The sequence below is a fragment of the Pogona vitticeps genome, chromosome 6 (genome assembly GCF_051106095.1).
Source record: "Pogona vitticeps strain Pit_001003342236 chromosome 6, PviZW2.1, whole genome shotgun sequence".
NCBI classification, from domain to species: Eukaryota; Metazoa; Chordata; class Lepidosauria; order Squamata; family Agamidae; genus Pogona; species Pogona vitticeps.
This window is the reverse complement of record NC_135788.1, coordinates 107946900-108067761: the sequence shown is the minus strand read 5'-3', so window position 1 is coordinate 108067761 and position 120862 is coordinate 107946900. Positions and strand designations below refer to the sequence as shown.

Here is a 120862-nt window from a genome sequence, read left to right as displayed (position 1 = left end):
CAATATAATTAATATCCATGTTAATCTACCATTGTTATTCCATGTCAGAGGTTCTCACATCCATAAGTTTCAATAAAATACTTGCATATCTGAGATGCAGTTACCCAAATATTAAACACCCACTGACTTTCTTACTAACCAAGCACAATCTCTGTATTTTGGTGCCATATATAAATATTTGTCACGTTATATCTCTTTCAAATCTGCGGAAAGTGGACTTGTCCAGGCTTTAAGGTACCACCATGTTCTTGTCCTTTTCTATTATTATTATTATTATTATTATTATTATTATTATTATTATTATTATTATTATTATTATTATTATTATTATTATTATTATTATTATTATTATTATTATTATTATTATTATATTTTATTTTATTTTATTTTATTTTATTTTATTATTATCATCATCATCAGAAGGGCATACCCTTGCATCACATTCCAGTGAGAGTCTAGTCTTGATGGTTCATGTTAATGAACTGTCTGCAAGCAGATAAACTGCTGGATAGCTCAGTGGAGCCAGAGGTTGGGAGTTCAATTCCCCACTGTGCCTCCTTGAGAGGGGCTGGACTCGATGATCCGTCGGGTCCCCTTTCAGCTCTGCAGTTCAGAGGATATTATTATTAATAAACAGCAAGGTTTTTATCTGAGGAGTCTTGGAAGTCAAACAGAATGGGTACATGTGCCCCCCCTCACATGTTGCTGGACTGCAATTCCCATGGTGTTTCAACATTGGCTAGGGTGTCTAGGACTGGTAGGAGTTGCATCACAACAATAATTTTAGCATGCATTGCTCACCACTGCTTTAAGCAAAGAAACCTCTTTTTAACAATAGATTCGCTCTTTTTCTCTGAAATAATACAGTCCACTAGATGGCCTCATTTTGTGTCATCATTATTGAACACTTACAAAGTGTAACATTTCTAACTACAGTTCTTGAAATGTAAGGCTATCCCAGCCTACAGGCTTACAATTGAATCAATGCAGTACAAAAGCAGGAAGCAATTGTACCATTATGATACAGTGGTACCTCGCAAGATGATTACCCCTCTAAACAAATCCGCATGATGACGATGTTTTGCGACCACCATTTTGCTTTGCGAAACAGTGATTCCTATGGGGGAATTTCCCTGGATGACAATTTGGTCCATGCTTCGCAGACCATTTTTTCGCAATATGACGATTTACAACAGCTGATCGGTGGTTCACAAAATGGCTTCCCTCGGGGCGATCGTCGCAAAACGGGTGTTTTCGGGCTCGTTTTTCGTAAGACAGCAATTTAGAACAGCTGATTGGCAGTTCGCAAAGTGGCTTCCCTATGGGTGATCTTTGCAGGACGACGCGGTATTTTCCCCATTGGAACGCATTAAATGGGTTTCAATGCATTCCAATGGGGGAAGGCTTTTCGCTAGACGATGTTTTCACTAAACGGAGATTTCAGTGGAACGAATTAACATCGTCTAGCGAGGCACCACTGTACATTAGTTTCTGGAGTTACGATCTCACGAGAATGGGTGCTCCTGAGATGATCCTGTGTACTATCCTGCCATATTTGCATTTGGGGGCCCTCCTGTTCTCTGAAGTTAAGCTTGGTGTTTGTCCGTCTGGAAAGAAACTGAAAGCAAGGTATTGGAGGAGCAGCCCTTTCTCTGACTTGAGGGATGTTCAGGATAGGCCTTCCTTTTAGCTCAGTGCTTTTTTTGGGAGGTAGGGGATGCAGCTCCCCTGGGGCCCTGGCCAGTAGACTATATATACGTACAGGGACTTAATCTACATATTGATTTATCTTTATTCTAAAAGCTTTTATAAAGCGTGTAGCACTGCCAGAAAAGGGGTGTGAGGAGTATAGTATTCAGGAAAAGTGTGCTACATCTCTAAATCTGTTGTGCTGAAATGTGGAGCCCTCTGACTTTTGAGTCAGAACAGAAGACCCTGGTGATGTTTGAAGAGGAGAATTTCTTCTGTCAGAAGTTAATGCCTTACTTTGGATCCTGGAGGCAGAACCTAAAGAAGGAGCATAAATGGGGGTTGTAGTTGTTCAGGCTGTTTCAAGTGGCCTGAAAAACCTGCAACAATTGGATCCCACTCGTGAAAGCCTTCGAGAATACAACGAGCATATATGTTTGTTCTTTTGGATCTTTCCACTTGGAATGGGCTACAGCAGCGTTCTCCACTTCAAGGCCTGCCAAAGAGACTGAATCATTTCAAGTGTGGTTGCTCAGCTTATCCTCTGCTTTTGCAGTAGCTGCTCTCATTCTCTAGCCTTACCTGGTTCTAAAGCTAAGAAGTAAGGAGACAGATGTCTTGAGGGATGCAGGAGCAATTGGCCAGTCAGCTGCGGTGGGGGAGAAGCAAAGAGCAATGTTGAGTAGCTGCAGTGACACCACTCAGGCACCCAGCTGTAGGGGAAATGGAACCAAAGAGGTCAGGCGGTATTGGACTCCTTTCCCAGGAGATGTCACAGCATTGGCCAAAGCAGATCACTCAGAGGTGAGAAGTTCAATTTCAACTCAAGGTTGTCAGAATTTGCCTGCTTGATTGTGGGTTAGTAGGGCCTTCTTTGGTTGATACCCAAGGTGAGGAGGACCTGAAAGGACTTTCAGCTAAATCCAACACCCAGGAGGACCAGAGAATGCACAGCAACAGGGCTGGGGAGGAGAGCAGAGCCTGTTATGCAGCCATGCAGTGGCTTTGGTGAGCATACCTGCAGTCAAAATGACTCCCCTCTTTTTAAATAGTGGAGGCCGCTGGCCTATACAGAAGCAGCATATCCATTTTTTTCTGGCTCAGGTCTTGCCTACCTCCAGGGATTATATCTATACCTTTTGCAAGCCTGAGAGAATCTGTCCCAGAGCACCCCTTAAGTGAACTGGTCTCAATCAAAGGTGGGTGGGAGGGGGGTCCTCTCCATTTGACCTGCCTTTGGAAGACAACAACAAACTTTTCTGTTCATACTTGCTTTTTGGTGGGCTGCTAAGAGCCCTGTAATGGATGACACATGCGTGTCCGTTGCTGCATAGAGCACACAATTCAATTAAGAGCTGCTATTTCTGAAGAATTGTTGCTCAGATAACTCTAGAGAGAACCAAACATGTGACCCTATTTTGGGGTCTACAGCTGTAACAATACACAAACTACAACAGTAATTTGTAGTGGGCTGTTCTTTTTCTGCTTCTCTCCTGCTCCAAAGAATTGGCAAAAGCTCTTAGTTTTCCTTTGGATATTTACATATACACAGACACAAAAGTTGTTAGACAAAGTAAAAGGCCATAGATAGGACTGTACTCGGCTGTGTTTAGAGGGGGTTCACAAAAATCACTGGAATTTCTGAATCCTGACTGAAGGATTGGTTTCAGTTGAGCTGTCCTAATTATGACAACGTATGGATCTCACCCATAAGTTATACACAAAGTAGAATGTGTGTGCATACAATTTTTGAAAGCGGTTTCTGCAACGTTTGAGGTGGAAGAGAGAAGCATGACAATATATGTGCAGAGCAAAGAGCATATGCTTTTCCTTATGCTGGAAAGAAAGACAGGAGGAGGGGAATCCATATTCTAGTAAAAAGAAAAATACTAGTGTAGTGAATGTATTTTGCATAATCATAGCCCTCTTGAACACATTGACAGACAGAGAATATGAAATAAGACAGAATTACCCTGGATTCCCGGTGTGGTGTAGTGGATCAAGTGATGGACCAAGATTCTGGAGAACAGAGTTCAAATCCCCACTTAGCCATGGAAACTGACTGGGGGAGTGGAACTGGTAAAAGCACTCAGGGTTGCTGGAAGTCGGTTCTGATTTGGCATAGAACAGGCACTTTTTATTAAGAACACATAAAAATGGATGGGCAAGGCGTAGCCCTTCAAACATTGTACTGTCCCAGCAGCCTTGAGCATTGACTGTGCCAGCTATGACTGAAATGACCTGCAGTCTAATAAGGTCTGGATCTATGCATTGCCTACACAGATACTAAATAAAAACACGGGATAAAATTTGTCAGAGTGAAAGGGTTATATGTAGTAAGAACCAGAGAGGCTTTTAAAATGTAAAGATTTTGAAAACAACAAAATTTACAAATGACTGTGAAACTATTTAAGCTTGACCAATCCACACCACAAATATTCAGTTGCTGTTGGACTACAGTCCCTGTCATTCCCCTTGGCACATATGATGGCCATTGTAGTCCAATCTGTCTTGAGGGAACCAGCTTGTGGTAGGCTTTTCTGAACAGCATGGCATCTGGGATATTCTGTGACTACATAATAGCAGATATCCTAAATTAGCTCCACTATTATGACCAGCCCTGTGCTACAGTGGTTCAACTGCAGTACTGCTGTCGCCTGTGCTCATGAGATGGATCCCAACAGGCTCAGGTAGTTGGCTCAAGGTTGACTGAGCCCTCCATCATTCTGAGGTCAGTAAAATGAATACCCACTCACTGGGGAGCAAAGTGTTCCTTGCATAATAATTACGTTGTAAACCGAGTACTTTAGCACTATGGGTCAGTATATGTAAGTCGAAATAACAACAACAATAATAATAATGAAAGGAGAAAATCTAATAAGCAACATTCCTTTACTCTTTTTTGTCTGATCCCTGTGTACTAAATTTAATAAGATGGTGTTTGTTATTCCATAGCATGCATTTCATAATGTAGGAAGTTTGATGTAATGGGCATGGCCTAGTTTGGTCCAGTTTTTCATTCATCATCAAACAGTCACTCATCCATTTTAATATTTAGGCACATAACCTTATAATTGCCTCGTCCTGTTCTTAAGTGATCAATCTGATTTTCTTAGGCAACTTCACTCTAGTTTACTCTGTTTATAGTCTACCTGCAGTTTCAGAGGAATTATGCCTTTAGCATATAGAAAAGCTTTGATTTTAATTGATAGAGATTTGGTTGGCTAGATTTAATTACATGTACTTAGCCAAAGGAAGGAGACAGTTCAATCTCAGTTTTTTAAGTGCAAAGTTGGGTGTGGGTTGATTTCAACCATTATTTGTTTGTTTATTCATTACCTTTGTCCTCAATGCAACCTAAAAGGCATCACAAGATCTCATAGACTCAGGCTCTAATTCGAGTGTGCAATCTCTTCTCTTAGCTGAACATGTAAAACTGCATGACTTCAGTATGGTCAAGATCAAAAACAATCAGCCATGTTAGTCTGTCTCAGCATGTCGGCAAAAGTGAAAGGGAGAGAGGCGAAATATTGCAGCATTTAAAAAACTAATAAATTTATTTCAAAAAATCAAAGCTGTGTGGTCCTTACACAACACAATGCAGGAGTAGGAGATACCTTTATTAGATCATTAAAAATCATACAATCAGCTAGGTTTTGTGGATCAAAGCCCACTTCAGGCATGTACTGGTGGCTTCTAAGTGCAGAAAATTTAGAATCCCAAAAGTTCAGCATAAACTTTCATGGATAAAAAATCCATTACTTCAAGTACAGGAGTGCAGATACATCTCCCTTATATTTATTTTGTAGTGAGATTCACTGAGGATATAGGTAACAGGCCAACTGAAAATGGCTCGTTAACATAGGAATGGGACTACCAATCTGTTAACTATTAGATTCTATCCAGGGCGATAGACTAGGTAGATATCACTGTCACAAGAATGTTGCTCCTGTCCCCAAAGACTTGTTTAACATCTACAGTAACATGATGAAGAAAAGATCTGGAGAACTCAAAAGCCTGCACAGTATCATTTGATCTTTTGTGTTAGCCTAATAAAGATGCTGTCCTAAAAAGGATCTTTGGTACCTTTCTTCTTTCATTGTATGTTATTTTATTTTACAATCTGTATCAAAATCTAATTGTTTCTTGCAACCAGCCCAGAGAACTTTGGCTTACAAGGCAGCATACAAGCATCATCAGAAGAGCGAATCACTTAGCAAAGAGATGAATGTTTTCCAATTAGTGCAAATTGTTACTGTATCATAGTACTTCCTGTATCCACTGCAAGACCTCTTTCCCTGGAGACGTCCTCATCTTTTACCCAGTGAGATTTTAATTCTGAGCTGTGTTTCAGTGAAAATCAGATAATTTAACCTGTCTTCAATGTGCCAAGACAACAGCCCACCTTCATTTAATGATGAAAAAATACAATGTCACTTTTCATGCCATCTTAAAAAGCAGCCTTCTACATATTGGTGCCTTCCAGATGTGTCTGACTACAAGCCTGATCATCCCCAGCCAGTATCGCCAATGATGGATGGACATAATGGGAAGTTATCATTTAACCCAGTAGCCTGAATCCAATTGTTTACTTTCAACTACAGTACTCCAAAGAATCAGTGGAGCTAATGTAAATGTTGACGTGCCACATTCTCTTGGATTTTGTGGGTCTTTTCCACGTGGAGCTCGCAACCCAATATAGGTCATGGATGTAGGTGGAAGTGGGTAGGCAACAACATCTGGAGGCACACAGATTTGGTTTCCCACCCCAATATGTCCAGTTTCTTGTAGAAGACCTGAGCCAGAAGGACAGAATGGATGTATTCCTGTCAATTCTACCAGATTTTGTAGAAGCTTTTGAAGATGGTTCTTTTCGAGACCTCCTATCTGAAGTAAGTAGGATCAGGGGCACAATGCTTGTAATTGATTTTTGCCTAGACTGTGGTTCTGTCTATGTTATATGTGATAGCACAAAAGTGCAGGCAGGGCAGGGCCTCATGACCTGACTGCCACAGAACTGACTCTGTTCTGAAATCAATGATGATCTCAGGAACAGAAGCCTCTTATCTCCTATATCTATTCCAGCAAACTACCATGGTAAGTGGGACTAAAAGATGTCTGAAAGAACAAGAATCAGCATGATGCCCTCCTCTGTAGCTCCCCCCTAACAGAAATAAACCATAAGGGCAAGCAAACTAGTTTCCGTATTGTTATGTTCAACCAAAGTAACACTATTGAGTGAGATCATAAAGGGAACTGGGATGTGGTGTCATAAAACAAATGTTTTACTCAGCTCTGTCTCTTTCCCCCACACCGCACTGAGATGAGTAATGAGGGCAAAACAACAACAACAACAACAAGCCCAGCAGCTTAAGCTAGGCAAGATGGAAGCACTGCCAAGTGACGAGAGCACCTAACTAAGAGATTAGGAATCAACGTACTCTGACTAGTTCTGAACTCTTTCTTAAGAGACAGGGTGTGCAGGAGTGCTTTTGAAAATTCCTAAAGACTTTTGCTGGTATTGCTGTGGCTTAACTTTGTGGCACACCGAGCATTCAGATAGGTCCACCCTATGTACTATTATCCCTTGTAGGCAGCATTTATATAGTGACAGAAAAGGGCAAAATTATTAGTTATTCCATCTGTCATATTACTGCTAGGGATTGGGGGGCAGAGGGGTGTTACCACGTATTTCTACTTCCTGGAGCAAAACAATGAATATGGTGCACTTGACTGAGGTGAGCATGGACCTAAGGCATCAGAATGATTTGGGACAGCCATGATGAAGTTGAGACCTGAATCACAAGCTCACAAGACCTTGCCCACTTCAGCGTTTAATGTAGCTCCTAATGTTGGACTAAGACCTGAAAATCTGGGTTCGGATCCATGCTTGACCATGAGACTCACTGGTGACCTTGCTCCAGTCACTTTCTCTCAGCATGACCTACCTCAAGAAATTGCTGTGAGGGCAAAGTGGGGAAGACAAGAGACAGGTTTGCTACCCTGTGCTCACTGGTGAAATGGTGGGATATAATCCACCCTGAGCTCTCGCTGGAAGGACAGATCCTGAAGCTGAGGCTCCAATACTTCGGCCATCTCATAAGAAGAGAAGACTCCTTGGAAAAGACCCTGATGTTGGGAAAGTGTGAAGGCAAGAAGAGAAGGGGATGGCAGAAGACGAGATGGTTACACAGTGTCATTGAAGCCACAAACATGAATTTGACCAAACTTTGGGAGGCAGTGGAAGACAGGAGGGCCTGGCGTGCTCTGGTCCATGGGGTCATGAAGAGTCGGACATGACGTAATGACTAAACAACAACAAAAACATAACATCCATCCAACCATTCTAAGGAGACTGATTGGAACAGATGTATGAGATGGCTTGATTTCAGAAAGGAGGATAAATGGCTTACTCAGCTCTGTGACATCCCAGTCATGAGGCCCTGCAAGATTCCAGCATGTTCTCCATGCTATGAAACCACTACTGTTTGTTTGTTCAATTCCCTCCAACCAGCATGTTGTTTCAGTTATTATCTCTATTCAGGGAACATTCTCTCTGTGGCAGCTTGTTTCAAGATGAATGTAGAAACTTTTCACAGAGTTTCATCCTGTTTGATTCCTGTGAGAGGAGCTGGGCTCTTCACGAGACCCCGAAGTGCAGGACAATGCTCCTAATAAGTCACCTTTTCCTTGAAACGTGGCTCTCTTTGATCATAAAGCCCTCCTTTGATGTTTCACTGAAAGAAGGGGGCATGGAGTTTTGGGTTCCTGGGCTGGATAGAATCATCTTCCCATACAAGAACAGGGAATTGTAAAATAAATTTCTCGATTTGTACTGCTCCATGCCGCATACATATGAGTCATGGCATTAGGAACATCACTTCCTCCTTGGCCCTCCTTCCACAGCAAAGAGCACTGTCCACATCAACATTGGTCTTTGCTTGAAGCATCTGGAGAGCGCATTAAAAATCCAGTTCAGTACTGTGTACTCTCACCAGTAGCTGCTCTTCAGGGTTTGAGACACAGGTTTTTCCCCAGATGTACTGGGTAAAGCCAGAACCTGAATCCATGGCTTTATGAATGCAAAAGATGCTGGGAAATTCTTTGAATTTTAATTCAAGAGACCTTGAAGTCACCAGGTTAAGGAAGAGATACTATGCCACATTCTCTCTCTCTCTCTCTCTCTCTCTCTCTCTCTCTCTCTCTCTCTCTCTCTCACACACACACACACACACACACACACACACACACACACACACACACACACACACACACACACACACACACACACGTTTGTGTAACATACCTGGAAACCCTTTTAGCCAACTCTTCCCTCCCCACTACAGGCCAGTTGGTCTTGCTTTGTCTCTCCTCCAGTGACACAAGGTAGTGCTACTATTGGCTGGCCAACTGACTGTCTCTTCACTTCACTGGAAACAGGTGCATATTGACAATCTGGTACCAAGCAGAGACAGGGTGACATGTATCATAAAATCATAGAATAATGGGATTGGAAGGGACCTACAGGGCCATTAAATCCAACCCCCTGCTCAATGAGGGAATCCAGATCAAAGTAGATCTGACAGATTATTGTTTTTCTAGTATTGGAGCACTCACCTCCTCCCAAGATAATTGGTTCCATTGTCATACTGCTCTAACAGGAAACTTTCCTGAATATTCAGCTGAAACCTGGCTCCCTGTAACTTGAGCCCATTATTATGTGTCCTGTACTCTGGGATGACTGAGAACAGATCCTGCCCCTCCTCTGTATGCTACCATTCAAGCATTTGAAGAGTGCTATCATATCCCCTCAATCTTCTTTTCTGAAGGCTAAACATGCCCAATTCTTTCAGTTTTTCCTCATGGGTCTTGGTTTCCAACTCCATGATCATCCTTGTTGCCCTCTTCTGAACTTGTTTCAGTTTGTTGGCATCGCTCTTAAAGTGCAGTGACCAGAACTGGACACAGTACTCAAGGTGAGACCCAAGTAGTGCCAAATAAAGAGGAACTAGTACATCATGGGATTTGGAGACTGTAGGCGGGGCATAAATAAATAAATAAATAAATAAATAAATAAATAAATAAATAAATAAATAAATAAATAAATAAATAAATAAATAAATAAATAAATAAATAAATAAATAATGCAGCCTAAAATAGCATTTGCCTTTTTTTGCAGCCACATCACACTTTTGGCTTATATTCAGCTTATGATCTACAATTCCAATATCCTTCTCACTCTCAATATTGCAGAGACAAGGATCTCCCGTCTTGTAACTATGCATTCCCCCCAACCCCCAGTATACAACTTTGCACTTATAGCTCTTAAATTTCATTCTGCTGTTTCCAGCCCAGTGTTGAATTGATTGTCCTGTTATCAAAGGGCTGGTTGTAACGTGGAAAAGATGAAAGTCCATCTTCGTGCCAGGTGCGACTGTGATCGGCCTCTACTGCCTTATGATCAGCAGCACATCTAACACCAGGAATAAAAAAAACATGGATATCCTGGAGGTAGATGCCCAGTACAGGAGAAAGGTTGCAGCTAATGTAAGTGCTTGATAGTGCCTGTGTCACAGTGGAGAGAGGGGGCAACTGAAATATTGGAAACAGGACTCCCTGATAGTTATGTCAGCCTGCTAGTAATCGGTGGCCAGGACTGGCCAGGATCCTACCACTGAACTATGGAGACTATTTCTTCCTCTGATAAAATGCCTGAAAACTTCCCTTTTTATGCTCTTTGTCTTTGTTTTTCTTATCTTTTCTTTCTTATTTTTCTTTTCATAATTTTCATTCAGAAAAAAGTCAAGAATTCCCCCCCCCCAAGATTTTTCAGTTGTAATAAGAACATTGTTTACAAAGCTCCTAGTTCACCAGCCTCCTCTGGGTCTTTCTTTCTTTCTTTCTTTCTTTCTTTCTTTCTTTCTTTCTTTCTTTCTTTCTTTCTTTCTTTCTTTCTTTCTTTCTTTCTTTCTTTCTTTCTTTCTTTCTTTTCTTCCTTCCTTCCTTCCTTCCTTCCTTCCTTCCTTCCTTCCTTCCAGACCGTTGCACACTTGCACATTTTAAAATTATGGACATGTATGAAATTTATGCAAAATTAAATACAAATTAAAATGTTAAGATAATTAGACTGCTTTTGACCAGAAATGGGCTACTTCAATACTGTTATCTTCTTTTGTGCATGTGGTGGAGCATGTTGCAGGATCCATTTTGATTTACAAGTTAATAGTTTTCTGAGGATTCTTACATTAAATAGCTCCGTGCATTATTATTTTACCTCTAAATGGGATAATCCAGCCCTTCTCCCTTAAAGATCAGGCAAGCTTTCCCCGAGTGGCTGGCTGCCTAAGTGTTTTGGTTTTTTTAAAGTGGATTGTTATACCTTACTGCTTTTAATGTGTTTTGATGTTGCTTATGTTTCTTGTATGGTATTTGTTTAACTCTGTTTACTATTTGTATGCTCACTGTTGTTAGCTTTTAATGATGTAAGCAGCCTTGGGTCCTTTTAAGGAGAAAGGTGAGGTAAAAATGTTTTGAAAGAAAGAAAGAAAGAAAGAAAGAAAGAAAGAAAGAAAGAAAGAAAGAAAGAAAGAAAGAAAGTATTATGCCCATTTTGTTGAGCTTGACCCAAACATCTGCCCCAAAGTCCTGCATTCACAATATCACTGTGACGAAAGCAATAGGTACCACCACATTGAATGCCCATTCAGATTTTGTGTCTCTGAAAGACCCTGATCACCTCTATAAGTCCTGTACAGATGTTGAGATCTGCCTTTGTCTCAGTTCCAGCACCTTCAGAGGTGTGCTTGATGAGGATTGTAATTTTAAAGGAGAGATTTTTTTAACGGCTCTCTTAACTCCATTCTGTTTTAATATGATGGTCGATTTCATTACATTTCAGTATTTACACCAGGAAGAAAAGTGGTACCTTCCCTCTTGAGGGAATTTGCACTCAGGAGAGAATTTGGAGCTTTAGAATTTATACCTGGCGAATATCTGTGTTCATCCTGGGTGTGCAGGTGAAGTCTATCTGAGGTTTCTTCTCTTGGACTTTTCGGCTCAGCTGGAAGATTTGTTCTTGCACAGTGGTAAATCCAGTATGGAATTGCTGGAGAGTGGACAGAACTCAGAAAAGTTACTTTTTTTTCTACCTGAAGACACATAGCAATTCCTTGAAATTCCAGGCAGCACTCTAAGATCTGACAAACCTATTCATAATTCTGATACTGATGTAAATGGACTGGCTGACTGTGGGCTTTGCTCAGGGCTGGCCTTGCTATTAGGCAGAGTGATCCATTCACCTCAGATGGCTGATACAAGAAGGTGTAGAAAATGAGAGCTGTCACGGATTCGGCCATGTGCTCCCTAAGCTAAATTGCTGTCTTCAAGTATGGAGAAAAATGCAATCCTATTGTCAGGAATACACACTTGCAAAAAGATTCAACTGAAAATCCAGACAGCTTTTTCACATTTTATATTTATTTCATTTATTTAAAATATTTTTACCTCACCTTTCTCCTTAAGACAGACCCAAGGCAATTCACACCATTAAGAGACAATATTAGAAGCTAAAAAAACCCCAGGAAGTATATAATATTAAAAAGGATCAAACAAATGCTACACTTAAAAAAGGGCAAACAAAAGCAACATTTTGCATTGAAGGAATGCCATCTTGCTTCTTCTGCTTCAGGCAGCAAATGTCTTTAGCTGGTCCTCTCTCTGCTGTTGATTGGTACAGTATTCATTTCTTTGTGTTGGAGTGGCACAATGTAATGAGAAGATCAACAGTGCCAGGTGATTATGATAATGATGATGATGATGATGATGATGATGATGATGATGATGATGGAGGCCCAGGTGGGGAATCAAACTCTCAATCTCTGGTTCCACAGCCAGATACCTAAACCACAGAGTTATCCAGCCAGCTGCCAAAAGCTATCCTGATAAGCTGTCTTAATCTTCCCCGTCTCTCATCTTCCTAAACAAGAAACAGAAACACACACACGCACATACACACGTGTCCTGGCCTAGGGCACCCACACCCTCCTCATTTGCCGTGAACTGAGTCAGCATCCCACACATATGACCCAAGATGATTTGTAGACGGTGTTGATTCGGAAATGATTCCTTGAGCTGGTTTTCCTGGACAAAAGAGCAGTGGAGTTTGGCCCATCCTCAGAAATGTTGTGCCGTGGATTGCGTCAAGGGTGACAGGGGATTGTTGGAAGTACAGTATAACCCGAAAGCAAATTGCTTAAACCTATTTGAATTCATGGAACTGTACTGGATTTTCATGCATCCAACATGGTAAGTTTTTTAAAAAAGAAATAAATTAAAAATAAATGCCATAGTCAGTGATTTTCTATAATTGATTTGTCAGTGATTTTCTATAATTGATTTGTCAGTGATTTTCTATAATTGATTTGTCAGTGATTTTCTATAATTGACTAGAAAACATTGGTAGCGGCGGTGGGAGAAATTATTTATGAAGAAGCAACTGGAGTGATTTGGGGATTTAGGGTTCATAGCCAACTGTGAGCTTATGGCACATTTTTGTCTCTTTTTCATCCTGGACAGCTCAGTGGTTTCGGTCTCTGGCTGTGGAGCCAAAGGTTGGGAGTTCAATTCCCCACTGTGCCTCCTTGACAAGGGCTAGACTTTGTGGGCTTCTTCCAGCTTTGCAATTCTAAATCTAAGAAAATTGTTTCCATTCTAAGCTATTTCTGATGTCACTAATTGACTGGATGAGGCTGAACTAACTGAAACTTACTCTAGTAAAAAAGAGGTGTTCCCAATTAGTTAAATAGTGGGTCAGGAAAAAGGGATCCAACCTATGCTGGATATTAACCTCCTCTTCAAACTCAGGACCATAGCTTAGATGTATTTCTGGACTGAGCCCTGAACCTCGATGCTCAGATTCTGGTGGTACCCAAGAGTAGTTAAAAGGGACATGGTGGCACTGCAGGTTAAACCACAGAAGCCTCTGTGCTGCAAGGTCGGAAGACAAGCCATCGTAAGATCGAATCCACGTGATGGAGTCAGCTCCCGTCGCTTGTCCCAGCTCCTGCCAACCTAGCAGTTCTAAAGCATGCAAATGCGAGTAGATAAATAGGCACTACCTTGGTGGGAAGGTAACAGCGTTCCATGTCTAGTCGTGCTAGCCACATGACCAAGGAAACTGTTATCGCACAAACGCTGGCTCTATGGCTTGGAAACGGGGATGAGCACTGCACCCTAGAGTCAGACATGACTGGACTAAATGTCAAGGGGAACCTTCACCTTTTGTACAGTTATCGCTAGTCTGCTAACTGTGCCCATTCCTGAAGAAGTCTAACCTGGCCAGACTGACACATATGTCAGTTACAGCATGTTTGGATTAATGTAACACTCTCAGTGTGGAGCTGCCTTTGGAAGGTGTTATTCAGAATCTCAAGCAGGTCCAAAATGTCACAGCCATGTGCAGATCATGACCAATAAAAGCCCTGTATGGCTTAGGGCCAGGCTATCCGAAGGACCTGTCTTTTCATATAAGCCTGCCCAGGTCACCAGAGGCCTTCCTGTCTCACCATCCTTGGTAGCTGCTCCCAGGATACAAAACTCCCTTGCTAGGCTTAGCCCTTTCCCTAGCATTTCTTCTGTCACCAGCAAAGACATTGGTATTTAAATAGCTCTCTGGTGGATGGTGAAGGCAGGTGTTGAACTTTTTTTGTCTTGTTTTAAAATGGCAAAATTATTGTTAATTTTATAATTTATTTGGCAGCACTGAAATTCTGTATTAGTAATATTAATACATGCCCTAAGTTGCCTTGGATCCTACAAGGGAGAAAGATGGAATGAATGAATGAATGAATGAATGAATGAATGAATGAATGAATGAATGAATGAATGAATAACAAACTAAATATTCTTTTTCATATCACTTACATAGATAAGGAATCAGCTGTATCACCTGCTACCTTTCTTGGCCTCCTGCGTCCTCTATTTTGCCCTCAGTCTCCTCGAACCCAGTGTGCTGAGCACTGTTGTCAAATGCCTCCCAACACTCTCTTTGGCGTTCTTTGTGGCTGTCCAGTCCCACAGTACCGGAGCCTGGACTCCATATAGCCGGCGGTTATTTCAAGGCCTGCTGTTCTCAGTGGTGGGAGATGCCTGTTTGGTGTGGCCACAGCTTTTTCTTCCAGGTATGAGGTTTGAAGGGGCCTGACAGAGCTGAGGTCCAGAGGCGTCAGTGTTGATCATTTAAATGCAGTTGATTATTTAAATGTTGATCATTTAAATGCAGACCTGTGTCTCCCAAGCTCTGAATAGGAGAAAGGCAGAAGGACGCAAGATCTTGTTTATTTTGCATAAATCTTGACTTTAGCTGATCTTATCTGATGTTAATTAAATGTTAATTAAAGCAACTATCCAATAAGACGCTTACCTATAACAGCTGTTAAACTGCAACCTGCTTATAAGAGCAGTCTATGGTAACTTCTAAGATTAATAACCATTAATGAAGTTTGAATCAAAAGTGCAGTGCCTTGGCTTATTATTTCTTAGGAAGATCAAGGAAGCGCATTTCTTTCGGAATTTGGAAGGGGTATTAAATTTTCAGTACCAAGGAATGGGAGGCTGAGACCCTGAAAGACACCCTCTTAATTTATTAAGTAACATATTTCCGCTGATGCGGAAACTTCAAGTGGTGCAGAATGCGGCGGCCAGACTCCTTACTGGAGTGAGAAAATACCAACATATCTCTCCTACTCCGGCCATGCTGCACTGGCTGCCCATCCATTTCCGCATTGACTTCAAAGTGTTAATGCTTACATATAAAGCCCTAAACGGTTTAGGACCTCGATACTTGGCGGAACGCTTACTCCCAATTAGTTCTACCCGTGTCACCCACGTGAGCCAGGAGGTGAGGCTGAGGAGCCTGATGCCGAGGGAGGCCCGGAAGGAAAGAACTAGAAACCGGGCCTTCTCGGCGGTGGCTCCTCGCCTCTGGAATAACCTACCTCCGGAGATTCGCGCTGCACCCTCGCTGGGTACTTTTAAGAACCAACTAAAAACGTGGATGTATAGGCAGGCCTTCCCTTCCAGTTAATTCCTGTCCTCTTTCCTTTTTTTCCTCTTTATTTGATTTATTTTGTATTTTTCCTATCTTGCAGATTCATTTAATTAATTAATTTGTTATAAATTTTTCTTGAACTTGTTATGCTTTATGTTGTAAGCCGCCTAGAGTGGTTGAAATGACTAGATAGGCAGGGTATAAATACAATAAATAAAATAAAATAAAATAAAATAAATATTTAAGATATGGTGGTTTGGGGGTCATATTAAATCAATTGGATTTCAAATGAAAACCCAGTGAATGTTCTCCCATGGCAGGGCATATAAAATGCATCTACTCATCGAGAAGCAACAGAAAAGTAAACCTTGCATAGATTTCTGACAGATCATGTCTCCTTATCCTAGTAGATCTGCCACCCGCCCTACCTGATCAACCAGAAATGGTAGAGCTATTCCCAGAAACTGCTGGACTTGGTTTTTTTTTTCCATACACAAAATGTGCTGTTCCAAATTTAAGCGGTGTGAAAGTTATTTAAAGAAAGCTAAAGTAAAAAAGTGGTTGATGACGTGAAAGAGAAAAAAAAAACACCAACCCACAGTTCTAGAACCCTCCAACCCTGAGGTAACGGAGTCATTTTCTTACCCTTACAATTCCTGCAGCTCATATTGCTGCTCCCTCTAGAATAGAGGTGGGCAATCTCCAGAGATCTGGGAATTATGTATATCTATCCTTGTACCTTGAATGATTGTACTCAGTCTTGCCACCCATCCCACCCCAAACCCTTTATTAAAAAATGAGGATAGTTTACTGGGGAAAAAACCCCTCTTCTTGGGGGTCAATTGGAAAAGAACATAGCGATGGGAAGAAAAGGGGCTGGGGGCCAATCAAAATTGTTTGCACACCCCCAAAGGATAAAATGTTTGGTTTTGTTTAAAGGTTTAATCTTTAATAGGGTGTTGGGCTGCTGGTGGGGAGTGGATGTGGAGGGGCTGCATTTATTAATTTATTTTTTACAGTTTTATACTGTGCCATTTGATCTGGGGCCACACTGGGTGGTGTACAACAGAGAACTCTAACCAATGTATTGTATTGGCTTTTAGAGTAAACCTGGACTAAAGATGACTCTGAAATGTGAGGCACTCATGGGTGTGCATCAGATAACAATACAAAAAAAATTTAAATACAATGGGTACTTGGTCTAAGTGTTATTTCTTCTGTCCTAATGGGTCTAACACAAAAATTAACACATTACAAGGTGAAATAGAACAGCTCTTAGCAGCCATTACCATTCAGGAAGCTATATCTTGTCAGTCAGCCATTAATAATCTTATTTATTGGGTCTTAGAATGGAAGGCCTCTTAATAATGTTATTTATTTTATTTCTCTATTGTGTTCTTTCTTCTGTTTGCAGGACTGGCTGCCTTTGCTTTGTGTCATGTCTCCTACATCGCTGCATTTGGCTGGTCTCCCTTTCGGCCCTTCACCTTCATCCTTATGGCAATTTTTGTGACCACGTCTTACATTATCTTCTTGCTACCCTGTCTTGAAGGCATCTATATTTGGGCCACTGCGGCCTACACAGGCTTAATTGGCATCATGGTCTGGCGTGCTTTGTCCAGGCCAGAACATCACCTCAGCACTTCTGTTGGCAGCCTCTTCTTCCTTGTGTCTGATCTCCTTGTGGGAATCAGTAAGTTCTGCTCCTCCCTGCCTCACGCTCGCCTCTTGATCATGACCACCTATTATACAGCCCAGGGTTTGATTTCACTTTCTGTGGCCTGCCAGAAGGTCCACTGGAAGTCTAACTGAACCTTTGGATTGAGCAGTTGAATAAACGTTTTGTTTAGCATGAAAAGGACTTAAGAATTCTGCCTTTCAGCAATTCCCCTCTCAAATACACTTTCTCCATCAGCTTTCTCCAAATATATCACATGCTCTGGTCCACTGCTGGATTCCTTTCAGAAATCTGTGTTGTTCCAGAAAATTCCAAGGATGACTTCCACATGTTGTATCTTCTGTGACAAGCTCTTTTGCACAGTCACTTCTCTCTTCCCATAATGAAGATGCTAAAAGTGGGAACATCTCAAGATTAAGGAGCACTATATCTCCGAGAAAACATTCCCCCCCAAGACCAATGCCATTATCCAGTAACCACTCACCTTGTCTCCTGTGTTTTACTCAGCCAGAACAATTAAATCTGCACATTGTCTCCAGCAAGAATTGATTTCCATTTTTCTTTCAGATTTTAACCATTTCTCTTGTTTTTCCCCCAATAAAGTATCTTGTGAGCCCTTTTCTCTTTCACAAAAAGAAACACTAATCTAGCTGATCATTCAAGGTAAAATAAATGAGAAAAGAAGGGCCGGAAGGATATCATTGTTTATTTTTAAAATATTGTCGGCTGCCTTGAATCCTTTTTTAGGAGAAAGGTGCAGTGTAAATATTTGAAATAAAACGTATAAATAAAATAAAGCTGGGAGTTGTAGTTTAAAAAAGCAACTTATTCATGATCTGGATTCCAAGTGGTTTAGTTAGGTATTTGGTTATGTGGTGTCAAGTCAGAAGAACCAACTTCAACCAGCCCCAATAAGGCTTTCAAGGTAAGTGAGATATTTAAGGAGTGGTTTTACCAGTCCCACTTCTCCCAATAAATTTCAATGGCCAATTGGGGATTTGAACCCCATGCTCCAGAGTTCTAGTCTTCCACTTTATCCACTGCACACCGTACTGGGCACCCATTCAAAGTGATAATATTATTAAATAATGGTGGTAGTGCCTCACCCACCATTTTTCATGAATGGGATAAAGAAAAATGGATGTGTTTGTTACCCCAAGCATCTGACTCATAACCAAAGAATGTTGATCTGCTTGAGCATGGGCCCCTTGGACTCCACTTTTCTTTCCTTATGAAACGAATGCACATTCCTTTTAAATATTTGGGAACAGAACCTTAAGGCAATGTTCTTAAGTGATCTGTTTGGTTTCATATAGCTGGCATCCTTGCTCTAATTTCTTTTGTTTACATTCTATCTACCGGCCAAAAGGACTCTGCTGGCTTTTACATTTCTTTCTCCTAGGCAGAGGCAGGAACAACAGAGAACATCACAGTATCTGATAGAACCTAATGTCAAATGTATGAAATGCACTTCCGATATTTCAGCTTAAGGCTCTGAACATGTAAGACTTCATAACTTCACCACCTCCAGCTTTTTCTCATCCTCTCATTTCTTTACAATCTAGCTCAGGGACTAAGCAATGTGTGGCCCTTCCGATACTTTGGAGCTGCAGCTGGCTTCAGCCCTCACCATCATAGTCACAGCAAGATATGGAGTAGAGATGAGCAGAAATTAGAAAATGAATAACCAAATTTACTTGAAAATTGCTAATTCAGCTAATCACTTTCATACAAATCAATGCCCCCCTGCAGGTGCGTGCGTGCTCTCGGGCACATGCACAAAGTGGTGGGGGAGCACCCACTGGCTTGCCAGTGCTGGCATGAGCACTCCCCCACCCCTTCGCGCATGTGCAGGGTGTCTGCATGCCCAAGCATGTGCTCACCCCTTCACTTGGGCACTTGGGCACTCAGGCGTATGCATGAGAGGGTGGGGGGGCGCTCACGCCAGTGCTGGCATGTGCACACGTACGCAAAGCAGCTGTGGGGAGGAGAGTGCATGCAGAGGGGGCCGGGCGTTCTGTCTTCACGGCCCGGTCTGGCTCAGACCACAGACCGGCACCAGGCCGCAGACCAGGGGTTGACTGCCTCTGCCTACCTCTGCCCTACAAATCAATGAATTTTTAGCAGTTTTTTATCCATGCCACCCAAGGCACCTGGAGACATAAAAATTGCTGGTAAACTTCCTCAGACTCTCCTCTACAAACTTTCCAAGTTTGGTGAAGATTGGGTTTCCTCAAGCCAGCTGTTAAAGGGCACTTTCCTGGGAGGGGGACCCATTTTGTGGGTGTATCACTTGGATGTCTGACACCCAACCTTCACCAAATTTGGAGGGATTGGAGAGGAGCACCAGTAGAAGCCTCTCTGTGATTTTGGTGTCTCTGGGTGCCTACATTTCAGTTGATGTAATCTTGCACTGGCAGATGATCTGTGGGGAGGAGGAGGACAATGTGGCCTGGAATGTCCTTCATGTGCACTTACCTGACTTAAGTCTCAACTCAGACAAGAGAGAGATGCCACCCAGTGGCTGGTGTGTTTGACTACACAGCTGGGATTTCATCTGCTCTGGCTGGGGTTACACTTCTCCTCCAAAGTCAGTTCAAAGATGCTGTTACAACCTGCAGCTTTCATAGGCATAAGCTGATGGACTAGTTGCAGACTCCCCTGAACAGAGTCTAGCCATAAGTATTTCTCCTTGCATTATTCAACCAGTCTCTGAGCATGGCGATTTTTATCAGTGTCACTATTGTGGTTAAGCTGTCTGAGTCAAGGCAGAGAATGCACAGTGCAGCAGGCTAGCTTAGGATGCTGTGGAAGAGTGAAACGTGGCTGGTGGTTGTGGTGGCTGTGGCAGCAGCTTCTTCATAAGCTCAGCTGCACCCTCATTCTGGCAGGCATACACTCTTTACCAGTGCTATGTGGCTGGGAAGAACTGCAGGGAGACAGGGTGAGGTGCCTGTTTCTCTCTAGTGTCACTCGGGAGGGAAGGAAGGACAGAAAGAATGGATTTGAAATCAGCCTTAAACAGCAGTTTAAAAAAATCAGTTCCCTGTCATCCAAAAAAAACCCCAAAGTAAAATAAGCCAAGTCTTCAGGAGGAGATAAACTAGTTTACAAAGTCTCAGATTTTTATCACTAAAAATACTGAGTTAAGCCTAACATCGTTTGGAGGGTAGGAAAAAAATCTACTGTAATCAGTGATGAATTGGGTGCCTTTTGGAGAACATTTGTTCTGTCTGGGAAAGCCCTTAGATTTGCAGGTTTTTAGACAGCCACTTAGAAGTACCTTTTGTCTATTTCATTCTGTCGTGTGCTACAGATCTGCTGTTGCTGCTAGAAGTCACATATTAATAACTGTGCTATTCCTTGCCGTTCGGTTCTTTGACATTCCACTCTGTGTCTTCTGTCTTGGAAAGAGCAGAAGGTATGTCTTACTTTCTCTATTGCAGACTAGCATAATCGGAGGCAAGGGGTCACACCCCCTTTTCACTAAACCAGAGTGTACATTTCTAACAGTGCAGGACAATTATGCTTTTCCCAATTGTTGAACATATATTACGGGAAACATAACTGTCCTATGGCATTAGTTATGGAAAGCTTTGCTTATTTATTTATTTTTGATCATTTATATTCTCAGTTGTCTTAGAAGGCAATGCACAGCAGCTAGCTGTAGCTACATTAACACAGTATTATGATAACAAACTGGGGGGGGGGGGGGAGGAGACCGGCTAAATGCAGCAAAATACTGCCAAACACAATAGGGGCAAAGAAACACCGCTGAGAAGTCTGAAACAATAACAAGAATCTGGGCTGCCTGTTATAAACAGGGAGTGTACTAAAAATAGTTCAAAATAATTGAAGCAAGTATATCTCTAAAAGGCCATTCTGCACCTCTGTCTTCCTGTATAGCAGTGGTCCCCAACCTTGGGCCTCCAGATGTTCTTGAACTACAACTCCCAGAAGCCTTTGCCACCACCTCTGCTGGCCAGGATTTCTGGGAGTTGAAGTCCAAGAACATCTGGAGGCCCAAGGTCGGGGACCACTGCTGTATAGTATTTGCTATCTCACATGTCAAAATCAAGTCCTACCACAAGAGGGAGCCAACATCACATCTATAACTAACATGTGAGGGAGATTCCCAGAAATATCAAAAATTGAATGGAATGATAAAGAATTGAATAATGGGAAGAATGCTGTGTACGCCCCCACACGTCCCCAAGGCTCAAATAAATTGCTAGGGTGGCAATATCCTACCCATAGGCAGTCAGCAGGCCAGGCTCAATCTTGAATATGCAGTCTGAGAATTGTAGGCCTCTTAGCCTATCATCTGCTTTGTTTCTTGTCCTCAGCTTGCAGTGCTGGCTCTCTTTGCTCCATGTCATGTCCCCAACACCTCATCTTTCAGCACATACCCCATTGGTACCTTGGCTTCATCATCATCACCATCATTGTAGGGGCCATGTTCATTTCTACCAGTCCCTGTGACCATGAACGTATGGTGAGATTTGTTTTACCTCAAATGTCACCTGAGTGCTTTACTTGGGTAGCTTGTTCCTCTTTGCAAGCCATGCCGTTTTCCAAGAAAGTCTGCTCTTTCTGGACTCGTATGCGTCTGCTGAGCGCCATACGGCCACTTTCAACCAGAACTTGGAAAAAGTTACTTTTTGCATTTTTTAAGTCCCAACATTTCCCTTACTGGTTGGGAGGGGCAGTCCAAATAGGTAACTTTTTAATTTCCCAAAAAAGAGAATGTACAGTCTTTTTATTTCTCACAAGCAAATTGATCGAGGCAGAGTGAGGTGGAAACAGGGAGTTTCCATTAATCTTGCCCTCGTGTATTCCTGTTATGAACCAGAGCCCACTTGCACCTGAAATTTAAAGGGAGGCGGACACATTTATGTGCCATTAAATCAATTCTGACTTATACTGACCCTTTTCAGGGCTTTCCAGGTAGAGAGTACGCATATGTGGTTCACTCTTCCCTTCTTCGTTGGGCCTCCGAAGACTGGGTAGCTTGCCCGAGGTCACACAAGCTGGCTCTTCTCTCTGGAGTCCCAGTGGGGACTTGAACCCCCAGCCTCTGGCTCCATAACCAGATGCCCATCCCACTGAGCTTTACAGACTTTTTTCTTTTTCTAGTTTTGTAAAGGCCCAATCTTACAGCTCACTCAGCATCTCCCCCGATAAGAATGAGCAGGTGACACATGCCCAGCAGAGCAATCTACTTCCTCTTAGGTTTTGGTAGGTGTGGCGGAGGGAGTTAACAAAGCAGCCACCCAGCCTCAAGGCAGCAGGTGGCACAGCCGGCCAAGGAGGTCAGCCGCTGAGAGGAAAAGTCTGCCTTCTCAGAATGTAACTCCTTTCTCAGGAGCCCGGGAGCTTTTCATCCTGGGGTCTGCTGGCTGATGGCATCTTGTACTCCACATCCAGGAAGAGCATGGGTACCACTGCTGGTGGTAAGGAGATGGTTTCTTTCATGTGTCTTTTCCTTCTTTGTGTATTTCATTTAAAGGTTGCCCCCGGTCTAAAAATGTCAGAAATGAATAGGTAAAGGTAAAGGTTCTCCTTGACATTTTTTTTTGTCCAGTCGTGTTTGACTCTAGGGGGCGGTGCTCATCCCCGTTTCCAAGCCATAGAGCCAGCGTTTTGTCCGAAAACAATCTTCCGTGGTCACAAGGCCAGTGCGACTTAGACACAGAACGCTGTTACCTTCCCACTGAGGTGGTCCCTATTTATCTACTTGCATTTGCATGCTTTCGAACCGCTAGGTTGGCGCGAGCTGGGACAAGCGACGGGCGCTCACTCCGTCACGTGGATTCGATCTTATGACTGCTTGGTCTTCTGACCCTGCAAGCACAGGCTTTTGCGGTTTAGCCCGCAGCGCCACCACGTCCCTCAAGAAATGAATGCTGGGCCTCAAATGCAGCTGCACTTGCCTGCAAGACCTGAACATACAGTCTATGCCCAGTCCTAGGAATCAGTGTTGTCGGGCAAATGTCAAGGCCCACATTGCTGTAGAAGGTGCTTAGGTGGCCCTAAGAGCTCCCAGTCCAGGTTGCTAATCTTCTTGTGGTGCCATTAGGTCTTTTCTCGTCTTCTCTCAGCAAGGAAGCAGCTCCAGGACCAAGAGAAATGTGTTGAACCCTGGTCTCATTTGGCTGCTGCCTTTTGCTGGCCAAGTTGTCCTGCGCCATCAAGTCCCTGCATCTCAGGATGGTCAAGGAGTAGTTTGCTGCTCTTGTGACTCTCCGTGAACAAGTGGGAATTGGAACTCAAGTCTTCTAAGTCCTAAGCCAACACTCTGTCTAATATCACACTGGCTTTTGTTTGGTCATCATAGAAAGGCAGAAACAATAGTGAAGAGGAGGGGAAAGACTCATGAGCATTTGCTTGCTTGCTTGCATTGTTGCTGCCCAAATAGCTGTGCTGCCTGGGAAAAACTAAGAATGGTGTTCCCAAAAAAGTAACTTTCCCCACCTCTGCACAAACTCACATTGACTCATGCCGTGTGTCCAAAACAATCTTCATGAGAAGTCCACCTTGCAATTCTTGTCTCTGCACACTAACTTTGTTCCATAGCTAACAAACAAGGTTCTGAAGGTGAGCTATTTTCAATTAATTTGTAGAGGGTAAATGGAAGACAACATCGAGAGATGGGTTAAAGAAAAGTGGAAGAGGCAACACTGTTTTTATGCATTGCAACTAGTAGGAAAGCCAGGCTATCCTAGTGACAGAAAGACAAAGCCGACCGGGATCTGAAAGCAACGGATATTTCTGCCACAATGATATCCAAGGATTTCCAACATGTTTCCGAGGCAGACATACAGCAGAAGGAAGGGAAAATAATAGAATTAGACTTGATCCATTTAGGGAAAGACAGAACGAAAGAGACTCTGCAGCATGCTGCAATTTGTGTCAAAACAAGGACAAGTTGTATTTATCTGTTTCATATGAACAACAAACACCTCCTTAGGATGACTGACACCTTCAAACTTGATAGCTCATTCTACGTTGAAATAGGTACTATATCGTTATTGTTAAGTTTTTATGTTTAAATGTAACACATATGTAGAACATAATTTAACTTCTTATTGTAATGTTACTGTAATTTTATTAGTTTCCTATTCTGTATTATCATGTATTATTGTGTTGTTTGCTCTGGTTTGTGTGCTAAAGCCATAAGATGGATGATGATGACCCTAGTAGCATTGCAGATCTGTTTTCGGGCTGTAAACGAAATAAGCCCTTCTGAATTCTGATAAATTGCCACTCTCACCCCCGAAATGAGACTTCTCTTTGTCTTTCCATGCTTCCTTCTACAAGATAATACCAAGTGTATGCTGGAGCAGACTGCGATTTGGAGCAAAAAAGAATTCTGAATGTCTTGCACATACATGTTTGTACTACAAACCTTCATTCTGGTGCTTTGGGATGTAATTGTATTTATCGCAAACAGCATCTATTCATCAAAATACCAGATGCCCAAATACACCTGGACAGCAGGTTACAGCTGTGTGTATGTGTTTCTGAGATGTGAGGGGTATGCTAAATGATGGCAACTGAGGAAGGATGTGCAATAGGAGTTGATTATTTTTCTTCAGCTTCAAATAAGTACCATTGGGGGGGGGGGAAATAGTGAGACTTGTCACTGAGGGCTAGAAACATGTGCTTTATTTTTAATAGGTAACTTGTACTTGTCTGTTTAACCACCCTTAGTTAATAAGCAGGATTGTCTGTCTTCACTGCTTTGCTGCAGATAACAGAAATTAGAAATTTAATGAAAATATGGGAATGCAGATAATATAGGCCCTATATTATCTAGGGTAATATTCTGCAAGCTGTATTATCCCCCATGGCCAAAATCCATCTACAGTCAGTGGGATAAAGGACCAAAGGGTCGCAGGTTTTGAGTGCTAGCACTGTTTTTATTAGCAGGAATTTTACATAATCTGCAACACCCTTCTAAGTTTCTCAAAGGAACTGAAAGGAAGAGAAACAGATTTTCACAGCAACTCCTATATTGTTACGGGCCACTTCTGTCGTCAGGCAAAGTATTTGGTATTGCTGAATGGGCAATTAAGATCCATTATCTTTACTGAAGACCTGCTCTAGGTTGAGTTCACAACTGCTAGAACTGGCTTGCCCACAGCCTCCATTTTGGGACCCTCCTGGGGAGAAAGGCTCAAGCGATGATTGAAATGAACCTCAGCACTTCATGAATACAGTCCATGATCTTTACTCACAATGTAAGCCTCATTTAACAGATGTCCCCAGAATCTAATTATAGGTTTGTCACAGGCCCTGCTTACAACCACATTTTGTGCTTTTGTGGTTCCCACATGTGTTTATTCACAGAGTAGCCCTCTTAAATTTGGAAATATCTAGGGGATTTTTTTGAAGGTAGGCGTTCACTATTTATTTAAAATATTTTACCCCACCTTTCTCTTTGAAAGAACTTTCCACCTGATTTGCTTTTAAATCGCTCTTACAATTTTAAATGTTGGTAATTGTTTTAATAGGGTTTGTTTAATATTTTATGTTATAATTTACAGTGTTTTAGTTGTATTCATTTTAAATTTGTTTTTATTTCATGGCATTAGGATAGATAACCAGTATTCTGTTGTGTATCTCTGTTTGCATTATGGGAGTGATATCACCAGCCATGACAGATTGCTACTAATTTCCCTTTTCAGCTTCAGGGTGCATGAAGTCACAAGCATGCTGAAATTAAAAAATTAATCTGCCACGGCTGGTGAGATCACCCCCATTGTGCAGACAGAGCTATGCAACAGGATACTGACAACAGATAGATAGGGCAAAGTGGGGAAAATGTTTATTTTAAACAATAATGCCACATTTTAAGATTTGAGTTTTTACTGCTCTTTTTGTTGTTATTATGGGTTTATTGTATTTGAAATGGTCTGAAGACTTATTCAATGAAGTGAACAGCCCAGCCATTGTTTGACTGCAGCTCCCATCAGTCCTAGCCAATGTAGTCATGAGTGAGGAATTCTGGGAGTTGCAGTCCAGCACTATCTAGATGGCACAGTTACATTTCATACACATTTCCTGAAATATATGCACAGCAATGTCTACGTTGGCTTGTGCATATTGTGAGAATGGCTGATGGTTGGATTTCAAAAGATCTCCTGTATGGAGAATTAGTTCAGGGAAAGCGCCCCAGAGGGAGACCACAGCTCCGATACGAGGATACAGTATCTGCAAGCGGGATCTGAAGGCCTTAGGAATGGATCTCAACAGATGGGAAACCCTGACATCTGAGCATTCAGCCTGGAGTCAGGCGTTGCATCACGGCCTCTCCCAATTTGAAGAGACCCTTGTCGAGCAGGCCGAGGCAAAGAGGCAGTCCTGAAAGCAGCAAAATCAGGGAGCTGGACAGAGGACAAATTGTATTTGTCTTCAGTGTGGAAGGGATGGTCACTCTCGAATTGGCCTTCTCAGCCACACTAGATACTGTTCCAAGTCCTGCATACAGAGCATGTTACCATAGTCTCTTGAGACTGAAGGATGCCTGATCTAAATACACATTTGACTAAAATGCACATTTTGGAAGGCATTTCTGGAATATAGTGCGCCAGTTTTTAAACTGTTTACTAATATATGCATTTTGGTGGCAGAAAAAAATGACAGAAACGAAGATAAGAATGGGGAGAAAAAATAAAACTGTAAATGGAAATCAATATATTTGGCTATCTCTTAATTAAGAGCACTTGGGCTGGTTTTAAACTTTCTCCTTTAAACAGAGTTTTACTCCTAAAAATCATTACAAAGAAGTAAAATCCATGGAAGTAAAGGGAACTGCCTCTAAGCAATCATGTTTAGTATCATGTTTAATCGTCAGACTTATTGGTTTGTGTGCCCCTTTTTGAAAATCCTGGGTCTCATTTAAAGCTTAGAGCAGGTTACTGTTCAGCTTTTATGTCACACAGGACTTTTCCTCAGGATTTCTATTTGACAGTGGGGAGTAAAAAGCTTCAGATGCTGAGAACAAATCTACATCAGAATAGTTTATACTCAGTTGTGCCTGCAAAACTTCTCTATTCCATGGTAATCAACTCCCAACTTCTACAATGATAAGGCCTACTGGCAAAACAGTAAATGCAAAGTACTGTACCTGTTTACTCTGAAGTCCTTTTGTTAAAACATATACACACCCCTTCGCCTACAACTTTTTATTGTCAGCCTGACTTGCATCTCACAGATCTCTCTCAGTAAGCTAAAAACAGGAAGGGGTCAAAACACTCTATTGTTTAGCAAAGCTGGATATAAACGCAAAAGAACACATTGACTAAAAACCTACTGTTCAGCATAGTAAACCACAACTACAGTAGTTGTGTTCCCTTATTATGATTTACTACGCTAAGCAACATGATGTCAGCCATTGTGTCGGTTTTCTGCTGTCCAATTACTTCTGATGTATGGCAACCCCAGCAAGGTTTTGAAAGGGTGTGAAGTGTACAAGGAATGGCTCTACTATTACTCTCCGGAGAATGTTTTTGTAACTAGGCATGTATTTGAAACCCAGGTCTCTTGAATCCTAACTGGATGCTGCATCCCCTACACCACCCTGGCTGTTGGGTGGAGAAGACCAGATTAAGTCTAGGAGACCGGCATTAAAGAAAGCTCATTTTTCATTTGCATGAAAAAATAGCTTGTTCACACCTGGCAAAAGAACCCCAGCTATACAGATATGGCTGTTTTTTATATCGTTTCATAAATCTCCAAGCACACGATGCATGGCCAAGATTGACTCCTTTTCCCAGCCAGCATCTTATTTCTGGTTGATTTCCCCCTTGCCTAGATGGTGATTATAAATTGTACTGATGATATATCGATTCATCCCTATAGCATGTGTGCATGTTCCTATCTTTCCTCAGAGAAGGCAGCTGCCATAATTGTTGTGCAGCTGCCCTGTGATTTTTTATTTTATTTCAATGTGGCTGATATATTGATAAACAGAGATCTACAGCTTTACAATCTTGGCGAGGTTTGACTTCATGGGCCATTTGTCTCGTTTACTCCATCTACTGTCTGCCAAGCAGCACAGCCGTACAGGCTGGGGCTGGCACCGTGGTGGGCTATGTATTATTTCCCAAGACGCAGGCACCACAGATCAAATGTCCCCAAACATAAATCCTTTCCCACTATATTGATGTATCAATTATGTTTTTTTAAAAAAAACGAAAAGGAGGGGCAGCACTGCCCCAGGAAACATCAGAAAAAATAAATCAGCTCCATGGTGTAGCCAGCAATTATGTTTCAAATAGGAAGAAACGCATCAGTTTTGTTAAATCCAGTTGGGATATTGCTGCCGGTATATATACCATAAAGGGACGTCGTGGCACTGTGGGCTAAACTGCGGAAGCCTGTGCTGCCGGATCAGAAGACCAAGCAGTTGTAAGATCGAATCCACGCGACAGAGTGAGCGCCCGTTGCTTGTCCCAGCTCCCGCCAACCTAGCGGTTCGAAAGCATGCAAATGCGAGTAGATTAATAGGGACCACCTCGGTGGGAAGGTAACAGCGTTCCATGTCTAAGTCGCACTGGCCATGTGACCACGGAAGATTGTCTTCGGACAAAACGCTGGCTCTATGGCTTGGAAACGGGGATGAGCACCGCCCCCTAGAGTCGAACACGACTGGACAAAAATTGTCAAGGGAAACCTTTACCTTTTATATATAACATATGACTGCAAAAATAAATGTACTGGTACAAAAGCGATATGGAAAGAATCGGTGTAACTGGGGTTCTTTTAGCAGGTATGATTAGGCCATTACACAACTTCAGAAAGTCCACCTGCAGGAGGAGGAAAGAAGACACCACTGTGCTTTATCCAAGTGTTCCTCCCAGAATATCTTAAAACCGGCCCTCTTTCACATTTTCCCTTTTCCTTGCCAGGTACTCCTGCTGTTCATTTTGCCCGGACAACATGGTGAGTTTTTGCAAGTTAATAGGCTGGACCCGAGTTTACGCACTCCCTGATTTTGAGGATTTTCACTGTTGTTTTTTTTCACTCCAGTGCTTGGAAAAATTACTTTTTGAACTTCTTTTGTGGGTCTGAAGAAGTGGATTTGGATTCCGGGAAATTCTTACTGAAACAAATCTTTATTTTTTGCCAACATGCTGAGACCGACTAAAAGGGCTATTAATTCAGAAACGTTTCGAACTACTACCGCTTCTAATACCCAGTCACCAACTCCCATCACTATGGATAGGCTGGTGATGGGCCTGAGACTTCTTACCTCCAAAAAGTAACTTTTCCAACTTCTGGTTTGCTTAAAAATTTGTAAAATATTTTTAGCTCAACTCCCTACAGAACTGTGCCCAGAAAGCAAATTCAACAGGGGCAGCTTTCTGAAGCATGGAGATACAGTAATGGGGGAAGGGTACACCTGTTGAGCGTCTGCCAGTCGACAAAGCTCTTTAAAAGAAGTGGAACCTTGGGCAGCCGTTTTACCAAAAACTGATACCTGAGGAGTGAAAAAAATCCTCCTCAGAGAACCTACGTATGTGCCCCATGATGGAAAAAGCATAAACAACGATTTGGCTATTTATGTGGACTCTAAGGGGCAAGTAACATATCAGTCATTTCTGTCAGTTTTGGGAGTCATGCTTTGGAGATCTGAAGTTGACAGATGCAGTGTGGGTGTGTAGTGTCTTAACCCTTTCACCCCCCAATTCTTTCCATATTCCAAATAGCATCTGTCCATCTCAGTTTAGACTCGAGGTGGCCCTCAAAAGCTCATGGGGGCAGGGCTGTGGCCAGGATCTGCTGTGGCAAACAGTGTGTGTGTGTGTGTACGTGCGTCTGCGTGTGTGGTTTTGTGTGGGGAAAAGGCTTCAGTACACAGAACGTAGCCTCTTCTGCACTTCTGCTTGCCCCCATGCAAAACAGTTCATCCAGTTTAACAGCTCAGTTGTTCCACACATCTGCCTGTGTCTGTGTATGTACTTCAGCCGGGGGCAAGGAAGTGGAGAGTGGAGACTCTTATTTGGCTGCAAACCTCTTCCTGTTTCACCTCAAACAGTGAATACCACATTGTAACTGGGGGCTCAGAAGCGATAGGGCAAGGGGTGTACGTGTGGATGGAATGAGCTTGTTTCCGGTGGGGAGGAAAGCCTTCTCCAAGTCCTGTTTGAAGACACCATCACAGGTCCTTTGGTCTGATCTTGCAGGGCTGTTCTTGTTTATTTAAAAAGGCTTAACATTTGAAAAAATGCGAAGAATTGTCAGTTTAAAACACAGGTGTCATCTGTTTGCTACAATGTGCTTCCCTGATGTCATTCTGGACAGGGGTGTTTGTGTGCATGGGCATAAAAACAGATTTTTTCTAGGTTTTGGATAGGATGGTGAGTTTGCATATCTTATATGGATCATCCTCAATGCATATTTTGACAATTTTTTGTTTTCCTATCACCCTTATTTCACAACAGATGAATTTAATCAAACCACAGTGACTATGATGACTCCTATGACTACTCTAAGTAAGTGAACAGATGCCTTGCTGATGTTTCCAATACTACTTCATCTTCCATTCCAAACTCAGTGAACATTTGCAATACAGTTACGTATGACAACCAAATGAGAAAAAACATAGGAAGATGGATGGACATATTTCCAGAGCTTTCCGAATTCATTAGAAGAAGGGGGAAGTTTTAAATTGGAGTCACCCAGAAGGATAATTTGTGTGACAGTTTGTGACACTTTGAGCTCAATGAACACCAATCTTACTGGGCTTTCTGCCCATGCTTGTTCCTAAAACTCTACTTCACATTAAAAAAATCAGCCTCATTTAAAGACACGGCTCAGAAATATTTTAAACGACATGAAAAATAATTTTTAAATGATCTCCTGTGCTGGATTTTTTTTTATTTAAAGTAGATCAGCCCTAATGTTGAAAGCTTCCAAACTGAACCCTTTGCAGTGGAGTTCCGTTAGTAATCCACATCAGAAATCATCTGTCTTACAAAAGTGCACTTTCAAAAATGTTCAGGAAATTATTTCTTTTAGAAGTACTTTTTGTCTGCCTTTTCCATTGGATTTTGTTGGCTGTTTTCAGCTTTCTTTCCTTTTGCTTTAGAGCACCAGGTCTCAAACTTGGGCCCTCTAAATGTTTTGGACTTCAGTTCCCAGAATCCCTTGCTATTAATCTTGCTGGCTGGCACTTCTGGGAGTTAAAAGGTGGGGAACCACAATTTTAGACTAAAAATACAGACTTTTTTGAATGCAACTCTTCAAGCAAATTTTGATTACATTTCTACCTCTGACCCTTTGTTTTTTCCATACATAGCATCATTCTGTCATTGGACTGTGTCTTTGCCTTTGACCCTTGATGCTTGATTTTTTTTTATTGGGTGGTTTGACCTCTAAGCATGTCTGACCATATTTCCAGAGCTTAGGAAAGCTAGATATTTGGACTAGAACTCTTAGAATCCCACAACTAAGGATTCTCAAGTTATTGTTCCAAAAGGTAACTTTTTCAAACTGTGCTTCTGGCTCATCGCACCTGCAACTGGAGCTTGTCCTGTATTGGAGCCCTAGGCCTGACCATTTCCAATGGGCTTTCAAGATGAGTTGGGTGGAGAGGGTCACCTCTTGCTAAGACTTTAATCCAACCAGGTGTCCAACAAATAACTTGGAATACAACATCTGTCATCCATAACCAGAAGAATTGTGGTGAATAGGATGATAGGCATTATAGTACAAAACATCTGAAGGACATCAATATGCTCTAAAATCTGTCTTTGTTTAATTATCTGCACTGCACAGATTGCTGCCATATTCCTGGGACAGTTGACGAAAACTTTGTTGTAGTGGCTTCTTCTTCAGATGGTAATCAAGTCATTACAGAGAAAAGACAGGATATAATGCCCCATTTTCAAAGCTGCATCAACATTACAGACTATCCTGAGAACCAAACCATGGTGGTTGTGGAAGCAAACTCCACTTTACTTCCTAACTGCAATATCTCCATCTGCAGTGGTAAGTGAAAATGAAGGCTATGATCCACGTTGTGGGCTATAGGAACAGCAAGTTCTGGAAGTACAATACACCTTGCAAAAAAAAGTTATAAATAAATTTCTTGACACACTTTTGCAAGATTTATTCTGGTTCCGGGCTACAGGCATTTGATGTTTCCTAGCAATGAAGGAGAGGCAGGGCAAATTCCACATATGTGGGAAGACTTTGGGAAATTCAATGAGAGGGTCTCTTAAACTTAGGGATGGAGTTAACCTAAAGAAGAGAAGCCCCTGCACTATCATATGTGTGAGTAGCTGGGATTGGCCACCTGCCAAGACCCAAGCTTCAGTGGGGTGCCTGTCCCCCTGCCCCAATCCTGGGCTCTGCTGGTTAACCTTACTTTGGTTGCTGGTTCACCTGCTTCTTCTGAGTGAGCAAATGATGGTGTGAACAGACAGCAGTGTCTATTTTAACCTAGACCTCACTTCTGGCCTACATCATTGGTGGGACTATTTCTTATTATCCAGAACAATGGCAATCTCATCTTATTTGGGAAGCTAAGCAAGGTTGGACCCGGCTAATCCTTGGATGGGAGACTACCAGAGAATAGCAGAGGCCTTCAGGCAAAGCTAGGAAAGAGTCAATACTTATATCCCAGACAGCTGTTCCTAATCAGAAATGGAAATGCTGGGCTAGATATATTGAAGGTCTGACTCAGTATAAGGCAGCTGCTTGTGTTTCTAGCAAAGAGATGGTTCTTGCATTGGATAAGTGTGGAGTCAATACCCTCTTGTGTCCAGCTGTCATTCTCTTCCTACACAGAACCAAGCCCCGTGAATGACGTTCGTGTAGGGAACCAGACCAACAGTTCCGTAATTCTTCTCTGGCAAACTCCAGCCGACTGCTGCCTCATGGCCTCTGCAATGTACCCAAGTGTTGGCTATAGGAATTTTACAGCCGACATCTCAGACCTATTACCCGGCCAAGCTTACACTATGACCGTGTACAGAACACTGGAAGGATGTTATAGCAATGGGACAACCATCAACGTGACCACCCGTGAGTCTCATGAATCGCCATCTGCTGATGAAAGCAAAGAAAGCAAGACCTAGAAATACAGTAGTTATTAAGAGGATCATATGGGGGTGGGTGGGGGTTGGAGGGCAGTTTATGGACCAAGCATTGGATGAGTAGGTGTGATCCATAACTAGCAGTGGTGTGGTCACAAGCTACCTCTGAAAGAAGAGCAGCCTTTCCAATAAGAAGAAGCTAGTGTCCTTAAATGTTTGCCTTCATTGGCCCGGTAGGTTGTATGCTGGTAGTAATCATAAATAACATGTCTGTACTTCCAAATTCAGTCAGTGCCCAAGCTTTCCTGCTGCTCATATGCATTTATAAACATACATATTGACTTAATGTACTCAGTTCCCCCATTCAGAGGCATGTCTGTATATTTCCCCCTCAGTTTTGAACATTTTAATTATTAACATTTTAAAACATATGCAGCGTTTTGGATCTACTTAATTTCTCTGAAATGCGATGCAGACTTCACAGTTGCAGGAATTGTCTCGGCAAGGTATACGTTTTCCTCAAAGTTCTTCAGAAGTGTGAAAAACATGACTTTTACGAAGACTGTTAAGCCCAACAAAAATGTTTGCCATCTTTACACAGCCCAGCCAGGGAAATGGCTCTGCTCAATTCGGTTTGTTTTCCTACCAGGTGACAACATGGCCCTCTCCCTTCTGCTTCTCTGGGGCCAATGGGGCCCTTCAGCTCAACCCCATTCCTCACTCCCCACCTCTTTAGACTAACTCCAGATCTTATAGTAGGTGTGCAACTAGACAACCTTGGTAGGGCCAAGAAGCATCTTTCAAATTACCCAGCTGCTCAGTGACCACAACACCAGGGGACCTGACCAAAGTGGAATGGGGTGGAGCCAAAATGGCTGGTTAGCTCATTTCCTTTGTTTGTTTGCTTGTTTGTTTATAGTTTGTGAGTTTTTTAAAAAAAATTAATCACAGCATTTCAGCACTTTATAAGTCAAAGATTTTTCAAATGTTAAATTCCCTCCACCACACATGATTACTTCATTCCATGAAAATCAGATTTATTGCTTCAAGTCATTAAATGATTGATAAAAAAAACCTAATTCATAATTTTTTGACTTTTAAAAAGGTCACTATTACAGTATTACTTTTACTAAGGCAGCAGCAGCAGCACAGAGGGCACAAGTCAGTGATTCTCTGATGGTTAGCAGTTCCCAAAGGTTAAGCTCATATTTAACAATCGACACACACTTTTAAATAACTAAAGGCTTAATCCTTTATAATAAATAGTTAAGGGTTAAGGAAGGGAAATGCTGGAGAAACACCTAGGGAAAGAATTCTAATTGAAGGTGTTCAACTTAGATTTGATTAATGCCTTATTGAAGTTCCTCTACAGAATTAGTGTTTATCAGCAAAATTTCAGGAGCAAAGCACACCTTTTAAAAGCCTGTTCTTTGGGGAGCACTGGAGATTACTGGGAAGCTCTGGGGGGGGGGCTTCGAGGCGTTGGTCTCCATGTGAACCGTTTTGCCCACCTCTGCTCTAGGTTGGCTCCTTATTGTGCAATCTTGTGCACAGTCTCAAGATCAATCAAGGGCCACGTGGAGCTGTCCATGGTTCTGCATCCCTGAGTGCTGCCTTGTCCTGTTTTCATCCTGATTCTTGATGTGTGGAGTCTGCCTAGAACTAGACAACTACTCAGACATTGCATGCTATAGATGAGGGGCATGTGGAGTGTTTCCTTGGGGGGGGGGTTTGTGGCCCTCCAAGGCTTTTTGACACATGTTAGATATGACTTGCTGTTCTCATTATTTAGTGGTAGTGAATGTTTGAATATTCACTGAGATCCATGGCTTGCTAGATTATGTGCTTTTGTGTCTAATTAATATGTCATAACAAATCTTGAACCAGCCTGATTCTGTGCTGAATGACACCTTTGTACCTTGGTCCAGTATATTATCAGGACTCTCTCTATGTTTGAGGAGGACCTTGACTGCATGTCCTCTAGAGGTCCCTTGCTAAGACATTTGCACTTTTTAAAAAAAGGAAATGTACACACTTCCTAATTTTTCCAGTGCCCACAGGTGTCTCTGTGTATTTAACAAACCTGCTTTTTCTTCAGTTCCAAACAGCCCCAGGAATATCTGTATAACAAAAACCAGCACCAACAGTGTCTCCATTTCCTGGGATCCTCCTGATGACCAAAATGCACCCAGATATTTGTACAGAGTGAGCTGGTTTCTTGGAAAAGAAGGGCCATTGGAGAACAGAACTATTAATGGCACGAACTGCACCATTGATGGACTCCAACCAGGTTGCTTATATTTAGTGACGGTGGCCTCAGATATCAGCGGGGTTAATAGTGCAGAAGAGACAAAGTGGATTCTGACAGGTGAGTACAACTGGTGTGAGAGGTGGCATATGGCTTGGACTATGGGTTCAGATCTCCACTGAGCCCTAAAACTCACTGAAGGATTTTCAGCCAGTTACGTTGTGTCTATCTAGATCACCTCTGAGGGTTGTTATGAGGGCTGAATGGGAGCAAAGAGAGTCCAGAGCATGCTACTCTAAGCATGCTGCAGGCAGAGCCAATGTAGTGTAATGGTTAGAAGGATTTTCTCAGATCTAGGAATCCACATGCTGGCCCTCAATGAGCTATGAAACTTTCCGAGTGACTTTGGACTGGTCTCTTTCAATCAGCTAGACTATAAATATAACTTTTTAAAAATATACAAGGAAATACAGGAAATAAGTGCAACTACTGCTAATATTACTAAAACAACTAATAATTATTTTATTTATTTGTTTGTTTATTCATTCATTCATTCACTCACTCACTCATTCATTCATTGTACATATGTTGCACCTTTCCTCCAGAATGACTGTACTTAACAATCACAGAGCATCAGATATTTCACAGAAGCAAATGCCATCAAACATGTTCAATTAAAAAACAAAGTGAACAAATATATTTTCAGAGCTCTAGTAATAGCAAGCTTGGAGGGAGGCATCTGTCTGTACCTTGGGAGGCAATTCTATAGAGTAGGAGGGCCAACACAGAAAAGGCCCTACATGCAGTGCCTTCCAAATGTTCTGAACTTTAAAAGCACCAATGAGTAGAGCCTCTGAAAATCATTTTAAAGCAGGGTTGAACCCCACGTGATCTTCTGGATGTTCTTAGGCCACAATTCCCAGCATTCTCCACCACTGCCTATGGTAGCTAGGCTTGTTGGGTGTTGCTCATCCCTGCCTTAAATCATTGTCAGATTTGACAAATGTGGTTGGTCCATTGAGTAACTTGTGTGCAGAGACTGGGAAAATTACTTTGAGGGATTAAAAATTCAATGTTACAGGGAATTCTGGTCTAGGTAAAAACAACTTTTCCAGGTTGTGCCCAGACTATATAAGGCAGCGGTGGCCAGAGTATGGCCTTCTAAAACTGTTGAATGGTCACTCTCACCAATCCTAGCCAACCTAGCCAGTAGCAAGGGATTATGGGAGCTCTAATGCAACAGCATCTGGAGGGCTGCCATTTTCTTCACAGTATAAAGCCTTCAGATCAACCTTCAGAGCAGTTGGGTTCACACTATAAATATGAGATAAGGATTTTAAAATGTGCTGGTGATTCAGTTCCCTAAGATGTGACCTCTCTCTTTCAGCCCCATTGACCCCAGTGAATTTCAGGCTCCAAAACATCAACCAGACAGTGGCCGAGTTCACTTGGAAGCCCCCAAACTCTACTATCAGTGGCTATAAGCTCCAGTGGAAGAATTCAACAGAATCCACAGAAAATGAAATGTGTCTCAAAAATAATTCAACTGAAGCTGTTCTGACCTGGCTTACTCCAAGCACCAACTACACCTTTACACTGCTCAGCCTGGTGAAACGGAAGGATTTGGTGACCCACAGCAGCAGCATTCAACTCATGGGGGCCACAAGTACTTATCCTCAGGTCACAGAAGGGAACACCAAGCAGAGGAGGGAGTGGGGTCTAGCCTTGATTAAAGAGGATAGGGACTTCATGAGGGCTAGTGTTTTGGCATGCAAGGAAACACTGCTTTTTATGGTGGGGGGCTGGCCAAGGGCAAAAGTTGACTCTACACCACAGCCTGGAAAAGTTACTTTTTTAGAGTACACTGTCCAGCATCCCCCTGCAGCGAGGTCAAACAAGAAGCCTTCCCAAACTCAGATTTGTTTTAAATGCATATGCTTGTCATGCCATTCCCACCCAGCACAAAGGCCAGCAAACTCAACAGGTACAGCTTTCTCCAGCAAAGAGATAATAGCACTGGAAGAGAAGGTGCACTGGCTCTCAAATTTGGAACCGGATGCAAAGCTTCCCCCTCATCCTAGCTGCTTTTTGCTGGATGAGATCACTGACCCATCTTTTCCCAATAGTGGAAAGTGGCATGACTGCCATTAGGGCTTCGAGGTTCTTGGGTTTTTTATCCTGCTCTTTGGTGATCTTTCAATCAGAAATGTCATGAATCAAACCCAGGACCTCTGGCAAGACGAGCATGAGTTAAGCCTTCCTTGAGTGAGTTAAACTCATAGTCAGGGTGTAAAGCATCCCAGAATTTTACACAAGTAGAGTCTAAACTGTCAGCAAGTAATACTCAGTCAAGAGTTAGTAATACTAGTAATTACTAGTCAGCTAGCAATACTCAGTCAAGCAAAATAGTTTTACGGAGGTGGACACTGCTGGTTTATTATGTACAAGAATAACAGGGTTCAGTGCATAGTACATTCTTATGTTCTTCCACTGGGTACATTAGGATGAGAGACTGTGTAGAAGGCTATTATTATGAGTGTGTAGGCAATTTTTGTTGTTCTTATAGGGAACATGCATTTGTACTTTTTAGTTACTTCTGAAAACTAAAGGTTAGGTTCTGTTTTGTTTATTTTATTTTCAAAGGGTACAATTCTGGCTCGCTTCTGTTTTTGCAAAATTAGGGATTTAATTAATAAAGCGATTTTACCAAGAGAGGGAAGGAAATACAGCACAACCAGTAGCCATGCTGGTTGTAGGGCTCTGGATGTTACAAATACCGGAGAGACACTGGGAATTGTGGTTGGACTATAAATCCCAGAATTCCCCATCTATCATGGCTGATGGCATGCTGGCTATGGAGACGATCTGGGTTTTCCCCCCCAAGGTCTGGAGAAAATTCCTACATTTTTCTTTGCCTTCCCTCTGTGCAGAACCAGAACGAATAAACGATGTGCGGTGCCGGGCTTTGCCTGGGGGCTCTGAGCTGAAGCTGTCCTGGACATGCCCCTCTCGTGAGGTCAGTAAATTCCAGGTCCTTGTCTCAGGCCAAATTTGGGAAACGTGGCTGACGCAGTGCAAAGACTCAATAGTGATTCACCACCTGCAACCCGCCAGGAGTTATGGGATTCAAGTGGAAACTTTCTGGTACAGCCAAAGCGCTATATCTGAGTCTGTGAAGTGTTTCACCGACAATACAGGTGAGATGTCTTCTAATGGGCACCTGGGGCCAAATGACACATTAAACACTTCCTTGAGAAACAACATAAAGCATTGATTGTGATGGCCCCATATTTCCTCCTGCTATCAGTGGTAGTATTCTGGGGAATAGGTGATCTGCATGTGGCTTTCCCGCCAGAATCGGGTTGGCCGCCGGAGAACAGAGAATGCTGGACTTGAGAGGCCTTTTGCGACTTCTGGTTGACTCTTCCATATAATTCTGATCAGCCACTTCTCAGGCCAGTGCAGGAACCTCATTCGGGATCTTCATGTGTAGACAGCACGTGGGTAGTTTAATCCTTTCTCTTGTCACCCTCAAATGCCCTCTTTGGATCTGCTTTTTGCAGCTAAAACTAGCTTGGGGAGTGACGTTGTGTTGTTGTTTTGGGCAAAAGAGCACAAGGGGAACGCCACACCATGGTTGCAATCTGGATCTCTTGTCCCACCCAAGAGCACTTTCTTGTTAAGAATGAAAAAGAGAGAGAGAGAGAGAAATGTTTGGTTTGAATTACTTGTGGTTTTGTTTATCTGTTTATTTAATGTGCCCAGTATAACATGTAGTTTGGTCCTTAGGTTGCAGCCTAGCTGGTGGTGTTATTTAAGGTAAAGAGGACACTTGGAGGAGTTGGGAGAATATAGGTAAAAAGGTAAATATTGGGGCAAACTAGTATTGAAGTTATGCAGACTGGATAATTCTAGAAGTGTAGTTCTGAAAAGAAACACTTGGGAAAACTGATGTGACCTTTTCCCTTTGCATAATGTTTTCCCTTACTGCACTTTCGCCCCAAAAGTATTTTACGCATTTATAGACATCAATGAAAGGAAAGCAGTTGACACACAACACACACATCATTCACATAGAAAGACATGCATCCACGGTTCCAAGGTTTTGGCCAAACTTCTCACATTCTCTTTTCGGTGTCCTTAGGGGTCATCGTGGGGCCCTTGGTGGCCATGCTGCTCTTCTTGATAATCCTGGGCTTGCTGGTATTCTATTTCAAGAGATGGAGGTAAGGAAGCTTGCCTTGTATGAGCTTCATTGTGTCCTGGATTGTAATCTGAATCTTGAGCCATTGAGCTGGCTCTGCCATTGGGGAGAGTGAGGCTGTTGTTTCAGGTGGCAGATGCTGGGTGGTATGAAGACGTTAGCAGCTGCCTAGCACACCTTCTCTTGCAGAGCAGAGTTAGGCCTTCCAAGCTACCTGCCCCATGTGCTCAAGACAGATTCTATCTGCAGGTGCAATGGCCATCCCATCACCAGTTTTGATGGAAAGAAATTTTGACCCCCAATAAAATATGTACCCCCAAATAAAATAAGATAAAATAAAATAAAATGAATAGCTGCTTCCCCATCCAGAACAAACACTTTAACCAATTTTGTAACAAGTGCCTGTTTTTAGTCTTTTCCTTCTCCACCCCAATCCTTTTTTCCTTTTATGATGTATCTTTTTGATCATGAGCATGAGGGCAGGAACTGTAGTGTTTTTTCTTTTCTTTTCACTTTTGCCTGCCTCTTTCAGAACGAGGGGTTGGAAATGCTTTTAACGGTGGTGCTAGGTGGTATGAAGGAGCTAGAAGCTGCAAGTCATGTGAATAATGGTAAAAACAACAACAATTTTTTAATATTATGTGCCAGCATACATAAATGAGATCTACTTCTCCAACTCTTTTATTTGTAGAAAAAATATGGGAAAATATGGAGGCAGGCAATGTCTTTCTTCTTTCCATAATTATACCCACTGGCCAACATCCTCCTGCTTAGCACAGTAAATCACTCTAGATTAGGACCTTTGGAGTACTGAGGTTTCGAGAAATCTACTCCTCCACAATTTCCATTGATTCAAATGGGTCTGCCCTATAATACTGACACAGAGTAGACCCATTTGAAACAGTGGAACCAATGGAAAAGTTGAATCACCAAATTCCATGTGATTCAGCTGGCATGCCCTGGTGGAGCTGACTACACGAAATAACAGGACTTTGGACATGGAGTAAAAACGCCCTTAGATAACTAACTTTGCAATTAAGGAAAATTTAAATATATTTGTTTATGTCCTAGCTGCTCTGAAATGATCCCCTTAGGCTGTCCCTTCCCTTTCCCCAAATTTGGCTGTGGATCCAGCTGTCACTTGTGTGAGCTAATAATGTCCCATTCACATTGATCTATTTATGGGCAGATGAGTTTTGTGGCTCCAGGATATGAATCATCCTATCAACCAGAATTTGAGAGCATTAAAAAATAGCTTCTCCAAGCTCTTAGAAGAAGTTCTAGTGTTTACAGGAAGCCTAGCTTTTAGTCTGGTCTTACAGACGTCACTTCCAGGCTGTCCTGTTTCTCATTTGCATTGAGGATTCCAGGCAGGGGACACTAACAATCAAGCTTCAGAGCGAATTTTCGTGTTGTCTTTGCAGAAGGAAGCCAAATAGCACCTCTGAGAAGCAGAAGTCAGACGTGGATGCACCAGGGTGAGAAAGATTTGGTGGCAGGGGGTCCTCCTTTATGCTTGCAGAAGAGAAATACATTTTAAATTGTGGAAAGCAATAGAGGAGCAAAATATGTATTCGTGAAGGCTTTCACGGTCAGGATCTAATGGTTGTTGTGGGTTTTTCAGTCCCTTTGGCCGTGTTCTGAAGGTTGTTCTTCCTGATGGTTCGCTAGTCTCTGTGGTTGGCGTCTTCAGAGGACAGGAGTAGCACCAGAGCACAGAGTGCTACTCCTGTGCTCTGAAGATGTCGGCCACAGAGACTGGCAAAACGTTAGGAAGAACAACCTTCAGAACACAGCCGAAGAGCCCGAAAAACCCACAACAACCAATTGGGCAAAATACTCCACCATCCACCCATTGACCCTAGATAAATAAAGGACTGCAACTTGAGATGGACTGTGTGCCCTATAGTAGGCTCCTAACCCTATTATTCCACCTCTTGGTATCTAAAGTGACAACGTTCTGCCTTTCCCTCCCCCTCTATAGGGTCCTTACCTCTGTGTCTGTGTCAGCATTTCCCTGCTACTGCAGCGAGCGTTTTTCCAGCAGCGCCTTGGGTTTTGCCAAAGAATACCAGGTATGGGGTCTGGATGTGTCTGCCGTGAGTGCAGAAGGTCATGGATTCAATCCCAAGCATCTCCAGGTAGGGCTAGGAGAAGCTCCTATCTTATACCCTGGCCATGTGTGGCCAATCAGGCCTCACCCATACTGAGTTTTGCTCTTGATATATGCCATTAAGTCACCACTGACTCATAGCAATGCTATGAATAAGTGACCTCCGAAATGTCTTATCATTAAGAGCTCTGTTCAGTTCTTGCAAGCTCAAGGCTGTGGTTTCTTTTATTACTTCCACCCATCGCATATTGGGTCTTCTTTTCCTGCTGCCCAACTTTTCCAAGCATTGTAGTCTTTTTCAGCAAGTCTCCTCTTGTCTTGATATGCCCATAGCATGGTAGCCTCAGCTTCATCTTTTTCACTTCCAGAGAGAGTTTTAACTTGATTCGATCTATGATCCACTTGTCAGGACCCACAAAGTTATCTGGACAATTGCCTGTCCTATGCCCATACATTCTGGAAAACAGAGATTCTGGGGTCACCAAGCCTTTTCACTGCCAAATGGGTGGTGTTTCTGAGTGTTCAGGTAGTGCTCAACCTAATGGAGATAATTCCAGCTTCAAATACAGTTTCCCACAGATCAACATTTTGTCTCAACAGCTTGTTTTCATGCCTTGCTGGCAGAAGTACCCCTGTTCTATAACTCTCTGCCCCCTGCTGTCCTGATTCAATATTTCCTCTTTTCCTGTCTAAACAAAAGCAGCTGCAGGATGTGGGAATAGGGCAGACCCAAGCTGTGGCGGAGCAGCCAGAAAATCAAGCAAAGAATCGCTACAGCAATGTCCTGCCTTGTGAGTTCCATTCATTTCCTTGTTTATCCACACTTATTGTACTTATCCCCTTCATGGATTGCTGCCTTGGCCAAACTCTGGGAATCTGTGGAAGACAGGAGGGCCTGGCGTGCTCTGGTCCCTGGGGTCACGGAGAGTCTGACACGACTTAATGACTAAACAACAACAACAATTGTACTTATGCAAAAATAGACTGTTTTAATTTTGAGCATTTAACTCTGGGCTAGCAGGAGAACATGGGAGTAGCCTCCTCAGGGTCTCACTGAATACGACACTAATTCTGTATTTTCTGCTTTTATGTTTTCTTCCCAGTAAAATAATCTCCTTTGTTAGGTGAGTTTCCACAATTAGAAGGAAAGCCAATATTTACATTCTAATTTTGATTAGTGATGCTCCTACTTTTAATGTGTTTCCCCATTTGAACCTTTTTTTACCACTTGAGGGAGCACTACTTCCAGATACAGGATCAGCATCTCATCTTGTGAGGCCTTGAGAATTACATGATCCTTGAACCTAGAAATCCTCGTTCAATGACTAGGCAATGTGGGTGTTGACTGGGATAGATGAGCCGACAGAGTCGAGATGAGACCTCTGTTGCCAGTATGAGTTTGCCCATATGCTCTCAAACAACAGTACTTTCTTGACAACTCATGTGCCATGAATAATCAGTTTTAAATCTACCTTCAGTCATGAATCTCCCAGGATGAGCTTCAACCAGTCAGTTATTCCCTCTGACCATACATTCAGATATCTATTAACTTTAAGATCCAAGAGGAGTAGAACTTAGGCAGTTTTACAAGTCCTATCCTCCTCCTCTCACGTAAAGTCCCTCTTGTTCTAGTTTGGATTTGGAAAGACTGTGTATACATTCTTCACATGACATTGTCAAGGAATATGAGCCAATAAAATTATTTCCAACTGTGTGGTAGGAGGGAAACAAAGTTCACTGTAGCTTGGCTGGCTACTAGATTTGCTAGGTCTTTGTTAACTCTGAGGAGACCACTGAGAACTGGTGGCCAGTTCTTTTTAAATTGATTATCAGTCATTAGAATAACCCTTTTTATTAGGCAGTGTTTATGTACAGTGACCTTGCTCTGCTGGAGAACTGGCTAATTATTTTGCAATGACTTTAGTAAACTGTTGTTCAAGCTTCATTTCTAAAATACAATGTACAATTCTAGGATTGCATTTTCTACATTCCCTGTAATTATTGTAAGCCTGTATACACACAACATTTCACAGTTTGACATGACCACACATATCCAGAACCTGGTAAATTTCCTTTTTTGAAGTACACTACTCAGAATACTTCAGAGTTGCAAACCAAAAAAGATGCTTATCCAAACTTCAATATTGGATATGCTTTTACCTTCAGTTTTATCCCTCCATCCCAAGTGCCATTTTAATCCGTCCCTTTTTTTTCTCTGCAGATGACCATTCACGGGTCCAGCTCACACTCAAACCTGGGGACCCGAATTCAGATTACATCAATGCGAGCTATATGCCTGTGAGTCTACAAGATACTGGAGCACATTGAGATGAAGCTTTGGACCTTCTGGGTCCAGCCTAGATACAGTCCCACCACTTCCCTTGGCACAGATTTGGATTTGATTGTAGTGCAGTATATACTAAGCGCTGGCTGAATCGTGCAGCCAGTCTCCCTTAATGCTTCCGATTCCCATAATAATCAGAGAGAACATATTTTTATGTTTGTATGAAGGTGATCCAGCCCATTGAGCTATCCAGCCATCAGAATCCCATGCCTCTGATTAATAAGGAACAAGGTTAAGCTTGGAGGGAGTTTGCTTTGATTTTGCACATCTCACTGAAGTGAGACAGTAGCAAACTCCTTTCTTCTCACTCTGAGCTACTGCTTGCAGATAGACATTGAAGGTTATGCTTTTGTTCATATACGTAGCCCTCTATATGTTGTACTGTACCTTCTAGCATTCCCCATCATCAGTGTTGGTGGGTAGAGGTAACAGGAGTTGCTCTGGCAGTGAGTCCTATTGAACTTAATGGGACTTCTGAGTAAATGTCCAACTCTGGAGGGTTCAGCAGCGAATTGCCCATCCTCGGGAATCATCATTTGTCTATACCATCCCTTCCAAAATGAGCAAAACCCATGGAAAATCAAAATATTCCTGCAAATCCATTTCCAGTTTCATATTTGTGCCCTGTTTTATTGTTAAACTATAACAATAAAACAGGGTGGTGGAGCAAACATCTGGAAGGCACAAGAATGTCCAGTTGTGCTTTAAAATAAGGGTGAGCAAGCTTAGGACCTGGGGCCAATTCCAGTCAAACCCTCTTCCCCAGGATGGATAAATCGTGTGACCTGGCATTTTCCTACCTGGTGTCCTGCAACTATTTTGGGCTGAAGTTCCCAGACCAGGATGAATCTGTAGGCCTGTTCAGCATGGTTCTGTTTAAGGCTAAATTCTCTCTTCCCTGCCTACTCATTGCAGGGCTTCCAAGGGGAAAAAGAATTCATCGCAGCCCAGGGTCCATTGCGTGGGACACTCCATGACTTCTGGCGCATGATATGGGAGCAACGGATCACCACCTTGGTTATGCTGACCAAATGTGTAGAGAATGGACGGGTGAGAACTGTCCCATTCTATCTGGGGATCAAGGAATGTATTGTTGGATAGTGAGGAATTTCTGTTAAAATTCTTTTTGTTACACAGTAGAAGTACAGTGGTTCGCAGAAGAGAATAGCCACAAGTTCCCTGGATAAATCGTGCCTTTCTCATTAGCTGGCACTTAAGGTCTCAATTACTCACTCTGAGACACTTGTATGAAAAAGACTAAAAACATTTCATTACTTACAGTTGTGAATAAATCAACAGCAAACAAAACAACGTTGCTCCCGAGAGACTAAACACAGGGAACACACAGTAAAGAGGCGGGATCCTCTTTAGATTCAGAGACAGGAGAGAATGATTAGTTATTGCTTCATTCATTGACAGACACCCCAGCCCAGGTTCCCTCTTGAAGGGAATCCCAGCCCAGAATCTATCTTGAATATGGCTAGCCCTGAGCCAGATATCCTTTACGTTGGATTTTATTTTATTTTTTATGTTTTTAAGAGGAAACTTTTTTTTTCAGAGTTCACTTCAAAAGATCTTCACCATCTTTAGTCTTTCAAAGCAATGTTGTTTTGTTTGCTGTTGATCTGTTCCCAACCGTAAGTAATGAAATGTTTTGGGTGCTGCAAGACAAAAAGTGATCCTGAATTACTTTCTTCCAAGCTACTTTTTAGAATGCACCTCTATTGGTCTCTGTTAGCTGAGGATTTGTGGTCTACAAAAATGCTTTTTTCAAGCAATGCCATGACCCGGGTCCTCAAAGACCACTGAGTCCTCATTGCTAGACCCAGCTGAGTCAGGTGTTTCACAGCCACTTTACTCCTTCCCCATCCTGTTGAAGACCTTGCATCTCTTTCTCTTCTGATCAGGTGAAGTGCGAACGCTATTGGCCCCTGGACTACACTCCCTGTACCTATGATGACATCACTGTCTCCGTTGTCAGAGAAACCATTCTTCCCAACTGGACCATCCGGGATTTCAATATCAAGCGGGTGAGCAAACAGGCCACTTTTCCTTCTGCTCCACACAACTAGTAATTGCATGCTGTCAAGTGACTTCTGACTAACAGTGACCCTTTTCAGGGTTTTTTTTTCCAGTATGGAGTATTCAGATACGGTTTACCATACCTTTTGGGGGAATGCTCTGGGTGTATAAATGTGCAACTTGCCCAAGGCTATATAAGCTAGCTTTTTTCACAAGAGGCATAGTGGGAAATGCAGCTTTCAGCTTCAGCACCTCCATATTGATGCCTTGTTTTTAATTTGTCTTGTGGTTTAATTAATCTGCCTTATGCCTCAATTAGGGTTTATTTTCTTGTTAGCAATGTTGGCCAGAATCCTGTTGGAACTGCATAGCAAAATCTGGCAAGCGTGTAACTACAGTGTTGATAACTCATAATAAAAAATAATAGATTGCCATTAAATCAATTCAGAATTATAGCCACTTTTTTTCAGGGTTTTCCAGAGAGACAGTACTCAGAAGTCATTTACCATTCCTTTTTTTTCTGGGGACATCCTGGAACTGTGCAACTTGCCAAAGGCCACACAGGCTAGTTTTCCTGGGATGCACAGTGGGCAACTGAGCTCCCAACCTCTGATTGTGTAGCTAGATGTTTAACTCACTGAGCTATCCAGCCAGCTTTGATAACTCATAGATAACAGATAGTTTATTGAGCTATCCAGCCAGCTAGCCTATTACTGCTCCACCATCATTACTGTGGCAGGGAGAAATATTTTAAGCAACCTCATTGAGTCATCCCATTTGTATGCCCCCTTTCTCTCCTCCACCCTCTCAAATCAAACTTAAGGGCCAGAATCTGACTGTGAAATACCACACACAATCATACAAGTGTTCTTTTTTTGCTGTTTGCCATCTGTTGCACACCCTAAATGTTAGACCAAGTGTGGGGCCAAGCACGTCTGTGACCACAAAATGGACAGCTGGCAAGATTGCATGACACTCCAGTTATTCCCTTGCCAGATTAAACTAGACGATTCCAACAGGATTCTGGCCAACGTTGCTGAGAAAGAAAATAAACTCTTCCGGGTACAACTGAAGCATATTAAATAGAACCAAAGGCAAACTAAAACACATTGAGTGAAGCCGTTCACAGTATCTCAACTGCTGAAGGACTGCCTGAATAAAAGGATGACAAACTAGCCTCTTTCTGTTAGGACAGAACCTTGAGTAACCCAGATGTTCTTGGACTGCAACTCCCAGAAGCCTTCACCACAAGCTGTGCTAGCCAGGATTTCTGGGAGTTTCAGTCCAAGAACCCTTGGGGTACCCAAGGTTCAGAGCCACTGTGGTAGGGAGGTCCACGGCCTGCTGTGAGCCATGACTAAGAAGGTCTTTAGTCATGAGGATGGAGGTCGTTGCTGATGAAACATAGCTCTTTTAAAAACTGACCAATCCTCATTTCCTCTAAAAGAGAACTCAGTTGATTATGGATTGAGAGAACTCAACACCAAAGAGGACCCGCTGAGAAACAAGAATAGGGTAGTAAAGTCTGAGTAAACTTCCAGACATAAAGAGGAAAAATGATTTGAGGGATAAAACAGCTACAAAATAAAAAGTGACAGACTTGGGGATGGGAATTTCCTAGGCAGCATAATCACTGGCCCTGGTGGATGGGGGATTCTGGATATTGTTGTCCAAAAAGATAACGTGCCCCATCGCTTAACCACCTAAAAGTTGAAACTGTAAAGAAGACTAAGTGTGCTCATTAAACACAGCAGGCTGACTATCATTTGAAAAAGGCCCCATCCAGGTTCCCGCAGGCATAGGTGATGCATAGCTTTTGAGATCTTGTTGGCCTTCAAGTCCTGTCATCCCCCATGTTTAGCTATGCTGCCTAGGTCTGATGGGAGTTGCAGTCCAACCACGTTGGGGGAACCAGATGTTCTCCACTGCTGGCTTTTAATATGTTAGAAAGAGACATGATGGGCTGAATAGTTAGCTGCAAAATGGAAGAGGGGCCCTCCTGTTAGAGGGCATCAGGATGTAAAAGGTTCCGTGAACAGCTGCTCCGCCTGGTGAGCAGCCAAACCGCAAGTTCCAGTGGGGCCTGGAAATTCCTGTTAGAGGAGCTGTTCACAGAACCCTTTAGATTATGATACCCTCTTGTTGGAGAAACAAAACTCATCTGGATATCTGGCATATTCCTGTAGCTGTGGTTGCCCTTTAAACTTTAGACTTCAGACTTGTTTCTCGATATCCCTCCTACCTCCATGTATTGGCCTCGCCTCAGTCTCCCTCCTAGTCATCATCATCATCAAAGGCATCCTTCAGTCTCGAGAGACTATGGTAACATGCTCTGAATCGAGGCATGTCCCTCTCCAGAGCATGAAGCCTGGGTAAAGTAATATGGAGGATAGGCTGTTACCCAAGCAGCAGATCCCCCCTCTCCATGTTGCTGAAATGGTCCAATGGAAAGGCAAGAGCCAATACAACTGGTTCCAGCAATGTCGCAGGAGTTGGCAGCTGCTCTGAGTAGACATGGTCTAGAGGGGCGGGGTATAAATAAAATGAATGAATGAATGAATGAATGAATGAATGAATGAATGAATGAATGAATGAATGAATGAATGAATGAATGAATGAATGACACGAACTGCCTTCGGGACTCCAGTTCCTAGTAGATTCTTTGGCTTCATCTCTCTGCTTCCAAATGCCTGGCTCACCTGAACTGCTATCCATGGCCCTGACAGTGGGTAGAGAAAGATACACTCCACCATTCATCCCTACAAGGGATGTGAACATTTATCTGTTTAGACTACAATTCCCAGAATTCCCCAGGGAGCAATGGGTCCCAACTGAAAGCTGTTGTTTTCTGCAAACTCCAAAGGCTTCCTTGATGCATCCAAATATAGTTGCTAAATAAACATTTGGAATGTTCCCCCTGCCTGAGTACATGGGAGCTTCAAGGGCTTATAGAATATTGAGATCATCCCAGAGTGCAGGACGGGCAACTATGGGCTCAAGTTAAAGGAAGCCAGATTTCGGTTGAATATCAGGAAAAACTTCCTAACTGTTCGAGCAGTACGACAGTGGGATCTGTGATCTCGGGAGTTGGTGGGTGCTCCAGCACTGGAGGCATTCAAGAAAAACTTGGTGGAGCTGGGAGAAAATGAGACACATGATACTCTTCTTCGTCCCACTTTCTACTGGAAGTGAATGTCTAAATTCTTAAATTCACACCTTACCATCTTGGATTTATAGTACATGTTTATTGGTTTAACTGTTTTTAAATTTGTAATGCCGCCCAGAGTAGACCTTTGGTCTAGATGGGTGGGGTAGAAATCCAATCAATCAATCAATCAATCAACACCAATCAATCAATCAATCAATCAATCAATCAATCAATCAATCAATCAGTCAGTCAATCAATCAATCAATCAGTCAATCAATCAATCAATCAATCAATCAAATCTTATGTGTCGCAACAGCTGAACGAATCTGAGGTCCGCCTCGCCAGGCATCACCACTACACATCATGGCCAGATCATGGGGTACCTCCTGTCACAAACACAGTCCTTCACTTCCGAGACCTCGTGAGGGAGCACATAGAGCAACACGAGGAGAGTGGGCCTGCTCTGATTCATTGCAGGTAAACCAAATGGGGATGGAGCGGACCAGCATGGGACTGTGGAGAATCAATGGGAGGCAGGACCCAGGGCTTTTCTGTACCACTCCTAATAATATAATTATCATGTGCCATTAAGTCATTTCAGAGTTTGGGTGAGGATACTCAGAAGCAGTTTACCCTTCCCTTCTTCTGGGGGAATCCTGGGATTGTGCAGTTTGCCCAAAGCCTCACAGGCTGGCTGTACTCACAGGAGGCACCGTGGGGAAATCAGACTCCCAACTTCTAGCTCTGCAGCCAGATATTCCCGATGAGCTATCTAGCCAGAGATGTAACACAGTTTTTGTTATTATGTGCTGTCAAGTTGCCACTGATTTATGGTAACCCTATATCTGAGCGTTCAGCCAATTCTGCTAATATACTGTAGTTATCACAAATTCCTAGATGCTGGCCACAGGTCCATGCTAAAAAGGCACAGAAGGCCGCAGGTTCAGTTCCCTGCATCTCTAATTTGAAAAGGGTGAGACAGAAGGAGATTACAAAAAATACTGGCTGTGCTGGCCAAAGAATTAGAGGAGCCCTAGTCCCAAAAATGTTGGCAGGGGGGAAGGGGGGAGGAGACAAAATATTGATGCATTTTAAAGGCTAATACATTTGCATTCTTTGTTATTGAAAAGGTGAGTTTTGATCTATGAAAACTCACATTGTAGTAAGTTTGTCTTTATTTTGCCTTTTCCTTCCTTCCTTCCTTCCTTCCTTCCTTCCTTCCTTCCTTCCTTCCTTCCTTTTCTTGAGAACATGCTGAAATGAGCTAATATAATTAATTCTTTTGAATTAGTCCAAAGGGGGTGAGAAATCACCTTACATGGCTGCTAGATAGCTCGGTGGTTTAGGCATCTGGCTACAGAGTCAGAGGTGGGGAGATCAGTTCCCCACTGTGCCTCCTTGACAGGAGCTACACTCAATAATCCATGGAGTCCCTTTCAGTTCTGCAGTTCTAAGATTGTTCTTATTGTGTCAAAATTCTGAGAGCCAGCACAAGAGACTTTGGGAGCAACTATACAGTTTTTGACCCAACTTCGGGAGTCAGTGGAAGACAGGAGGGGTGCTCTGGTCCATGGGGTCACAAAGAGTTGGACACGACTTAATGAATAAGCAACAACAACATACAGACACATTTTTTTCTAGATCAGACCAGATTGTGCTAAACAGGCTTGCTTTAAAGTGGGGTCTGTCCTTTGGGGACAATCCTTGCATCCACAAGCATGGATTGGGAGTTTTGGGGCCAGAAATCACACTGCACTTCAGCCACACTGATCCTATTTAGCCCTTCCTCCCTTTAAAGAGACAAGAGAGAAAAAGTGGCAAAAAGATTCCCCCCTCCTTGTTTCTTCCTCTATGAGGAAGCAGGAGGAAACTTTCAAATTAAAAAACAATAATTTCTAGGTGGCATAGTACTGAATTGGTTGCTTGGAGTCATAGGACAAATCCCGATCTGATCACACCTTTGGCTTGCTAAGTAACTAATTCAGTATTGCCTTATAAGGGTTTAAAAAAACTTTGCTTCCTCTGTTTTTCCTTCTGCAAGGGAGTGGGAGGAAGTTTTCAATTTCCCAATATCATGAATTATCTTAAGCAAAGGGATAGATTAAGCAATCCACTTTGGTTCGATGCCAGCAATCACCCACGCTGGAACTGAACCAAAATAGAATAATCCTACTTGCACCGAAAAAAACCAGCAACCGCTGACAGGGACCCTAAAAGGTGTGGGTAGGCACAGATGAGGGACAGTCTAGTTCACGATTGCCCATACATATGATCATTGGGAAAAGGAGCAAAGCAACACATCCCCAAATGGGAACAAACCACAGGACAAATTGTACAACTCAGAGTCAAGGTAGAAATATCTGAATTGATCTGACTCTCTGAATGGGTAAATAAGTGTCTCTGTGCATGTTTTCGTACCAAATATTTATCACCTACTTTAAAAAAAAGATACTTGAGATGAAATTCCAGCCACTGCCTGGAGACAGGATGGTGTTTCCTGGTTCCTTGATGTTGTCCTTTGGTCATCTCTGTGCTCTCGGCGCATGGCTCCCTCCACCTTTTACTCTCCCGCATTTTCAGTGCTGGTGTGGGTCGGACTGGAACCTTCATTGCCCTGGATTCCCTGTTGCGCCAAGCCCAGGACAATGGAGAGATTGGGGTCTTCTCATTTGTCCAAAGGCTGAGGATGAACCGTCCACTCATGATTCAGACTGAGGTGAGAGACCCAAGTATGGCTATGTGCAGACAGGGCTTTAAAAAGGTATTGGGGGCGGGGGGACAGCAGCTACAAGACACACAAAGCCAGCAGGTGCTATAATCCCCAAATAAGTCCTTTTTCCATGTAAGGAACACCTATATCCCAGAGACATGCATCTCTGCTGTAAATTTTGCAATATCAATTAATTTATAATCAATTACATTATTTAAAAATATTTTAATTGAATAGCTTCATAAAGTTAACTTGTGAATGTTATGGAAATGGGGGAAGGGATCTCCTAAGACATCCTAAAAGAAATAAAATAATAAAATATAGCCCTCATAATTAGTAACCACCAATTGACTTAACTCATGATAGATAATAGGGATGGGATTTTTTTTAAAAAAAATTAGACCACAAACTCCATCATTCTGCATTCTGGACCACACAACCCCATCGTTCTGCCTGACTATGGCTATCTTGGGAGAAAGGTCTAGTTCCACCTGCCTTCCTCTTCAGAAAGAAAGCTCCCAGCTAGCACTGGGGCAGGAAAAGGAAGCTCGCTGGAGCTAGGCCTAGCTCAGCCTGAAAGCCTTCTGATGGAGGCCTTTGTCCCAGGTGAGCCACATTTAGGTGCCTTTCTGTCAGGTAGAACTTCAAGAATAAGGAATTATGGGGTTTGTAGTCCCCCCCCCAAAAAATCCCATCCTTAGCAGATCTCTGGTGAATTTAGATAGAAATGGAACTAATATAAATAAATTCCCAGTTTGTAGACCAAACCTCTGAACCATGTGAATAGAAGCTGTGTTGTACTGTATGTTTGTAGCAGTGCTTAGACAGGTTACATTTTTTTGATCTATAGCTCCCAAACTTCCACACCAAGCCATTTTCTGATATTCTGGGATTCATGGTCCCCAAAATGTATTTTTTTTTCAAACTGCAAATTTCCAGCCCCCTTTTTAGGCCAGACATTTGCCCATTTGCCTGGTGCAGAATTCTGATGATTAATGGCTGCTGTGCCATATGGGAGCCATCAGCTCCCCTGGAGGCAAAGAGATACCTCAAGCTGAGTTGGTAGACTTGTTAGGCTCCAACTCCCATGAGGCTGAACCCTTAATGGCCAGGAGTCAAACATGATGGGAAATGTAGTCCAACAGCATGGCTGGAGGTTTGGCTTTCCCCCCCGTCTTGCTTTGACACCGTGATTCTCCATCTTTTCTTTCCTACATCCCACCAACTAATCTGTGTGTTCCTATCATGATGGAACTGGGTTCCATCATGATAGGAACACACAACAAAACCCTTTCATTCTGAGAAGGCCTAGATTAATATGTCCAGGGACATTCTCCTATGATATTAATAATGTATGCAAATTGTTAATGATGCAATAAATTGCATTAGTATTGCTGGGATGTAGATACTAACAAGTAAACAAAAATATTAAATCTGGCCATGGAATTACTGTAAAATTGAAATCGACAGACTATGAATTCAAATGTGGGAGAAAATGAAATTGACAGATTTCAAATTCAAAGTTGGGCAAAGTAAAATTGATATACATCCATTCTAATGTAGGAGAAAGTAAAACTGACAGATGGTGTATTTAAATGCAGGAGAAAGTGAAACTGACAGGTTTTTCCCCCCATCTCTTCTCTATAGTCCCAGTACATCTTTTTGCATCAATGCCTCCTTGATGGAATGGAAGCCACCAGGCAGCATGACAGTGAGAAGGTGGAATGCAGTGCTGTGTATGAAAACACATTGGCCCTTCAAGAGTATGAAGTGTCCCGTGTGTGAGGGTTGCAGTCCTCACCCTGGCAAGATCTGAGGAAGTCCACCATCCAAGTGCTGAAAAACTATAACTCTCTGACTTTGAGGTGCCCGTATCAGCGGGAGTGGCGAATTTTAAGAGAACATCCAAGCATTCCCACGATTCTTTCCCCTGATCTTGTATTGCTGCATATGTTAATGATTGCATCAGCTGATCGGGCCGGCAGCGAAATGCTTTGCCTTCCTCATCACTTGCTATATAATTTGTTTTGATAAGAGATAATTAAAAGCTCCATATAGTGTAGTGGCTACAGGTGTTGGATCAGAATGTGGGAGGTCAAGGTTGGGGTCCCCACTGAAGCCTGAAACTGAGCTATGACCAATCACCTTCTATCATTCTGATCTTTCTTGCAGGGTTGTTTTGACAAGGAAGAAAGGGAGGGTAGCCCTCTGTGCCCCCTTGAGTCACTGGAAAGGAGGTGATAGATATATGAATAATAGTAACTAAGAGGGCAGTTATTCCAAAAAGGGTGTGTTAAAGTGCTCAACACGGCAGGGCTGTTGTGTGGATAAAAGTAGGGAGAAGGAGAATTATTCATACGTATACTGCCTTGAACTCATTAGAGCAAAGGTGAGATATAAATATGACAAAACAGGCAGAACGTGGGTCCTTCAGCAGGCAGTGCTGTGATATTCAATGGATCTATAGCCTCTTCCTCTCATTCATAAGCACATGGGGGAGCTTTACAACAGAGGAGAAACAAAATATGACAAAGAATGGGATTTCTCCCAGAGGTCCAGAGCATCTGTCTCCGCCTCTCTCCTGCACACTCTTGTTGAGCATGAAACTCTTGTTGATTTACATGAGAGAGGCCTGTTCTTTGACCACAGCTGTCATTGCCATCAATTCTCCAGAGCTCTACCTGTGGCCACATCTAAACACCAGTCTGAGGAGCAAGACCCGTAGCCCTGCAGATGATGGACAAAGATCCCAAGTGACTGGGCGACTGCCCGTTCTGTGTGCCAGAGCAGAACTTTGGAGAAAGGTTCATCAAAGGTGGTTCCCAAGCTCCATCTACAAAACGGACCAGAATTTCAGAAGTAACTTCCCACATGATTTGTGATTTAGTAGCCTCCCCTTCCCATCAGCTGACATCCCTTCAGCCCACGTGGTCATGACTACATGTAAAGAACCTGTGATTCCAAGAGAAGGCAAGGAGCAGCGTCAAATAGGGGTGGAAGGTGTTTTGGTCAGTTGCAAAGCATTGGCGGTGGCGTGAGTGTGCATGGATTTTTAACCAACTCTTATTTGAATGCCTGTTCCGAATTCATACCAACTGGGTCTCTGTGCAGCTGCTAATCCATTCCAAAAAACAGGAGTCCAGAGGCGGGATTCACAGTGAGGCTGGATTCTGTGAAGTCTTGCCAGGGCAGATGTTAGGCAGGCAGGCGGTCATGTAGGCAGGCAGGAGATTCCCTCCCCCCCAAAAAAGGCAACATCCATAGAAGGGGTGAAAAACAGTGTTAATCTAATCTATGAGTGGAATTTATTGGCCATAGCTAATGTACATTCCATTGGTTTTAATACGTCTGATCTAGGTAGGACTCAAATTATCTAACCAAATGAAGAAACAAGATGCAAAACACTAACCCAACCAATAGGAAGGAAGACTGTACAGATGTGATGCAGGCCAATGAATGCCACATGCAGCCACCTTAATTGCAAGAAAACTGCACCCACTTCAGTCAGGAGTGTATTCAGCTTCGCATATGAACTTTGCAACATTGACTAGACCACAGATAAATTCACTGGCCTATGCAGATTGCATTCATGGTGTGTTGAGTGAGAGCCAGTGTGGTAGATTCATTGGAAGACTGGTTTACAGAGACATGCTTTCAGTTGTTCACAGAGCCGTAAAGCTCACTGGGTCACCTCAGTTGAGTCATTTCAGGCTAGCCCAACCTCACAGGGTTATTAGGGGAAAAGGTTTCTAAGTTCTCTGCAGGGAAGGGTGAGGCTTAAATGTAATGAAAAAATAAAATGCAGAAGGATGAGGAAGACAAACGTGACCCATTGTCAAAAGATTTCCTGCATCATCATGGGGAGGAAAAGCTGACTTTCTTTGGGCAAATAACAACTGAGAAGCCTAGACGCACTCTTGCACAAAATCAGCTGCACCCAGAGTGCTCACTGGAGACCCCTGTTTCTCTTTTCCATGACAGATCCCTTAGAACTGTGGTCCCCAACCTTGGGCCTCCAGATGTTTTGGACTACAACTCCCAGAAGCCTTCGCCACCATGTCTTCTGGCCAGGATTTCTGGGAGATGAAGTCCAAGAACATCTGGAGGCCCAAGGCTGGGGACCACTGCCTTAGAACAGTGGTTCTCAACCTTGGGTCCCCAGGTGTTCTTGGACTACAACTCCCAGAAATCCTGGCCAACACAGCTAGCAGTGAAGGCTTCTGGGAATTTTAGTCCAAGAACATCTGGGGACCCAAGGACAGGAATGACTGCCTTTGAAGGTATTGGTGCAAATGGAGTATAAATTGAAAATAAAATATGTACCTTGAAACACACCTCTTGGTGTAGAGTTCTTATTCTAATCCTCACTTCCCATAGGTGTGTGTATACACATACACTTAGAATACATTTCCCTACCCACGTAATCAGAAGCTGCTCAGTGGGCATGACTCCCAGGTAAGAGGGACAAAATAACATCCTTCATTAATAAGTCATATGTACATCAGTGAATGAGTTGTTGGAATCAATGTTGATTTGTGTATGAATAAAACAAGAGTACTAGAAAACAGTCTGCTTCTTGTGTTTTTAGATGATATATGTCCCTATTTAGAAGGACTTTTTCTTTCCACTTCTAGATATGAAGAGGTAGTACTTATGCTAAATGGGGGCCTGCCAGCTGATACTGTAGTTTGCATCTCTAAAAGCTATTCAATTAATCTGTAAAACTTTAGTAAAATAATTTAGAGAGAAATTACTTTAACCTATCTTTTGCCAAGCCAGTACCACCTGATTGTGTTTGACTACAGCTCCCATAATTCCAAACTAGAATATCCTCATTTAGAATCTGCCAAGCTTGGGAAAGGAGATCTATCCAAGTGAACATTTCAGACCCTTTTAACAAGGACAAGAGAAAGTTGGTCCTCTGAAAATTAAGAGACACCTCCCTAAACATAGTGTTGTCAAACACATTGAGATCTGAATCACCTATAGATGGGCCATGAACTACTTACTTTATAATGTTGCATGAGGAACTGCAAGGAGAAAACAGCCCCCCCTTGTCAACAAACCCAGGTTCTTCTATATAAATAGTTACAGTGGTGTCTCGCTAGACAGTTACCCCGCATGACAGTTTTTTCGCTAGACATTGACTTTTTGCGATCATTATAGCGATTCGCAAAACAGTGATTCCTATGGGGGAATTTCGCTGGACAATGTTTGGTCCTTGCTTTGCAAACAAATTTTTGCTAGATGACAATTTTGACAGCTCCCTCCGTGCTCGCAAAATGGGTGTTTTCGGGACCTAAGCTTCACAAGACAGCTATTTAAACAGCTGATCAGCGGTTCGCAAAGCGGCTTTCCTATGGCCGATCTTTGCTAGACAACGACAATTCTTCCCCATTGGAACGCATTAAACAGGTTTCAATGCATTCCAATAGGGAAATGCTTTTCACTAGACAATGATTTCGCTAAACAGCGATTTCAGTGGAACAGATTATCATCGTCTAGCAAGGCACCACTGTATTTGTTTAGGATCCTTCTGGCACGGTGGTTAAACAGCAGTACTATAGTCAAGACTCTGCTCATGATCCGAGTTTGATCCCAATGGACCCAGGTAACCAGCTCAAGGTTGACTCAGTATATAATCAGCACATTTTAAAAAATCTTGAATGTCTTCCTACACTTCTGTTGCTTTTCCCAACCATGGTGGGCCCGGGGGTAGATAGGAGGGGGCATAGTAATCAAGCCCCCCTGCCAGCTGTGCTTCTTGCAGTATGGGCATTAAAAAGCCCATTCAGACAAAAGGTAAGTCAGTGGCATGGTGTGTGTCTCCCCTCCCTCTTCTCAGTGTGGAAAGGACAGAGGAATTACTTGGTTGCTCAGGCAACCTGAGTGCCAGATCCCAAATGTTGCCATGGCGCTGTTGTCAGATCTTTCCTTGTTTCCTCTACTAGGTCAGGACTCTTTGCAAATGAGATGGAAATGTGACTCTCAGTTCTGAAGGAGGAAGAAGGATGTAACGGGCCACCAGGCTTTCAAGGGCACGGAGGGCAGGTGTTGTACTGTATGTCAAGATGATTTGGAGAAAGGCCAGTGAGGTCTAGCAACTTGGGGGAGATGAAAGAGATGTGACTGGATCTTGGAGACAAGAGAGAGAAAGTTGGCCCTTGTAGCAGATGGTGCTGGTAGGAGCCAAAATTTTTGAGTTTGCATGATGCTGGAAATCAAGACTCACAGATTCAGTGGAAGATAATTCAGACTCGATAAAAAACCTGCTGAATTCTCCTGAATAAAAGTTTGGGACTTTTGGAAGGTTTGGACTTCAAATCCCAGAAGCCCCAGCCACCAGGACCAAGGGTAAGAGATTATGGGAATTGCGATCCAAAACATCTGAGACAGCCAACCATCGAGAATCCTTACTATCTAGCTCAGAGGTGGGACAGCACATGAAAGGAAAAGGAGATGGTGAGGGAAAAGGAAAACCCAAGCGAACTCAGCTATGAAGTTCTTGAACGTTGTGAAGTTCCTTAGCTTGTCCCTTGCGTGTTTCCACTTCCTGCCATGGGTGTTTCCCCCCTTCCTCACTCAACAATTTCTCCTTTTCTAGTAAAAAGTATGGGGATTTACCCTCTCATTCTTCCTGGGGGGCAGGCGAGGCAAGGGGAGGGGCCCATGGTAGTTCAAGCACAATTGATCAAATATTGCTTGCATTTCCCATTGCCTGCCACAGAAGGCATTTCCGGGACTACACTTTGGGGCCTGCTGGAATTGGTGACTTTGGAAAATTTCTTTCTTAGTGGTGGCAGAAGTCTTGGATTTTTGCACCGGGCGAAGGCTGGCTGGGTTTACAGTGCAGGGAGTCACATTCAACAGGGTAGAATAGTGGTTTCCAACCTTGGGTAACCCAGATGTTCTTGGACTGCAACTCCCAGAAATCTTCACCACCAGCTGATGCTGGCCAGGATTTCTAAGAACTGCACTCCATGAACGCCTGGGTTACCCAAGGTTGGGAACCGCTGGCTTCGATGAAGAGTCAAGTTATGTGCGTTGTGTTGCGAACCACCCTATCCTTTTATTTGCTGGCAATGAGGAAAGGGATGGCGGCGGTGGAGCTGGTGGTGATTTTACCCTGCAATTATTTGTTGCAGGGCTGGCTTCTTCCACACGAGGGCAGTTCTCTCGCTCGCTGGCTCTCGCTCTCTGATTCGCGTCTCTCTCACGTGCACACGCAGACAACCTCCCTCACACTCCCACGCTCTGTCCATTGCTTACACGCCCCTTCTCTCCCCCCACCCGCATCTTCCACAACACAACCAGTGCGTCCTTCCCTCTGTTCCATCAGCAACCCAACACCTCCTTCGTTTCCAAATCCCCCTCCGCCCCGGGAAAGGATACTCTTCTTGGCTTCGCCTCTTTCACCCACCGCGGGGTACACATCCCAAGCCTTTTCCGATCCCCTTCCAGGCAAGTCGCACTACAAAGCCCATCACGCTTTATGGAGGCCCTAGTCCAAACACCTCTTCGGAGGGGGGGGAATGGGCCACTAGGATAGAAATGGCTGCCCCCCACCTTCATGTCCCCCCTCGTCTCGCCTCTCTGCCAGATCACTCTTTTTAAGCCCTTGGGCGGGACTCCAGTTACGGTTAAATCGCGATTCCCATCAACCCCACCTGGAATGGCCCGTGTTTGAGGATGATGGGAGTTCTAATCCAGCATCTAGAGGGACATACTCCCCTCTCCCTGCTCTAGCGCCCGCGCGCGCACGCATGCACGTACCCTGTTCTCATTTCCCCACGTTCATTCATATTCGTCCATTCTCCCTCCCCCTTATCGGATGAGCCTCGAAACAGATCTTCCCCGCCCCAGCTCCACCAGTTAGAAACCAGCACACGGTATGAGCAGTCACATGATTCCCTCTCTGGTAGTTTCTGTTGCTGAATCTGTAACCACAGTCACCATGCAGATTTTAACAGGAAACATAAAAAGACAAGACAAGACTCCTTTATAATCATCATAAGATGGAGCACAATCGTGACAAAAGAGCGTGTAAGCGTTCGTGTGGTTCACCGGGGCGGTTGCTCGAATCCTCACACTCCTCTCCAAGCAAACCACGAAAGGAAATCAGAGTTTAGCCACACTTAGACATCTTGAAGTGGTCCCCACGCCGGGAATAAAGTCTAAAGAGTGATCCTCGTGGATTTTCTCCTCTCTTTCTCTCCCGTAAACCACACATTTGTCACGTAACCAACAGGCAGAGGGGTCATGCTTTCTCACAAGCACACGCCATAATCTCAGTGGTGCAACTAGCTGAATTTTGGACTTAATGATCACTAACCCCCATCATCATCACCACTACTAGCAGGGCATGCACACCTCCTTTAAATGAGAACTGCATCGCTCCGGTTGCTTCAAAACCTGATCAGCCATGCCTACTGCTTCTTGCGGGAGGGGGAGAGACTCCTGCCCCTTTTGCTGAATAGGACCCAGGAGGTTTGCCCCCCCCCGAAGCCTGTCCTGCTGGCGCCTCGGCACGCAGTGGCCCTGGGGAACAAGGGGAGTCCCGCTAATCTGATTTAAGTGTTGCACGTTTCCTTCCCCCCTCAAGTCCTCCTGTCTTTTGTGTAAGGGTGGCGCTTAGGGATCAGTCAAGGTATTTCGAAAATAATAATAATAATTGTGGGCGGAGGGGGTTAAAAGTGGGAGGAGGAAGCCAGGATATGTAGATTGGTTCGATACTGCTCGGATCTAGACTAGCCTGGTTGACTTTTTAGACGGACAGCCTACTCCATTTTGACCCCTTTCTCGTAGAGATCTTAAAACAGAGATGCTCAGATGATGCGCCGTCGTTCTTCCGCTCTTGCCCTTCCCGCTGCACCCCTCCCCCATGCATCTTCCAAAGCAGGGAAGACTGGTCCATTAGGGCAACGGAGGCACCGCCCCACCACAGGTTTAAGCTACACACCGCCAACCCACTTCTGCCTATCTCCTCACATAAGTGTGTGTGTGTGGGGGGGGAGAGTCTGGCCCCACTGCGCTCCCAGCCTGCTGAAGATCCAGGCGCAGCATACTTTGTGTGAGCAAGATAACTCCGAGTGAATAAATTAATTGCCCAGCTTTGAAACCAGGCGCAGAGGGAAGCAAGCTGGGAGGAGGGACATTTCTCATCCGAGGCGCCAGGTGTATTTTTCTGCTCCTCCGCTGCGTTGTGAGATGAATGGGCGGAGTGAGGCTCAAGCAGTGGCTTAAGACCCAGCTGTATAGGGCGTGGGCGTGTGACACACACACACACACACAGAATGTGTGAACGCTTCCTTGTTGGCCTGCGTGCCTAGGTATGAATACCCATTTTAACCCTAGCTTTCCGGTGGCTGCTGTGCCTTCCGCCCCACCAAACCCAAGGACCACCAGCTGCCGTGGATAATATTTTCTTTTTCATGAAGGGATCCGTGGTTTCCACCCAGCAATAAAAACACCGCAAAAGCTGGTGCGAACTGAGAGTGGAGCTAGTTTTATTTTGAACGCACGGAATTGTACCCGCCCCATCCCCCTAAAACACATTCTCTCTCTCTCTCTCTCTCTCTCTCTCTCTCTCTCACACACACACACACACACACACACACACACACACACACACACACACACACACTTCGCTTCCTTTCCTCCCTCTCCTAACCCCACCTCTTCCTTCCCTGCCCCACCCCTCTGCCAACAACGGCTTCAGCACCACAGAGCGTGGACAGCTCCTGAGGGGCGGAAACAGGGCAGCAAGGACCGACAACACACCCACCCCGGCTACCCGCTACCACCCAAAGGATCCGGCCGGGCGTCCGCTCCCTCTTTCCAGCCTTCGCTTCTGAATTTCCACCTGCAATCCCGTCTTCCCGTCGATCCGCCCAGCCAACAATACCCTTGCCTCTTTTGTTTTTTCCTGCGGGGAAGCGGTGGAGGCAAAATCGGTAAGACGCGCCCCTTCGGGTTTCTTGGGCAAAGCTTGTGCTGAGAGGCGGCAGGGTTGACTTTTTCCAATGGAGAGCCTGTATGTTGAGTGATCTGTACTTCTCTCTCTTCTCCCCTTCTCCCCCCCCCGTGTGTGTGTGTGTGTGTGTGTGTGTGTGTGTGTTATCCTCTCTAGGAATCAAGGATGGAGAGGGAGAAAGACAGCCAGGCAGAGATTTTAAGCCAACTCTTTTCCTAAGGACAGGTGGTCTTTTCTCTGCCTTACGTTAGAAGGAAGAAAGGTTGGGTGGGCTTTACAGTCATCCCCCTGACTACATTCCCTATCATCCCCACGCACCGAGATTAGTATGATGGGGATAGTATCCTGGCACATCAGAGGAGGGGGACACCTCGCGTACAGCCTGCCAAGACATCTGGAGGGGGGGGCAGATTAGTGTGGGAAGATGGACGCTCCTTGTAATTCCTTTCCCTAACCTACGATGTCCAGTTGAGATGGAGGCCCACTAGTACCCAGGTTGGGTTACAGCAGCCCTGAGAGGCTTGAATATGGTGAGTAGGGGAAATTAAAACGGGTTGATTTCCTTCCCCACCCCCCAAGAACAGGATTTTAAAAATTCCTTCAGGCTGACTTTCAAGAACCTGGCATCCTGCCTCATTACAGCTCAATAGGGCAAGACTAATTGTACGCCCCGCACAACCCAGGGTTGCACTTCTGACCACCACCTCTTTAAATTCTAAAAAGAAATCAATGTACTCCACCTAAGGCCAACCGGCTGTGCCGGGCTCAGGAAAGAATCAAGCCCCCTGCAGGATATCTGGCTCTTGTAGTTTTGCATGGGAGGGTGTGTCTAGGTATGTGATGAAAGCAAAATCGGGCTCTTTTCTTTACCTACACAGGAGGTGGAATGAGAAATGAAAAAGCAGTGTGATATTGTGTGGTTAGAGCATTAGTCTACAAGGCAGGAGACCTGGGTTCAAAGCCCACCACAGCCATGAAACTCGTAGGATGACTTTGGGTTGATTGTAGCCTCTGAGCCTCGCCTACCTCTTAGGACTGTTGTGAAGACAAAAGGAGGAGGACCATATACACAGTTTGATCTCCCTGGAAGGGAGGCAGGATATATAGAGGACTAATAAATACATGGTAGCCAGTGTGGTGTATTAAACAGAGAATCAGACTAGGACTCAGGAGATCTGAGCTCAAATTCTTGCTTGCCAGGGAAACTCAAGGAGAGTGGTGGCGATGGGAAACCACTCCTTGAACACTTCATATACCATGAACTGGATCAGAGTCACCATAACTGGGAAATGACTTGACAGCAAGGAACAGGAACAATAACAATAGGCTGAAGGGGAGCTTCCAAGAAAACCAGCCATGATTCAAGGAAGAGAAGCACAAATAATACAATTACACTCTTGCCAGGAGGGCATTAGGAAAGGGTGGGTGGAGGATGTTGGAAAGTACTGTTGGCTGAACTGTGCCTCTGGCAGAAACGAAGCAAGGCCAGTGCGTTTGGGATTGTTCTTTCCAGGTTGGTGAAGCGGCTGAGAGTTGTTGTTATGACCTATCAATAATTTAAGGCAGAGCAAGCTGTTGTCTCTAACTGAGGGCAGAACTTTTTTTTATTCTACACAGTGCACACCGCTAGAAAGCCTGACCTTCTCCAGCTCAATCTATGGCCAGCCTATCTCCTGTCTGCCCTCAATGCTAGGGTTTGGCTTTGTAAACAAGGAATGCAATTCCAAGAGTGCCTCTGAGCAAGTAACAAGTGCACTCCTCTATGTCACATCTCTTATGTTTTAGATGGGGAAAACATTTCTCTCCTAACCTTCTTTCTAGGTCCATGTGGCTCACTCTCCCCATGTTTTTATGTTTGCAACAACAACCCAGCATGCTAAAATCAAGGTGGGAAGTTACGATTTGCAGCAGATCACCCCATCCTGGGAGCTTTGTGGCATAATTTGAACCCAGACCTTCCTACAGCTGACATTTTTATGTTGTGTTGGAACTTCTCCCCAAATACCTGGTATTCCTTTTTCTAGAAATTAAATCAGGTGTTGTGAACCTGTAGTTACCTAAAGGTTAGTGGACTCCGATACCCATTGGCCCTAGCTAGCCTGGCCTGGGATAAGGGATTATGGGAGCTGTGGTCTAACAATATCTCAAGGGCTGCAGCCTCCTCAGCCCTGAAGTAAACACTGAATATCCTCTCGCTCTCTGTCCTTCCTACGTACAGGCATACGCTGCTGTCATGATGTAGTGAAAAAAAAAGGAGGAGGGAAGGAGGGAGGTCATTTAATAAGCCACAATCCATAGACTCCCAAAGGATGATTAACAGGGATTAGTCTCAATTGGGGTTCTCCAGAATTAATCTGGAACACGCTGTTAGAACGATTGTGAGGCACACAATCAACCCAGAGGGGAAGCGCATTAGGAGCAGAGCGCTCTCTTTCCAGGAGAGATTTTATTTGTCACCTTTTTTTTGCTGGTAAAGCTTCTGGAGTCTTGAACCTGCTGTGGAAACTCAACAGGTGAAGCATTCTCATGCTAGAGGGAAAACAAAACCACCACGGCTTCCTGTCTGGGGTGTGTTTGTTAAAGGTGCAAATGCCCTCCCTACAAGTGACAGAGGGAAAGCATTTTACCATAAGAATACTCCTGCACTAAGGATGACCACTTTATTATAATAGTGATTCTCTGTGTTTACCTGCACGGCATGCAAACATTAAGCAGAGAAAAACAGACTGACAAGGAAGAACAGGGTCACTTCAGGGAAAGGCAGGCTGTTGGTAGAATCAAAGTCGTCCTTCTGCCATGGACTTACTGGACAGACTTGGGCAAGTCACCTAATCTGCTTTCCTTGTTTCTTGAATGGGAATGTTAAGGCATGGAAATATTGTGCTCTCAGCTGTTGACCTGTCCTTAAAAAAATAATAATAATAATCAGCCGCCTGACCCTTAAGCATTGACCTTATTGAAATCCTTGTTGTAAACAAGCTGACAGCCAGACCTCTGGTGGCTGTGAGCCCCCCTCACCTCTTTCTTTTGTGAGTTAAGCAAGCCAGGCTTGTCAGGAGCCAGGCGGAAGGTGCCTAACGGCAAAACATGCAGGCTGACATGTGCTTTCTCTCTCTCTCTCTCTCTCTCTGTGTGTGTGTGTGTGTGTGTGTGTGTGTGTGTGTGAGAGAGAGAGAGAGAGAGAGAGTGGTGTGTGGACGTGTGGATTTTTTCCCTTTGCTGACAGCTCCGACCTTAGGCTTGTGTTGGTTGCCATGGTTTTCCTAAGGAGATGGTGAGAGCTGTTGTGTGGATCCTCGTACGTCATCAAGCTAGCCACCCCGGTCCTCATCCAGGCATTTACCGTGTGTGTGTGTGTGTGTGTGTGTGTGTGTGTGTGTGTGCGTGCGTGTGTGTGTGTGTGTGTGTGTGTGTGTGTGAGAAATAGCATCTCTGCCACATGACTCTCCCATTGCTCCCTTCTCTGCTCTCCTGGAAGTTGGATTGTGCTCCGTTTGTTCGCCTCTCTCCACGCTGGGTGGCTGTGTCTGCAATGGTTAGCACTCCCTGCAAGATCTGAAAGGGGAGCCCCTGCATTAACTTTGAGAGCACTGGAGCCTGTTGAACCAGAGCAGGTGAGATTAAGAGAGGAGTCTTGACTGCTCCAAATACCTCCAGAAGATAGGCAGGATTTAGAGGCTTCGGTGCGGCTTAAATACAAGCAAGCTTTTTAAAAAAATGATTTTAAAACTGCTACGTAGTCCAATATCTCAGAGCAGCTTGAATAGGAGCCAGGGCTCAACTGAAGACTACTTTCACTGCTTAATCCTAATGCTGTAAGAAAGAAGCCTCTGAGCACACACAAAGTAATTTCTCATCCCAAGGCTTGAGTCGACAAGAGCTGAGCAGGACTATTGAGATTCTGGAAACCACTCATTCATGGGGTTGCCATATGTTAGAGGTGACTTGATGGCATGTAGCCCTCATGACATGGTCAAAATGCTAGCCAATGACAAAATTCACCTTTTGTCACTTTTGGATCCTGCCTTTTTGTACAAGAAGATCGAGCGGGTCTTTTCCGCCTCTTCCTCCCTGTTTTATCTTTAGCCGTCCTGGGAGGGGCCTGCAGATCCCTCGTTTCAAGGTTGAGTGGGGCTTAGAAGGAATGGCCCGCTGGGTTAAAGACATGACTTGGGGCAAGCTCTACCTCTAGGATAGCGAGACTCATATCTCATGATGCAAGTTTAGGGAAGGGGCAGTCACACAGCAAGGAACCACGCAGCATTATGAAGACTAAATATTTGATGGTCAACCTGTGAAAAAGGAACAGAGAGCAAAATATGATCTGTTTAGCTTCTCATTGATGGTGCAGGAGTTGTTGTTTAAATTGACATAGGTAGGGAGAATCTTTGCGGGGTTTTCTGCCTTAGGTATCAAAATAACATGTCCGGCCTTCTGCACAATGTCTCCTACTGCTAATGTCTGGGTGGAAGGTGCTGTTTGTCGCTGTGCTTCTGGCAGCAAAATCTGTTGAGTGGCGCTGGTGAAATGTCCAGGAAGGTTTGAGTTCCAACATCTCTTTTGCAATCAAAATTAAGTGTGGAAGCGGGCCGGCAGTGCAGTCCTGCCCATGTCTACTCAAAAGGAAAGCCTGCTACAGTAGGTTGAACAGAATTGACACCCAAGTATCTGTGGGGTATGAAGGCAACCGTAATGTGTTTTTGTGCAGATAGGAAAACAGATCTCCAGCACAGAAGGAAGGTAGAAGGTGAAAGGCGGGGGGAGAAGGTGGCAGGGGTGAGGGTGAGTTCCTGAGAAGGAAGCAAGTGGATTAGAATGGGGCAAAGGCAGAGATGTGAACTGCTGGACACCTCAGGGGTTTATGTCTCTGGCTGTGGAGCCAGAGGTTGGGAGTTCGATCCCCCCATTGGGCCTCCTTGACAGGGGCTGGAAGTGATGATCTATAGGGTCCCTTCCAGCTCTTCAGTTCTAAGATTATTATAAAGCTCTGGGGTTTGTTTGTTTTCCTGGAGCAAAGTGTGGAGGTTGAAGAGTTAACAGGAAGGGACTTAGTTGCAATCAATGCTGTTATTCTCAAGCTGGCCATCTTTTGGGATTACATATTTAATCATGTTCCCAACCTAATCATATGTATGCAAGGCATATTACGTATAGGATTTAAAGAAATGTACCCCCCCTCCCTCTTTCACACACAGACTCCTCAAATAATACATCTCGTGGTCAATCTGTCACCATGACAACTCCCACAGCCTCTTCCCCACAAAGAACCTGAAATAGCAGGCAAATGGGTTGATACAGACCAATGCTTCGCAAGCTTGGTTCCCCAGATGTTTTTCAATTAAAACTCCCAGAAGCCTTCACCACTAGTCATGCTGGCCAAAATTTCTGGAAATCATACTCTAAGAACATTTGGGGAGCCTAAACATGGGGACCATTGATCTATATCAACCAACCAGTTCCAGCTGTTTTCCTCCCCACTAAGAACAGGTCTTTTGCAAAGCTAATGGGTCTTAACTGCCAATTCAAGAGAAAGAAACTCTCAAGACTGCATTATAAAGAGGATAAATCTTTTTTTTTTTTTTTTTGGAAAAGCCACCCCCCCAAACTCTTTCAGCTACAAGGACTACAGGGAGACTCAAAGAACTGGGAAGCTTCAGGGGATGGCATATAATCCCCAGTTAATCAAAAAGACCTAGCACCTCCACTCTAGAAAGCAAGAATGGGCAGAAAGTAGATCAGGATCTACAGGCAATTTGCAAATGATTCCTAGCTGTTCCTTCTTCCCAAATTAGGTTGCTGAAAAAAGGATACTGGGAAACAAAAAGTGGATTTTTAATTCAGGGATTTGCAAGCTTGATTTTGGCACTTGATTTGTTGGGCTGGACATGCTCAGAAACACCCTGTTCCTCCCTTCCTCATGTACATCAGTCTGTACATTAGCTAAGATTTTGCACTTAAAGGTTCCCCTTGACAATTTTTGTCCAGTCGTGTTCGACTCTAGGGGGTGGTGCTTATCCCCGTTTCCAAGCCATAGAGCCAGCGTTTGTCCAAAGACAATCTTTCCATGGTCACATGGCCAGTACGACTTAGACACGGAATGCTGTTACCTTTCCACCGAAGTGGTCCCTATTTATCTACTCACATTTGCATGCTTTCGAACCGCTAGGTTGGCGGGAGCTGGGACAAGCGACGGGAGCTCACTCCGTCGTGTGGATTTGATCTTAAAAGCTAGCAAATATATCGTGGCCTCAGTTTTTGTGGCCTAGTCTCAGTTCTCCTTTATTTTCACCGTGACAGAGTCATAAAGCTCCTCCCCCTCTATAAATGGGTTGCAACAGCCTGTCCAGTCTAATCACTACTTGAGCGATCCCATGTGCACTTTACTTAAGAATAAGACCAACTGAACCCAAAGGGACTTCTGTGTAAGCAGGACTACGATGAGCTGTGAGAGTCTGGGTTATGAGGCAGAAATTTCAAATCACAGGTTCAGCTATAACAAAACAGCCTGGCCAGATGTTCCAATTTGAAACAAGTTCTCTAGGACTGAAAAGGCCAGTAGGTGAGACATCTTACAACTGGTGAAAGACCTTCAGGCAAACTTCCCTTGAGTGAAGAGGGTTTTTAAAATGGATTGTTGCATAGAATGTTTTTGTGCTGCTTAGGGATTTATTTATTTTTTTTGATCCATTGATCCCTTTAGTGTTGCACACTTATTTTTACTAGCTTCAAGACTGTCTTTTAATTGTAAGCCATCTCCTTTTAAAGGAGAAAGATGGGTTAAAAATATTTAAACAAACAAATAAAAGATACGCGCATGCCTATTGCAATTAGGTAAAACCTGAACATCTGCATTTCTCTTACCATTTTCTCTATTCATCTTACTCCTATAACTGTCATCACTGTACACTGTCATGTCAATTCTGACTTCTGATGACCCCTTCCAGGGTTTTCCAGGCAGAGAATAGTCAAAAGTGGTTCCCCCCTTCCCTTCCACTAGCAGTGCCCTGGGACTGTGTGCAGCTGGCCCAAGGCCACCCAGACTGGCCTCTTTTTATCAGGAGGCCCAGTGGGGGAAACCAAACGCCCAACCTCTGGCTCCACAATCAGATACTGAACCCACTGAGTTATCCGGTCAGCTCTTACTTGTACAGTGGAATCCAAAGTGGTGCTGCAGTTTCCCCAGAGGGCCTCCCATCCCGTTAATAGCGGAAACGACAATACCTGCTTAGCTTCAATCAGGTTCCTGTCTCATATATTTGTAACGATGCTTTGTCATATAGCAATAAGGGATGGGCATGGAGCTTCTTTTAACCCAGCAGCTAAATTCTGTTTGAGAGAAGCTCAAAGATGGGCAGGGCGGGTGGGGACCACGATGAAAGGCTGGGACCAACATGCCAGCATACTGTAGCTTCAAGTTCTTATTTCCATTAAGTTGTTGTTGTTACAGTATGTGCCGTCAAGTTGCCTCTGACTTATGGAGACCCTATGAACGAGCCATCTCCAAAATGTCTTGTCCTCAACTGCCCGGCTCACTTCTTTCAAATGCAAGCCTGTGGTTCCTTTCGGGAGTCAGTCCATCTTGTATTTTGACTTCCTCTTTCCCTGCTGCCTTCCACCTTTTCCACCTTAATTATTCTTTTTCCCAGAGACAATTGTCTTCTCTTGATGCACCCAAAGTAGGATAGTCTCACGTTCAACATTTTTGCCTCCATAGATAATTCAGACTTGATCTGATATCTGGACCCATTAAGCAGATGTATTTAAACTGTGTAGAAGGAAGAAAATGCCGTATAATAAATGACGGAGGCAAAGGGGAAAGACAGACATGTCCTGAGCTTCTCTGCCCTTGTCCTATTGTGCAATAAACAACAAATGGAATTCATTACTACACAATATTGGTGTGAAGGTCTCCTAGCTTAGGTGGCTTTTTAACAATAGGACACAGATCAGTAGCTGTTAGCCATGAAAACCAAACAGAGCCTTCCTGTTCAGTAGCAGTATACCTTGGCAAATCAGATGCTGAAGAACAAAAAAAGAAAAGGGAGGGAGGAAGCCCATTACTTCTGTTCCCTGGTCGTGAACTTGTTTGGCTGCTTTTGGAGAACAGGGTTATAGACTAGCTGACTGAATTGCAATAGGTTAGTGGACTCTGTATTTCATTATGTCTGCATAAAAACGGCTATGGATCAATAATGCTGGGGAAGTAAAAAAAGAAGAAGCACCTTTTGCTTGGTTTTATTCTATTGTTGCTGCTGTTGCTATGTAAGTTTCTTAGATGTTTCTTTCAAAGGAAGACAAAAAATATCTTACAAATGAAATGTAAACTTATACTTTGTGCAGAACTGGATTATATCTCCGTGTGGTAGAGCAGCTGCCCTCTTAAAAGAGGATTTCCACATGGGGGTGGGGAGCCAGCCCCCTTTCATTTCCTCAAGTTCACCTATCAAAATCGTTAGGCTGAAACCTAATTGTGAGTCCCAGTTAGAGCAGGCCCACGGAATGAATGCGATTTGCAAACCACCTTGATCCCCAGCTCGTAAACTGATGATATGAGGGGGGCTCTTGTTGGCAGGAATGGCTGTATTTGGATCATAAAATCTGCTGCTGCCGAGAATGGAGAAAATATTTAATTGGGGACAGCTTGGGGTGGTGATGGATCCACTTGTTCCAGAGGAATCCACGGAAGGCTACACTTACAGTTGAAAGAAAAAGAGGCAATGAGCCATTGTTCTGTCCATTGGATGCTAACCTGAAATCTATTGATGGTAAGAGGCTGGGGTTCCCACCAGCCCAGACAGCAACAGGCCTTTTGGGTTTTGTAGTGGGATCAACATCTGTTCCCAACATTGGAAGATGCTTTTTCTCCCTCCTCTCCCCTTCACTCCCTTCCCTTCCTTGACAACTTGCAATGTATAATGAAAGTAAGCCGCCTGCTGAGCAAGGGACTAGAGCAGCTAATCCAGCCAGCCAGATGTCTTTTGGAGTGGGAAGGAGAAGGCAGGGGGTGGAAATCAAGATGGGTCCATGGTCTCCACTAGGGTGAAGCCAGGGTTTAGAGGAACATGCCTTGTAGTACTACGATTCCCAGAATTTCAAAAAAAGAGGTCTGGTCTTTATGCCAATTTGTAGTTGTAACTACAGTTCCCAGAATTCTTAGAAAATTCTGCTGCCTGGGGAATTCTGGGAGCTGTGGTTCAAAACCATAAACCTGTACATTTCTGCTGGTCTCCCTTCTTCTGTGGTTGGATGAGGGAAGTCAACGATAGTTATCATCACCTACGTAGCACTAGTCATGATGGCAGCCTCCTCCATTTGAAATCTGAGACTGTGTGCCTCTGAATACCGGGTTCTTGGGAAAATGTAGAGAAGAGTGCAGTGGCTTTTACATCTTGCTTGTAGGCTCTCCAAAGGCAACTGGTTGGCTTGTAGGATAGAAGATTGGTCTTGAGTATGATCAGCAAAGCTCACTTTAGGTTCTGATTAAGCCCAGAGATGCTTGAGGTTAGCAGAAAAGGCGGTGCTTTGTCTTTTGTTTCCATCTTTCTGCCTCCCTAAGATCTACCAACACTTTCAATTTAAGCAAAAATGGGAAGCACGTAGCACTCCAGATGATGCTGGAGTCCAATTTCCAATCATCCCTATCTAGTGAAGGCAGGGCAAGGAGTGATGGGATTTTACAGTGCAAGAAAGTTCAGGAGAACTTCGTGGTTGCTTCAACTATACCTATGTATTAAACATTCTGAGCTCGAGAATTTGCTTTGAGCTCATAGTCTGTTCCCACGAGAGATGATCGACATTATTCCAAGGTTTCTTTGTTTTTTTTAGAAACAGGAACAGGCAGGATGATTACGGATATGACTTTTCCCTTTGTTCAGCAGATGATGAAGACAAAATCTGAGGCATTGGCAGACAGAGATTCCCCCTTGGCCAGCCTATGCCCAGTCCCCTGCATCAGCTTTGTAGCTGAGAAACAGGTCAGGGTGTAGCCAATAATGTCAAAAATCTGGAGTGGTACAAGCAAGGGGTGTGGCTTGGAGATGGGGGTGTGGCCTAAGGGGAGTCTGAAAATATGGGGTCTGGAGGTATGCATTTGGCCCTTGAGCTGGAAGTTGCTGGCCCCTGATTTAAAGGAAAAGCAGGAGAAAGATATGTGAACTAAGCCTTGAGATACAATTGGTCCTTACCAAAGAAGGCACTTCGTAGCAAAGTAGAGTTGCTGCCAATCTCTTCCCTACAACACACACGTGCACAAGTGTAGACAAGTGTGTGCATGTGCGTGCAGACACACATGACACAAACATACACCCGGCCTTCCTCTACCTGATGCCTTTTGGATATATTGGACTCTAACTCCCATTGTCCCCAGCCAGGACATCCTATCTCCCTTTCCATTGCCCTTCTGAGGCCGTTTCTTTCCCCTTGCCTTTCCCAGAAAATGACAGAGCTGTGAAGAACGGCTGAGCAAATTGGACGACAGGAGTGGAGGTTAAACTGACAGGAAATCTGGGGACGAGTTGGAAAAAAGCCCTGAGGTTTGGAAGGCATTGCTAGAACTTCTGACGAAAGGGGTGTCACTGTGCATTCATCCAGGAAACAAGAGGAGGGCGTAGAGAGAGAGAGAGAAGGAGAGAAAAGCCCAGGAGAAAACAAGGGGTGATTTCAGGACAAAGTGCTCCATCAACAGGGAATCTAGAAATCTGGATTTGTGCTCCTTTTCCTTAAAAGTGTTCAGATTCAGTAAATGTAGGCGGATTAATAAATGCACAAGGCAGATTAAGCCAATGAGTTTAATATACCTGATCTTCCCCATCCCTGTGGTCTCTTCAATCCACTCCGTGTCCTCTAGGGGTTCACTGTGGGACAGTTTCCCCATGTCCGAGAGGCCCACAGCCCCCCCTGCTTGCCCCCACCTCAAAAATGCTACTGGGGGACACAAGGGGGAGGGCTTTCCTTGTTTGAGAGGCGGGATCTATGTGGGAACCGGTGCAAGGGGGACAGGGAAGGGGGTGCATGTAGCCAAGAGCCCTCTGGAAGCTCCCCATTTCTGTAGCAGATGTTATCGTTTCATGCTATGGTTGAGGGAATGGGATTGATGAATGCACCTTCATGTAAATATCAACAAACTAAGAAGCAAGCAAGCAAACAAGCCATCCCTGTAACAAGAAAAGCAGCACATCAGGGAGGAGGCAGATTGAGAAGGTTTCTCCTTGGTATACTAATTCTCTACTTGTGGATGACGTTCAGTTTGACATCTGGAAGCATTTTAGAAAGCAGCATGTCCAGCTGCTGGTTTCAGCAATATAGCATACTCTGCCTACAATCTCAGGATATCCCCATCCCATTCTGTCACAAGTTCAAGTCTCAGGGTGGTGGCCTTATGAAAAGTTTCAACAACAACACAAGATTTTAAGTTTACTTATAGAATTCCATGTAGTAAGGGCAAATATGAGTAGTAAATTCCAGAAAGATAACCGGAGGGGGGGGGGGTTAGGCCTATGCAGAAATCCTTCCTTCTTGAGAAAGAAGGGCTGTTTCTTAACAGTATGTAAGGGACAAACTGGAGTTGTGAGATAGGGAGCCTTTGACCCACAGCCTGCAAGATGTGACCCTAATTTCACGGAGTTCCAATCTTCTGCAATTTTCAGAGATGACATGACAAACGAGAGAGAACATGATGAAATCCCCACCATCACATCCAAAGCTTCAAAAAAATGACTTTATTGGAGCACAGTTTTCAGAATCCACCAGCCCGGGCAGCTCCTGATTATCCCAGTAGTGTAGTAAGAAGGGGTAATCTAAAAGCTTGAATGCTCATCGTGACAATACATATTTACAGCAGTGATGCTCATGCCAAGCAGAAACCTAAAACATACGCATCTGAATTGCATGGATTTGTACCAGCAAAGCAATTCTAGACCAGTTGCATATCTTTTGTAAATTAGTGGGGCTTAATTACCCATCCCCAGTTAAGTCCCCACACATATCCTGCAGGACCACTGAAACATCTACTTGCTAGAAAAATTCAGTCTCCCTCCAGCTACCAACTGAGGACCCCAAGCAAGCTCAGAGTTGATCAGCAGGCCTGAGCTGGATGGCAGATGATAGTGTAGATCCCTGGTGATAAACACTGCTGTGCCCATTATCTGATTTCTAGTAGCCTTTTCTTGTGGGTCATTAGCAAGCTTTTGTAGAAGAATTCTCCTCCTCTCCAAGAATTTGAGCCTTGAAGATGCTCTACTAGCTGGAAGATTCTGGGACTTGTGGTCTAAGAAAGTAGTTTCCAAGCTCTGCAGATGCTTTATATCAGTCTTTTTCTCTGTTTTGCTCATATGTTCTTTTGAAGTACGACTACTGGGAATTCTGGGAACTGGTCCAAAAAACTGGTCCGACATTTTCAATTCCTATCCAGTCCACCCACCATGACTACGGGAAGGCAGGTTACTTTGGATAAAGCTTAGAAATGTAACCCTTTTTTTTTTTTTTTTTCCAAAACTACAGTTTACAGAATTCTCTGGCCAGCATGGGGGGTTCTGGGGCTTGTAGTCCAAGTTGTGGTCTTGGGGTATTGTCTGAAAACATGCTGTTCCCTCATGGAATCCAAGCAAGTTCCAGTGATTATTTCCTGGATGGGAGACAGACTAAGAAAAACTCTATATATGCTTCTTTTTGTTTTAGCATGGAGGAAGGTGAGGTATTAACATAATGCATAAATAATGAAGGGCTTAAGTGGTAATTTAAGGAAGTTATTATTTATTTAAAGTGTGTATTATCCTCCAGCAGAAGCTTCTGGGTATCTCTGTCCTTTCTCCCACTTATGCGCTTCCGAAGCTAGCATTTCATCGACATTAAAAGACACACAAAGGCACTTGGCGGCCGAGTTACACGCCATTTTGCGGTTAAGAGGAAACCACTGCCTCTCCATTCACTTCTTTGTAATTCCACACTTTCAGGAATGCTTCGTTCATTAGCCTCATTTCTCTAGGTGTTCAGCCTTCCTGGTGGAAAGAGATCGCTCCATTATTTCAGGTATCCTAGTTCAGAATGGTTTTTTTTAAAAGATGGCAGCCATGATCAAATGAAGACATTTTGCTGGTTGAGGGGAAAACAAAAGGTGCCTCTCCTCATGGCATGGACCGGAGCTGACCGGATCTCAGGATCTCCTGGCTACTGCTGGGGAATTCTGAGAGATATACATCAGAAAAGTAACTTTGATGGATTGATGGACTGAAAATATTTTTACCTCGACTTTCTCCTTTAAAAGGACCCAAGGTGGCTTTCATCAGTAAAAGACAATATCTATTTTTATAAGCTCAAAAACAGGCTGTGTAGGTGGGCTGTTGGGGAACATGCAGCAGAGTTCTCCAACAATTGGTTTCTTCTGTCCAACCACTAGCATTTGCTTTTGAGGTGTTTGCCTCTGTCTGTCTAATGGCAGAGCCAGGCCCAAACAATGTGAATTCCCCGTTGGTCTCCCATCCAGGCATTGGCCCAACCTAAGACTTCTTCGTTGCAGCCTAGAAGGCTGCATCAGGTTCTTCCAGATCTTTCACTGCTTAATGGATCAGACCGATCTCTTTTATAGCCCTCCCCCACCCTATAGGCATCCCTTTCTGAGTCCAGCAGCTGTGGGGTGTTAATTCCTGATCTCGAACAATGTCTCAAGGATTTGGGCTGTAAAGCAACACATAAGCCATGGCAATCCCATCTGTGAGCTGTCAAGGAGTGTGGGATGGGCAGTGGAGGCAGAGTCCGTGTGGTGGGTGGGTGGGTGACAGACTTATGTGCTTATAAGGGAGGGCACAAAAGTAGAGACTAAGTGGAGCGTATTGAAAAGAAGTGTGCAGACAAAACGGAGAGCTCTTTAACCATACACACACAAGCGCACACACCTGTTAGTTTGTCTGTTCCTTGTATCTTCCCATCTATATGTAGTTCTTCTACCTTTCCATTCCTTTGCCAAACCGAAACAATATATAAAGATGCCATGCCTTGTGGCAGCCCATGGATCAGATACGGGATTCCCCCCTCCAAAATTGGACTCAGTGATCCATAGGGTTCCTTCCAGCTCTTCAGTTCTAAGATGATGATGATTCAAAAGTAGTAGTAGTAGTAGTAGTAGTAGTAGTAGTAGTAGTAGTAGTAGTAGTAGTAGTAGTAACTTTTAAAATCAGTTCTCTTGAGTCCACTTTCAACATGTTGAGTTAAAATAAAGGATGCCATTTATATAATAAGACCCATTTTAAACCTTAAGCTTTCTTTTTTTGGACTCTATTGAGCAAAATACACTTCTTGTTTTCTTTTGTTTTTCTTTTTTAAAATCCGTCCACGTATCCATCTGCTGTGCATATTTCAAAGATATTCTAGATCTGTATTATACACTGTGTGCACTAAGCTGCAGAGAGCTGTTGCTGGGCTCAGTGGCACTTTTCATGCGGGAGAGCATGGCATTCACATGACTCCCTTTTCCCTTCTCGTTTTCCTGCCAATGCCTCTTGATGCAACACTTGGGCTTTATAATGTTCAACACCCTACATGATTTCAAGCCAGTATTTCTGAAGGACTTATGCCCTCAATGTTCAGATGAATGCCTTGCCCTCCTCCAAGTATTTCTGCACCAAATCAGGTCACTTAAAAAAAAAAGAGGGCCTTTTTTGAGATGGCCCTCATTGGTGCTGGTCTGACTGAATCTGATGAGACCCCTCAGCTACTGCTAAACAGTTCTTAGTTTGGACCAATATCTGGATGGGAGAATACCCGTAAACCTGCATCGATCAAGGCTAACCTGATATTAGGTGGAGCGAAGCACATGCTTGGGCAGCAAATGGCAAGGAGCAGAGATAAGATGTTGGTAGGACCAAACTGTTTAGGACAGTAGCTTACTGTCCCTCTTCAAGGGTGGTGGATGACATGGTTCCTGAGCTTAGAAAGCTTCATCTTCTAGACTACTGCTTTTAGAATTCTCTAGCTATGGCTATGCTAGCTGGAAACTTGTGGGAGATGTAGTTCAGAGAAACAGTTTTTCTAAGCTGTCCTTTGATTTGTATTCCAGCATCAAGCAGGGGGTTGGACGTGATGGACTCATAGGCCCCTTCCATCTTCACTATTCTAAGATTCTATGAGCTCCAGACCTTCAGTGTGGGCCTAAGTGTTGTGTTCTGTGTTGCTCTCTTACACAGATATGTTTGCACTTTGAGACATGTTATCCATGCCATTTTGATATTTTAGTTCTTCAGCTATTCTGTCCACTGATGGCTTTGCATTCTTTTGTAAGCTGTAACATTTAAAAATAACAATTGCACCTTTAAAAAGAACTAACAAGTTGGCTAGCCAGAAGCCTAAGGCCTTTTATCTGAATGCGTGCGGCAGTCTTCTTCAAGTTGGTACTCTCTGACTACAACCAACACGATCTCCAATAAGGCAGGCTGTGGTAATGGGAGTTGTAGTCACTGCATTGGGAGGAAAGAAGGTGGTGGACATATCTTCTTGGTTATATTCACGTATCCAACGCTATTCCTGTAAAGTGCCAACCACGCACTTTTGCCCATGTCTGAAACAGGAACGGGACAAAGTCTGTCACAGTTTGTCAGAACAAGGTCAACTGGGCCAGATGAAGGGGCCAAATCATGACAGTGTCTATGCTTCTTTTATGTTTTCCTTTCAGGTATATAAAAGTAATAGGGGGGTATATCTTTTCAATTATGTTTTTTGTTTATTTTTATATGCTAAAGATTTGCTTACTAGTTACATTCACAACCTGCTTTTCTGCCAGTGAATTCAAGGCTGCATGCACAGCTTCCTTCTGCCTTACATTATCCTCACAACAATCCTGTGAGTTAAGTCAGAGAGAGAGAGAGAGAGAGAGAGAGAGAGAGAGTAACCCAAGAGCAGGGAGTTTCATGGCTCCATTGGGCCTGGAATCTGCATCTTTGACATCCCAGTCCAACCACCTAACCATTTCATGATTAAAGGGATGATGAGGTGGAGATCAGAAGTCATGGGTTCAAAAGCTGCCATCCCATTTGCAGCTGTAGAAAACAACCGCCCCCGGGCATGCTGCCTTGCACAGGAGGACTGTATTCTTCCTTTTCCTTTCTTGGTGGTTAATGCCTGCTTCTGGATCCTGAGGCACTTCTAGCCAATTTGTCAGGAGATAAATGGGACTGTCCAAGCAAGAGAAAAAATCTGTCAGTCCGATTTGTAGAGAACCGTGGCTGCGCGTGGAGGGGATAATCCCAAAGTGGTCTTCTCTTGGGCTCGGCCTTTGTGCCCAGCTCTTTTCGTTTTCTGGTTAATTATTTAGAGTGGATATCATTACACGGTAAAGGTCCAAGGGGACCTAGCGAGAAAGCCATTTTGAGTGGTTTGTAGCGAAAGGAGGGGATTATGAGTGAGTTAAAAGGCAGGGAGGGGAGAGGGGAGGGGAGGGATGGCGGTGAGCTAGGCTCCACGGTTCCCTGGAAGGAGGCCAACATCGGGAGCGGGGATCGGGGCGTCGCATCCGACACTCCTGGGTTCTTTAGAGAAGAACGGCCCGGAGGATCGCCTGTTGCAACAAAACCAACAAAGAGCCTTGTGACATCTTAAAAGGGGGGCAGCTTTACGGGGCCAAGGCTTTCGTGGTCTGCAGCCCGCTTCTTCGGGGACCGAAAGCACTGGGTCTCGCAACGCTGCAGGAGGGGGAAAAAAAGAGGCCGGGGGAAGAAGATCGGCCTGCCTATAATAAGGCGATCACATCGAGCCACCGCCGGCGCCACAACCGCGCCCGCCTCTGCCTCTGTCCAGGGTCCTGAAATCCAGCCCTGCGTGCCTGCGTTACGTGCCTTGCCTGCCTTCGTTATTATACATACATGTAGAGGGAAACTCCCCAAGGGAACGGCTGAGCTGCTTTCTCTCCCTCCCTCTCCCACCCCCACCCCCGCCCGTTTCCTCCACCCAAGCCAAGCTGTTGCTATTCTGTCCGCCAAGCGTCAGGGGAGAGGCGCCGTCCAATCGCAGCGGCCGCGGGGTCTCGGGTCTTGCCAGCCCCGGGGGAGAGCCCGCGGCAGCTGCGCCTTCCTTCTCCTCCCGCGCCTTGGCGAGGCGAGGGGACCTTGCAACAGACGCGAGGAGCCGGGCAAAGGCGGGGTGGGCAGGGTGGGGTATCTTTGTTTTGGCTGATGGGGGGGAGGGTCCTCGAGAGAAGGAGAGGGGAAGAGATCGGAGGCAGGAAAGGAGGCTGCCGCTCCTCAACGTAGCCACCAAGAGCCTTGTGACGCCTTTAAGGCGAGCGGGTTTCTCTTCGCTTTCGTGGCTTTCCATCCACTTCCTTGGATCGCTGAGAAAGAACAAGGTTCAGGCGTGTATCAACGGTTTGCTCAGGATCAGAGCAAAAGAGGAGGAAGTGCATGAAAGTCCATGCAGAAAAAAAAAAATTGCTGCGTTGCTCGAACGGACTAGGCAAGACCACCCCGTTAGAAACTGGGGTTAGCCACCGTATTGAGCGCTCTATTGCTCGCTCGCTCTGGCTCTCGCTCGCTCTCTAGATTTAAGCAATGCCCATGTTTAACTTCCCTCTTTCTTTATAAGGGAGTTTCTGGCTTCCTTTCCCCTGGAGGTTGTAGATGTAAATGCTCCTAGAGACCACACAGGGTGCAATGCTCTCACCAGCAAAAGCGGACGTGCATAAAATGAGCATAACAAGGAAAAGCTTGAATGGTGGAGTTGAAAGAGATCGTAGAGGTTATTGAATCTAAACCCCTCTGCCACCTTTGATTTACCTTGCATAATGGAACTCCAGCCTCCATGTTTGGTCTTTGTATAAATACAATATCTTCAATGGAAGGACAGCCCAGACTTCCCTGAGCCAGGTTGTCTTCGGTCAAATTTCTCACCATTTGTCACCTAGTGCTTTGCCACAATCTGTTTCCCTGCAATTGACAACAAGCCTGTTTCATTTAATAAGAACACCTCTTCCTGACATCCTGTTTTCTCTGGATGAGAAGGCAACCGTCAAGAAGCATTTTATGTTGCAGGCAACTGCCCGCACTTCGAAGCCCTGGCACAGACAGAACAAAATCTGAAATTATGACTGTAAAACATGTGCAGTTTTACAAGGAGCAATGCTTGTTCGTTTGTTTTTTACACGAAATTTTATTGTGTAATAAAGTTTAGAACACAGGCAACAAAAAAGGAGGAACATCATATTAAAATATAGGAAGCTAACTTAATTATTCCAGTCTTTAATGTATCAAACATAGGCTTGTGTGAGATAATTATAACAGCTTTCCCAAACCTTCTGTGGCTCCTTTCATCCATTGCCCATTCTGGCTGGGGATGATGGAAGCCGTAACCCAATGCATTTGGATGCCACTAAATTGTAGCAGGCTGAGTTAGGGCAAAGCAGGAGAATTTCCATACTGCTGAGAAATCTATATGTTATGTAGATGAATTTTAGCCAGCTATGAAGTATAAGGATCTGGGCTTAACTGGTATGTTTGAAGGGAAGATTGAAGGGCTGCCAGACACCATGGCACCATAACATTGATTTACATTATGTATCAAGACTGGCAGTCTGGAGGCAAATCATGACTAAACCATAAAGGATGAGTTGGTAAAGCTGTTCTTGGACTGTACCAATTCAGACTGCAGGTAATATACATACTATTAACACAAACATAATCATATGGTTTTTTAAAGGAGGATAGACACATCATTCACAAATCTAAGTTAAACTTTAGAGGACTGAGTGCAGGTACAAGAAAGCATTTGACACATGAAATACTGCAGACCTAAGTGGTATAACCCAGAAATGTACCTACCTCCTAGTTAGCTGTTTCTGAGAACCAGACTAAAATCATATGTAAAAAACTGATTGTCACTCATCTGTTTGTAAGAAGAGGAAGGAAGACAGGCACAGAACAAGCTGATAGATGAAGTAGAGAAGGTCTTATTTCAATTCATTATTGGAGCTGTGTATAAAGAATGGGTTTTTTTTTCAGCCAAATGGAATAGAAAAACAAACAGAAATAAGAAATTAGAAATCCTGTTTGTTTTGATTTTCCTTTACTTTCCATATGTTTGCAGTTGCCCTGCATTTGAGGCAGAGTTTTGCTAGGTAGGTAGTTGGGACAACAGTGTGTGATTCAGAGAAAGGTGACAACAGAAAAAGAGAGAGCAAGAGAAAAACATAAGAGAAAGGGCAGAGAGAAAGAGTAAGAGAAAAGGAAGTGAAAAGATAGATTGGGAAGGTCTACTGGGTTCAAAGTACAGTTCAGCTGTGTCTGTGCTCCTTTTAAAAATGTCTCTTAAATGGGGGCCTTTTGTCCCTTTTATCTGAAATTTAGCAGATCTAATGGCTTGGTAGGTGGTAGTGGAAGTAATAGAATAGCTAGCATTTTCATGTTTTTGGATGATAAACACTGAACTTAGAGGCAGCAGAAAACCAGTTTGATTTTCCAGTGAGATCAGTAGAAAACAAACAAATTAAAAAAAGAGGAACTAAGTGACAGTCAAAATAGGTGACGTGCAAAAGGTAAAGAATGTATCACTTGTTGCTGTAGCTATCTGAAGAAAGAGTCAAAAGTTGATATATGCTGATATAAGACTTATGCATGCTTTCTCAACCCTGTACCTTGCAGCCATGCGGAAGATGACAACAGGTGTAGTCTAATACATCTTAACAGCAGTAGAAAGTAGGAAGGCTGGACTACGACAAAGCTTTGTACGTAGGGTTGCCTTAGGGGAGCATTTGGAAACTACAGATGGTTAAGAATGACACAGCAAGAATTGGGTCTAATTAAAGGCTAAAGGTCTTCCAGTTTGTTGCAAGCAGAATTCAAAATACTGTTGTTGCTACATTACCTTTGAATTCTTAAAGGGATCTAAAAATATTTCAAGAATTTTGTCTCCTGGAGGAGCCTCTCCATCTCTTACGGTCTTCCGTAATGGCTGCGTCCCCTGATGCCTCACCTACAAAACAGAAATGGGTGACTGGCGAGGAGTAGCATCTTTCCTATGGTGGCTCTCAGGCTATGGCTCCCTGTGAGTCTTCATTGGATGCTAGAACATTTGTGATGTGAAAGACCTCTGATCTGCTGCTCTGCTCAAAATTCCTTTGGTAGCTGCTCAAAGATTTTTTAAAAATGCTTTTTGTAGCTGCTCTCTTCTTCCATTTTCCTGATCTAAATAAGTCAAACCTTGAAAAGGTAGGGGAAAGGATCAGGACATCCATCCCAGACCTCCCAAGTCTCGTTGGGGACTTGTGTATAGTTGAACAAGGGTTAAAGAGTTAGAAATCCAGAAAATGCAGGTTTTGAGAAGGACTCCCAAACATGGAGAGAGTGGCAATTCCTTGGTGGGAGTTCTAAGAACAGAGGAGAAATATTATCTTTTGGATTAAAATCCCCAGAAACCCACAAAGTGTCTTTTTTAAAGTACTAGTAACTCCAACGTATCTTCAAAATTAATTAAATTGCAGTAGCCATCAGAAGGAGTGCATCAATGTGCTTTCTCCCTCACCTTTCAGGTTCCACAATGAATGCAGCACGAAGATCAGCCAGGGTGGATTCAGAGGTGACAGAGTCCGAGATGGAGCCGTCCCTCAATGCCACTGAGATGCCCTCTAAGGAGAATGTTTTTTCTGACATGAAGGACAAATTCATGAACAAACTGGGAACATTACCAAGTATGCAGCGCTATTCTGATGTTCTTTTCTTCCTATCCCAGATTTCAGATCAGAGAACGGAGTTGTACAATCAGGCATTTCCTAATCTAAATTAGGTTTTGCTTTTAAATCATAGAATGCTCGAATTTTAGAGTTGGAAAGTACTCTAGAGTCATCTAGTTCAACCCCTTGCTGATGCAGAAAATCTCTGACTAAAGAATCCCTGACAGATTACCCTCCAAGCTCTGCTTGAAAACTCCAAAGGAGCATCCACCATACTCCAAGGCAGTGCATTCCACTGTAGAGCAACTATTACTGTCAGTCAATGCCCAGGACTATATTCTGTAATTACACACAAGCACAACAAAACACATGTGCAGATGTGTTCCTAAAAATTCCTGGTTTAAATCTGAAGTAAGCCCATGACAAGCCACAACCTCATCTAATTTCCCCTTCTAGAATATAGAAATGCTAATAATATTGACTTGCTTTTGTAAAGATTCCTGAGCTGACATGATTTGATAAGTTAAGAGTAAGTAATTTAGTATTATGTAGAGATACTGAAAGTTGGATCCTTCTAGCAAGAGAAAGGTGACCGTGGAGTGTTGTATCTGTTCTGTTCTGATGAGAGACAACTGCACCAGAATCAGATACATCTCTCTTCTCTTCCGCTCCACTACAGTACCACCTTGGGCTTTAGCCACCATTATCATTGTCGCTGGCCTGCTGCTTCTCTGCTGCTGCTTTTGTGCCTGTAAAAAATGCTTTGGCAAGAAGAAGAAAGGGAAGAAAGGGAAGGACAAAGTGAAGGCACAGATCAATATGAAGGAAGTGAAGGAGCTAGGCAAGAGTTACATCGATAAGGTAAGGGGCGGCTTCCCCAAATGTCGCTGTGCAAGGAAATCTCTTAAGAAGAACTTCACAACTGTGTGCTGTGATTTTTCCAAAAAAAAAAAAAAAAAATGACAAGAGATCCCATCATGCAACTCCTACATCATGCCTGCATTGATGGAACAAATTATCTAAGGATCTGTGTAGCATGGCTTGTGAAAAGAGAGGACATTTCTTGCACAGAAGGGCCAGTCACACAAAACAATTAAATATAGAAAGGTTGAAGTTCTAAGATGACACTGTAATTCAGACATTTCTTCAGCCTCTGGTTTCTCTTTAGCTTCTGGGGCTGGATGGGATAAGCTGTCATGAGTTGTGATTAGTTGAAGCTAATCCCCTTTAGCCCCCCTTGAGGCAACTGCCCTGCAACGTTGGGTTGCTGACCTTTGGAAAAAGATAGGATGAGTCCTTGATAGATAGTAAAGAAAGATGTTCCAGAGGACAGAGCCCTGGGAGACCCTTTCAATCTGTGTTGGTTTCATGCACTGGAATTTTTACGCAACTTGGAAGTTTGGGTATTCTGTGTGCTTCTTCCATTATACTTCACTACGGCCTCATCATCGGTGGGCAAAAGGAGCACTGAAGTGTTCCAAGGGTTGATAATCTGAGTTACATTCACTTCTCATGTCTACTTTTGCCTGGGTTTGGTACATTTATAGAAAGAGAGCAGGAGACATTCCGTTTGGGTATTCCTGGATTCTGGGGTAGGGAGCTCATAGTTTGTAAACATTACACCTTCAGAGTACAAATCTCAGATTTTAGGATTTACTGTCCAAAAATACAGAGTTTTCCAAGCTCTGGAAGAGCTACATAGAAGCTGCTGTAAATCTAGTGCTTTTTGTGCCACCGTAGTAGTTGAACAGCATATTTATTAAACACCTAACCAACCAAGGCATTAAAAAGTGGAGAATAAGGTTCAGTTTGTATGGTGTTACACATGCTTCCATCTTTGATCCTAATGCTTTCCCATTCCCTCTCCGGCCACTCCTTCCTTTCCTTCCAGGTTCAGCCTGAGGTAGAAGATTTGGATCCCTCACTATTGCAGGAACCCAAAGAAGAGAAACCCCAGGAGAAGCTGGGGAAACTCCAGTACTCTCTTGACTATGACTTCCAGAGCACACAGGTAAGGAAAATAAAAGCTTTCTTTCTTCTTTGATTAGTGCAGACCGCAACCCTCTTGTAGATGTCCACACATGCCTTGCTTCAAAAGAGGGTTTTCACCTGAAAAGGGGATACCAATTTGTATGTCTTCATGTGTATAGGTGCATATTTAAAAACAATTACAGTACTCTAATTTAAATAGAAATGTAACATATTTCGGCATTGTGATGTGGTGACCACTATTGCTGTTCAGCCTGCTGTCCGGGCACTGTAAATTGTTGACGGGAAAATCTGAGGCTTCCACACTCCCTTCTTATGGTCCTTTATCTTTAAAGAGACGGTGTCTTCTAATAAAGGACTGTTCTGGAGCTCGGAAATGTGGGATTCTGGAGTTGTAGTCCAAGAAAGTGATATTTCCAAGCTCAGAATGTAAAACAGGACACACAGCCACACACCCTGTGCTACACCGCAATCCCCTCCTATAATTGAGAACTTCCTAATGCTAATTTTCTGCAGCTCTTCCATCTTTTCTTCCTTATTTTGTTTCTTTGTTGTTTTGGTGGAATGATAGAAGGCAAAGGAAGTGGTGGTGAAATAAGAGTGGGTCACAGACAGAAGACAATCTCCTCTGGACTCACTTCACCACAAACATATCCTTGAGTAAAGCAGACCAATTGCATAATAAAAGCCACTTTTGAAGCATCCCACAGAAAGGTCCTGCCAAAGCAATGTTCAGAACAGTACTGGTTGGGATGGAGCATAATAGGCTCACCATAAGGTAGCTTCTGATTTTTAAAAAATGTATTCACATGTTCAAATCTTTCCCTAGCTGGTGGTGGGCATTATACAAGCCGCTGACCTCCCAGCACTGGATATTGGGGGCACATCTGACCCTTATGTCAAAGTCTTCCTGCTTCCAGAGAAAAAGAAAAAATATGAGACCAAAGTTCACCGCAAAACCCTCAACCCTACGTTCAATGAGTCCTTCACTTTTAAGGTAAGTTCCCCATCTGTTCTTTCTTTGGTCTTGGCCAAAGTGCCTCAGGTACATTGTTTATTTTTCTTCACCTCAACCATATCACCTTCTTCCATAATTCTATTTTCTCTACAATTGTTGGGAATCTCATTCTCTCCATTTCAAACAACTGTCTTCCCCACCAGCCCATAAGATTTAATCTAATAGTGCCTGTAGCTGAATCCATCACCACTGTGTTTGACACTTTAGGTACCTTACTCAGAACTGGGCGGTAAGACCCTCGTCATGTCTGTCTATGACTTTGACCGTTTCTCCAAACACGATGCCATCGGCGAGATCCGTATCCCCATGAACACTGTAGACCTGGCACATGTGATTGAGGAGTGGCGGGACCTGCAGTCCGCAGAGAAAGAAGAGGTAAGGATCAGCACTGAATGTTACTCCACGCCTGATCTGAAACCAGATTTGTGTCTCATCTTATGGGAGCTTTAAATATTGACCGAATTATATGATCAGCGGCCATGTGGCTGGGCTAATGTTTCAGTGACTCATCAACATGAGTGGGAAACAGTCATGTGGGTCCTCATCACAGAATCAGCATCTGCAGGAAAATGATTTAGATTGAAGGATGCCAATTCTGCGTGTGAGCGAGTACAGGAAGGCTCTACCACATTCGCCCCATCCACCCCTCCTGACCATCATGATCACACTCATCCAAACTGGAAGTTTTCATCTTAGACTTCTACTTTTAAGCAACTGGCAGGCAGAGTATAGCCTGCAGGCTGCATATGACCCCCAGGGGCTTTGTTTACCCCTCCCTGCCACTGTCGCCACCTCCCACCTCCACAAGTACATGATCCCAGCTGAGTCAATTATCCTTTTGGGCCAAAATTGCATTTTTTTAATCCAGAAGACTTTAGGTGTAACTGTTTTGCAATAAAACCCCAGTCCCTCAACCAGGACTCCACCACCACCCCCAAGAGGAAAGGAAAGGTGAGCACCCAGCTCATTTCCTGTGGTTTTTATATATATACTGTATATTATTTTGACAGCTCCCTTCGTGCTCGCAAAACAGGTGTTTTCGGGACCTAAGCTTTGCAAGACAGCTATTTAAACAGCTGATTGGTGGTTCGCAAAGCAGCTTTCCTATGGCCGATCTTCGCTATACAATGATGATTCTTCCCCATTGGAACACATTAAACAGGTTTCAATGCATTCCAATGGGGAAATGCTTTTCGCTAGACGATGATTTCGCTAAACAGCTATTTCAGTGGAACGGATTATTTATTTATTTATTTATTTATTTATTTATTTATTTATTTATTTATTTATTTATTTATTTATTTGATTTATATCCCGCCCATCTGGTATAGTATACCACTCTAGGCGGCTAACAACAACATGCATACAATTAAAATAATTATATAATTATTATTATCGTCTAGCGAGGCACCACTGTATTATATTAATGGTGGGCTCTGGGAGTAGAGAATTGCCTCCTGGACCCCAGAATGTGCCCAATCCTGCATTTGGCAAAGTGAGGGGATGCAGCCACCTTTTCCTCTGATTCTGCTAAACTCCGTCTTCTCTGCCCCCTTGGCTAGTTGGCTGCCCTCAGGTATAATGCAGAATGGTATTCCATTGCTAGTGTTAAAACGCAGTTGAACTACCAATAGAATCAGCTTCTACATGTGGAAAAGGCGAGTACCATTTTGGTCCTTTACCACAAAGAGCAAAATGGCTTGGTCAGACTCTGATTCCACCTCTGAGCAAGCCCTGATTTTCTTCCCACAGCACGAGAAGCTGGGAGACGTGTGTTTTTCACTCCGGTATGTCCCGACAGCAGGGAAGCTGACTGTTATTGTGCTGGAAGCCAAAAACCTCAAAAAGATGGATGTGGGTGGCCTTTCAGGTAAGACTTCTCCACCATAATTCTCACACGTTCAACCAGCATGTCCATAAACATTGAGAAGCACAGACTGGGAGCACCACCTTGATTCTGTTGTTGTTATATGTCATCAAGTCAGAACCAACTTATGGCAACCCTAATAGAGCCTTCAACATAAGTGAGATATTTAAGGAGTGGTTTTACCAGTTCTGCTCCCCCAATGAATTTCCATGGTTGAGCAGGGATTTGAACCCAGGCCTCCAGAGTCCTATTTCGTCACTCTATCCACTACACCACACTGACTATTTCTTCCCTGACTCTAGTCCAGCATAATGTAACCTCCTTGATTTTAATTTCTCTCATACATTCCATTCCTATTTCAGATCCCTATGTTAAAATCCATCTGATGCAGGGAGGTAAACGTATCAAGAAGAAGAAAACAACCATAAAGAAAAATACACTGAATCCTTATTACAACGAGTCCTTCAGTTTCGAGGTGCCTTTTGAACAAATCCAGGTAAGCTAATTTCTCTTCCCTGTCATTTCACCCAAAGTGTCCTGCTCCAAACCAAAGATGACTTTGTGCTCCAATTATTTCTATAGATAATTTCACTACATGTTCAGGACAATTACCAGCAAAAGTAAAGGTTTTTAGGGATTATTAGCTTGACTGTTCTCTTACATACTAATTTGAACCAAACCTAGTATGTATAAGGTAGACCAATTAAAATAATACCAAGCTATTTTTCACTACTATTCTACATTTAAATAACCGATTGCTACCCTGTTTCCCTGAAAATAAGCCCTAGTATGATTTTTCAGGATGCTCCTAATATAAGCCCTACCCCCAAAATAAGTCCTAGTTAAGTGAAACCCCATCCTCCACCATTGTGCAGCAACCAGAAGATGACATGACCATATCTGAATAAATGTAGATTGTTGTACAGGACAAAAACAATAAAACATCCCTTGAAAATAAGCCCTAATGCATAATTGGAGCAAAAATTAATATATGACCCTGTCGTATTTTTGGGGAAACACAATGCTATACAAGACATTGGGCTATAGTGTCTCTTTCAGCCTGAGGATCAGTTATAGTTTTGGGGACACTACGGAGGGATGATCCAAAGGCAAAAACTGAAAGCTAAAAAAGTGCTATCCTCTGAAGATGCTGGCCACAGAGACTGGCGAAACGTTAGGAAGAACAACCTTCAGAACACGGCCAAAGAGCCCGAAAAACCCACAACAACCATTAGCTTAAAGTCTTTATGGCCAGCAGCTCTACTTTAGTAAAAGCATCTATACCTTTTACAATGGGAGATTTTTTCCCCATCAAGCAAGGACTTTGCCACCTGGGACAAACTGAGAGGGATGAACTTGAGACCCCAAAAGGGGTGGATTTGGTCTCAGAGCCTGACAGTCCCCACTCCTCTTATAGCATGTGCTATAAGACTCATCATCTTAGAACTGCAAAGCTGGAAGGGACCCTATCATCGAGTCTGACCCCTGTCAAGGAGGCATCAAACTCCCCAACGTCTGCCTCCACAGCCAGATGATTAAACTATTGAGCTATCCAGCAGTCCCATGACTCATTGGCCAAAATACTGTTAATTACACCCACTGTAATACAACAAGAGTAGACCTTGGCTATACCTTGCCTGTTGCTCTTCCGTTGATAATGAACACACTTCCTTTTCCTTTACAGAAAGTCCAGGTTGTTCTGACCGTCCTGGATTATGACAAACTAGGCAAGAATGAAGCCATTGGGAAAGTTTTTGTGGGCTGTAATGCCACAGGTGCCGAGCTTCGTCACTGGTCTGACATGCTGGCCAACCCTCGGAGACCAATTGCCCAGTGGCACACCCTGCAACCGGAAGAAGAAGTGGATGCGGCTCTTGGCATAAAGACCTCTTGATGCCCCTGTCCTGTTGGCCGAATTACCCGGCAAACCGTTCTGTCTCCCGTCCAGAGCGAATGGGAGTGTGTGGGTGAGGCACCCCTGAAAATGCGTGTGTGTGGAGGGGATAGCCTGTGAGCCTCTCTCTTCTCTCAGAGCCATTTGCTGTTGAAAAACAAAAACATCTCCAAGAGAAAAAAAAAACCCTGTTTTTAATCCACTGTGTGAAAAACGAAAGAAGCTTATTTAGTAGCTGGAGATAGGTGAGAGGTTTACTACAGGTTTACTGTGAGGCTTACAGTACAACTTGTGTAGGTTTATATTCAGATTTGAATTCTGTGTTTCAAAATTGACCCTAATGTATAGATGGGCTTGCTTCTTGATAAAAAAACAGTCCTTAAATTACTGGATCTTGTGTTACATCACTATGCCACATTGGGAGAACAGGCCTCAGATAAACCTACTGTTTATCCCTTTTTACCTTTGGTGATACTATAGATTTGTTATAGATACCTTTAAAATATACCATTTCATATACATTTTGGATACTGTATTGTGGTGCCATGTTCAAAAACTAGACCTCATGTGGAAAATCTGTTGTGAACAATATCTACAATGTGTTGACAATAGGTTTAGTAAACAGTTGCAACAAACTCTGTTCCCTTATTACATTACCTAGGCACTTTTGGATATTGTTGTTGTAATAATGCATTAGAAAGCAAGGTCTTAGGTGAAAACATTCTGGAAGAAGTGAAAACATACCAGCTGAAATCTTGTTGCTTATTATAGTAAGTCACAACTAGAACAAGCCCCTTGAATCAACAGAATCTATGGAGGAGCTGACGTACCGAATCCCCACTGATTCAGTGGGCCTAGTCCAGTTTTGACTTATTACACTAACCAACAAGATTTCAGTCAGTGAGAAAATAGGTTTTATACAACTTGATAACATTATAACTCAGGTTGAAATCTATAGACATTTACCTAGAAGTAAACCCATTTAATTCAATGACAATTACCTTTGAGTAAGCATGTATAGAATTGCACTGTAAAACAGTTTTACAGTTTTAATCCTCGTACTAGGAAATATTTAAAATTAGGGCCTTTTTAGTATCCAAAACTAGCAGCATAAAATGTAGGTTGATAATAACATTGCAAAATATGTTGTGTTTGCTTCATACATAAAACCCTAGTAAATGTGTTGTACTATATCCTAATTATGTTATTACAAAATAGTCACATATTTATCAGATAGAAAACAAGCCATCATTTGCCGAACTGTTATGGGTATGGTTAGCTGCTAAACTTAACTTTAGAATATACTTGCAATTGCTAGATTACTATGGTTTTCTGGATGTTGATCTTGGCAGAGTCGAGTGCTAAGCCTCCATCAGCCAATGCATTAAACTGTTTGTATCTAGTTTATCCTACTTGACATTGATATAATTTGGAATTTTATAACTGTTTTAACATAGCCAATGTTGCAATTGCTTTACAACATATTTATGAAATATTTATATGGGTATTACAGAAAATTTACAATAAGCTTTATGTAGACTGGTTGACTACAAATTTACTACAGTGTTTTACTACCCAACTTGTAATAATTTTACTATGTAAAAACATGTTTACATTTTTGCTACAAGCTTAAGATTTGTTTATTATACAACTGCAACGGGTTCAATGTTTGCTCGCAAGCAATTTGACATGTTTTGTAAATGACAAAATCAAGATGTTTACTCAGCAATTTGCAAGTAGTTTACAGTGGTTTTACATAGGCTAAAACATGTTTACAATACCTTTGCTATGACAATGTTACAAATTCAATTGGGTTTACATCAATTATTTTGTAATTTTATGAATAATCCTGGAAGATCCAGTTGAGTTAGGTAAGTTATTCAGCAAGGAAATGTACACCTGGGAGTACATTTATTTTAAATAACTGCCAGCCTTTTTCAACAGAGATGAAATTAAGCCTCAACTACTAAGATGAAAAATAATTTTTAGAAGTTAATAATTTGAATTTATTATCTCAAACTCAAAAATTTGTGTTCAGTTCTCAAAAAATCAAATCTAAATTCTGGGCAAAATTCTGCAAAATTCTTTTATCTCCCCTAGATATGAGTTCTGATAGTGAACATAGAGAATGACCTTCTCAATTTTTATGACATGTTAGTTTAGGATGCACCCCCACAAAATATAATCTTTTAAAAGGAGTGTCATTTTTTCCAGTATTTCAAGAGGGAGAAATCAGATTTGATATTAATATCAGGAATTTTTGTGGACTTTAAAAAAAAACCCAAATAGTTTCTGTTTTTATTTATAATATATTTAGTGTATAATATGCATCCAAGTAATTTTGAGGTTCACCTAGGTGTTGAATCAAAAGAATGCAAAGAAAAACATTTTTAGGTTGTAGATATAGTTCCAAATACAGCAGATGAAGTTAAGTTTTCAAAAGAAGGCACCATCCATATTTGGAAGATGAAAACAATTATTTTAATAGGCAGGCTCATCTCTGATCATACCATTTTATTGATGATATCAGCAAGAAGACTAAAGGTAGAATATTATTGATTTCTATGTGCATTTGCATCTTCCCAGACCACATGATGCCTATAGAATTATATTTCTACGATAATAATAGCAGCAGACAGAGACTATAGAATTTATTATTATTATTATTATTATTATTATTATTATTATTATTATTATTATTATTATTATTATTATTATTATTATTATTATTATTATTATTATTATTATTATTATTATTATTATTATTATTATTATTACTGCAAGACAGCCACTCTAATTTTTTTTATTTTGGATAGAAAATTCCCTTTTCAGAAGTCAGAATCACTGTGTTTCAAACTCTTCATCTCCTTCGGAAGGCAATGCAGTATTATGGTGTTGTTTTTTCAAATCCTTGCTTTAAAATAAGGATAAGTAAAGAAAAAGGGAATGCATGATCCTGGATCTTTCAGTGCACTCTTGTACTTGTCTACTCAGAAGTAAATCTAACTGAATTTAATGGAGCTTACTTCCACAATTTTAAAGAGTTCTGGAATCAAACAATATCCAGCTGATGTTCTCCCATCATGGCTTTTAACATCTAGTCACCCATCTCACCATTTTCTCTCACATCCTGGGAATCTCCAGACAGAGGCCTCCTAGTGCTACCACTAAAAATACATTGTGAAGCTATAGTCTACCTTTTCTTCCTTAATGAGCCTTTTGGGGGGGAAAGGCAAAAGACCAAAGAACAATGGTGGAAGGGAAAGGTTAGAAATAGGAAATAATATTTGCTGGACTGGCCCCCTTTCCCTTAAAATTTCTATGAGTCAGGCAGGAAGACTATATAACAAAAGCCTTGGCAATGGGAGAAAAAGAGATAGACAGCATTGTGGTGGTAGAAGTAATTGAGACTAACAATAATAATGGACTCAAGCTACAAGAAGCCAGATTTAGGAAGAATATCAGGAAAAAGTCTTAACTGTTCGAACAGTATGACAATAGAACCAATTACCTTGGGAGGTGGTGAGCACTCCAACACCAGAGGCATTCAAGAGAAAATTGGACAACCATCTGTCAGATCTGCTTTTATTTGGATTCCTGCATTGAGTAAGGGGTTGGTCTTCATGGCCTTATAGGCCACTTCCAACTCAGTTATTCTATGATGCTATGAGACGCCTTAAAATTTGTCCCCATGTTGAGTCATGACAGATGCATACAGGGTATAATACAACAAATCACATAATAAGATTTTCCAGAGAATGATGTAAAACTACTATGTAACAAATGACTAGGACGTTTCCCACCTGATTTTTAAAAACCCAACTAAAAACAGAGACCAGATAGCCTGTCTACCATTTGGCAATCTACCAAACGTTCACCCAGTTCCTGGGGAGCTCTCAACCACTTGTCCGTAATTCTCAAAGTCAACTTTCACATTATTTTCATTATTTTTTTCTCAGATTCTATAGAGTTCAGTGTTGTGCATTGGCACTCCAGAAAAAGTGTCGCATTTTGCACAGAGATATTACCACAGTCAGATTACATGTACTTTGGGGTCCACAGGTCTGGCTGGGAAAGAAACCTCTGATTTATTCCAAATTCCAAGACAGCCATGCTACCTGATCATTCCAAGTTTAAAAACTATTGGATTTAAAATGAGAGTATAACTCCTAGCAGTGTTCATAGAGATAGTCGAACTGAGTGCATGGATGGATAATCTTTGGCAAGATGGATTTTGGCCTCCCATCAGCCTGCACAGTATGGGCAATGGGAAGAAACCATGGTAGTTGTCATCCTAAATATCTGAAAGAACAAATGTTCCACCATTTTGGGACTTGAGTGCATCTCGTGATAATGAGAGTTGTCAGTCTGGAAGGATAATGCTTGCAAGTCAAAGCTGAGTAAGAAATCTGAATCTGATTCCCTACCAGAATAGGATGCAATGCTTTGTCCACACAGCTAAACATACTCAGGAACTCAAAAAGAAGGTCCTCAGAAAGTAATTATTTATTCCCTCATGACCCATTTTTAAACTGATCATATGGATTTCATCCAAGGAAGCAGACATATACAGTATCAGTAAACATACTAACATTTGTGTTTGTACAAATTGCTGTAGCTTCACCTCGTAAAATTGCTATTGGTCCAATGTGGAATGTTGTTACTAGTATCTTAATTGTGGAAATGTAGACATCGATCCATTTCAATGCCATGGAAAAGGATTCAAAACTGAAACCAAAAAGTAAACAGACACAACAAAAACGCTAGGCCAAAACTGATTGCTCATTGAAGTACAGGGTGGTCATTTTGTTTGTCCTCAGTCCATATCCATAGTTGTTGTGTGGACAGAGTTGTATATCCACTCTACTTCAATTTAGAATGACCCCTGCTCTGTTGACCTCCTCAGAGTGGTGTCTAGCTAAATCCCCATATCTCTTTTATTTCCAGTCGTTAGTATCCGAGAGGAAAGAAGCATTCAAGATCGTGGTTATCAGGACATAATGTCACCTCATTTCCCTTTCCCATACAGTACCTGGTAAACTTATGGGTAGACCAACAAGCAGATCCTTTTAAGATAAATGACACTGAAATATTGGTCAGTTCCTGGGCCGTATTTCTATCCACTGCCATCCTTCATATTTCTGTCTACAGATAACAAATTAACCTTTTCCTAAATCTCATTCCCTGCTAACATCCCTCCTCCACTTTTTGGCATCAACAAGCATTTAGATGCCTAAATCAACTCTTCCCCCTCAAAAACAGCCACCTCTTAAGTTTTGAGGTATTTTTAACATAATTATTGAAAGGATTGTGTAAAGTGCAGAAGGCTTTGTAACTTTGGTGTGTGTTGTTTCTATCCCTTTCAGTCCTCTCAACCTTTTTAGCGGTGCTGTCCTTTGAAAGCCGCCTCCTCACCCTGCCTTTTGAAACCAGTTTTAATATTGATGTATTTGACCAACAGTACTCTTGTCTGTTAATAAATAAGAGATCTCTATATTTCACATGTGTTGCTTTTCATTGTCTTTGCTAAGGGGTGTAGCTGGGTGGAAATGCCAGAGAATTTTTATCCTCATGACATATGAATCATGCTAAAGAATCACTTGTAAGGTTACTTTTTGCAGATGGCAGTACTCATACCAAAGGTTTCTTGATGAGTGGCATTTCTATTCCATTAAACACATTAGGTTTAATGTTTTAATTTTAATGTTTTTACTTTTGAAGTAAAAAGGAGGAATGAATCTAATCTTGTCCCACCTAGCTAGGCGATTCTGGGAGTTGTTTCATATTCAAAAAATGGTCACTTTCCCACATGCTTCCCATTTCTGATCTATTGAAATGTATCACAGTTAAAGTTGTTCTTTGTTGGTTGTGAATTGCTCATCAAATATAAAATAAATAAAAACTAGCTAGTATTTTAGGGCCATGATAATGGTGGATGTATTGTACCACTGATGAGAAAGTAAAGGATAGAAATGGGCACAAAGTTCTTCATTCCCATCTCCAGTAAGGAATCATCTTACTGCATCACATTGTTTTCAATTAATATATTTCAAGGTGTGTGGAGGAAAATGATCATTCTTTCTGGTCATAATGGAGTCATTTGCTTGAGCAAGGAAGTTAATTAGATGATTCTGTAACAGCATAATAGGGAACATGTGGCCCTCCAAATATAGTCAGACTGTAACTCTTATCTCTCACTATTAGGAACACTGGCTGGGGTTGATTGGAGCTGTAATCCAAAAACATCTGGATAGCTGCAAGTTCCCCCAACCCTATATTAGAATTATTCTTACTTCACACTGGGCATCCTTGAATCAATGCACTACATGTTTCATTGTGACCTTTTGCAGCACAAAGCAGGGAAACAATGCTGTTCCTTTCAAAAGAGCCTGTTGAACTTTCATTCTGGCACTGAATTATTACACATGCAGGTTTCCTAACTTGTAATAATCTTAACCTTGGGTAGAACATGTGAAGCAAGTTAAAGCCACCTGTCAGAGCAGCATGTGTAGAACTCAGGGGACAGACCTGCTGATCTTGTGCTACACAGGCTGTTACATTAAATATACTTTGACCTGGGCAAATCCCTCCCAATCCTAATGTTAAAAGGGGCTTTATGTCATGAGGATAAAAAGCTCTTTCATTGCTGGAGATTTAATTTGTTTAAAACAATTAAAGTGAAGAACAAAAAGCAAAGAGCATCAGAATGAGGAAAAGGGGATGCTGTAATGGTGGGAGATATGTGGGAATGATAGATAACAAGAGATGTAGTGAATCACAGAAGATGGATAAAACATGTAAATGTACAAAGGGAAAACTATAGTGTGACAAATACAATAATTTTAGAATTGTAGAGCTGGAAGGGACCTATGGATTATAGAGTCCAGCCTCTGACAAGGAGGCAAAGGGAAGAATCAAAGTCCTAATCTCTGGCTCCACTAAACCATTGAGCAGTCCTGGATTTAGCGGTTAGGAGAAGGGGCTGACCAACATGTGGCAATTTAGAGATTGCTCTACTGCAACTCCCACCAGCCAGCTACATCTCCCAAAGCTATTGGTGACGGATGATGAACATCTGGAGGGCCACAGGTTGCTCACAAATGGATTAGAGTGGTAGACTGGGAAAACTGGAATTCGTCTATCCACAATTACAAAGCTACAAAGCTTACTGAGCCATTTTCATCTGAGTTTATATTGCCTCAAAGACATCCACAATTACACTATGAGCTATCCACGTCTCGCAGCAAGTTGTTTGTGAAGATACCTCATCCTGAGCTCTCTGGAAAGATAATGAAATAAAGATTGGTTAAAAAAGAGGGAAAAAAACGTTCTGTGAACATATCTTTGATTCTTCTAGTGTTAACTCCAGTGGAACAGCTAGAATTTCAACAGGTGAAGCTGTTCCTAACATGGAAGACTAGAGACATTTCAGCTTCTGGATATTTTGCTGTCATGCACACGTTACCAGAAAGGTGATAATTCTATTTTATGGTGTTTGTAGTGTAATAAAATAATTTTAAGGGTGGGGAACTTGGGAAGAACTAGTGAAGGAATGGTCAGATAAAACAATCTAATCAACATTTGGGGAATGGCAATGGGATTTTAATGGCTGAGGGCATTTCTGCGGTTGGTAAAATCTGAAAACGATTTGTTATTGCCAATATGGTATGGTGTCAGAAGGACAGTAAAATGCTGTAATTATCAGCAGTGGTTTGATGTCCATATGGCCATCCATACTTTATTGCGTACATGCTGCACATGTTCCAGTTCAGGATTGTTGTACTTTTAATCATTGTTTTGTTTTTAACTTGTATTTGTTTGTTTTTAATGTCATACATTACGATCAGCTAATTCAAAAAATGAATCATCCCAACCATTTTAGTAGTACAGTACTGTAGTAACACCAGCTTGCCAAATGAGCAGGAAGTAAAAAAAATGCCCTAACCTGCTTTTGTGCTTCCAGTAAGTTTTGGTCAGCAAACATTTACGGTTTATTATCCAAGCCAACTGTCAATTTTATATTGGAAAAGGGCCTACAAATATAAGAAAAGAATAAAATCAGGAGGTGTTTATGTTTATCTCCATGTTGCACAAAGCTTCCCCTGCCGATTTCTGCAGTTGTCAGGGCACAGGAGCAGACTAGGGTGGTTATTCTCTGGTTACTTGGCAACCACCTAGCCAGAGAGGTAGAGGCCCAGGCACTTGGACATTCCACACCCCTAAACAAAATTGCTAGTACAGTAATTAATTATGATTTGCACATCTTGTGGGAAAGTGAAGGAGCCTGAGCCCAAATAACGGCGAAACACTAGGGGGTAAGGAATGTATTGAGCGTCTTCCTTAATGATCTATTTTATTTCAAAGGGGCGGCGGCTTTTTATGCGGGAGTAGAAGCTAGGAAAATCCAGGCTTGGCAGCTCGCCCGCCTCGCCGCAGGCCTCGTTGCCACAGTGACAGCGTCGTTCACTGCCTGGAGCTCCTCGGCCAGTTGTTTTCCCTTTCACTCCCACCTATTGGCCGCCAGCCATCCCTCCGCGCGACTGATTGAATGGTGGGCCTGTCCGTCACGTTGACGAGGGTGGGACAGCTGAAGGGTGGGTAAACACAAGAGTCTTGGTTGGGTGGTGGAGGGGTTCTGTGGGGCTGGAGCGGGGCTATAAGAGACTCCATTTTAAGACAAGTCGAATGGCAGTAGTATGAGCATAGCCAGCTAGGAGGGACGTTCAAGGGTGAACTCATCAGCATTGTAGTAACAGGCGAAGTAGAAACGAAGTGAGGCAAAGCCTGTCCGGGTGCAGCAAGAAAGAGCATTGAGTAGCAGGGTATGTGTGTATTAGCAGGAAGTGTGGATACTAGCACCCAGTGATCGCAATAGCTATACACTATAAGTCCGGCCGAGGAGAAGAAGAAGGAGAATTTGAATTCAAAGTAAGTCCAGGGATGGAGAGGCAGATGGAGGGCTGAGAATAGGGGGCTGTGGTGAGTACTGCTACCAAAACCTAATGGTTCTCTATAGATCGACACACAAAAAAACTAGAGTTTAAAAAGTTTCCTTTTGGACTACAGGTACAGCTGATCTGGGGATTTTGGGAGTTGTAGTCCCCCAAAATTAATATTTCCAAGCAGTTGAGAAACATGTGCTATGATTCCATGCCCCTACTTCTTAGTAAGGTATTTAAAATAGAGGAGGCTACATTATAGGAACAGTTCAGTTTCACACATGCTACTGAGAAGCAAGCTCCACTTAGTTCAAGGGAGGTTTACTCTTAGATATAAAGACATAGAATTGTAGTCCATTTGTCTGAGTAGCCCAGTGTTCTTTATTCTGCCTAATACCAGCTTTCAGTGATCTCTGATACACTTCCTTAAAATCACCTGTTGCTTTAACAGGTCCTTTAGAAAAAAAAATAAGAGGGGAAAGGTTGAAACAGAAACATTCTTCATGTATGTCAAGGATGTGCTGGCCCCATTGAGCAGTTTGTGGGTTGTACAGTTTACAGTTGGAAAATGGTGCAGTGGGAAAAGGTAGGCAGGTTTCACTTGGTGCTTTTGTTCTAATAAAATAAGAGCCACCCCATACTTTTGATCTACTTAAAAAGGTTAAATTGTGAGATTCAGTTACTGATCTAATAAAATGGCTGTTTTTGCCTGCCTCTCTCTCTCATACACACACCTGAAGGGAAATGGAGAGTAGGATTTAAGAAGCTGCTTTGTACCACGTTTATCTCTTTGCCTCTGTAATATCTGCACTGACTATTAGATGCTTTCCAGGGTTTCTGTTTTTCCCTAAGTCCACCCGGGAATGCCAGAATTAGAATGTGATACCTGTGTGCAAAGCAGGTATATTGGAAGATGCCTTTGGCTGAGTCTGATGGTGGGTTCATCTTGCCTGGTATTGTTGGTACCAAACCAGCAAATGCTGTTCACTATTTCAGGCAGCAGGAATATTTCCTAGCCCTGCCCAGAGATAACTAGCAGTCAAAGCTGGGATTTTCTTCTGCATATAAAGCATGTACTTTGCCACTCTGAGCTGCGATCTGTGGCTGCTCAGCTCTGTGTGGGCATTGAATGCAGGTTTAATAACAGCTATAGAGTTGAGAGCAATATGGCCAGGGAGTTTTCCTCCTGGATAAGATTCTTTCTGGATGGTATTGTTTGCTATCGGTGAATGCCATTCGAGAGCTCATTTGCCTGGATTTTTTAAAAATGGTAAATTCTGAACTATAAGCTGCCCAGAGACCTTTGAGTAGAGTGGGCGGCATATAAATTAAATAAATAAATAAATAAAATTCTGCCAACAAAGGAACAGAATTCTGTAAGATTGCTGTGAGCGAGATAAACCAAGCAAGTAGTATTCAATTATCTGATTGATTAAACCATTTTGGTTTACTGAGATGGTTAAGCACAAACTTCATTTACGCTTAGTAAACCCAAAACCAGTAATTTGGGTTGTTGACATTCATGCTGAGTTAGATACTCCTTGCTCCAAGTCCAGATTAGTGCAGCCATGAAACAGGAGGCTTGTGGAATATATTAGTGGCCGCTCAAGAGACAGGAGGGTTCATAGCTGGAGTTAACCTGTACATTTCCCCAGTGATCTCTTGGGGACTTTCAGTACAGTAGTTCTTAGATCACCAACATGTACTGTATGTGTACACAAGGCTTCCTTGCCACCTCAGTCTTCGAGCAGCATCTGTCCCATAAGCCCTGTGGGATCCTTACAGGCTTGTCCCTTTCTATGACTGTCTTGTTCTTTCTATGCAGCCATGATAGCAGCTGGGAGTGGCAATGGCTTTGGCACCACAGCTTGGTGGGGCTTTTCACCAGCACTTGACCTTCAAGCTGCATGTAAGTTACTGCTTTTTCCAACACTATATTTTTGCCCCCTTTGCTTATGGTGAAATTGGACTTTCCTCTCTCACATGTCGTGTATAAGTCATTTGAGACTTCTGGTCCAATATATCCTGGCTCTGCTGTGCACTTAGTACTGAGATATCCCCGCCTTTGGGATTAGGAACTGACTGCCATGCTAGGGGTGTCTCCTCAGCTGAAGGGGTGGCTTTAAAGCAGGATTTTTCTGTATATTTTACCTGGAGCTTGAAAGTGTTTTTCTCTTCTTAAGGGTATTTTGCTTGAACAGAAACTTGTAGTCAGTGTATAGTATAGTATGGTATTGTTTGATCTTCTTACGCATTTGTATATTCACTGTTGTAAGCTTTAAATGCTGTCTTTTGGAGATGTAAGCCACCTTGGGTCCTTTTAAAGAAGAAAGTCAGGGTAAAAATATTTTAAATAAATAAATTCGCTAGGATGCTTCTCTGATTCCACGGAATTTACTGCAGAATTTTAGTTCCTGAGAATGTCAGCTTCTTTATAAATGGGAGAATGGTGGGAGATAACAGACAAAACTAGATCTTCTGGGACGCAGAGCCACATATGAAAAAGGATATAAGGGTCTTGGTAGATCCCAAACTTAATAGAAATCAACAGTGTGATGAGGCCAAAAAAATAAAATAAAATAAACCACCAAGTGCAATACTCAGTTGCATCAAGTGTCAGTGGTGTGTGTCTGGACCTGTCTGCCTTGGTCAGATTTCACCTGGAATACTGTGCCCAATTCCAGGCACAACCGTTTAAGAAGAATATTGAGAAGCTCAAATGTGTCTAGAGAAGGGTGGCTAAGACAGTAAAAGGTCTGGAAAGCAAGCCCTGTGGGAAACGGTTGAAGGAGCTGAGTATGTTTAGCCTGGAGAAGACTGAGAGGTGATGTGATAGCTAAAGCTGTATTCAAATATTTGAAGGGCTGTCACATAGAAGATAGAGCAAGCATGTTTTCTGTAACTCCAGAGGGCAGGACCAGAAGAAACTGATTCAAATTATGAGAAACCAGATTTTGCCTAAGCATATAGAATAACTTCTTGAAAGGAAGAACTGTTAAACAGTAAAACGGACTGCTTTAGAACATGGTGGACTGTCCTTCCTTGAAAGTTTTCAAATGGAGGTTAGATGCCCATCTGTCAGAGATGCTTTAGCTATGGATTTCCTGCTTTGGTGGAAGGTTACAATTGACGATCCTTAGGGTCCCTTCCAGCTCTACAGTTCTGTGGCTCTGATTTGAATAGCTCCATGTTAGCAAAAGACACCAGTTCCTAACTTTTGAGACCTTTTGAGTTTCTGTTCTCATGGCTTCTACACTGTGGACAGATACAGTTCTTAGGACAACCTTGCTCTTGAGATGCACATGTCATGTTTCAGATACATGTACAGTGGTGCCTCACTTGATGACATTAATTCGTTCCAGCAAAATCGCTGTAGAGCAAAAACGTCAAACGAAACAAAAAAGCCCATTGAAATGCATTGAAAACCCTTCAGTGCGTTCCAGTGAGCTGAATACCTGCTCGTTTTGCGAAGATCCTCCATACGGCGGCCATTTTCAGTGCCTGTAAAGCGAGGAATCTGTCCCTAGAAAACAGCAGGGGGCCATTTTGACAGCTGGCGGCCATTTTGAAACCACCAATCAGCTGTTCAAAAAACATCGTTTTGCGAAGAATCGGTTCCCTGCTTTGGGAACCGATCATCGCAAAGCGAAAAAAACCCATTTAAAACATCGTTTTGTGATCGCAAAAACCTCATCGTAAAGCGATTTCCTCATTAAGCGAGGCAATCATTAAGTGGGGCACGCCTGTACCATCTTCTTTCCCACAGATCATGTTCAAGAGAAATCTCTGTATCTACTTTGCTACTGAAGTTAGTTTTGCACAGTGCTGACTAGCAGTCATGAAACCACACCACCCTCCCCTTCTTCAATCCAGAGATCTGAATGTAAATAGAAAACCTGATAAAAGGGGGGGGGGGACAGGGCTCTGAAAATCATTGTTTGGGCTGACTATGCAGGCACTTTAGAAATGAAGCACAAAGTCTGCCTCAAGCATGTCTGAGAGATGACAATCTGTATCAAATTCAGAATCAAGTGTATTCCAAAGAAATAGCTGTGTTAGTATATACAGTATGTCTTTTGAGGGTGAAGACAGGCGCAAGGAAGTGTTGTCCTGCATCCAAAACAACCACGCCTATTGCAGTTTTTATGTATTTCTCTGATAGCCTCATATGTAATTTAAATTATGCTTGCATATCTTGCTTGAAGAATTTGGTTCCCAAGGCAGTTTTCAGTAAAAACACACAGAGGTGCAATACAGTTATATATACACTCTGGCCAGGAAACATTAAGGAGACATCGACTTGGGACCGGATGATTGTAAAGTTATCAACCCAAAGTTGAATTGGAACTGAGCTCTCCTATTGAACTGCAGACTCTTTCAGGCATTTTCCTTCCTCTTATACTGCCTTCCTTTCAATAGATTCCACATAGTAAAAGAACCCGGTAATGCTGAGTTCTGGAAAAAAAAATGTTAGAATGGCCAAGTTTTTACATATAGCATTAACTTTTTTTAAACTTCCAACGTATCTTTTGCTGTTTTTGTGTTTTTCTGTTTTTCTTTTGGGTTTTGTGTGTGTGTGTGTTTTGTTTTGAGCATGTAGACTTTCTTGAGTTGGAAAAAATGATTTGTGTTTAGTGGGTGCACAAACAGCCTTTCACTTTGCCAGCAGGCCTGGAGACCTCAGTCGAACGTTTGCAGGCATCCCAGGAAGGCATTCCCAGCTTGAACATCCTGCTTGTGGGATCTATAGATGGCCGCCATATCCTCAAGACAATGTGTCAAGCACACCGGTGGCCACGGAGAAAAATCAATGTGCGTAATTCTCTCTTCCACCACAGATTTCTAGATTGTCTTGGGTCTGTATGCAAGTGATTCCTTGTTACGCATTTTGCAGTTCTTCTTCTTGCTTGCAGGCACAGTACATTTGCTTCACATTCTTTATCACTTTACCTCTTACTTTGCAGTAACTGGACGGTTCTTTAGCATGTGTGATGTAGCTTTGCATGCCTCTTGCTTTTCTAGATACAGTAAATTGTATTTGAAATCATAACATTTGTTTCATATCAGAATACCAGGACAGGGTAAATTTCAAAAGGGTATGAGCTGCATAAAAGTTTGGTCCATGTTTTCTGCAGGGAAATAAATACCTTCTACAACACAGATCTATCTATCTATCTATCTATCTATCTATCTATCTATCTATCTATCTATCTATCTATCTATCTATCTATCTATCTATCTATCTATCTATCTATCTATCTATCTATCTATCTATCTATCTATCTATTTTATTTATTTATAAACATTTCTGCCAAATTACTAAGGATAATTTAGATTTTATAATAATCATCTACAGTCCAAGAGATACAATACAAAGAGAGATAGCAGCAGTCTTCCTGAGAGTAAACCATTCTAAGGTATCAGTTTTAAAGTTAGGCCAGACCTTGTGAGAACCCTGTGCACAGTAACATGATTACTGTACTATGATAGATAAACAGGTCATATATCATAATTATAGATCGAGATACATTTTAGTGTTTTTTAAATGGGTGTGATTACCAGGTTCCAGATAATGCCACTTGGAGGGCTAGATTCAGCCTAGGAACATTGGACTTTCAGCCTAAATTAAGTTGTTTACCCTTCCCCGGAGTTTGGAGAAGCTATATTTTTGGTCTGTAGCTTCCAGGATCTTCATGGTCATGAGTATGTTGGCCTGAGGAGTTTGGGATTTGTGGTCCAATTCTGTCCCTACTCATCTTCCAGAATGGTGAACAAACATATAAGTTGGTTAGATGACAAAACGAACGTTTGTCAGAATGAGACAGACAGGTTGCAAAACACTGGCTCCGTTAGAAAAAAAAATGATGTATGCATGTTTAACTGAGAGTATTGTAGGTTGGGAAAGATTATATGTTCTGGCAGCTCTTTTCACATCTAGAAAGCATTCCTTCTCAGAAGCTAGAATAAAGCAAAGGGATTGGGCAAAATATTTTGCGTCTTTGGAGGGGGGAAATGGAAAGTTCTTTCGTGAAATGGATCAGAGGGATCCGTGCCGATGCAACTCAAGAATTCCCTTTTGAACTGTGACTCACATTCTTAGTGGCATTGGCTCTCTGTCTTTGCCTCCCTTTCCCTGAAATGTGTGGTGACATTAATTAATTTCTGTCAACACTAAGGAGTCTGGCAGGAATATTTTGGCAGCTGTCCATCAACCAGAGCCCCTCAGCTCATCAGGGCCAGTACTGATGTCCTCCCAAGGCCAGAGGCTGACATGTGCGAGGGAGGGTGCGAAGCGCAAGGAGAGCAAGGGTGGGGGAACTGGTGTGGGTCACGTGGGCAGCTCTGAAACAGGCCCCTTCCTCCATTGCAACTCCTACAAGAAAACACTCACCAGCACATCCCCTTTCAACCTTCTTCCATCACGAGGCGATGAATCAACCATGCTGCTGCTTGCAGATCACACTTTTGAGTGTCACTTCACCATAAGGGGACCTGAATGAGGGAAGAAGGAATGGGAATAGAGCTGGGAGAGGAAAATTCAAAGTTATGGCCTTGGTCTCCAAGCACATAGAAGCATTGTTAGGGTTCTTGGATTGAAGTGTAATGAGCTACAGTGAGGACAGAGTGCATAAGACATCTTTAGCTCTCTGTGAGTCATGTGATCTTATGAGTTAGAGATGAAGAATCAGGACTAAGGTATTTGTTACAGATAGCCTATTTTTATAAGCGAATGCCCTTTTGTGTTTTCGAGATATGATTTGGCAGACCTCCATGACTGCATTCGTATTTGCAAAGAAACCTTAGGTTCATGTCCAGGAGCCTCGTTGCACAAAACGGAACAAGCTTATTCGTAAATTACAGGAGATGTGTTGTTATAATCAAATGTTTTTTAGCATTTGAAGAATTTTCTCTTCTAATGATAAGCTATCTGTAATGTCTAGTTTGGCTAGACAAACCAGCAGCCTCACTTGATAAAAGTCAGCTTGCTGCCTTTCCTGTCTTCTTGAGCACTGCCTGTGATTAGGAAGGAGAGCGCTTAAAACTTGCTCCACTAATTGTTTCTCTCCTTTGTTCAGTTCTATGTGCTGGAGAATAATCTGGAAACAGTGGGTCGACAGCTGTTGTTCTTAAGTCTGGCTCTGGAGCCTCCAGAAAAGCGGGGGCTACAAGGTGAAGGCAAACAAATCTCCGTCCCTCCTCTGGGGTGGGAGGGTTTGGTGGCTCATTATCTGGAGGCTTCCAGAAGGCTAGTGTCAACTGAATGATGACAAGCAATCATTCTATCTCTTGCTCCCTACCCCCACCTAGAGAAGAGTGAGATGTTCTTGGAGCTGATGGGGAACACTCTGCTCCGAAGCCAGACAGCTGCCTACTTGCAGGAGAAGGCGAACCTTTTCATCCGTTATGTCACAGACTCTGATTTCCAACAGGCTCATCTTCCCAATGTGGACATGTCTGCTCTCAAGGTGAAGTGCAAAACAATCAAGTAGTGGAACTGGAATGGAAATGGGGTGGTGGTGCTTTGCTTGGTGAGCTGCCTTTGCTATTTTGGGCTCAGGACTCCATCCCCTGTAACCACTTGTGCTTTCCTTCCCAGAGATCCAAGCCTCATGCCTTACATCCTTTCCCATTGCCAGCCAGTAGCCTCAGCCACCTGTCTCAGCCATTGTTCCAGCTGCTCTCTAATATCTCTTCTTGCTTGGACAGTTCAAGGAACGAGATCACTTAGAAAGAATCTTCCAGTTCTGGAGGAACCCTGACCCACAGGCTTTCCCGATCAAGCACCTCTGGGACCTGCGTCTCCGGCAGTACCTGGGCACCCGCTATGATGCTCGTCGTGGGGTTTGCGACTGGGACCTCACAATGAAGCTGCAGGAACGTGGGGTGCGTGGCAGCAGTCAAGCAAACCCATCTAAGTTCAGTTTAGAGTTGGGGTGCTGCAGAGATTAGAGTTGAGCTTGGGAATGTGCTTCCGTTCTCCAGCTGGGATAGCTCTTTCTCCTCCTAGGCCAAAGCGATCAACCTTCGTGAGTTTTTCCGTTGGCGTGACACAGGTGTGGCCTTTGACACGCGGGAAGCCACCTACGAGATCCCCAACAAAACCTTGGCATCTGGCCGGCTCCTTAGACATGTGAGTTGCTCCACTTCCTTGGGATTCTGCAGCCTAGCTCTGCCATGCTTCTGCCAGAGTACGAGGTTGGGTTTCTGTTCTCTTTTTTGGGAGGGCAAAATATGGAAAGTCTGTGATTTGACAAGGTAGAGTCCTTTCTGTCAGAGGCGTTCTCATTTTTAATACCACCCTTTCTCCAAGGACCTCAAGGCATCCAACATGGTCTCCCTCCCTAATCTTCACAACACCCTGCAGGCAGATAAGGCTGAGGATGAATCAGCAATCCGAGACTGTGAAGGAGCTTTGTGGTTCAGCAAGTATTTGGACCCAAGTCTCCTTTCGTCCCCCCCCCAACTACTACATACCATTGCCTCATGTTATGAAAGTATTATTTGGGGGGCATACTACAGCTACTGCTGTACTTCTGAGACAACATGACAAAGAGATCTAACTTACGCCCTGCTGTTCCTTTAAAGTTTTCTGTGATGTGGTCGCTTTTATGGCCTGTATCCTATTTGGCTTCTGCTGAACAGAAAGTCCTATAAGTGCATAATTGCATTACTGAACACAAATGTTACATTACTGAACACAAATGTTACTGTACAAGCGTTGATTTCCATGAAGAAAACCTGCACTATTACTGTGCAGTGACAATCTTTGCATAAGTGGTGTGATATCCCATTACCACATAGGTGGTATTCTCACCTCAGCAGAAGCTTAATGGGATACTGCCTCTCCTTCTTGAATCAAGTATTTGGAGACAAATCCTACTTGCCGAAGTGGTTCTGAGCCTCAGCTAAAGGAGTAGGTCTTTATTCTGTCAAATAAAATGCTCCTTTCTTCTAGGACAGCCGTAACATTTCTGTTCTGATCCTCTCTGCCACAATGCTTTTGTTTTTATTTTGTTTGTTTTCTGTCTGACTATCCCTAATTCCGTTTTCTCTCTCACCTAGCTTATCTGTGCTAATTACTGTAGCTATCCTTGATATTTACTGTAGAAAATGAAGAGTGTTGTAGTATCTTAAAAGCCACTGACATCAGCATTTGTGGCCTACAGCCTGCTCCTGACATCCTTCTTTTAAACAGATGTAGTATTTGTTTTATTATTGGGCTCTCAGGCAGCCTTCCATGTCATCGTTCTCATGTCTCTGAGCGAAGCGCCCAATTCTTGATTTCATGTTTGCCTTCTAATTTTAACTCAAGGTAGGGAAGGATTTGCAGAAAGGAATTAGGAGAAGCAAAAAAACGAAAAGATTGGTCCTTCTGCCTGCTCACCTGCCAACCAAATCTTCCCTGCAAACCCCCTTCCCATCACTATAATTGCTTTTTCCTCCCTTGGGCTTAGAGACTGTGAGAAATGGAGCTGAAGGTAAAAACAAACCACAAAACCTAATCCAGGCTTTTCACTGAACAGAAAGGGGAGCCAATGCCAGCTCGAGGATACTGGGGAGATATAGCCACTGGTCCCTTCATCACATTTGGAATTGAGACTGAGGAATCCAGTCTTCTGAAAACTATCAATGGTGTTCCGAGTAAGGTGAGCATGAATGCCTTTTGTGGGGTATCCAGAAATGCAGCTCTGAGAAGAGGAGGGCTGGTAGATCTCAAAGGAGCCATAGTTTTTTTTCAAATAGTGTGTCTGAAAACATTCTGACATGCCTGAAAAACAGATTTTAGTGCTTTACTTCTGTCAGCCTTCACTCCTCAGCAGGCACATTTTCTGCATCAGGAGTACTATACTTTTTGTTCCTTCACCATCCACCAAGTGGCCTGTCCACTTGTGCCTTTGAATTATATTGTGCATCCGTACATATTTTAGTGCATTTTTCAAAAGTGACATAGCGCTTCTCTGATGCAGTGCTCAATTTTACAAGCATAATTTTTTAAAAAAAAATGTTTGGAAGAGGAGAGACAACAGACACTTGGTTGAGAGAAATTATCCTACTGTAATGCTGTGCCCCACAGGTCATTGCATCAGCATAGAGACACCAGCAACTGCACCTTTGAACAAAGATACTAAGTCACACAACTCAGAAAAAGCATAAATGTGATGGCAGCTAAATCAGTACAAAATAAACCACCCCCTGCTGGCTGAACAATGCCTGTAGAAAAAGACCAGGCTTCTCTATGCTTAGCTTTATGTTGTGCCATCACTGCTAAATACTTCATTTTTAACTATGCCCACTCCAACACAAATCATGAGGTAAATTGCAATATATTTGAACTCAAAGAGCATTTTGTATTTGAGGTATCAAATTGTTTCTCTGTTCTAATCATGGCCTATCTAGAATGTCTTCTTCTGACCTCAGTTTGAAAGCATTGTCAGTCTTTCCAGAGTGCCATGTATGCGCTTTCACAGCAAATGCACCAGTCAAAGGTACAGTAGTGCCTCGCAAGATGATGTTAATTCGTTCCATGAAAATCGCTGTCTTGCGAAAACATCGTCTTGTGAAACGAAAAAGCCCACTGAAATGCATTAAAACTGGTTCAATGCGTTCCAATGGGCTGAAAACTCACTGTCCAGCGAAGATCCTCCATAGGGGCGGCCATTTCCGGTGCCTGTAAAGCGGGGAATCTGTCCTGAAAACACAGTGGGGAGCCATTTTGCACAGCGGGCAGCCATTTTAGAACTGCCGATCAGCTGTTTCAGAATCATCGTTTAGCGAAAAATTGGTTCCTGAAGCAGGGAACCGATCATCGTTAAGCAAAATTTCCCCATAGAACATCGTTTTGCAATTGCAGAAGCGATCGCAAAAACTTCATCATCAAGCGGTTTTGTCGTTTAACGAGGTAATTGTTAAGCGAGGCACCACTGTACCTTTTGTTGTAGTCTGTGGAACCTTAACATATATGGCACAAGAAAGCAGAAGAATAGAATGAGAATTGTATCTGAGATTTCGAACAAGTGGGCAGGACAGGCTCAAAGAGGAACATTTTCAAGGCTTATCTTTTTTTTTCCTCAACAGAGTGCACAGGAAATTGCCTTGTACAATCTCACTGCCCTATTCTATGAGCTCCGTTATAATACACGCTATGTCCCATCAGAGTCCTCGGGAGAGGAAAGCCATGGCAGTGACTTCCGAGATGATAGTAGAGTTCATAGCAGGTTGGATGTTTCCAGTGGTGAGTGGTTGGTCCATATTTTCTATTTAAGAGAAAAAAAAAATTCTGAGATAAAAGCTCCACCGAGTAGACTTATGAATGTTGGTTTGTTAGTTTAAAGCAGTAGTTCCCAACCTTGGGTAACCCCACTGTTCTTGGAATGCGGTTCCCAGAAGCCGTCCCCATCGGCTGTTCAGGCTGGGGTTTCTGAGAGCTGTAGTCCATGAACACCTGGGTCACACGAGGTCGGGACCCACTGGTTTAGAACGTTCTCTGCTTCAGTATTTCAGGGCCACTTAAAGTGTTTATGCAATGACCTGCCCTTTAAAAGCCTCACAGAAAAATTATGTAGATGGAAACAGTAGTCAGTGCACAAAATAAAAAGACTGAATAAAAGAGGAGATGTTACCTGGGCAGGGAAAGTGTTTCTAGACCACATTTTTTATCAGTCCTACAGAGCACCATGTGAGTAGCTGTTGGGATTAGAAACCCAAAATCTGTTTGCAGTCAGATAAGAACTTGTCTCTTCTGATTTATAGTGAAGCATGCTAAGTCATTTACCTTCACAATTTGCCTTGTTTCTAATGAGGCCGCTGTATTTCAGTCGTTGAGCATGTGGGACTCCTGGCATCATTTCATCTGAAAGGCTCTCATGAAGTTGAAGTGGGGAAGACTTCCTCTCTGCTTGAGCCCTAGGAGAACCACTACCGACTAGAATAGGTAGTGCTGAACAAGATGGACCAGCGAGGATGGTTTATTTTCTCTGTTTCTCTTTTTTTTGTCTTACACTCACCCCCATACACACCCCAAACAGAAAGCTTTGTTGCTTTTACTTTTAAACTCTAAACTCTGCTGAATTGCTGGACAGTAGACAGGCTATCCTTCTCTCTGATGTCTGTTTCCATTTATATTCTCTGGTTTCAAGAACACGGTGCCTTTCCCCCAGTCTCCTGTCCTTTAGACCTAGTTGACCCCCGTTGGGGTCTTCTTCCTGGTTTCACCCTTCTGCATCTTTTCCTCTGCCGTAGGCCCTCCACCTACTGAAGATGTCCGAATCTACTTCCTGCCCCTCAACTGTCTCCCTGAGCTCCATCACAAGGAGAAATACCAGAAACTCTTCAATATCGTCTTCTTTTCTTGCAGGTAGGACTAGAGTGAGAACGTGAGGCACTTGGGTTCTAAGAGTGGGCAAGATGCTACTGCAGGGACCAGGGTTGTTGGATCCCTATGGGAAAATGGAGTGTGGCCAGTTTTGCTGGGAGCCAGCCCTCCATTAGTATCAAAAAAGAGAGAGACAGTCTGTCTAGTTCAGTCATATCGGCAAAGTTTGAAATTGCTTGGAATCCATAGTTTATCATTCTTGTCTTTGTGCCACACTGAGGGCCATCTTTCTCAAATGTTCTTCTCCACTGCAAAATATGAAACGAGAGTTTGTGAATCTGCCTTCAGTAGGCTGGGCATCAAGCCTGCTGCTTTGTAGCAATATGTGCAGAAGTTCTTTTCATGCTAACTTGACTTTCAACAGAATGTGTTGGTTTTTAAACTCCAGTGACCAGACCATGCAGTCAGGCAGCCTTGTATTTTCTGAGTTACAGCCTTCTAATCGGCAGTGGATTCTCTTAAATGTTGTTTCTGTATAATATTTTATCTGGTTTATGGCCTTCAGCTACATTTAAAACCCTGTCTTGCTCCCACATCCATATGCCTGTGTGTTCACCATGTTCATTTAGCACGTTTTTTTCCAAGGTTGCAAAACCTGTTCAGGACAGTTCACAGCTGAAAATAATGGAACACAATTTAACAAACACTATGGAGGAAGGAATAAGAATGGGGAAAGACAGGGAGAGAAGAGGAAGATAAGCAAACACCAGCCATTTGGGGAAGTAATTCAGCTGCATTTTCAAACAGCTCTCCATCTTGTTTACTATTGGGAACTATAGTCGCCGGGGGGGGGGGGAATGCATCATATGATACTGTGCACGCATGTAGCACCATAAACATACATCCACCGGCATTCTGAGGCAGAAAGGAACTCTTGAGGGGAATAGTCATCATTTTTTTCTGCAAGAAGGCTAAAGAAAGCTCATCGTTACATACTCATTTTGAGCTGTAGGCTGTTTGTACGTCACTAGACTAGGCAGGCTCTTGGTGGGGGAGGGCTTGCTGATCTGTACTCTTTGCTTGCCTTTTGTAGCATGGTGCATTTCCTGAAACCAAATCTGAACCTGATGTCGGCCCCTAAAGCCACTCTCATTGTTGAGCTAACGAAGTAAGTGTTTATGTGTTCATTTTCTCTTGCAAGAGGGAGTTGTACCCTTTCCTTAAGAAAACAGACTATTGGCATGCAGGAGGTAGCATTCTAGGTTCAAAATCAGAGGCCCGGGCTTAAATCCTTGCCATGAGGTCTACTGATTATAGCCTCACTTGTAGATCTTTATTTCTTCTTTGCTTGCTTGCTTGCTTGCTTTTATTTGGAAAGCTCTTGTCATGTTATTAGGTTCAACTTTATGATGCTTCCATTGTTACAAAATCATTGTCCCATTTAAAAGAAAAAATTATATAGCGCCTCAGCCCCTTATTCTTCAATACATTCCATCAAGTGTAGAAATGCAGAATGCAAATAACTGTAATTATTAATAATGATTATTAAAATAATGATTTTAATAATGATTATTGAATAATAATTGAATAATTAAAATAATTAAGAAATAATTTTTATATGATTTAATGTAGTGCTTTCTTCTTTTAGAATTGTCTATTTTCGTTGTCTTATATTATTTTTATGGTTGTTAGCCGCCTAGAGTGGTCCTTTCGGACCAGATAGGCGGGGGTATGTATAAATAAATAAATAAATTAATAAATTAATAAATTAATAATAATAATAATAATATGGGATAAAAATAATTCTAATGAATAATTCTAATGAATAAGTAAATGGGGAAACTATGTAAGGAAATTTAAAATGCTGTATTGCTGGTATTACAAAAATGGTGAGTGTTGAGGAAAAAGATATGAATCTCCCACAATTCTCAGTCAGCATGACTACTTGATATATTGGCTGTAGGACTATGGGAGCTGTAGTTTTTTTTTAAAAAAAATCATGTTTCCAAACTCTGTCTAATTGAACATGGCTAATTCCTTCACATTCCATGCTGGCATAGGCACATTTTCTGCCTGCCTTTGTATTATGCCCAAATGTAAAAGGAGTGAAAATCCTCCTGTAGCTTCTAGACATCTCCGCTGGGTGGCGCTAGCTGGTCAGATGAGTTGGAGTATCCTGAAACAAACGACAGAGCATGGCTATTGGGCTTCATTCGTTTCTTCTGAATAGCTCCCCTTCCCTCTCCCAGACCAGGACTAAAGGAACCAGCATGCTCTTCGTGATCACAGGGCCAAGTTAGTTAGAGGAGTTCAACAAGGTAGCTAAGGAGCTGAAAGGTTTGCCAGAACTCTTTGACTCTCCAAAAATCATACTCATGTGCCTGCCTTCTTATGACAGCTTCCTGCCTGACCTCCGCAATGAACATGTGTCTGCGTTCTCCTCCCAAGTAACCAACCTGGCAAGGGAAGCAGGATTTCTGACAGTGGAAGCAACAGAAAAAACAACATTTTCCTTGTTCCAGCTTGGGGACCAGAAGGTTGGGGAGACCCACAATGAGATGCCTCCACCTGCTTCGACAGCACCTGGCCCCTGAAGTTGTCCCTTTACACTCCTTTCGGACCACTGTTGTATAATAAAAAGGCTCTTTCTATAAAATATCCAGCATGCTTCTCAGTCTGTGATATGGAAATGCAGTCAGCTGGTAATTCAGGATGAGAGTGTGTTTCCCCCCCCCGAATTACTGACTTATTAGATTTCTTTCCATGAGCTGATTGCTTACTCTAAAGCCGTGGTTTTCACACTAAAAGCTTCTGAGCCAGAAGACCAGAATAATGGGTAAGTTTCCATGGAAGATAAATTGCACATCGCTTCCGATCTTATCCTCCGCTGTGCAGCCCCAGGACAGTGTTGGGATTTTTCTGGGAACCCAGCACAGGCCTTTATAAATATTCTCCAGAATCCTTTGCAACATGTAAGTGCTGCTGCGGGAGGTAAATCAGTGATGGAAGGGCTGCTTGAATACAGAAAACTTTGGATAAAAAAATCTGATTTAAGTGGCTTGGTGCCCTTTAGTTCATTCTTTAGATCTTTATCTGCTCCTCTACAGTGCTCTATGATGTTAGCACAGGAGCTCACTCTGAATGGGCAGTAGACATAGATTTTCCTGTACAAAGGCTTCGTGAATACATTTTCCTGTACAGTTATTAGAATAGATGAGGTTGAGAGAGCATAATGGAGCAATTATATGAGTCTCCTCAATCATGGTTTAACATTCTAGCCCAAGGGCTCAACAGATGCTTAGGACTACTTATGTGAGTTTTCACCATCAGTTAGTGCTGGCCATGCTGGGTGGGGTTAATGCAGACCTAAATATCTTGAAAGCTAACGGTTCTCACCTCTGCTCTAGCCATTGTATCACACTGGTTGGAATCCTACTGGTGTTCACATAAGGTTTATGTAACTTGCCATGGCTAATTGCAACTAATTGACGAGGTTCTGGAGCATATTTCTACCACCTAATGTGGTGCATGGCTAGGCATATAATCGAGAAGCTCCCAGGCATCTTGGCAATTAGCAAGAATTAGCTGCTGCAAATTACGCAAATCTTATGTGAACACCAGTAGCTATAAAGCCATTGGCTTTAAATTCTGGCCGACAGCTATAAAGAACTGTGTGCCCCCTTATCTCAAAGTGATATGACTTGAGCCACAGGAATAAATGCTCCATGACGTCCTACTGTGATTCCCTATGTGTTGTTAGAGTTAAAAACACATGACGGTGAACAGAGCAGAGCTTCCTTTTGGGGTTAAATTTGGTCATTTATGCTCGAGCGGTTTCTCAGCTTCTGATCATTTGCAAGCTGATTGCTCAGTCACAGACAAGACATTTTATCCCTTTCTAATTAGGAAGCTGGTGTGTCATCTGACTTCTGCCCTTAGAAGTGATGCAGCAATTCATGCCTAAATGTACCTCATTTCTACTGAGAACCAAGGTCATTTCATCAGGCAGTTGGAAAAAATGTTCAGCCTTTAATTCCAGAGTTGTGTCACAGGCACAGGCAAACTGCTACCGGGTTAACAATCTCCAAGGGGTTGGCAATGTTATCCTGTGGCAGCAGAAACAACAAAGAATCCCTTAAGCACCTTACAGATTAACTCATTTATTTTAGCATGAACATAGCTAATGCCAAGATGTTTGTGTTATTGGCAATAATTTGGCGAATGGTTTGCGTTAACAACAGAGTTGTCACTGTTAGTATACTTTCTGCTTCTAATTTCCCTCACATGCTATAAATTAATCCTTGAGCATGTGTATTGTGTGTATGGTGTATCTGTGCATGCCTCTGTGTGTGTGTCTTTTTAAACACCTGAAATTTCATGTCTTTGATGAAGTGGGCCACATTCCATGAACATTGATAAATAAATTTGCTAGTTACGAGGTTGCTACAGGACTGTCTGTTGCCTCTCCTGCTGTGTTAACAGACTTGCTCTCACAGAGTGTTCAGACTTGGCATGAGGATTTATTCACACTCCTACGTGAAACTCTTATAGCCAGCCTGTTCACAAACCCAGCTCTTTGCCGCACAGTATTCATCTGTAATACATAAATAGCCTATATTCTGTACCTACCTACCTCACGCACACGTACAAACATAGACAATGAATATATAGTATTCTCACTACTTTACAAGAGGGCTGAAGATTTTGATTTACAAGACACTTGGCCATCTGATCATAGTTTGATACACATTTTGTGGGTGATTCCGAGAAATAAGACTTGATAATGTGGGTAACTTTGCTTAAGGGAAGGGGGGCCCTGGATGTGAGCCTTGTGGTTCTTTTAATACTAGTCTTTGGTGGCTCTCCCTGAACTACTGCGGTCTCTTCTCCTCCCAGCATCTTGTGTCAGTTCTTATCAGAGAAAAGCATTCCATTCTCCTGCTTCCCTAAAAGGCTTAGTTGATGCCGAGCTGTTCTCCTTATAAAAGGCCACCAACCATTTTGGCTTCTGTGCAAATGCAGAGGATCTGTGCCTCCAGTATCTGTGCATTGTCCAGTTCTGACACCAGGTAAATGAGGGGTAATTTTTTGGTTTGGGAAGGAGGAGGTGAAGTAAACTCGAGCAGACCCTCTTACGCGTATATTTGTGTGGTTGTATATTATAGGAAATAACCTTTTCCCTCCCAAATCTATAAGGACATGCAGGATTTATCCATAGAGATATAAGGAAGAATCACATTCATCCTCTGGATTTAAAAAAAGAAAAGAAAATGTTTCCATTTAATTAAACAGTGGGTAGACCCATGCATTAACTTCAGTTGCAGTAAATTAGGTTTGAAGGTTGACACAACTTTCTTTCTTTCTTTCTTTCTTTCTTTCTTTCTTTCTTTCTTTCTTTCTTTCTTTCTTTCTTTCTTTCTTTCTTTCTTTCTTTCTTTCTTTCTTTCTTTCTTTCTTGATCTGTTAGCAGTAGAAAGTCAAGCATCTCTTCTGTATCTTATACTCTTTTCCAGACAATTTATACTGCAGCTGATAAAAATCATCATCAGCCTACAGTTATATGAACTATTATTTCACTTGTCAAGGATAATTTCCATGCTGAGATGTACAAACACACTTTAACACTTGCACTTTTAATTTATTTTAACAATTTTATATGCTGCCTTTCTGTCCCCACTTGGAACTCCAAACTGTTGTATTAATCAAAATGCCACCAGGCACATCCTCAAGGCAGTGCAAGCAAGGCCTAACCCAAGCTCCTAACTGTGTTTGGTTACGCCAAAGTAGCACTGTAACTTATCTGGGCTGCAATATATTATATTGTATTGTTTTATTTATTTTGTTATAGTAAGCCATTCTGAAAGAAAGGGTATGTAAGAGATGCACATTGTACAAGACTATGAATCTTTGTACTGGAAAAGTTGAAATACTATGAGGAGAGGGAAAATGTGCGTTCTCCTCACTGGGCATATAGGAGGCATTTCTTCGCCAGGGTTTTGGACGACAGGATTAATATCAAGAATAGCCAGGGCTCTGCTTTTCTACTTCCACCAAGCGTGTCAGGAGTTGTGGAATGGTTCACTGACATGGAGATGGCCCGCCAGAAAGTATCATGTGAAAAACCCTTTCAAATCTAGTCAAGAAATGCGGAAAGTTTGATTTTGATATTGCAATATGAATAGATTGGATGTCAGTATATTTTGTGTTTCTCCTTCCCCTCCTTTCTCCCCCCTTACATCCCCCTTTACCCTCTGTATTCCATACCTTTATCCCAAGTTATTAATTTAAAAAAAATCTAGTCAAGAAACAAAAAAGGGGAGTGAATCATTCAAATCATTGGCAATGCTGGCCTCCATGTACAAGAGAGAGCAAAGTGAGGAGGAGAGAGTTCATCACTCCAAAGAGCCACAGAGGGACGCCCAGTACATACCTCCTGCTATATTTCTAGCTGTTCCTGGTAGCAGATGTCTCTAGAAAGGGTGTTGAATGCTTGGTTTCACACCTAAGGCTAAGAATAAAGGCGTTCCTTCACAGTTTTTAGGGTTCGGGTGGGGGGAGAGAGAAGACTGTCTCTATATTTTCGCTTCAGGCCTGTGAGATTTTTCTCTCCCACCCACCCCGCTGCTTCTTTATCTGAGCCTCAGCAAAATAATTTCTTTAAAGGCGCTTGACTGAAAATATTTTATCTTTCTGCAGAACTGAAATTCAAACCCCCATCCCCCCTTTCTCTAAAAGCCACTGTATGTTTGCAGTGGTTAAAAAGACTGATTAAATAAAAGTGCCTCCTTCTTTCGTGTGTCCTCCACCCCTCCATGAAATGAGACGGGAGAAGACTGACCAAGGGCAGGATTCTGTGATTGAATTGGCTTCTTCCCATAAAGCTTCTGGCTCTATGGCACTGGCTTTGCTTGCTCACGGCCCTGAGGAATGGCCTGGCCCCATTGGAGAAGTGATAAGGCAGCACAAATTTAGTTGCTCTAAAGAGCTCAGGTGATAACAGCACATCTTGTATGCAGTTCAAGCAAATGATGTCGATGCAAAAAAGTCCAGAGCCGACCTAGTGATTGGCCAAAAAAGAGAGATGGTTTAAACACATTCTGAACTCCAAAAAACTAGAACGAGTGTTTGTTCTTGTGTTGTGTTTAGAGGCAAGATAATCATGATTATTTATTAGCAGACGTAAACATCCTGTCTTTCCCTCCCTGGTGTTTTGCACATTTTTAATATGTGATAATCATTGGCTCCAGGCCCTTTCATGTGCTTGTGCGAGGCAAGCACCAGTTCCTCATGTTGGATACACGTGGCAGAGCTGCAATCAATACATGAGTTTGTTTCTTTTGATAGCGTGCCACTAAAGAGACACGTAATGTGTAAAGTAGCCCTTGATGCAGGCAAACCTGAAAATGCTGTGTATAAATGTTTCAGTATCAGATGCCAGAATCCTTACTTTCACAATTACAAACGTAAACATCCCCTCGGCTCCTCTACATCTATCAGACCTCGCAGTGGTGAAATTGGGCGCACAACAACAACAGAACGACACAGCCGGCCCCAACCGTTAGGCAAGGCGTGGGAGCCGCAGATTTGGGTGTCACAGAAAGGCAGCAAATGGCTAACCATTTAATTTACTATTGCATTTGTTTGATAAATGTTTGTGAGATTTTCTATCTCTTATGTCAAAATAATTTAGCTGATCGGGTACAAAATGGTTAATTGGGTGACTAGGGAGTACCATTTGGTGGATTGCCTCAGGTTCCAAAATGTTTTGGACCAGTCCTCTGTTTAAATGCCTGGTAAATCATGAATCACAGTGTTTCCCTGTTGATCTTCTTCTTGTTTTCTTCAGACTATCCAAAGGAAATACAGTAATGTGTACCCTTTCAGATTTGTTTATATTATGTATTTCTGTTCACTATATTCTTCTTCCTTCAAGAATCTCTGGCAATGCACATAAGTTCTCTCTCCTCTTGTCTTTCTTCCACTTAGGAACCCTGTGGGGTAGGTTAAGTAGATTCTGATTGGCCCAAAGTCACCCAGTGATTTTTATGACTTGTAAGCACTTGAATGCTAGATTTCCAGAGCCTGTACACACAAACACACACACACACACATGCAAACACACAAAAATGTTTAAAATAAAAAGTTTGAGGGGTAGGGAGGCATGGAGGTCTGTTGCAGTTTCTTTGATGTGTAAAGTTAACAAAACTTCAAATAGAGACCTGAAAAAAATGGCAAAATGTGCCTCTAAGCATGTGTGAAGTATCTTTCCCTCAGTGGCCAGCTTGCAAGTGTAGATCTGAAAAATGAAATTAAGGACCTAATAGCCTGAAATTGAAAGTCAAAAGAAGAGGCTTTGAAGCTATCTTTTTTTTTCTTGTGAAGAATTGAAGCAGTGCCTTCTGTTTGCCATTCTGAGGATGATGCATGAACAAGCAGTGTCGGGGCATGCCCAGACTGGCCATTTTCGTGCAAGCTGGTGCAATCTCAGGCATCTAGACCTCAAGCAACCCTATTTCCAGTATCCTGAAGCAGCAAGTTTGTGCAAAGCCAGAGTCTGACAGAAAGGAAGTGGGGGAGGGTGCAGTGTGGCAGGGAAGGGCAGGCAGCAAAGGCGGAGAAAGAGGGAGAGACAAACTACCTGTGGGGGGGTCCAAGGGGAGAAAAGCTGCCAATCACCCTCCAAAAGCAGACGGACACCTGTCTGTCCTTTACGCTCCCCTTTGGTTATGGGAAATTTGGAGGAGGTAGAGAAGGAAGGAGAAAAGAGTAGGATGGGTAGAGAAGAGGTGCATGCAATCACACACACACATGAAACTCACCAGTGAAGAAAAAAAGGATTTTACACACACACACACACACACACACACACACACACACACACACACACACACACACACACACACACACACTTTGCACCTTGCATTGAACACACACAGAAAAAGAGAGAGAGAGAAGAAGAGATGGGGATTGCTTAGAGAGCACAAAACAGATTAAAAAGGAGAGGTGTGTGTACAGCCAAACAAGAGACCTCATCAACAGGATCTCTCTCTCTCTCTGTGTGTAGAAAATAAAGGAGACTGCTGTGGATCCATGCACACCTCTTTGTTTGCACTTGACTTTCCAGCTGTGTGTTTGCCTTTTCTTCCTCTCCTTTGCAAGCAACAGACACACCTCCCATTAAAAAAAAAGAGGAGGGGGGAAAGTGTGTGTGTGTGTGTGTGTGTGTGTGTGTGTGTGTGTGTGTGTGTGTGTGTGTGTGTGTGTGTAGAACCAAAATGTCTTCCTTTGCTTTCTTAAGATTTCCATCTGCAGAAATCCTAAAGCATCTTGCTTATTAAACCACTTCCCGCTGTTGGAAATTGACAGCATAAGGAGCCTTGGCAGTTTTGACAGCCTCAAGGCTCGATTTTAGTCCATTCCCAGCAACCACATGTGCTGAGAATGGACTGAGCACCAATTGGTGTCAAAAAAAGTAGAGGCCCCTGAGGGGCTCAAAAAAGGTGCAAGTTGGGGTGCCCTGGGGGCAGCTTGGGGCAAATTGACCCTCTCATCGTGCGGACGGTGGAAGAAAGACCAGACCAGTTGACCCCAGAGGTGCACGAAACAGCAGGACAAATGCCTGTCTAGATGTGCTCTCAGTGTCCTGAGGGAGAAAACTGCCTCGTGGAGGGTCCTGAGGGGAAAAGCTAGAAGTGAACTTTTGCCCCCTTGTGGAAAAGTGAAATGGTGCAGAAAATGTATAAAGGAATACAGTACATCTAATGGTTTCTCTTTTTCTCCAGTGTACGTGGGGTGTGACTTCTCAAAATGACAGAACAGTGAGTAATTTTACTCTTTTTATTATTATTATTATCAATGGAAGGGGGTTGGTATGCAGTTTTCAGTGGGATATTTGGATTCTTTGTGAGCAATGCCTACAAAAGAAACATCAAGACTATAATCCAGAACCTTCCATATGCACAGGAAGGAAAAG

General features: G+C 42.9%; 5 protein-coding genes across 12 annotated transcripts in view; all 5 read left to right on the top strand.

Annotated features, from left to right (window-relative positions):
- The first annotated feature begins 9001 nt into the window (after nt 1–9001).
- TMEM86B (transmembrane protein 86B) lies at nt 9002–18087 on the top strand. Its single transcript, XM_020792864.3, has 3 exons — nt 9002–10236; nt 14615–14867; nt 17151–18087. The coding sequence occupies exons 1-3, from the start codon at nt 10147–10149 to the stop codon at nt 17546–17548; spliced, it is 741 nt and encodes a 246-aa protein (XP_020648523.3). The 5' UTR covers nt 9002–10146; the 3' UTR covers nt 17549–18087.
- A 5925-nt stretch (nt 18088–24012) lies between these two features.
- PTPRH (protein tyrosine phosphatase receptor type H) lies at nt 24013–56817 on the top strand. Its single transcript, XM_078377023.1, has 18 exons — nt 24013–25811; nt 29330–29363; nt 30866–30916; nt 32202–32414; nt 33216–33452; nt 35562–35831; nt 37099–37377; nt 38642–38908; nt 39856–39937; nt 41340–41393; nt 41900–41990; nt 42729–42819; nt 44250–44326; nt 45288–45422; nt 46280–46402; nt 49859–50019; nt 52123–52258; nt 53900–56817. Exons 3-18 carry the CDS (start codon nt 30892–30894, stop codon nt 54035–54037), a joined length of 2379 nt encoding a protein of 792 aa, XP_078233149.1. The 5' UTR covers nt 24013–25811; nt 29330–29363; nt 30866–30891; the 3' UTR covers nt 54038–56817.
- Nucleotides 56818–61933: 5116 nt separating this feature from the next.
- SYT5 (synaptotagmin 5) lies at nt 61934–91366 on the top strand. Of its 2 annotated transcripts, none has more exons than XM_020792868.3 (9): nt 61934–62205; nt 82729–82887; nt 83549–83730; nt 84761–84880; nt 85688–85855; nt 86084–86251; nt 87629–87746; nt 88106–88239; nt 89428–91366. In XM_020792868.3, the coding sequence occupies exons 2-9, from the start codon at nt 82737–82739 to the stop codon at nt 89635–89637; spliced, it is 1251 nt and encodes a 416-aa protein (XP_020648527.2). In that variant the 5' UTR covers nt 61934–62205; nt 82729–82736; the 3' UTR covers nt 89638–91366. The 2 variants fall into 2 exon arrangements, with proteins under 2 accessions (XP_020648527.2, XP_072832812.1); XM_072976711.2 differs by lacking the exon at nt 61934–62205 and adding an exon at nt 65782–65839.
- Nucleotides 91367–98218: 6852 nt separating this feature from the next.
- On the top strand, nt 98219–113545 carry DNAAF3 (dynein axonemal assembly factor 3). Of its 6 annotated transcripts, none has more exons than XM_020792913.3 (12): nt 98219–98565; nt 100402–100485; nt 103246–103388; nt 105653–105746; nt 105885–106042; nt 106284–106460; nt 106585–106707; nt 108101–108223; nt 109653–109809; nt 110817–110931; nt 111983–112057; nt 113288–113545. In XM_020792913.3, the coding sequence occupies exons 2-12, from the start codon at nt 100404–100406 to the stop codon at nt 113481–113483; spliced, it is 1443 nt and encodes a 480-aa protein (XP_020648572.3). In that variant the 5' UTR covers nt 98219–98565; nt 100402–100403; the 3' UTR covers nt 113484–113545. The 6 variants fall into 6 exon arrangements, with proteins under 6 accessions (XP_020648572.3, XP_078233147.1, XP_072832808.2 ...); XM_072976707.2 differs by having other exon boundaries at nt 98425–98565; nt 103243–103388; XM_078377020.1 differs by lacking the exon at nt 98219–98565 and adding an exon at nt 98598–98616.
- A 6760-nt stretch (nt 113546–120305) lies between these two features.
- TNNI3 (troponin I3, cardiac type) overlaps nt 120306–120862 on the top strand; it is an 11538-nt gene continuing 10981 nt past the window's right edge. The window contains exon 1 of one of the 2 annotated variants that reach the window (XM_072976706.2): nt 120306–120707. In XM_072976706.2, coding sequence (XP_072832807.1) covers nt 120697–120707 — 11 coding nt within the window. In that variant the 5' untranslated portion in view covers nt 120306–120696. The remainder of the gene's footprint in view (nt 120708–120862) is intronic. The other variant, XM_078377022.1, reaches the window with a different exon arrangement.

Bases quoted from the DNA above. Each gene is read 5' to 3' on its own strand.
- TMEM86B (XM_020792864.3), top strand. From the start codon at position 10,147: ATGATCAGCAGCACATCTAACACCAGGAATAAAAAAAACATGGATATC. The intron at 10,237-14,614 runs GTAAGTGCTTGA...TCACTTACATAG, and splicing joins GGAGAAAGGTTGCAGCTAAT to ATAAGGAATCAGCTGTATCA. The intron at 14,868-17,150 runs GTATGAGGTTTG...TTCTGTTTGCAG, and splicing joins GCCACAGCTTTTTCTTCCAG to GACTGGCTGCCTTTGCTTTG.
- PTPRH (XM_078377023.1), top strand. From the start codon at position 30,892: ATGATGACTCCTATGACTACTCTAA. The intron at 32,415-33,215 runs GTAAGTGAAAAT...CTTCCTACACAG, and splicing joins CAATATCTCCATCTGCAGTG to AACCAAGCCCCGTGAATGAC. The intron at 50,020-52,122 runs GTAAACCAAATG...CCGCATTTTCAG, and splicing joins CCTGCTCTGATTCATTGCAG to TGCTGGTGTGGGTCGGACTG.
- SYT5 (XM_020792868.3), top strand. From the start codon at position 82,737: ATGAATGCAGCACGAAGATCAGCCAGGGTGGATTCAGAGGTGACAGAG. The intron at 82,888-83,548 runs GTATGCAGCGCT...GCTCCACTACAG, and splicing joins CAAACTGGGAACATTACCAA to TACCACCTTGGGCTTTAGCC. The intron at 84,881-85,687 runs GTAAGGAAAATA...ATCTTTCCCTAG, and splicing joins ATGACTTCCAGAGCACACAG to CTGGTGGTGGGCATTATACA.
- DNAAF3 (XM_072976707.2), top strand. From the start codon at position 100,404: ATGATAGCAGCTGGGAGTGGCAATGGCTTTGGCACCACAGCTTGGTGG. The intron at 100,486-103,242 runs GTAAGTTACTGC...TCACTTTGCCAG, and splicing joins ACTTGACCTTCAAGCTGCAT to CAGGCCTGGAGACCTCAGTC. The intron at 106,043-106,283 runs GTGAAGTGCAAA...TTGCTTGGACAG, and splicing joins TGGACATGTCTGCTCTCAAG to TTCAAGGAACGAGATCACTT.